This window comes from Podarcis raffonei, chromosome 6, assembly GCF_027172205.1.
Source record: "Podarcis raffonei isolate rPodRaf1 chromosome 6, rPodRaf1.pri, whole genome shotgun sequence".
Lineage (NCBI taxonomy): Eukaryota > Metazoa > Chordata > Lepidosauria > Squamata > Lacertidae > Podarcis > Podarcis raffonei.
In genome coordinates this window covers 59,504,457-59,640,202 of record NC_070607.1, presented here as the reverse complement: position 1 = coordinate 59,640,202, position 135,746 = coordinate 59,504,457, and the positions used below count along the sequence as shown (strand labels likewise).

At 44.1% G+C, this 135,746-nt stretch overlaps 3 protein-coding genes across 7 annotated transcripts; all 3 read left to right on the top strand.

The window, feature by feature from the left end:
• The first annotated feature begins 7,399 nt into the window (after nucleotides 1-7,399).
• RAB29 (RAB29, member RAS oncogene family) lies at nucleotides 7,400-28,590 on the top strand. Of its 3 annotated transcripts, none has more exons than XM_053393340.1 (6): nucleotides 7,400-7,488; nucleotides 7,797-8,024; nucleotides 20,470-20,541; nucleotides 23,428-23,609; nucleotides 24,336-24,457; nucleotides 25,082-28,590. In XM_053393340.1, exons 2-6 carry the CDS (start codon nucleotides 7,901-7,903, stop codon nucleotides 25,209-25,211), a joined length of 630 nt encoding a protein of 209 aa, XP_053249315.1. In that variant the 5' UTR covers nucleotides 7,400-7,488; nucleotides 7,797-7,900; the 3' UTR covers nucleotides 25,212-28,590. The 3 variants fall into 3 exon arrangements, with proteins under 3 accessions (XP_053249315.1, XP_053249314.1, XP_053249313.1); XM_053393339.1 differs by having other exon boundaries at nucleotides 7,400-7,508; XM_053393338.1 differs by having other exon boundaries at nucleotides 7,400-7,517.
• Nucleotides 28,591-37,401: 8,811 nt separating this feature from the next.
• Nucleotides 37,402-54,973, top strand: NUCKS1 (nuclear casein kinase and cyclin dependent kinase substrate 1). Of its 2 annotated transcripts, XM_053393335.1 has the most exons (8): nucleotides 37,402-37,659; nucleotides 46,099-46,148; nucleotides 47,927-48,032; nucleotides 48,664-48,716; nucleotides 48,959-49,108; nucleotides 51,627-51,779; nucleotides 52,846-52,995; nucleotides 54,731-54,973. In XM_053393335.1, the coding sequence occupies exons 1-8, from the start codon at nucleotides 37,643-37,645 to the stop codon at nucleotides 54,928-54,930; spliced, it is 879 nt and encodes a 292-aa protein (XP_053249310.1). In that variant the 5' UTR covers nucleotides 37,402-37,642; the 3' UTR covers nucleotides 54,931-54,973. The 2 variants fall into 2 exon arrangements, with proteins under 2 accessions (XP_053249310.1, XP_053249311.1); XM_053393336.1 differs by lacking the exon at nucleotides 52,846-52,995.
• A 36,185-nt stretch (nucleotides 54,974-91,158) lies between these two features.
• SLC45A3 (solute carrier family 45 member 3) lies at nucleotides 91,159-133,273 on the top strand. 2 transcript variants are annotated; one of them, XM_053393333.1, is made up of 5 exons: nucleotides 91,159-91,361; nucleotides 124,854-125,264; nucleotides 126,344-127,168; nucleotides 129,580-129,845; nucleotides 132,110-133,273. In XM_053393333.1, the coding sequence occupies exons 2-5, from the start codon at nucleotides 125,072-125,074 to the stop codon at nucleotides 132,539-132,541; spliced, it is 1,716 nt and encodes a 571-aa protein (XP_053249308.1). In that variant the 5' UTR covers nucleotides 91,159-91,361; nucleotides 124,854-125,071; the 3' UTR covers nucleotides 132,542-133,273. The 2 variants fall into 2 exon arrangements, with proteins under 2 accessions (XP_053249308.1, XP_053249309.1); XM_053393334.1 differs by lacking the exon at nucleotides 91,159-91,361 and adding an exon at nucleotides 118,159-118,283.
• The last annotated feature ends 2,473 nt before the right edge of the window (nucleotides 133,274-135,746 follow it).

Here is a 135,746-nt window from a genome sequence, read left to right as displayed (position 1 = left end):
AGCATGAAAGCACGGGACTCTTAATCTTTCCGAGCACAATTCAAAGTGTCGGTGCTGACCGTTAAACGGCCTCGGTCCTGTATACCTGAAGGAGCATCTCCACCCCCATCGTTCAGCCCGGACACTGAGATCCAGCACCAAGGGCCTTCTGGCGGTTCCCTCATTGCGAGAAGTGAGGTTACAGGGAACCAGACAGAGGGCCTTCTCGATAGTGGCACCCACCCTGTGGAACACCCTTCAGATGTGAAGGAAATAAGCAGCTATCCTATCTTTAAAAGACATCTGAAGGCAGCCTTGTTCAGGGAAGTTTTTAATATTTAATGCTGTATTGTTTTTAACACTTGATTGGGAGCTGCCCAGAGTGGCTGGGGAAACTTAGCCAGATGGGCGGGGTATAAATAATAAATTATCATTATTATAATCTCAAGGTCGTGGGTTCAAGCCCCATGTTGGGCAAAAGATTCCTGCATTGCAAGGAGTTGGACTAGATTACCCTCATGGTTCCTTCCAACTCTACAGTTCTATGATTCTATTTAAAAATCAGTCTCAGCTCTCCAGAATATGTTGGTTTCTGGTCAGCTAGTACTCGCCCGGGAATATAAACCTGAAATCTGCTTCCACCGGTAGTTCAATGCTGCTTTAAATTGCTGGTTAAAGGTAGCATAAATAAGTAAATAAAGCTAGACAAAGTGAAAATTTGATGACATTAGTCAGTCAGTGAATAATCTGTGGATTTGGAGGGAGAAGACAGCACAAGCTTTCATGGGCTCAAGCCCACTTACTGAAATGAATAAAGTGAAACCTTAGCTGGTAAGTATATAAAGTAGAAGTTAAACATCACCAATATCAGGGCCCAGGGGATTCATTATCTGCTCATCTTCCATGTGGTTTATGCTGACAACTCACTGATGGCCTTCTGCATTCTACACTGGACAGACAGGTCAGTATACAAACAAATGAACTGACACAAATCCCTCATCGGAAATGGCAATATCCATAGCTGATTCCAGGAATCAGCTATACAGCTGCAAATAAAATGTTTTAAGTGTGTTTTAAGTGCAATATACAATGTGACACTAGATGGCAATGGCGAGCCTTATAGAAAATTCAATGTATTTTTGTATTTTTTTAAAAAAAAGCATTTTCAGAATGTTTTTTCATTTGTGTGTTGATTCTAACTCTAAGTGATCTTAGTGAACTTCAAAGGGAGAATGCAACCTTGAGCAACTGAATTACAATTCATCAAAAAGTTTATGGGTTGTATCCAAAGCAGATCCAGGGGAGTTCTGTTTCCTATACACCTGCATACCCCCAAAAATATTTTCTGGAGAGTCCCCCACACCCTCCAGAGCTTGTGGGGGGGGGGACCTGCAGGGGAGAGCAGGGGAAAGTTCTGTCCTGTGAGCACATGCCCCTTGCAGTAGTGGAGTGGGAATGTTGGACATAACCCTATTTATTTTATTTATAGAATATAACATGGTGGTGTACAGCAGTTTACGCAACAGAAAATAAAACACCATAAAGTACAAAATTATTACAATGAATGGCTGAACAATAACAAAAATTTAAACTGTTGCATAGTCTAAATACAAAGGTCTTCAATACAAAGAGAGAAAAGATTGATAAGAAACACTTGGGCTCAGTTAGAACAGTATCTTGACAAACTATCAAATCAATTTCCTGATGCCTCTGTAGTGGTGGCAGGCGACCTAAATGCCAGAACTGGACAATCTGATGAGGCTTTGTATGCCCATTTCCACGAAACAGTCCCCATTATAGAGGAAACCCACCCAATACCAGCTAGAGTCTCAAAGGATAAAGGCTGCAATTATGCCGGCTTATGCCTACTACGCTTGGTCAACAAGTTGGACTTGGTTATACTGAATGGCCGTACAGAGGGGGAGAAGGTCGGAGAATTCACATTTATATCTAACAATGGCGCCTCCACAATTGACTATATAATCGTGTCGTATGATCTTCAAAACAAAGTTCTGGAATGCAAAGTGGAGGAGCGCTTAGACAGTGACCATCTGCCATTAAGTGCACTCGTAGCTGCGGGGAAGGATTTATCCTGCGCTGAGAAAATCGAGCATTCGAGCCCTACAGCTCTGGAGCTTAGATATTCACGTATCAGATGGACAGATGAACTGCATAAGGAAATTTCAAGCAGGCTATGCTCAAAGGAATTCCTCACTAAGAGAGAAAACCTTATAACTTCCTCTAGCCATGAACTAAAGATAAATTTATTTCAGGAGTTAATTTCACTCCTTCAAGATTCCCTGAAGGAAAAAAGGAACAGGCCAAGTAGGCAATCTTCAGTATATAAAAACTCCAAACCCTGGTTTGATCAAGAATGTCAGGACATGAAGCTAAACTTACTGAAAAAATACAAGAATTATAGATCTGCCAATTTACCCCAACTCCCCACGGGCTGGTTTGAAGATAAACGAAACTATAAAATTTTGATCAAAAACAAAAAACTCCTGGCACAGAAAAGAGAATGGAAATGCCTAATAGATGCATCCAGAGAGAGAGATTCGGCCACCTTCTGGAGACTGGTAGCAAATGGAGTGCGACCTACTTCCTCAGAAGTGGAGTTTACTATACCTGCAGGGACTTGGGAGGCATTTTTCCAATCTTTATATTCAGCTCTGCCTTTGACACAGCCACTAATACAGTGTGCGGCAGGTGATGAGTGGCCTCCGGTGTCGGTTGCGGAGATTAGGAGGCTTATTCAGGCACTCAAACATAGAAAAGCCCCGGGAGCAGATAATATTTCTCCTGAGCTTCTCAAAGCCAATATTGACTGGTGGGCCCCAGTCCTTGCCACCCTTTTCACCAGCATAGATCAAACAGCAATAATACCAGAGGACTGGGGATTGGCAATCATCGTTCCCATATTCAAGAAAGGCTGTAAACTTGATCCAGCCAATTACAGACCAATCAGTCTCTTAAGCATCATTAGCAAACTTTATGCAACTCACTTACGTGAAAAGTTTGCGGACTGGCTGGAACAGGAGCACATCCTAAAGGAAGCCCAGGCTGGTTTCAGGGCACATAGATCAACTCTAGACCAAGGACTGGTATTGCAACATCTAGTGGAGAAATACACCTCAAAGAAAGGAGGCTCTCTCTATGTAGCCTTCATAGATTTCAAATCAGCTTTCGATTCGATACCCCGGCATAGACTTTGGGAAAAATTAAATGCCACAAACATCGATAGACGTCTTTTGCTTCTTATCCGTAGACTACATGAAAATACTCGGATCCGTGTTAGATGTGATCGTTATGGGAACCTATCAAAGGAAATCCAAAGTTTCCATGGTGTCAAGCAAGGCTGTGTTCTTGCCCCCATTCTATTCAACTTTTATATAAACTCCTTAGTCGGAAAGATGGAGGAAGCAAGTACTCATTCCCCAAACCTAAACAATATACCAATACCAGTCCTTTTGTACGCAGATGATGCGGCACTTATTTCCTTCTCTTGTGTGGGTCTAAGAAAACTTCTACGAGCTCTTACAGAGTATTGCGAAGCTGAACACCTAATAATAAATTATACTAAATCAAAAATTATGGTGTTCCCCAAGAGAAAACTCCGACATAAATGGAAAATTAATAACCAACCTATTGAGCAAGTAACATCTTTTAGATATCTTGGAATAATTTTTGATGAGAAGGGATCTTGGTGCCATCAGATTAAGAATTCCATTGTCAATGCGCAAAGATCTTTTAGAGCTATCATAAGATTCTTTTACAGAAAAGGAGGTCAATATGTTCCTGCCGCCTCCCAGGTCTTTGTTGCAAAAATACTTCCACAACTGATGTATGGCACCCAGATATTTAATTGTCAAAAACTCAAGTCCCTGGAATCTGTACAAACTAAATTTTACCGCTCCCTACTAGGGTTACCTACCTGTGTCTCCAACACTGCCATTAGGCTGGAGGTAGGTCAACTCCCTATTAATGCCAGGATATGGATCCTGAAGATTCACTTCTGGCTAAAACTCATATTTTTCCCAGTGGGAGTGGCTCCATTGACTTTATTAGACCCGTTCCAGTCTAAATGGAGATTGTCGCTTTATGAAAAATTGAAGGGCCTGGGGCTTTCCCCACAAGAACTTATAGCCGCAGGTTTTGAAAAGGCTAAAATGATGGTGAGCCAGCGAATAGGAGATGTAGAGCTTCAGGACCATATGAGCAAGATAGATAAATATCCAGCTATCCAAGATTATGAAAAAGGGTTTAATTTAACCCCATATTTGCTGGATCTACAAATCGCAAAATATAGGCGGGCGTTTACCCTTACCAGATTTGATGTACTGCCATCTGCCTTACTAAAGGGCAGATACGAGGGCACACCCTATGCCGAACGAGTTTGCCCATGTGGTCTGAAGGAGGTGGAAACGGCTTCACATGTGTTGTTACACTGCGACCTTTACGGGGATATCAGGTCACTGTTTATCTCTCCTATCGTCCAGAAATTTCCAGGTCGATCTGAACCCCAGCGGCTGAAAATCCTATTAGGAGATAAAAACCCAGAAGTAACACTGAAAGTGGCCAAGTTTTCTGCGGCCGCGATCAAGCGGAGGGCATTAGTTGTAAAAAAGTAAAAGATCTGACTCTTGGACAAGCCCCCCCCCCTTTTTTTTTTTTTTTTCTTTTTAAGTCTACACATATATGGTAGTGCATATATGAGTATATATGTGCGTGTGTGTGGGTGTGTGTGCATATGTGCATTGTTTTTATGTATAATTTTACAACTTTTAATTGACACCATCATTCCCTCGTAAACTACTGTTGTCTTTATGTTGGTTTTTTTTTCCTCTGGTCTATGACCGTAATAAACTTATTCATTCATTCATTCATTCATTCATAGTCTAAATACAAAGGTCTTCAAGGGGCACCTCTTGAAGTTCAATGAGATCACTTGTGAGTTCAATTGAGAGAAAGGATTTTTATTCTGTTCATTAGCACAGATATCCTGTCATTTATAAGCTCTGACTGTTTCTTGTGAATGGCTCCCTGCCACACGACAGGTGTTTGCAATCCAATCATCTCAATTATTACCAATCTGCTATTCTCAAGGGTTAAAGGTGTGCCTATTTAACACATATCTAAGCTCTAATTATCTCTGACTATACTGTTTGCATTTCATTTCCTTTGAACTCCCATCTTGCTATTGTCTCCAGCCAACTAAGATGTTACTTCATTCATCTACCGGCGTGAAGTTTATTTCATAATAAATGTGTTGGTCTTCAAGGTGTCACAGTACCCTGTTGATTGATGTGCTGCAAGAGACTAACATGACTACCTCTCTGGAAATCCATACCTACCAGCAATGGTAAATTATATAGATTTGCCTTTAACAGGTTTATTTATGAGAGGAAGAAATGTAGCACTCATAGCAGCTTTTTCCTTTTTTTAATAATTTTTTTATTTGATTTTCAAAAATAAAGAAAGAAAAAGAAAAGAAAGAAGAAGAATAAACTTACATCAAAAGATCAAACGTATTCCACATATCGAGATTACTCTGAATCTCCTGATTTTGCCCCATCCCATCCATGGGTCCTCTTAATTCTGTTTTCAACTGCATATCAATACTTCTCCAATTTTTCATCTTCCTGTTATCTATACTTTCTGTTACATTACAGGTGCACTTAGAATCCTGCTGTTTTGACCTGTTTGCAATAATTTTGAAAATACGTTATAAACATTTCCCATTCTTTTTAAAATTTATTGTCTTCTTGGTTCCTGAGCTTCCCAGTTAATGTTGCCATTTCAGCATAGTCCATCAACTTGATTTGCCATTCTTCTTTGGTTGGCTTTTTTCCAGACACAGAATGATGTCTATATTCAGTTCTGGTCCCCTCACTTCAAAAATGATATTGTAGAGTTGAGAAAGGTTCAGGAAAGGGCAACCAAAATGATCAAAAGGATGCAGCTCCCCTAGGAAGATTATAAAATGGTGCATGGCACAGAGAAAGAGGATTGAAGAAAGTGTTTATTTTAAGCACTTGCATACCCCAAGGACCTCCTCTCTCCATAGGAAGCTACCCAGACCCTGAGAGCATCATCCAAGGTCCTCGTTCATGTGCTTCCTCCATGAGCGGTCCAGAGGATAGCAACATGAGAATGGGCCTTTTCTGCAGTGGCTCCCATTTTGTTGAATGTTCTTCCCAGAGGGGTTCACCTGACACCTTCATTAAACTCCTTTAGGCACCAGACACAAACATTCCTCTTTAACCAGGCCTTTGGCTGATTGGCATCTTATACCCCTTTTAAATGTGTATACAGTCATACCTCGGGTTGAATGTGCTTCGGGTTGAGCATGTTCGAGTTGCGCTCCGCGGCAACCCGGAAGTAACGGAGCACGTTACTTCCGGGTTTTGCTGCTCGTGCATGCGCAGACGCTCAAAATGATGTCACGTGCATGCGCAGAAGTGGCAAAACGCACCCGCGCACATGCAGACGTGCCGTCGTGTCTTACGTTGCGTTCAGGATGCGAATGGGGCTCCGGAACGGATCCCATTCACATCCCAAGGTACCACTGTATAGGAGAAGGGTTATTGGTTTGTGCTTTTTCATTCTTGTTTCTATCATGCATTTTGTGCTTTTATCTTGTATTTTTATGTTGTGAACTGCCCTGAGACCTGCGGGTGAAGGCCGGTATACAAATTTAATAAATAATAATAGTTCAAAATGCAACAACCAGCATTGGAGGAGATTTTATACACCAACACACAGTGCCGGATTTACATATAAGCTAAACAAGCTATAGCTTAGGGCCTCACTTTCTTGGCCCCCCCCCCAAATGTCACTATTAATATACTTCTTAATTGTATTTCAGTTCAACAATTACTTCGATAAAACACATATTTTGTTATGTGCAAATGGCTTTAGATACCTATTAGGTCCATAAATTACCAAAAGGCATATATTCAGCACAAAAAACAGCGACAATTTGTTGTTGACAAAGGACAGCTGGACATATAAAGGGCCCCATGACCTTCAGTAGCTTAGGGCCTCATCAAACCTAAATCCGGCCCTACCAACACTGCACTATATAGAAATCTATACATAGCACGAGCCGCGTTGCCTGCCTCCTGAAGGACAGACCGCGGCTACACTTTTCCTTCCCTAAAACACTACATTTCCCATGAGGCAGCCGCTCCGGCTTACGGATTTAATAGGGGGCGCTTCGCCCTATGCATGCTGGGTACTGTAGTTCCTCCGACGGGGCGAGGCAGCCGCCCCGCCCTCTCTCACATGACGGCCAGGAGAATGCGGAAAAGCTCGGCAGCGCAGAAGCCGAGGCAAGAGGCGCGCTAGTTGCAGGATGAGGATCCTATCAAGAGCTTAAGCCTCTTTCTATGCAAACGGCAATGCGAACGCTTTCGGTTTCCTCCCCAGCGAGCGCCCGGCTGCTGCTGACAGTGTGTTTGCTTTCGCTAGTCGTCGGGTGGAGAACTCCTCTTTGGGATCCGCTTGGTGCGTTTTAAACGCGTAAGGTAGGGCTGGTGAGTCTTCTCCTGGGTGCAAATAATTGGAAACACTGCTTGCTGCCTCGCTGCGTTCAGCGAGAGCTGGACCTGCAGGAGGGAGTGAACAATTAAACATAAAAGTTGCATACTGACCCCCCAACCCCGTGGTGCTCGGTGGCTTCGCAAGATCCCTGTTTCTTGGAGGGAGGTGATTGCTTACTCCATATGGAAAACCGAGAAGCGCTAAGCTCTGCATCGCCTGCCTGGGCTTTGGAGGCTGCTATTGAATGCACATATTTTTTTTTCGCCCTCTAGGGAAAAGTGAGGAGTCCTTGCCTCCCACGTGGCTGCTGTCCCCTCCCAAGAATTGAGGAAACGGCGACGTGCGCTGCCTTGAGTTTACTTGGTTGTTCCAAACCATGGGCCATCACGACCATATGTTCAAAGTGCTGATTATTGGGGATGCCACAGTTGGGAAGACGTCACTGGTCCAGCGATATGCCAACGATAGTTTCAACAAACACTACAAGTCGACGGTGGGAGGTGAGTTGTTTTGGATTTCTGCCCCACCCCCGGCCGCCGCCGCCCCTGGAAAAACAACAAACTTATTTGCAATAGATGATGAGCTCTAATAACAGATTTAATGGCACAGTTCTAGTGCTGTAAAAGTGTTGTGTATTGCAAATATCTGCCTTTTGATTGCATTCCATCTGATGAAAAGCTCTGTGGAACTCAAAAGCTGTCATACTCTTAAGTGGCAGGGGGTTAGTTCAATTAAAAGTGTTGCTCTCTTGTATTTTATTTTTGTTCCTGTTTCTTCGGATATTGCATTTCTCACTTCCTCCTTTGGTGTTTCATTTGTGTTTGCACCTCTGTTGAAATAAAACCACCCCCTCATACTGGGTAGCAAAACGCCATTGAGATGTCCTGGTTTAAATATGTCCATAGTTACTCATAGCCATGCATGTATTTATTCATTTAATTTCTATACCACTTTATATTTTTTAAAAAATTTCAAAGCAGTTCACAATCTACATTAAAACATTAAATCCAAAATAAAACATTACTGAAGAAATTAAAATGGTTCGTGGTGAGGAGGTGGCAGTCGAAGCTCAGGCTCAATCACCTAAGCACTAAGAGATAGCCAAGATGATCTTGTAGTTGCTAGTTCTTAAATAATTGCAATCTAACATTCAACATTCAAGCTTTTTTGTTCCATAGGAGAAACTATATTGTGAAACACTGGTTCTCTGCATAAGGACTAGCCTGGTTTCGTGTGTGTGTGTGTGTGTGTGTGTGTGTGTGTGTGTCTAAGACTTACTATTTTTACCAGAATTTCACCAGTATTTTTGCTTTGGAAGTTATGGCTCCTTCTGTTTTAATTTCAGAGCTGAAGACAAGCGTGTGGAAGCAGCTACACTCTTCCCACTATACATGTTTGATTGGTGGTGGCATTTTTTTAAAGTGCATCCTCTTGAAATATCTTCAGATTCTATTTATGGAATCATAGAGTTGGAAGGGGCCCCAATATCCTCTTTTCCAGCCCCTTTGCAATGCTGGAATCATTTATCATACTAGATCATACATTGCAGATAGCCATCCAAACTCTGCTTGAAAACCAGGACGGTGGTGCCGAGTGAATTTCTCAGGATTGTGATGTAAAAAGCCAAAGCAGATATCCAGTCTCCTTTGGCTTCAATATGAAAGTCTTCTGAACTGCTTGTGTTTCTGTGGTAGATTGAGAGCCAGTTTCTAGAAAGAGGGGCCACTTTTTGGAGTGGCAGGGTGAATATTAGGATGGGACTTCCTTCACTTTGCACAGCAAGCTATACCTGCTGAGAATCCCTCTTCACCACCATTATTAAAGGTGCAAGAGCCCTTTTTCAATGAGCCACCCTTTTCTAAATCAGAATCCCTACGCCAGCCATTATACTCATTGTGTGATTTTCGGATAGTTAGCAGCTCTTAGCCTAATCTGCCTCACAGGGTTCTTGCTCACAAGGGAGGGAGCTGTCTATTCCGCCTCAAGTTCCTTGGAGGAAGGATGGAATGGAAAGGTAATACGTTTGTAGCTCTCATGAATCATATGACTTGCATCAAAGAATTCCATAGATCAATTATCAAATCGTTAAGAGAAATTCCATCATATTTTAGGCCAGAGGAAATACTCTAACCTTGTGTTTTTGGAAAAGGGCGTTTCTGAACTTGCTTGCAAAGAATGGGCAGAGCAATTGTATACATCATTGGAGCTATCACCCATCTGTTGCTGTCCTGGCTCATAGCAGCCCGGGCTTAATGTGTGTGTATGACTCTTTTTTTTTTTGTTTATTCCTGGTAGATCTTGGTTTCAAATCTTGCCCCTGAAGGCAGGTATTAACTGGCTGATGCAGTTGATGGGTCTGATGGACCTCTTGGGAGAATGAAGAGGCTTTGGATTCATCAGATCCAAAATGTCGACTAACACTGGCCTGGAGCAGCCTGTTTTGGGCTTACAAACAACAGAAACACTGCCAGTGATAGTTCTACTGCCTGGGGAAAACTCTAACTAATGAAGATGTGCCCCACCCCTTCTGGCAGAGAGAGACATCCACCCCATCCACTCCAGCCAGCAGATCTACTGGTCAGGATTGCTTTGGTAGTCTCTCATCATTTCCAACAGCAGTTTTTCATCTTGGGAACTCACGGCTGCTTTTAATTAAATTGAATCATGGCTGCTGAGCTAGTCCTTGCTTTAACCCTTTGTGAAATCTCTTCCCTTCTGATTCTAAATGCCCCAAAGCAAGCACCTTCTGAAGAGCCCTGTCCTGCAAGGCATGGGATTGCTGTAACCCATGTTGCTTAATTTGCAATGATCTGTAGAAGAGGCAAAAAGTGGTCTATTGTGAAATCTAGATTTGATTGTTTATATTGGTAGCTACTGGTTAACATGATTTCTTGTCGTTTTCAATGAAGGGGAATGATTTAAATTACTGGAAACAGTAATGCCTTTAAAAACTATTAAAAATGTGGGAAGGTGGGCCATGAAGCAGGGCCACCCAGGGAAAACTTAGAGCGATCTTGAATTCCTTCTTGAGAGTAACTCTGAAATTGTGGCAGAAATGGGCAAAACACTGCCACTACCCTTTTTTGTGCCACACAAGTTTTGATCATCTGGGTAAAGTGCAGCAAGTGAGAGAGCAAGGGTCTCCATCAAATAAATGATATATTTATAGCTGGCCAACCTTTAGGTGGAGCTCAACATTGAGCTGAGCGCTGTACCATTTCATTGACTACAAATAATGCAGGTTCAGGTGTTCTGTAAAGCTTTGTAAAGAATGGGGACTATTCCTAAGGATCTCACCTGGTGCATTAACGAAAAGCCTAACCTGAAAGGGGTCATGTTAGCGTACTGGACTCTCTTGTCCTGTCTGGGACCTTTTGGTCATTAATCAGATTGTGCAAAGTCTGGAGGGAGATCTTGGGTATGACACTGTGGGAAATACCTGGATTGCTGTGTGGTTGAGATTGCCTTTGAACAGTGTTTGAAATTCCCCAGGTGTGTTTTGCTACTGGTCCAGGTCCAGTTGCGACTACGTGGAGATTTCTGGGCATTGGGTTGGCAATCACAGTTTAAAAACCTCTGCCTTAGTCCATAGTTAATACCTGTTCCATTTCCCCTGTGTGTTTCTCCTTCTTGCGTACTAGGGCAGGCGAATTGTTGTAAGACGAAGCTAAAGTCAAGCAATATAGTTGAGATCATAGAATTGTAATGTTGGAAGTCTCATCTATGCAACCCCCTGGTGAATACACATACTGTTGTGGTAACCATAACCTAGGTTTAAGGTGCTGTTTGGCCGCCTAGCTTATATATCTGAATTTCTAACACTGCTTTTGAAATCCATCCTTGCGAGACTGAGGGAAACCATGCTGAAATTGATTTATCACTGGTACACGATGCTGCAGAAACTAGGTCACATGGCTAGGACTCTAAGTAGGTTGTGTTGGAGAGGATGCAATCGATTTGGCACAAAGTTCAACATGTGGTGGGTGTGCCCTGTGGTCCAACTGAGGTGGGTGTTCCAGGAAATTTCAGCCATTGTTAATTAGAAGTTTCATCATGGCCTTGTCCTCCTTCCAGTATTTCCAGAGGCTATGTGAGGATTGCTCGATAAAGACTGAATTTGTTATTTGCTGGCAGCCACTTGCTTAGAGATCACACACCACTGGAAAGGATCATCACAGTTTTCAGTACAAGGCTGGTGGTCCAAGGTGTGCACATAGCAGAAACAGTGATGCAGAGACATTGAGTCAGCAGGTGCGTCTTCTGTTTCAACTTTTAAACACCTGCTGAAAACTTTCCTATTCCATCAAGGCAGGTAGTTAAGAATGCAGAGTTTTCTGCATTTTGGTTGCAAACCACTTTGATATTTTTATGTAAGAGTGGTAATAGTATTTAAATATAAGTAAATGAGGGGTGAGAGCAAGAGAGAGACGCATTTGCAGACAGTTGAGCCATGTTCACGCCGCACATTAAAAATACTATGATGCTTCTTTGAACAGTCGTGGCTTCCCCCAGAGATTTTTGGGAGCTGTCATTTGTTAACAGTGCTGACAATTGTTAGGAGACCCTGAGACCCCTATTCACAGAGCTACGGTTTCCACATCTTCAGATTGCTCTGAAGATTTTAGTCAGGAGTCGGCAACATGTGGCCCATGGGCCAGATGTGGCCCACAAAGACCGTTTTACCAGCCCATGAGCCGCCCATGAACTGAGCTGCCCGCTCGGCGAGCCCCCCGCGCACTGTGCTAAACTGGCACAGCACAGGGACTTGCAGCGCAACACCAGAAATCATGTCTGTGCACACGCAGATACTGGAAATCGTGTCTGTGCATGCCCAGACACTGGAAATTGCTTCTGCGCAGGTGCAATTTCAGGCACCGCGGGCATGCACAGATGCAATTTCCAGCGCCGCGGACATGCGCAGACTCTATTTCTGGTATTGCACTGCGCCAGTCCGGCCCACGGACAATCTCCATGGGAGTGGTCTGGCCCATGGCCGGTAAACCTTGCCGACCCCTGATTTGTGTGTGAATGTGGCCTTGGGATCCCTTTTTGCATTATATAGCTGGTCAGAGAGGGGCTGTGCAGCCATCAGTCTCTCAGAACAACTTCTGGTTGGACATATTGTTGACATCTTGGGAGACAGTGGAAGAGTGAGCCTTTGGGAGTAAAGCCCAACCATTGGAGAGTCACAGCGCCTGCTGTGACTGTAGAGACCGATAGGGTAGAGACGTGTTTTATTGCAGGCAGGACATATTACTAAGTCACCTTCTCTCCTGAGTTGCTTCTGGTGTCTGTAAAGCAGTTGGTCTTATTAGCGTGTAAAGTATTGCCTCTTTCATACAGCGGTACCTCTGGTTAAGTACTTAATTCGTTCCGGAGGTCCGTTCTTAACTTGAAACTGTTCTTAATCTGAAGCACCACTTTAGCTAATGGGGCCTGCCGTGCTGCCGGAGCATGATTTCTGTTCTTATCCTGAAGCAAAGTTCTTAACCCGAGGTACTATTTCTGGGTTAGCAGAGTCTGTAACCTGAAGCGTATGTAACCTGAGGTACCAATGTATTGGTGAAAGCTGTATTGTTATTGTTATAGTTATGTGTTTTGTGGTGTTTTTTTTAATGAAAAAAATGATTAATACATTGTGCACTGTACTGTTGTATGTCTGGGGAAAAACTTTTGAAAATGAACAGTAATCATTAACAAAGGGAGGAGAGGGAGCTTGCCGCTGGGAGTCAAGGAGGGGAAAGATACAAGGAACAAGCATTGGCTTCAATTGTTTACTTAATCCTTGGGTCAGTTGATGTTGGCACAACCACACTGCAACCTTCAACATCCTTAGAGTCTGCAGCATATAGAAGATGCCCCTGGGTATGGAACAGATTTGTCTATAAAAGCTGTGTTTGATGCTACTGAAAGCTTCACAGGGACTGTGGCTGAATAGTTCACAAGCTATAGAAAGACACCAAATCTCTGGCTAAACAGCCTCCCGGTGTGATAGAATTTCAGTATATGGGTAAGTGCAGCTTCCCCACTATTTCCTATTACCTTTTAACTCCCTGTTGGAAAATCACAAATGAATAAGTAGGTCAGAGGTCATTAAAGTGAAGTCCAGACCCCACTGAGAAACTGATGTACAAAGGCCCCAGTTTTATGCCTGCAAAGGATTCGTTTACACCCCACTTTGATCAGTTGCAGTAGAGACGGGAGGGGGGAGACGCTTTGCCATCTTTTTCTTCTCCGCAGCCTGCCTTTTTAAAAAAAGAAAAGAAAAGAGAGAGATGCACAACTTGCAGTGTGTTTCAGATCCACTGGACTGGATAATAGCTGTGGTCTAATTTAGTTTTGTTCCTGTTGTGCTCTGTGGGGAGGGGAAGTATCATTCTCAGGGGTCCTAACACACTTGCTGGAATGCAATTTTATTTTTTATTATTTGGTCTGTGAGTGGGAAACAGCCACAGTAGTCTCTGATTCAGGCTATGTGGCTGAGTGATGGAAAATAAACCTGTTAATGTTGCAAGTAGTCCTTTAACAGAATTCTGTTTCTACCAGCTGCCTAATTTTAAAAGAACACGTTGGATGTTTCTCTTTAGTTCTGTTTAGAAGAAGTTTATAAAAGAGTCCTTTTGATATTTTTCTTTAGTTCCGCTTAAGTCTATAAGATCATTAGTCAAAGAACTGAACCAAACTAGGGCAAGATTAGCCGGGCCAGCCGTCTTACTTTAAACTACCCCTTTATATAAGGGTGACCCGAATCAAAATGATCTGATTATCTCTGGCTGCTCTTTCTGTTGGGGGTTAAGGCTTCACAGAATATGCTCCTTAAACACACTTCACTGAAGTGCAGGGTAAACTAAGAGGATCCAATGAAGAGGCGAATGGGGAGGAACTGGACAAGGAGTCATTTGCAATAGATTCATCTTTATAGGAGGCAGAGGGAGGAAAGTTCCACTTACAAGTTTACAGCTTATTTTATTTTAACGTTATGGCTGTTTGCCAGCATTGCTGTTAGAGGCTTGGATCCATCAAATATGTATTTTGTTGGTAGATTTTATATTCTGCTTTTCAGCTAGAGTCCTCAAACTGCCTGTGTGTGTGTTTATATAATATTATAATATGTAGATGTCAGAGCTGCCCTAGGTCCCAGCTCACAAAGGACCAACGCCGCTTCGTTGTTAAGTATAAAAGTCTTTATTGAAGTTCAGTTTCACTTCCACAGCCGCAGCGCGCAGCCCTACGTCTCAAACTCTAGACCGCCGAAGCTCCGTCTGAATCTCCTCCCCCCTGACACCAGTTTAAGACTCTAGCCTTGCTCCACCTCTTCCTTTGTTCTTTCCTCCTCTGGGTCCGCCTGTCCGTCGGGGTCTCGCCCTTCCTAGACTCTTCTGACGCTGAGTCCCCTGAATCTTCCCCCTCCCTCCGGCGGGCTTTAGGACCTGGTTCCCAATCCGGGTTTCCTGCTGTCCCACGCGCCTGTACATTTGAACTTGGCGCGCGCGCCCAGCCTGCCACCTTCCTTCTTACCGTTACACTGCTGCTGTCACTGCTCCCCCCTTCGGGGAGGCTAGCTGGAACTGACCTCCCCTCCGTTTCCCCACTTTCCGATGGGGGCGTGGTCAGCCCTGACTCATCTTCTCTCCCCGCTGGAGGAGACGCTGGTCCTGACACATGTGACTCTTCCCCCCCACTACGCTCTGGTGGGGAAGCTGGTCCTGATCCCCCGCTGCTGCTTTGGGAGTCCCTGCTGGCCCCTTGCTTCTGGTGCGTCCCCCCTGGGACTCCCCTTGCCCTCACCATCGGCGCCCCCTTCTGGGAATCTTCTGATTCGCTGGAGAAGCTCATGGAATCTCTCGGGTCACTGTCATACTCCCCTACGCTGCCCTCGGATTCCTCCCCTTCGCTCTCCATTTCCTCTCTCCCCTGTGCTTCTGCTCCTGAGCCCCTGACAGTAGATATTAATGAACTTGCAGCTCATCCTGAGAACATACTATAGACTTGTCACAAGAGTGCTCACCTGGCTTATTTTTTATTTTGCAAACTAAATGCCCTTTCTTGCTTAATTGAAGCGTGCAGGCCACACATTCTTTGCCTGGGGTTGGGCTTCCATTATGGGATATTGTATGTTCTTGGCAGTCAAGGCATGGTGTACTGAGCCAACAAAAATGTGTTGTGGTTTCTAGGCAGTGCCAGTGCTTTTTTCTGGGGATATGCAGGGGTACACATACCCCTAAACATTTTGTGAATCTAAGTTCGGCCTCATTGAGGGGCAGTATTTCAATATGAGTAGGAAAATGAGAATACCCCTAAACATTTTTTTTAAGAAAAAAGAAAGCGCTAGACAGTGCTATCTTTGTTTTGCAAGTGCAGCGTAGATTGTGATTCCACAAGTGTCGAGGGCACCTATTGGCTGTAATAAGTGACAACCCCCAAGGAGAACAAAGGTTCCTCCTACTCTGTTCAGAGGTAGCATGTGTACAGGTCTGGACACATCTGGATTTTGTATGGAATAGAAAATGTGCAGAAAAGTGCAGCCAAAATGATCAGGGGGCTGGAGCAATTCCCTTGTGAGCAAAGGCTTTAACTTTTGGAGTTGTAGGATTTCAGTGTAACTGTGACTGTGTAGGAACATGACCACCCAACAGCAAAAGGTCACAGCAAAGACAACATTTAATTCTAACTCAGGCTTAAAAGGTAAAGGTACCCCTGACCGTTAGGTCCAGTCGCGGACGACTCTGGGGTTGTGGCACTCATCTCGCTTTAAAGGCCGAGGAGCCGGCGTTTGTCCGCAGACAGTTTTTCCAGGTCATTTGGCCAGCATGACTAAGCCGCTTCTGGTGAACCAGAGCAGTGTACGGAAACGCCGTTTACCTTCCCACTGGAGCGGTACCTATTTATCTACTTGCAGTTTGACATGTTTTCGAACTGCTAGGTTGGCATGGAACAGGGACCGAGAAACGGGAGCTCACCCCGTTGCGGGGATTCGAACCGCCAACCTTCTGATTGGCAAGCCCTAGGCTCTGTGATTTAGACCACAGCGCCACCCGCGCTTAATTTCATGCAAAAAATGATGTGTGTCCCCCCCCTGGAAATGTAAACATATTAAATTACCATGCTAATGCAAATAGAATCCATCATTACTATATCCCTAGCTCTTTGGTGGGGAGGAGAAGGTAGTATTGTGGTTGAGAAAGTACGGGTTGCATCAGTCTTGCAATATGCTAACATTGGGGAGAAGGGGTTGAGACAGAGGCTCATTCACACAGCAGTTTATTCTGGTTTCCCGACATCGCCCTACCTGTTACTTTCCGCATTATATTTGAGTTTTCGCACAATGTAAAAGCCACTTTCAGAAATATAGTGGAGTATAGCACAAATGTAGGGGGTCATTTCAGTGTTATTTGCTTCCAGAAAAAATCTGTTTGCAAATAACATGGAAACGAAAGCAGAGCCAGCTCTATTCTATATTTTGGTGAATTTCTGGAAGTTGCTTTTACATTGTGTGAAAGATCAAATGTAATGCAAAAATTGACAGTTAGGGAAATACTGGGAAACTGGAATAAAGTGCTGTGTGAATGCAATCAGTAGTGTACCCTGCAGCGTAGAAGGCATTTTGCAGAAATACTGTATACGTGTGTGTATGGAATGTTAAGACTGTAGTAGCTGTGGTGGGGCATTGGTGATTAATTTCTCTCCCGCTCAAAGGGGAAAATGTTGCTTCTGGTATAAACACTTAAATGGGTGTATTTGGATGACTGTTTGATTAGTGCTAACAACATTGCTGTACTTATTAACATTAAATCCCTTCATACACACACACAGCCATCTGAAATACCATGCCTGGGCTTGCACTGAATGTAGAATTGCCAGCCAAAAATATATTTGTATTTAAGACATTTTTATACTTCACAGTTATTTGCATTTCTAAGCAGTGGTCCATTGATGACCAGAAACACATCTGGGTTATGACTCGTGAAACCTAAGTTCTTTGAAAGGTTTAGATTTGGCTTTGTGGGGAAGAGCAGGGGTCTTGTGCCTTTGACGGCTGTAGTGGACAGAAATTCAACAGCTTAAACCGTTTCTTCTTGTAAATGGGTGAGATGGTGGACTCAAAATAAATCAGGGAAGGGCATATGCAGTGATAAAATTGACAGGCAGAAGGTCAGCAGATGAAGTTTTCTCATAACTATCTCCAGCAAACCCAAGAGCCCTTTTTGAGTTCCACTGAGATGAAAAGGTTGATTGTTTTGACAGCTGTCTCCATCTTGTCGTTGCCACAGTGAGACTGAGGCCTTGGCAGGATGGACAGACCTGACAAATGGACAATTTATTGGGGAAATTCAGGAATCCCTTCAATTTAATTAGTCTCTTGGGTGGAAAAGCTTTTCAAGTCCTCCAACCCTTCAGGGAAGGACTTGTACCATCAACCCCAAAGGTCACAGGGAAATAGGGTTATTACAACTCACACCCACAGATTTAACGTAAGCCTTATCATATTGTTGGGTCAATGATGTATCCCCCCCCAAAAAAAAACCTCTTGAAACTTTTACATAAAGGTGGGTCAGTAATGTATTGAAACAGCTCCATGGGTATTATGGCAACCATGAATATTGAGTCCTTTGAAACAGCCATCCTGGGCTTCTCTGACACCACCAGTTTGTGCAGAGAGGATCCGAAGTCAGCAGTACACCAGAGGGTTTCTTGTTTTGTCTCTCTGGCCAAGCGTCAGTTACAAGCTTATGTTGATGCTGCACCAGGTACCCAAAGCTGGGTCACATCAGTTCTCCCCTAGTTCATCCCCCCAGGTCTGCTTTCACTCCCTCATCCACAATTAAATTTAAGGAAGGGTTGTAGCTCAATGATAAAGCATCTGTGTTGCATGCAGAAGTTTCCCAGCATCTCCAGATAGGGCTTGGAAAGATTTCCTGTTGGAGAGCTGCTGGCAGTCAGTGTAGACAAATGAGCTAAATGGACCCAGTGGTCTGACTCAATATAAGACATCGTCCTAAATTACTAAACTGTGAATGGTTGCTGATTTGCAGTGGACCAATCTGCCATTCAGAAGCACCACCGCCAGGTGGGAGAGCTGCTTGGTAGAGCATCTTGCTCAGGGGTCACCAACCTAAGGTCCATGGGCCGGAAGCAGCCCGTGGAGGTCGTTTGACCAGCCCATGAGCTGCTCCCCAAACAAGGTGCCCGCTCGCACGCTGCGCTAAGCCAGTGGAGCACAGTGACTTGCTTCCGCGGTGCCGAAAATCACAGGCACGCACAGAGGGATCTCTGCGGGACCAATCTGGCCCAGGCAAGATAAACCTTGCCAAGCCCTGATCTTGCTGGTTGGGCAAAGTACCTGAAGAGGAGAGAGCTCTCAGCTATCTACCCCTTCTTTGCCTTACCTTAGGGAAGCTTTTAATATCTGAAGGATTATTGTATTTTAATGTTTTGTTGGAAGCCACCCAGAGTGGCTGGGGAAACCCAGCCAGATGGGCGGGGTATAAATAATAAATTATTATTACTTATTTTTACCTGACATGTCTGCCCAAGACTGTACTGTACCATGATGATTATGATGACCCAGAGTGATTGAGAACCAAGCAAGTGTGGTGTAGTGGTTAGAATTCTGGACTTGGACCTGGGAGAGCAGGGTTCGAATCCACACTCAGCCATGAAGCTCACTGGGAGACCTTGGGCGGGTCAGTCACTCTCAGCCTAATCTGCCTCACAGGCTTGTTGTAGGGATTAAATGAGGGGGAGGACTATGTATACCACTTTGAGCTCCTTGGAGAAAAGGTAGGACATAAATATGCAATCAATCAATAAATGATTATTATTAAATTTATTCCCACCCTTCACTAACAGGTTCCGGGGGTGGGTTGCAACCATTAAAAATTCAGAATTAATGGCACTGCACATATCAACATGGTATACTGATGGGAGTTTTTTAAAAAAGTCTTACTGAGAAACATGTAAGACTTCTATCTCAAGGGGAAATTATTATATATATACTCTTGCTGTTAGTTATCATATTTCAGGTGGAAATAATTCTGGATCCATGAACATAGAAGCAATCATTCAGGATTTGGGATGTATTACTTGTGTGAGCATGCACATAATGTGTGCACACACTTCTGTTTCATAGTTGTCTGGGATAGCAACAGATGGCCACAGGAATCTGGAGAAGCGGTTGGTTTGTCACATGGTTGTAGACTTCTCTCCGTGTGGTTAAAGCTGTATGGGGGAGTGGAATGGAATTTTAAAGTGACATCTACATGGTTGTCTGTTTCCACCACTTCTCTGTGATTTACTGGAGCATAAACATACGCTTTGAGGTCAGCAGTACTCAAGAAATGCTATAGCTTGGGCTTAACATCTGCTGGAAGGAAGAACGTGAATAGCATCAAGGCAGCAGTGTAGAAGCAACTGCTGTGTTGCACAGCAGTCTGTAGTGCCTTAATATCCGTTATAAGAACATAAAAAGAGAGTGTTAGATCTAGTCCAGGCATAGGCAAACTCCAGCCCTCCAGATGTTTGGGACTACAATTCCCATCATCCCTGACCACTGGTCCTGTTAGCTAGGGACGATAGGAATTGTAGTCCCAAACATCTGGAGGGCCAGTGTTTGCCTATGCCTGATCTAGTCCATGTATTCCAGCATCCTGTTCTCACACTGACCTACCGGATCCCTGTAGGAAACCTGCAAGCAGGACCCAAGCACAAGAGAACGCCGTGCTCCTGATGTTTCCAGCAACTAGTATTCAGATGCATTACTGCTTCCAATCATGGAGGGCAGAGCTTAGCCATCATGAGAACCTTACCCTCCATGCATTTGTTTAATCCTCCTTTAAGGCCCCTCAGGCCTGAAGCAAAAGTGCTCATAAGCGGAGCATACTACACAGTGATTTTATTCAACCCCTAACTGGTTTTATCTTTTTCTTTCTTTCCATGGCTGTCCAGTGGATTTTGCTCTGAAGGTGGTACAGTGGTCAGAGTCTGAGACAGTGAGGCTGCAGCTGTGGGATATTGCAGGTAAGCTTTGAAGCGTCACTTGTTGGTTTGTGGTGGATGAGATTTCCCCCCCAGATTTGTTTGTCTTTTTCTATTGATCAAAGATAGATCAAAGATAGATCAAAGAAGTGGTAGAAAATTCCCCCACACAGTAGCTGTCTAATTTTCATCCATGTGTTGTTGTGTTTCACCTCTTTAGTGATGCAGTTTGTGCAATTTCCTTTTTTTATATATATAAAATTTTTATTAGGGTTTTTACATTACAAAATAGAAAAAGATACAAAATACAAAATAAAAATAATTAAAAACAACCAATCTTTTCATCACATTATTTTTCATTAACTTATTTCCCGGACCGCCTCTTACCTCCCTTTTTTGTATTCCAGTTCAATTTATTAACTTAGCAGTTTCTTTCCCTCTTTATTCTACCCAGATCTTTAATCTTAAGTTATTATAACATTAGATTTTTACTTATAAAAAACCGTTTTTTTCATGTTCTTTTATACCATTACAGCTAGAAACCACTTAATTTCAATCCAACATCATTCTAACATTCATTAATTTTACAGTATTTCTGTAAATAGTCTTTAAATTTCTTCCAGTCTTCTTCCACCAACTCTTCTCCCTGATCTCGAATTCTGCCAGTCATTTCCGCCAATTCCATATAGTCCATCACCTTCATCTGCCACTCTTCCAGGGTGGGTAAATCTTGTGTCTTCCAATACTTTGCAATAAGTATTCTTGCTGCTGTTGTAGCGTACATAAAGAAAGTTCTATCCTTCTTTAACACTGATTGGCCGACTATGCCCAGGAGAAAGGCCTCTGGTTTCTTCAAGAAGGTATATTTAAATACCTTTTTCAATTCATTATATATCGTCTCCCAGAAAGCCTTAATCCTTGGGCACGTCCACCAAAGGTGAAAGAATGTACCTTCAGTTTCTTTACATTTCCAACATTTATTATCGGGCAAGTGATAGATTTTTGCTAGCTTGACTGGGGTCATGTACCACCTGTATATCATTTTCATAATATTCTCTCTTAGGGCATTACATGCCGTAAACTTCATACCTGTGGTCCATAACTGTTCCCAGTCAGCAAACATAATATTGTGTCCAACATCTTGTGCCCATTTAATCATAACAGATTTCACTGTTTCATCCTGAGTGTTCCATTTCAACAGCAAGTTATACATCCTTGACAAAGTCTTAGTTTTGGGTTCTAACAGTTCTGTTTCTAATTTTGATTTTTCCACCTGGAAGCCAATTTTCTTGTCCAAATTATATGCCTCCATTATCTGATAATAATGAAGCCAGTCTCGCACTTTGTTCTTTAGTTTCTCAAAACTCTGCAATTTCAATCTATCTCCATCTTGTTCCAAAATTTCCCAATATTTCGGCCATTTAGCCTCCATATTGAGCTTTTTCTGAGCTTTCCCTTCCATCGGTGACAGCCACCTTGGGGTTTTATTTTCCAATAGATCCTTGTATCTTATCCAAACATTAAACAATGCTTTCTAACAATATGGTTTTTAAATGCTTTATGCGCTTTGACCTTATCATACCACAGATATGCATGCCATCCAAATACATTATTAAAACCTTCCAAGTCCAAAATGTCTGTGTTTTCAAGAAGTAGCCATTCTTTCAACCAGCAAAAAGCTGCTGATTCGTAGTAAAGTTTAAAGTCTGGCAGGGCAAATCCACCTCTTTCCTTTGCATCTGTTAATATTTTAAATTTTATTCTAGGCTTCTTGCAATTTCCTGTGTAAGTCTGGAAATGGCAATTTTGGGGGAACGCCTTAAAAATGGTGCTGATGGATGGTTATTACAATTAATGGTGACTAAGAGGCATGTGTATTTGTTTGCTTTGTCATTCCACTGCCAAAGAGACAGCCCATTTAAAAAGTAGCTTGTCTCTTCAGCAATCGAAGCTGCTGCCATAAAATTAGGAAACAAAACTCAGCAATGTGTAGGGTTTGTTACTTACCTACCAGTATGACTTCTCAGTAAGGATGACTGATATAAAAAAATAAATTCTTGAGGCAGTTTCCCCTCTCCCTCAAAAGAGTGAGTTTGGCACAGGCAGCTGCAATGGGAGGGGAGACACAAGCGACAACATTTCTTCTTTGGTGCAGTACAGAAATTGGTGAACTCCAAACCGTGGATTAACTTGGGAATCCTAGTAGTTCTTGCAGGTTTCTTTTGGTCCCCTTCATCTCAGGGCCGGATTTAGGTTTGATGAGGCCCTAAGCTACTGAAGATAATGGGGCCCTTTATATGCCCAGCTGTCCTTTGTCAGCAACAAATTATCGCTGTTTTTTGTGTTGAAAATATGCTATATGGTAATTTATGGACCTAATAGGTATCTAAAGCCATTTGTACGTAACCAATAGGAGCCTACACAACACAAAACACTGTTGCTGTATATAAGTTTTATTTTATTTGTTTTTTATCTTATGTTTTGGAATGCACATCCAGTTTTTTCCCTTTAAGTTTTTTTTGGGGGGGCCCAAGAGAGTGGGGCTCTAAGCTATAGCTTGTTTAGCTTATACATAAATCCGGCACTGCTTCATCTTCCTATCCATTGGTGCATTAAATCTTTAGGGTGGGGTAGGTAGCCTGTGGCCCTCCAGACGTTGTTGGATTACAAATCCCATCAGCCTCAGCCAGCATGGCCTATGGTTGGGAATAATGGAGGCTGTAGTTCAGCCACATCTGTAGGACCACGGTTTGACCATCCTGTGAACGAGTCATCCCACTTTGTCAAGTTTTCCATTGTCCTTGCCAGAAGGCAGTAAAGTAGATACAACTCCCTTGATGTTGGATCAAAAAAATGTGGAGGGGGAAGCTGCCTAGGAATGAATCTGAGGTAATGCTAAAACTCCTTTGTCACCTAAACCCTCCCCAGGTCAAGAACGTTTCACGTCTATGACTCGGCTGTATTACAAAGAGGCATCAGCCTGTGTGATCATGTTTGATGTCACCAGTATTGGCACGTTCACCAGCTGCCAGAAATGGAAGTATGATTTGGACAGCAAACTGAAGCTGCCGGATGGAAGCCCTGTTCCTTGTCTGCTGCTGGCTAATAAAGTGAGTGGCCGTAGACTGAGTGTTTCCAGCTGTTTTTCTTTCTTTTTAAAAAGGCGATAAGCTCTCTGAAACTCCCCTAAAGCGCGGGGAGATAAGAGCAGTGCCTGTGTGCTGTCCTCATGCTATCAGTGAACACTGGCAGCAGCTGAGAATTAGGGTTGGGGCCTAAAAAGAAGAGGGCATGGAACAGAGCTTGGAGAATGCGTCTTCTCACTGGCCTCTGACCCAGTTCTATCTCCCCACAGTTTTTAAAAGGGAGGGTGGGGAAGGTCTTGAGGCCTGCAGAGCTAAAAGTGTGCAGGAGAAGGATCCCTTTCTCTCCCCCCCCTTTCTTTCACCCCCCCCCATCTAAAATTGTCCCTGATATCACTAAGGAAGTGAGGAAATTCCCAAGTGGGCATCTTTCATGACCCTGAAAAAAACATATTTGAAACATCTGCTTAGGATATAAAATATCTGCACATTTATCAAACTCTGCTTTGAATTTGAGGAGTTTATTTTGAACAGTAATAAGAAATTTTTCGGGGCAGAAGAGGCATAGATGTCTCATCCTTTTACCCTTCTAATCCAAACTACGGCAGCACAAATAGTTATAGCATTACCTTATAATCTGGTGGATAGATCTGGCTGTGTGCAGATTTGTGGCAGAGGCAGAAAACGAATTGTACACCTCTTCCTGACTGTTCTAAAAGATGAACTTGTACTTTCCTAAATTCTCTTTTCCAGTGTGACCTTTATCCATGGGCTGTGACCAGAGAAGAAATTGATCGGTTCAGTAAAGAGAATGGCTTTACCGGATGGATTGAAACCTCTGTCAAGGAAAACAAGAATGTAAATGAGTCGATGAGGTAGGCAAATTGAATTTTTGAATGTTTTTTCCAGGGGTAATTATCCCCAAATTATGGGCCTATGGATAACATATGAGAAAAGAGGTGAGGTCTTTAAAAAGAGAATTCCAACTTCACTCAGTTCCAAAATATCCAGTCATGCTTTCACTATGATGCAGTGTTGCAGCTAGGTTTGGAGTGAGACAGGCAGCGCCACAGGTATTTAAGTGATTTGCAGTGATACGGCTACCATTTTGGCTGTAGGCCAGGGTCTGGGTTGCAATGCTCAATAGAGATTTGGTCTCAGGTGATTAGGTCAGTAGATGGAACAAGCTTGTACCCTCTGTAGGTAAGGCACCACAGCCTTGCTTATTTTTAAAAAATGGAAGTTGTTTTGGGTCCATGATGGTGTTCATTCCTCAGCAAGCCCACCTCTTGCCAGAGAAACAACTTCATTGCAAACAATGTCTGTCAATAAGGTAATGTTTTCTCAGAGGTAAATGCAGAACCCCACAGTCACATTGTGTTGGGTTTGAACAGAAGGGGTCCCCAGCCGAGAGTCCTCCCCTGTGATTTGGTTCCTGGAATGCTGGGGAATGTGTGCTGTCTGTTCTTTCTTTCTAACCTAATCCTGCTTCTTCCTAGAGTCCTTATTGAGAAGATGATGATGATGTTGTTGACGTCGTCAGGTGACACGGACATCACTCTTTCAGGCCGTGGAGACTACATCAATCTACATCAAGCTGCTGCCGCGCCCAGTTGGGGGTGCTGCTAGTTGCACCTCCCTAGGCTTCTGCATCTGATCAGAGGTCGAGAGCGCCTTTGAAACTTAGTACTGTCTTTTCTTAAGAAGTAGTACTGAACTGCCTCATGGCATTGCCATAAGCTGCAATAGAAGACCAAGGCATCCCAGCAAGATTGATGGAAGCCACAGTCTTGCCTGCTTATGGGCCACTGGGGTACACTTCTGCCATTCTATATTCCTCATTGCAAGTTGGGCAAACTTGTAGGAGATTGTTCTGCTCGCTGCAGCCTTTTGTACTTGTGGGAAAGTCTCCACCACAGTTGATTGAAGATTATGCAGCAGGAAGAATGGACACAAGGAGCTCTGAAAGCAAAGCCGTGGGTAACCTGGCTGTGTCTAACCAGCGTACGTGCTAAATCTTGCACTTTGAAGCAGACTGCCTTTAATGTATCCTCTGTGGAAACATGCTGTGATTCTCCACCCCCCCCCTTGTGACACAGCTGCACAACTCTCTCTTACCACAGCCCTTCTTGAGGTGCCATATTTGCCAGGATTAGCCTATTGCTGCTTTTGTGTGTGTGTTTTCTGAGAATGGCTGCATTTAAGCTGAAGGAAAAAACCACAAGGGACTCTTTTCTGTCCCTTCTTTTATGTGGGAGATACAATTGTCAGGTCCTTTTCCTGTGACCATTTCATTAGTGAGCCCAGCAATGAATTGAGGTAAAAGCTGTAAACTGCTTTGCATTGATGCACCTTATTAGAGCAGTAGCAATGTTTTTATGTTTTTATGGCCCTTTCCCTGTTAGGATCTCATTTGCCTCTTTCATATTCTGATAAATTACTTCCTCTCGGAGGCCGTAATATGTGGGTGTAGATAGCCATCATGCAATGCTTTCTTGAAAGCACGTCGATGGGTTTTAGTGAACCGAGGGGGTAAACGCAGAATAGGGAACACAGCAGGACAGAAGGCAAGAATTAAATCTCTCCTGTACCTTTTTGCTACCAGCCATTTCCTGCCCTTTGTTTTTGCAGAAAATACAAAATTGTAATTTACCAGTTTTTAAAAATTCATAATTCAGGAAGGTTAACTTTTCAAAATGGTGAGTTGTCTTAGGGTGCTTAAATTTCTTAATCTGTTTTTTAAAAATTAAACAGCCCAGGAGATGCATGTGTAATGGGTAAAAGATTCCTTGAATGAATAATGTGACCATATTCAACCAAACTCTGAAATTTCCTGGATCATTGGGTAAAAGCAAATCTATTCAGGCCAAAAAAGAAAGATCTATTAAAGCCTTGCAATGTTTGAATCTTTGCCTGATAACATTACAGTTATTTCAAACTTTCTGTCTGAATAGGCTAATGGGCACAACTTCTGGATAAGATATAAAATATATATTCGGACCATTTTCTCAGTTATGTAGACAAGAAGGCACATTATTTATCCATTGGACTCGTTCTTGTTATAGGGTATTACAGGTTATGTATTTTGTAAATAAAGTTTATTAAACAGTTGCTGCTAAAAGGATAACAAGCAGTGGATGGGGAACTGGAATCTCTCTAGATATCGTTCAAGATGGTAATAACTTTATTTTTAATGTTTTTAAATGATAGTGAAGGCAAGTTTCTTTGCACTGTTTCTGAAAACTGCAGGTAGAAGTACTAACCACAGAGAAATTCAAGCTAAATGCTTTTAAAGGGGATACTCTATAGACCACTAACGTGGTGCCCTCCAGAAGATTTGGACTACAATTCCCAACAATTGGAACTGATGGGACTTGTAGTCCAAAACATCTGGACGGCACCATGTTATTGAAGAGGGATCTATAGAAAAAACAATGTTAGATAACTTGGTTGTGTTTCGGTATATTCAAATATCTCATTGTACTCTTTGAAATGGGAGCACAGTAAAACTAGCCTCAGATTGCTTCGTGCAATTGGAAGTACAAATTACAAAGATTTGAGGTCTTTAAAACTTCTGCCTGCACTAGTTAAGTAAGTGGTAGGAGAAGAACCTAAGGGCTTTCTAGAAATAGTTCCTTTTCCACATGATGGTGAAAGTATATACGATACAGTCATACACCTGAACTACAGCACTAGCCCTTCCACTTTGTACCATTTTTGAAAAGCTGTATATAAAGCAGAATTTGACAGCTGCCTGGCAGAAATTACTGCTGTGTTATTGGCACACAGATCCATTGGACATGAGCTGTTTCAAGCAACATCTCTGACAGCCGTGATCTATAGGAGAGAGTTTTTGTATATCTCCCTTTGAATGTTCTTGTGCACTGACTTACAACTGCTGTTTGGTTGTCTAAGTTAATATATCTGGAGAGATCTATGCAACAATGGTTGATGTGCTATGGTATTGGGCGGCAGTTGCAGTCAGTAAACCTGCCCTCCAACCACAGTTGGACTCCATCAGCCCCAGCCTTCATGGCCAATGGTCAAGGATGATGGACATAGAGCACTAAGTTGGGTAGAGTTGTAGGACCCCCCCATCTGTGTGAACCCATGTATAGCATTGTATAGGTAGACACTTGACAATATATGCACATTATCTTTTCCACATCCAGTTCTATTTTTGTGCCTTTTGAATAGCTGATGAGAAATTTTAAAATCTCTCAAGCCGCTATCTCATGGAGCTGCTACTGTATATTCTTGACTTGCAAACATATAAAGGTAGCTAGGGAAACAGCTGACTTTCCAAAGGGCTGTCGTTAGAGGACCAACTGGAATGCAAGGTATATGATCAAAACACTAGAACTTTCACGTTTGAAAGAGTGCTTTGCAAAACAAGAAATGTCTCAGTGTTTAAATCCTGTGTGTGTTGGTCCTAAGTGCTGTGCAAAACTCTTTCTGCCAAGACATAATGGACATGTTACCTCGCTTGAAGTGCTTATTTTATGTAAGCTTTTAAAATAAAAACAGAGTGGTGTGTTTTGTTTTTTACACCTCATGCTATACTGATTGCTTCTGATCTAAAACTTTTATGCCATTTTTTCTGGTTGGAAGTAAACTGAAAGCAGTTTGCTAGAGAGAGGCTCAAATGGGAGCTGCTGTTTCCTTTTAGGGGAGGGGGATGCATTTCTTCTTGGAGATTCCTAAACCTTCCACTTAGCATACAAGAAAAGCTGTCTTGGTAGCCTTAAGCAAGGTTGCTCACGAAACTGTTTTCGGGTTTGTAAATTCATTGTGCTTTATTTATGGCTCAGTCCCCTCCCTCTCTCCATCAAATTGCAGTTCTTTGATTGCAAGCCGTGAGATTCTATAAATGGTTGTCTTCATCCAGATGGTATTCTAGGGCTACCTATAGGCCAGAGGAAATTCCTCTACCCCTCCCCCAAATTAAAGTATGATGTAGGATTTCGTATAATTAAATCCTTATCCTGCTTTGTAGCAGCATTGCCTATGTGTAGTGCACAATTCCTGCCACTTCCCCCGAGAGTACAAAATCACACTCAATTAAGCATGGGTACTGTAGAGACTGGATGTGCTGAATTAAGATTCCCATCCCCACTGGTTTGACCAAGCAGTGCCTTAGTAATATGGTTTGATATCTGGGGCATGTCCACATGAGAGGCTTAATCCATGTTTTGTTGGCTCACATTTTTCCAGGCCATTTATATGACCTCAAACTGATGTTCTCAGTCTGCTCAAAAGCCAACTTTGGGGTTTGTTTGTTTTTGAAAGCACAGTGCCGGTGGGTTTAAGGTGCCTTAGTGTTACTTTTCCATTTCTTTTTAAAATGCATGGTTTTGAAATGTACAGAGTTGTATCTGCTGAGTGAGCCTATTGCCATGCATCTGAACCTCAGTGCTGCTACATCTCCAGTTTCTGCCATTCTAACAGTGTGTTTTTAATCTCATAGTTTGCTAAAACCATTTTAAAAACCACATATTTGCACAAGAATGCATAAAAGAAAATGAATTTTAGCAAAAAAAGAAATGTTTTTAATCACCCCTTTGCCAGTCAGCACTATTTTAGCACAGTAGTTTTTACCCGCCCCCCCCCCCAATATTTTAATTGGTGCTAAATATTTTTAACCTACTTCTTGAAAAAGTTATTAAAGTTATCATGCAATATAAAAGCACTTTAGCATAAATTGAACAATTCCCTAAAAACAAGAGTATAAATAAAATGGGGTTTTTTAATGAGAAAATTATATGCTCTTACTTGTGCCTTCCTTACCAACATGACTATGTCACATTTACTTGTCTGGATGTTACACTGCATGTTGTATGCACAACAAAAGTGTATTCTTCCCTGCCCCAGGGAAATTGAAATGTTACAACGGTGTGGAGCATTCACGGGGAAAGTGAATGGACCACCTTCCATTAATTTGAATAATGGTCATTGAAAACTCACCTGAAACAGCTGGTGTTTTTCTCAGAATCTCACATATTTTTTAAATACACATTTGAATTGCATTGTTTTATATGTTTAAAAGTATTTGTTCTTGTGTCAGAAGGACAAATGAGGTTTTAGTTGTGCTGTTCAATAAACCAATGCAGTGTTGGAAAAACTAAAAATCTGAAATCAGCCTGACTTTGCTTGTTCACATCTACTGGTTTCTCAGTTTATGCAGTTGTGGGATGGAACTGTGGGTGTCATCCAGACTTTTTTGCTTATTGGGATTGACTAGAGGTGATTCCAAGGCCCTTCCTTTAATCCATTTTGTGTCTCAATCTTTTTGTGGTGACATAAGTTGCTAGAACAACCCTAAATATGTGCATACTGGTAAATTTGCGGTGATTTCCAAATGATGAATTCTGGAGAACTGTGGAACCCCTCTGGTTAAATCATCAGGTCTTTTGGACTGGGTGCTTTTTAAGGCTTTGTGGTTGTGGAAGAATTTGGGAAGGAGGTATGGCAGCTAGCAGCTACTGTATAGGTAAAGTAGGGGGTTTTCTATAATGTTGGTTAAAATAGCAGCTGAATTGCTTCCTGTTTTCCCCAAATATGTTGCACAACTTTGGAGGAGATTTAGATGGGAGAGCTAGACACAGTTGGGCATTAAGTTTAGTCATAGACATTGATTGTACTATTCTTCATTGGGTAATAACATTGGGATCTATTCAACTAAGCAAAATGTTCTGTCACTACAAGGATTTCTGCTTGTGCAATGGAATGATCTCCCCCTCTCCTCACCCCATTCACCCCCTGAATCTGTTCTGGGGGCTCTACCAAGCTCCCAGAGCAGACCTGGGGACAGCAGGGCGGGGATCCCATTCCGCTAGTGCTAATCCTTCCATTAGTGCAACTATTTAGTGAAATACTGCCTTTGAACATTTTATCTGTACACTGATTTTTCCCTAAAGACTGCAGAAATAGTTGCACTTCCAGTACTATGAAGAAAGTAACTGATGATGGCATCTGTTTTGACTTCTTTATGTTGGTCGTGAAAAGCTCCATCAGTATGAATCCAGATTTTGTGTTGGCACAGATCACACTAGAGGTGAGTGGTCAGTCCTGGCATTCTGCCCTGAATGTGGGTGGTGTGCATTTTGACGATGGTTCAACTTGCCACTTGATGATCTGATAAGAATAAGATGAACTGCCATGATTTATGAGGCCTTCATTTGGTCATGAACAAGTGCATAGGTTAATTTTTATCAATAGACCAAGACAGTTTGCGTGTAAGGAGCAAAATAACCCTCAGCAAAGTCTGTTTTGTTCCCAATGCAACTGTTTGATTGTGGGTCAGCAATATACACAATTGGGCTTCACTACACTGGCCTCTACACAGAACACTGGCCTTCATGGACTGAGTGTTGCGTGTTGTCCTATAATGGCAACAATGAATTTGCAATAAAGCAGGTGATTGAAATTGCCCTTTAAGAGACCATATAAATCACTAAGCACTTCAGTAGTAAGGATTTCTTTCCTGAATATCATGGAAACACATAGGAGAATTTGAAAGTTTATTAAACTGGTGGTTGTTGATCAAGAATTATAGGAGTTAATATTGCTGGCAGAATAGTACAGTGGTACCTCTGGTTGCGAATGAGATCCGTTCTGGAGGCCCGTTCGCAACATGAAAAGCCCGCAACCTGAAGTGCCGTATCTGTGCAGGTGTGCGGTGTGATTTGGCGCTTATGCGCATGCACAAAGCGCAATTTAGCACTTCTGCGCATGCGCAAGCGGCGAAACCCAGAAGTAACCCTTTCCAGTACTTCTGGGTCACCGCGGGACACAACCTAAAAAAAGTAACATGAAGCAAACATAACATCAGGTATGACTGTAGTCATGATGTATGAGCTGGAGGGGTAGGAAGTTTTTCGGATATCAGCAGAGGAGTATTGAGAAAGGAGATGTAAAAAGGCAGAAGAAATCCAGAAATAAGAAATGAGTATGTGGTGCCCATTAAGGGGAGAACAGAACATGGAGTTGGAATGTGGAGGCATCCAGTGAAATTAATGTATGGCATGGGTTGCTTTGTTCTTTGCTTTATTTACAGTATGTTCCTTGGCTTCTTTAATCAAAAGACTTCAATGGAACTTACACTCTAGTATGTGACTTTAGGACTGCAGATGGACAGAGCAATCCCAATCCTACTGGGTTGCTGGAAGGGGTTTGGATGCTCCGGAGGTGTGTCTTCTGCACCCGCAGAACAGTATTTTGGAAAAGGAGGCAGTGAGGGTGTGGAGTTAAGCCAGCCAAAGATCCACTGCATTCTCAGCTGGTCCAGCTACCAGTGATGTGCTTGTCTGCTGTGCCAGCCTGGAAGTGGTGCAATGAAAATCAGCACAATTACTCTTCCCCAACCTTCCATCGTGCCCAGTGTGAGTGGTGGGTCTTTGAAGGGGGGGCAGTGGGGGCGGGTCGCGCCAGGTGTCACCACTGAGGGGGGTGACAAAATGGGCGGCACTCACAGCAGGGCCTGCAGTGCGCCCAAGCCATGCGTCTCTCTTGGGAGTGACGTGGTGGCTTGGGCGCCCGCAGGCTCTGTGCTGCCCCAGACGGTCTGCCCACCGCCTCCCCCTCAGCTGCAGGGTGGCTGAGTGGGAGGAGGCAGGCAGACTCCTCGGAGGCCTCGTGGAGCGTCCTGCCCCGCCTTGCCCTGTGGGCGGCTGGCCCCGCCTCTGGGCACAGGGCATGCACGCTGCCCCAGGCGCTCGATTGGCTTGCTCCGCTGCTGGATCTTTGAATGCCGGCAGTGGCTCTGACATGCTGTTCAACCCTGTGCTCCCAGTCGGGTGCTTGAATTGTACCCCAAGTTACAATTCAATAAAAAATTGGACAGTGCACACTTCTACTGTTGTGCTGCCTGGTACCAGATACAATCTTGCCAATAATTCAGTTGGATTCACCAAGAGATTTGACCAATTAATGAAAGGTACTAAGAGTAACAATAGCTATTAGGTTCTCATTGAATCCATTCCAGCATTGTGTTCATAATAAACTGATGGAAACATAATAACATAACAGGGTGGCATAATGTGGTGGTACCTCATGTACACACGTTCTTAAGGTGTTTGAGCACCTCCCCAGTTATGGAAGAGAACACTTCCATGTTCCACAGATTATTAACATCCCTAAATAACTGCTGTCATGCTTTGGTCCATAGCCTTGTAAATACTCCTGACAGGAATGAGTAAGTAGTGTAGATGTTGAAAATGCAATTATAATTTAGTCATCCTTGGCTCTTAGAGCTGTGGTGAGAGCATTTGCTATGCAGAGGTAATGATGCAGGAAGGGCAGATGTGGTGCCACAGGAGGACAAGTACTTGGCCAACATGAGATTGTCTGTCATGCTTGGCTCTAAATCAGTATTAATGTCACTAAAGACTTCAGAGAGCTACCAATACAGTTTCCCCCTTGAGACACTTTGACTTTAGTAGCTTATGGTCTGTAGTGTCCTGCCTTTGGAACATGCTGCCCAAGGATGCTTGCCTGGTACAGTCTGTCAACTGTTTTATCCCCAGTGAAGATTTTTATTTGTCCAGATTTTTTAGGATGTTTAGCATGGCTGGGTTTACCTGGCCATTTATTTTATTTTACTTAACAGGATTTATATACTGCTTAATCATCAAAACCTCTAAGCTGTTTACATTAAAGGAATATGAAATACACATTAAAAATATAGTACTGATGAAATCAGACGTTAAAAACAAGTTGCTCTACTTTTTTCCAAAATCTAAGTAATATCAGTAATTTTCAAACTGTACATACCAAAAAAAATTACATGTTAGTATACATGTCAAAATTGTGTGTCTGGATAGGCTTGCCTAAACAAAGTTTTTAGCAAACGCCAAAACAATATAGTGAAGGCACCTGCCTATAATACTTTGGTGTAAGTGCTGTCACTCTGGAGAACTGATTTGTTGCAAACATGGAACGAACACTATGTGGCAATTGTAAAAGCGCCGGTTCCCCAGATTGAAGTGGTTGAGTTGGCACATACTGTATGGGCTGAGGCAATCTTTCAAGTGATCTGGTCTCAAGCTGTTGAGGGCTTTATATACCAATACAGTCATATCTTGGATCCCGAATGCCTTGGTATTCGGACATTTTGGAACAGTGACTGTTCCAATCTGCAAACGTTCTTTGGAACCCGAACATCCGATGGGGCTTCTGTGGTTTCCGATTGGCTGCAGTCAATCAGAAGCCGCACTTTGGTTTCTGAACGTTTTGGAAGTTGAACGGACTTCCGGAACGGATTCCATTTGACTTCCAAGGGACGACTGTAGTAGCACCCACAGGGAATTCTATTATACTGCATTAATCTTTGAGTCTGTTTCACTTCACTTTTTTGTATACCACTTTTGAAACGCTGTATATATCAATGCAGCAATTTTTTCTGGGGAGACACAGGGGTACGCATACCCCTAAACATTTTGTGAATCTAATGGGAGAAGAAGCTAAAAATTTAAAATTGTTTAGTTTCTTCTCTAGCACGATGAATTGTCAGTTCCGTTGCTACCCCTGAGGGTGGCCTAATTTACTCTCATGGTGTTTCCTGAGTCTCAGAGGGAATGAGAGTACCCCTAAACATTTTTTTTTAGAAAAAAAGCACTGTATAAATGCTTTAAATACCTCTGAAATTTGAAATGTGGACTAAATAGGTGTCCTGTTTTGTGAGTTGATAGTGGCTGCCATGCAAAAGAGCATAGATTAGCTCCCATCAGTGATACCTTACATCAGATCAAGAGTTAAGTCAGAAATTAAATTGACAAACACACAGAGTAAGGTAGGAGACCAGTGTGTAACCTGAGGTGGTGGAGTTGGATAGTTAGGTCTGTAGGATTGCATTGGGGTCATGGGCGTGAACCTCAACCATTCTATGCCTCTGCTAGACCCTAGATTCTAGGCTAGCCGATTTCAGTCAAAACATGTTGTGACCATCCAATGTAGCATTATTTGACTAAACAGCTTTACACCATCTCACTAGATACAGTGGTACCTTGGTTCTCAAATGTCTTGGTACTCAAACAACTTGGAACCCAAACACTGCAAACCTGGAAGCTCGTTTGTGAACTTTTTTCAGAAGCCAAATGTGCTCCGTTTTAAGTGTTACAATTCCGTGTTGAGTGCCACACTTCCGTTTTGAGTGTTACACTGATGTCTGTCTGTTTTTGCTATTTATTTTGTGTTTTTGTTTTTGGGGCTCTTTTTGTTCTGTTTTTGTGACTGTGTGGAACCCAGTTCAGCTACTGATTGAATGATTGATTGTGTGACTGCAGTACATTGTTTATTGCTTTCATTTTATGGATGAATGGTCTCATTAGATAGTAAAATTCATGTTAAATTGCTGTTTTAGGGACTGTTTTTAAAAGTCTGGAATGAATTAATCCATTTTGCATTACTTTTTATGGGAAAGTGTACCTTGGTTTTGGAATGCTTTGGTTTTGGAATGGACTTCCGGAACAAATTAAGTTTGAGAACCAAGGTACCACCGTATAGTGATAATGTTTCATCCAGCCACATGGTAAGTAACAAGCACATTGCCTTAACTGAAAAGAATCCTGGGAGCAATAGTTTGTTAAGCATTCTGGAAATTATAACTCTGTGAGGAGTGAACTACACTTCCCAGAACTCTTCATGGGAAGCTATGTGCTGTATATGTATGGTGTGGTTCAATTTCTCTGTATACATAGTGGACTCACTTTCACATAGTGTGGTGGCTTTTACTCATGGCAATTCATGGCTATTCCACTGCTTGCTATCCACACCAGTGAGTGGAACTTGATGAAATGTATCCAGGGGTAGGCTCTGCCCTTCAGCCACTCCTCTCCTGTCCCACACTGCCTTTTTCTGTGGCTGAAACATGTGGGCTATGTCTGCAGCAAAGCACAGGCTGACAGGACAACCATCTGCATTTCCCCACAGTGTCATCAGCGTGACAGAAATGAAGGGGGTAGGGGGGCACAGTTGATATTTAGCAGGTGCTGTGCTGCACAGTATGCCCAACATATTTTAAAAGTGAAATCTGTATCCTGCTGCTGCTTAATGTATATGTGGGAGACTGGGACAGAAATAATAAAGGTTGCAAAGGCAAAAGCAGTAGAACAGGTATGTGGTCCAGGGTGCCTAGAGCAGTTTAGATGTCACCCGAATTTGACAGCATTGCTGTTTCCAATGAAGGAAATCAGCCCTGAGTGCTCACTGGAAGGACAGATCCTGAAGGAGGAGGAGGAGGAGTTTGGATTTGATATCCCGCTTTATCACTACCCGAAGGAGTCTCAAAGCGGCTAACATTCTCCTTTCCCTTCCTCCCCCACAACAAACACTCTGTGAGGTGAGTGGGCCTGATAGACTTCAGAGAAGTGTGACTAGCCCAAGGTCACCCAGCAACTGCATGTGGAGGAGCGGAGACGCGAACCCGGTTCCCCAGGTTACGAGACTACTGCTCTTAACCACTACACCACACTGAGGCTCCAATACTTTGGCCACATCATCAGAAGAGAAGATTCCCTGGGAAAGACCCTGATGTTGGGAAAGATTGAGGGCACAAGAAGGGGACGACAGAGGACGAGATGGTTGGACAGTGTTCTTGAAGCTACCAGCATGAGTTTGACCAAACTGTGGGAGGCAGTGGAAGACAGGAGTGCCTGGCGTGCTCTGGTCTATGGGGTCACGAAGAGTCCGACACGACTAAACGACCAAACAACAAAGCAATCTTAAGCACTTCTGAGTTGGGTGCAAGCCCTGCTGAGCTCAGTGGGAGTTGCTACTTTTTATTATCAAGAAGCTCTGCTTCATTCTAGAGCAGGGGTCAGCAAACTTTTTCAGCAGGGGGCCGGTCCACTGTCCCTCAGACCTTGTGGGGGGCCGGACTATATTTTGAAAAAAATAATGAACGAATTCCTATGCCCCACAAATAACCCAGAGATGCATTTTAAATAAAAGCACACATTCTACTCATGTAAAAACACGCTGATTCCCGGACCATCCGCGGGCCAGATTGAGAAGGTGATTGGGCCGCATCTGGCCCCCAGACCTTATGTTGCCTATCCCTGTTCTAGAGGTTTGGAGATGGGCAATGTTGAGGAGAATGCGCTCTGCACATTCTAGGGCTGAGACCTGATTCCATTTTGCTTGTAATTATTATTCAATTTCACCTATATTTCTGGCCAACAGAGATGATCAGCCAGGGGAGAAGGGTGTAATGCAGCGAGGGATGCACAAAGCACCGTCTCTAACAGCAGTGAAGAGTACTACAAGGGAAGAAGAGGGAGAAAGGGAAGCACATCGTATCATCCCGGTCTTCCAACAATTCTAGGGTCAAGCAAGGCTCGCGGGCGCATAACTATTAATTATGAAAGTATCGCGATAAGTGTCACAAATTCGTAGGGAGGGGCTGAATCTGATTCTCCTTTCCCTCCAAAAACGTAGCCCAGCCTTTCTTATCGAATCTGCTGTTTGGCCTGGAGCCTATTGTTTCCCATAAGAAAAATAAATACACATGAAAGCGAATTCTCTCGTGCACGAAAGGGGACTGGGCTGTTGAATTATAGGGTCGGAATCCAAGAAAGCTGCTGCCGAATCTGCCATTGTGAAATCCCGGCGTGTTTTTCTGGCTGTTGTTGGCTGTCCGCTCTCATATCAGCTTTAGCAAGGAGCTCCCCTCCACCGCCTTCACTCCTCCCGCTCGCAGGGAAGGAGGCGGGGCAGCGCTTCCGTGATCGTTCGAACAGGCCAATGGGGCGCGGCGACGCTGCGAGGCAGCCAACGAGAAGCGTAGGGAGGAGATGCCAGCCGAATAGGTTGCACCGCCCTCTCAGCTCGGCGCATCCCCTCTACTGGACGAAGTGCGACCATTTTGCAGGGGGGAGAGGCGAGTGGTGGCGATTGACGGCGCACAGGAGCCAGATCTGGGGTGCGGGGCGGCGGCCTGAGTCGCTGGACCCGGGGACTGACGGCCCCCGGGAGGGCGAGCGAGAACGGCGCCGACCGGGCTCGGTTCTTTCGTCTCCTTAGGCACCCGTGCCCGCCTCAGGGCCTCCATTTAACCCGCCAAGATGTCTAGGCCCGTCAGGTGAGTCTCCTTCGCGAGCGGCGTGAGGCCTGTGGGGCTGGCTCTGGCGGCCCTCGCTCCCGCAGGCCGCCCACGGCCCTTCGGCGGAGGAGCGAATGCCCCGGGCCTGGTCCCACGCGAGGGGAGGGGAGGCGGCCTGGAGTCGGGTATGGCGGGAGAGAGGGGAGGGGCGTGTGCAGGCATGCAGCGTGCTGCTGCTGCTCGGCGGTGGGGGGGGGGGCGGGAGGCTATCGCACGCCGCCGCTGCCGCCGCCCTGCAGGTCCCTTCCCTACAGGATGCAATGCTGCCCCTGAAGGTTAGCGCAAGCAAAGTCCACGTCTCTGCGGGGGAAGGAGGGGTGGCTGCGCCCGAGGCTTGCTTCGTGCACGTCGCCCGCGAAAGCGTGGACGGGAGGCATGCCTCTCACGCGCGCCGCTGGCTCCGGAGAGCCACTTGCGCGCTTCCTCCGGAGGAATCTGGTGACGGAGAGGCACGGCCCTTTGCTATGCCTCCGTGTTCCGAGCTGCAACTTGCAGGGGCGACGTGCTTTTTTCTGTGTCTTTTTGTACAGTATGGCTAGCACATCGGCGTGGGGGCGGGAGTTCGCTCGCCAGAGGACAGGGTTCGCAGAGCCAAGGGAATGCTCCCTAGTGGGGAGGCGGGCGTGTTTGCAATCAGTGCATTTCGTGAGGGGCTGGAAGTGATGCTTCTTGCAGCAGTGGCTTCATTTAAGTAGACAAGAAACGCCGTTTTTAGACGCCTGCTGCGCTTCTTTTGGAGTGTAGAAAGCCTGGAAAAGAAGAACTTGTGTGTTTAATTATGTATTTGAATGTCAGTATCTGTGGCATTTATACCCCATTCTTCCCCCAAGGAGCTGAGCTTGGCATGCATGAGTGTCCCTATATTCTCACAACAACCCTGTGAGCTAGGTTGGATTAAAAGTGAGTGACAGGCCCAATGAGCATGATGGTTTACAGGGGATTGGAGCCCCATTCTATCCATGGGGATGCAATAATTCAGGAGCAGGGCTGGCTCCAGGGTTTTGTGGACCCGTGGGCAGCAGGATATCAGTGGGGTACTTGTCCCCCTCAACCCAATATGATAGATATAAAATTACTACATTGTTTTTGTCTAGTTATGCTTATGTGGTAGTTACTTGGGAGCAAGGTCCATTGAACTGAATGGGACAGGCTTCTGAGTGGACACATGTTATGCTGTTAGGTTGCAATCTTATACACACATTTCTGGGAGCAAGTCCCATTGAACTCAGTGGGGCTTACATCTGAGTAGAAGCTTACACATTGTTAATATTAACCAGTAAGGCTCTAGAAATCTCAGTGCAGTTTTCAAGCCATTTGGTGACTTCACAAATATTACCATATAATAAGGGTTTAAAATTCATGACATGTGGATACTTGGGCCAAGGCATAGGAAATGTTTTTGTTTCTTTAAAAAGCATAATGTATCTGCTTGCAGGTAAGTAGTTTGCTACCCTGATGTTGATGCTGCCCTCTTCTGCTTGCTTTCTGACATAGACACACACTGATGAATGAGTGCACACATCAGCAAGTGACTGGTCTACTCAGTCTCTTTCAGGGCCTTGCTTCTGCAGTGCCCTGCTTGAGGCATGTCTTGATACACAGCCTCTGGTGGCACTGTCTTGCTTCCATGAGGATGTGCCTCAGCAAAAGCAGCAGTCCGGCCAGCATGCTTTCTGCCCCCTTTTCCTGAAGGAGAGTGTCAGGGGGCTGTCTCAGCTGTAGAGCACCACAATAGGCAGAGAAAGGGTCTGTCTTTGGTATCCATTCCTTTTGGCTTCACTACTAAGGCCAGCCAAAACCAGTGGACTCCTGCTTATTATATTTTTAATTACTTCCCAGTAATACCTCATGGGATTATTAGAGCCTATACTTTGATGCTGTATAGACATTGTCCTACATCGATGAACTGATTATGATTAACAGCACAGTCCTAACCATGTCTACTCAAATGTAAATCCTTTGGATTCAGTGAACCTTACTCCTTGGTAAGTGGGGTTAGAGTTGCAAGCCTGAGTCAGACTTCTGTGGGTTAATTTTCAGCTACAAAAATAAAGTGTATTTATTTAGTTATTAATTGGAATGATACAGGCAAGGGCTCATGAAGCTACTCCATGGATACCATTGCATCATGAGAATGTAACAAGATTTTGATTTGAGATTAGTATGCCTGACTGCCACTTATTTTGCAAATGGAGTGAACTGCATTGTAAAGTGTTTCAATTGCAAGTGTGCAAGTGCAAATAGCAGTGAGGATAAAGTGCACCCTTTGTGCATTTTTAAAGAAGTGAATTACTTAGTAAATTTCATTTTCTATCACACTGACCATAAGGAATATATAAATAGCTTTAGTCTAGGTTGAAAATAAAGTTTCCCTACAAAATCCTTCCATTCTACCATGTCAAATGCCTTTGCTGCATCCAAAAACACAAGTAGTCTTGGTGGTTTGCTTATATGTTCATTCTTGCTAAGGTTAATGACTTTAGTTATGCTTATATTAAGTTGTTTGCTATTTGTGATGTCAGTTTAAAATGGGTGGATGTAGTCAACATTTATTTTGTTCAATAAGTCAGGATCCTGCCCATGATCTAGAACAGAGCAGTCCAACCTCTCAGACCAAGTGGGTTGCAAGAGTACTTTGACATAGAACCTGCAGGCCACACACTGAATTAAATTTCCATATCATAAATTAAAGTATTTGTAACATAGTTAATGTTATTTAATATTCACAATTTAAATAAATACAGAATAGATTTAATATGTTTACTTATTAAACAAAATTTAGTACACAAACATATGTATGTGCTTTCATTAACAATGGAGACATTGAGTCCCTGTCAGGATAAAAGGCAGGATATATAAAAAAAATTATTTTATAAGTCTTCTACTAAAAAAGATTGAAGCCTCTTGTGAAGATAGTAAATAAATGCAGCCAAAGAAGAAGGTGTGGGGTGTTCAGCGGCTGCCTCATCCTCACCTGCCGGCTGGTTGCCACAGAGCTGCATGGTCCAGCCTCCTGAGCAACATGGACCCCAGTATGATTTGCCCCTCCCTCATATTACAGCACTAAGCTCAGGATGAGCCCACAGTTGTGTCCCTGCCCTCCAGCCCCCCCAGCATTGCCCACCCCCCCCAGCAGCACTCGGGTACTCTCCTGGCATCCATGGGTTCTGTTTCTAAACAAAACGTTGGAAGGCAGAGAAGGAGAACCTGTCGAAGGCAGGAGCACCCCTGGTTTGGGAGTGGTGAGCCCCCCCCCAAGGGAATATGGTTTGGATTGGCAGAAGGACGCTACTGGCAGCAGTGCAGCAGATTCAGGGACTGCCTGCTCAATGTCCTGGGTTGGGGAAAGCAGGAGGCTGGGAGTTTCAAGTCCCGAAGGGGAATGCAACAAGGCCATGGCAGAATATCTTCCCTGAGAGCCCTGCCACTGGGCATTAGCCTCCTGCCCTCTGGACCCAGCCATGTACAAGAAGAGCAGAGGGGCAGTTTGTAATACACAGTGGCACACCATAACCAATCAGCCCCCACTACCAAACATCTGGCCGCTGTCCAGTCACCTGGTATGCCTGTGGCTGGGGAAGTGGGGGACCAAGACTTCAATGACACCGGAGCGTAACAATTCTCTGCTGCTGCTGCTGCAGGTAGTTGACTGAGGTGGGGGAGAGATCTCAGGTGTTGGGATTCCCAACAGTCCTTTGGTGCTTAGCAAGTGCTGCCAAAAAGGCCTCAAGGGTCGCATGCGAGTTGCATATTGGACCACCCTGTTCTAGAATATAGATACTATTTTAGTGTGTATATTTTATTCATTTGTAGTTGTTTGATTGTCTTGCCTGCTCCAGATTCATTAATTCCCCTGTAGTATGGAAAAGAAGTTGATCTTTGGAATATACACACAAACCCTTAGAAACGAGCTGACATGTAAATGAGCAGAGAAGCTTGTTTTAATTTGTGCAAATATTCAGTTCAAGGATATAAAAATTAAGTCCATAATTGGAAGCTATTGGTTTTTCAGAAATTGATTTTTATTAGCAAAAGAAACTTCAGTATGATAGCACTGGTTAAATAACACATAGGTTTCTAGTTGCTAATTTAATCCTCAGTTACTGTTGTGGTGGAACTGATAAGACTTCTAAAGGTTCAGTACATATTTAATTCACTGTCCTTAATACATTGACCTGTTAGCCTGGAGCAGATAGTAGTTTGTTTCTTACTTCAGAGGATTGGAAACAGTTTGTACACAAACTTGTGGTTTGTACACATCCCCCTGATCTTTCTGGTAAACATGCTTTTGTATTTTTGTTTTTGGCTAACTGAGTTTGAGAAAAGATTGTTTCTTATTCCAATAATAACAGCTTTCATTTGTTACAATGTTGATTATTTTTCAGTTCCTCTCTTATTTAATATCTTTCCTATAGTTGTACTGGGAAAATTTAAATATGCTTGTGCAGCTTGGGGTACATGCTGCTTCATACTAACAGTGGGTATATTTGTAAGTATTGTTGATTGTACAAGCCTATAATGTGAACCTCAGATGTGAACCTCATTGAGTTCAATAGGATTTACTCCCAGGCAAGTGTGCAGGATTGAAGCCATAGGCTTTTTAAAGGAAATTTCATCAAGGCCAGCAGTACAGTTTTTGCAAAGAAACATGTAATATAGTTTATAGGTGGTATCAAATAGTGATCCACCATTGGTGGAAGGAATCCCATCAGCAGGTATTTCTCAATTCCCCTTATGTCATTCCTTAAATATGCTACATCTGAGGCAGATTTAGAGGGGTTGCAGAGAGCTGAATACTGCCTCCTTCACTGTTCTGCCACAGAGTCACCACTGGATGCCACCGGATGTTCTAAAGGTAGTCAAGTATAAATCAGATGAAACACAGAGATGTGAAGGCAGTGGGCGGTGGAAATAGTGTTGTTTTTTTTTAAGAATATACTCTTACGAAACATTTCTATTTTAGAATGCTTTTTAGTTTTTTTAATGTAAGAAATAGTGCAGCATGGGAAAATAATTCTGATATTTGCCGTATTCAAGATCAACATGCATTATTTACACTGGATTCATTCTTACAACCAGACATTTCATCTTTGTCACACTATATGTTTTGCATGCTTTCACCTATAGAGGGAATGTCTTTAAAATATCTCCAAGGGAAGAGGGAACCTATAGAGGGAACCACCATCCTATAAGCCAAACTAGGCCCAGAAGGGGTCCTAATTTGGCTTTTGAGGCCATTTCCCCAAAACCATATCCACCTGCCTCGCATCTAATATCATATGTAATATGAGGTATGGGGCAGGCAAAGGTGCACCTTGAAATGTACAATCTCGATTACTAAGGGTTGTTCCTTTGCATCCAAGCAAGTATTGTCAGCTTTATAGCAAGCCCGGCAGCTGTGCTGTTGAGTTCCTGATCAGCACTTACAGTAAGACCCACACTGTTTGAAATCAAAGGAACATTTCTACTTTGAAAACCATCTTAAGTTCACTTTGCCTTGGTCGAACTCAACTGTCATAAGAATGAAGTAGCAAACAAAAATGAAATGCAAATGACTAACAGGTAGAAAGTTACTGGGCAGACTAGAACAGTTTCATTTGGTGTAAATGAAATGCCTATATTTGGCAGGCAAAGTGTAAATACTCATATTTGAGAAAGTGTCAGATTGAATCTCTATTTGCTTGGAAAAGCCTCTTTCAACTCAATTGTATCAGATAGTAGCATCGATTCAGTTTAGAGAGTAACTGCAGTGGGTAACTTGATTACATCTAAACTATTAAATATTTAAGAAATTTAGTGCTTTTAATTATGAAAATTGAATTTATTTTTTAATATAAAAATGTTTTGATTCATTTTGTATATTCACATTTTTGCCCTTCTGCATTATACAGATTAAAAACCCTTAGAGCAGTGGTGTCCAAACTTTTTTCAAAGAGGACCAGATTTGATGAAGTAAAGGGCCAACCAAAGTTAAACTTTTTTTTAGGATTGAAGTTGCTGAGGTTTTTTTTAGGATTTTACCTCAGGAAATAAACTGCCACAGGGGCCAGATTAAACCGACCAGTGGGCTGGATTAGGTCCCCAAAATGGACTTTCGACATGCCTGCCTTAGAGGAAGAAAGCATGCCTTTCCTAGCTCAGTAATAATTATGCAGATAATAACTTTAACAGCTGATGTTAGGTTTGAACAGGCCCAATAAGTTTAAGAAATAAGCTGATGTGAGGTATGAACACACCAAATACATTAAATTATCTGGGTCATTCTGATATTTATTTTGCTGTTTTCCTAGAATTGACTCCTCAGTTTTATTCCCAAATTAGCTTTGTTCATTGTAGTGATACAAAGCATAAAGTGAGTAAAGAGTGCTTGGCAACATCATTGTAAGTGAAATACAGTGGCGTAGCATGGGGGGTGCAGGGGGGCCGGCCGCACCGGGCGCAACATCTGGGGGTCAGGGGGCGCAAATCCACGGGTTAGGGGGCGCAAATTACTTGCCTTGCCCCGGGTGCTGACAACCCACGCTACGCCACTGGTGAAGTACAGTAGTAATTTTGTTGAGGTCTTCTCAATTCACTTGAGTTAGTTAATTCATTTTTTAAGGCTTGCTTGATTTTCTGCAACAGGTGCCAACTCTTAAAACATACTCCAAAGTCTTGCGTAGTAAGGCCTAGGTCAAGAGTGGGGAACTATTTGTCCTGTTGGGCCAAATCCTTATTGGTCCCCTTCACTGTGGACCAACTTGACAATCCATCTGTCAAAAACATGTTCTCAAATGAATGGTAGGTGGGCTGTCACGCCCACTTGTCAAAGCCCTTTGCGCAGCACTTCCCAAGGGCTTGACAGCCAACTGGTGGCCAGCTGCTTGGAAACTGCAGCACAAGAAGCTTTCTACAGAAATTAGCTGTGTGATTTGAGTTTCCCATGGGAAACTCAATTACCCAACTGATCCTGCAGGCTTGAACTCCAGCATGCCTGAAGCTGATGGTCAGTGACTTCAGCTGTACATTTTTCAGGAATTAGTTTTGTGATCAAGTTCTCCACAGGGAACTAGGTTGCACAGCCAATCCTACTGCATCTACCTGCCCTACACATGACATCAAATGTGGGGCAAGTGGGTGTAGTATACATATTTTTAACTTCATTTTCTTTACCATGTCCAGTTTTCATATTCATCAAATATTACCATTACAATTATATGAACAAGTACTGTAATACAGTCAACTCTCAACATGCTAGGATTATGTTCTAGGGATAGTACATAGCCAAAATCACATATAGTCCAAACATGCTCTCCCAAGGTGAGTGAAATGGTGGGTAGGATTGCCAGCTCCCCCCACCTTAATTTCAATGTTATATCAGCTAAGCATGTAAAGCTAAATTCGTGCAAGATAGATGTGCTTAAGTTGTGAATTGACTGCATACAATTAAATTGGGTGTCTCTGTGTTTAGAGCATCCCTGCCAGATAACAACATTTGCATCAGAAGATGCACGTTTCCAACATCAGTATCAGCTGTATGCCACTTTTCTCTTAAAGTAGTACGCATCAATAGCTTGAGTTAATTTTTCAACATAGCCTATTTCTTATCAATATTTTTTAATTCCGAAATTCTCATTTATGTATTTTCTAGTTCCCTTTTCCAGAAATCTACTTAAACTATGTCGTATGAATAGGAAACTAGAAATTGTTTAAAGCTTCAATAGACCAGAAAGCAAGAGATAGGTGGGAACCCCTGGGCGTTTAGAAAAACTGCTGTAAATCATTCTGAGCCCATGGAGTAGCAGGATATAAATAGATCACAGTGGAACCAATTTCCTCTCCATCCTTCAAAAGGGGAGGGAGACCCTGGATGGATGCTGTGTGTGTGTGTTTGTGTGCGCGTGCGTGCGCATGCACAATCATACACACACCCTCTCTTTCCCCCTCCCTTTCCCCTTTGCATTGCAGTCCAGGTTAGGGGCTGGCTGAGCAGCTTCCTATGTTACCAGTCCTGAACAACCATCCCCCAAACTAAGGCTATGGCCAGGTGATTAAGGTTTGAACTGTCAACAACTTAGGAGCTATGTGGGGGAAGAGGAAAGCTGAGGCCTCATGTTGTCTAATCTGGAAGTATTGTGGGCACACTTAGCAGCATTGCAAAGCCTCTTCCACCGGCCATTTCCTATAACTTCAGTCATCTCTAAAAATGGGTGTATACAGTCATCAGTAGCAAAGATTGCTGCCTGAAGTTTCTTGCTTCCTTCAGGAACCAAAAAGTATCCCATCTGTGTCATTTTTATGCCTCTTTAAAGCGTTTTGACGGAGTGAAATCTAGTCTAGAAAAGCAGTATATTGGTGAAGGAGTCTTTGTTATTAACATTAATTGTAGATGCTATAACATTTCAGGCTGCTTAAACTTCTGTATTTCTGCCCTTCTAGGAACAGAAAAGTGGTGGACTACTCACAGTTTCAGGAGTCAGATGATGCAGGTAAGTTTAAATCTGTTGACAGTCTTTGGCAGTTACTTAAAGTGGTGGGCACTGCATGGTTTAAAGAGCAAGGGTGCTTCTAAGCTGTGTAGTTTTATTCAGCCAAACAGTAAGCATAATGTTTTAGCAAGGGGTGATGCAGAAGTGCTATCTTGAATAGGTATTTGAGAGTTGCTAGTTTGGTCAACACGTTGTTTTAGCATGTGGCTTTTTAATTTCCATTCCTCTGAGGCTCTCTTCCTTCTTGGAGTACTGCAAGTAAATTATATTAATGTTTCTGGAACCTCTACAGAATTTTTTTCTTTCTTTCTTGGAAAGCACACATGCTGTTACTGTCTGATGAATGAAGCTGCTATGGTGGTAATTAATGAAAACAAAATATGGTGCTATCCTATGTTGTTTCTAATTTTGTTTTGTTGGCTATTCAGTTATAACTTGTGCAAGATCTTCACCAATCAAGAAACAACAAAAACTTACCAAGGCATTTAAAGCCAACCAGCTGTTTGTGTGTTTGTCGAGCTCTTAACTATTGTAGTTTGGTTTATGAATTGTGTTTGTATCCAATGCTAATCCTGCTCACAGTAGACCCATTGAAATTTATGAACGTAAATTATTCATGTCCATTAACTCCAGTGGATTTACTCTGACTAGGACTAGCATTGGATACAACCCTTAACCATTTACCATCTTTATTTTTTAAAAAAACCAAAAACATACCCCAATAAAATTCATCATGACAGACAGACTGTGGCAGTAGGCATAAGTGCAGTATTTTTGTGAAACCTGTATTTCAGTTTCTACCTTCCTTTTTATTAATTGATATGCTTGATGCACCATCACTCAACAGGTTCCTAGGGCAGCTCTCAGTATTGAAGCCAAATATTAAGTATTGTATATTGTTCCTCCTCCAGGAAACTTTATATGAACTGAGTGTGCCTTAGAGCACACCACATCCAGGGGTCCACTGTGGCTTCAAGTTGCAGTGGATTGGGAGCAGTGGGCAAAATACTGTGGTGCGTCCATCATTATTCTTCACATGAAACCCTGATAATTTGAGAAATTGTATGACACTACTATTCACCTGTGTATAAGAGCAGTTGTAAAAACAATTGACAACTGCTCACTGCTATTTGGATATAAACCAGATAGTCTCCTGTGGTCTGCCAGACAGAGAAATTGAGAAGTTAAGGAGATCTGTATTCAAAGGGTAGATTCGTAATCTGGGGAACCGGGCTCTCATCTCCGCTCCTCCACATCCAGCTGCTGGGTGACCTTGGGCCAGTCACACTTCTTTGAAGTCTCTCAGCCCCTCTCACATCACAGAGTGTTTGTTGTGGGGGAGGAAGGGAAAGAAGAATATTAGCCGCTTTGAGACTCCTTAGGGTAGTGATAACGCGGGATATCAAATCCAAACTCAACGAAACTGCCATGTTATTTTACTGGGGCTTTTAAATATTCTCTTGAGTGTTAATTTCCTCTAAGTATGAGTTTATTTTAAAAACCTCATAAATTGCTGTTTAATAGGCATTACTTGCATTCCATATCCAAACTAATTAAAATACAGCCAACTTAAAATGAACCATAATAATTGCAGAGAATCGTCAAATCCAATTTAAAAGACTACTAGGTTTTCAGCAGCCCCGATTTTCAGTTGTTTCATGGCATTTTAGCAGGATGCTGTGCTTAGTGCTAATCTTTCATGGTTATACCATTTAATTATACTAACTGGCAAACCTGTAATCATCCACAACACCTGTTTTATCCCACTTACAATATAGATGAAGAATATGGCAGAGATTCAGCCCCTCCAGCCAAGAAAATTCGTTCATCACCAAGGGAAGCAAAAAATAAGAGGCGGTCTGGAAAGAATTCTCAGGAGGATAGGTAAGCAAGATCCCTGCTACTTAAGTTTGTTATATAGGTGGCTTTAACTTGAGGACCTATACACTTTTCCAACTTAGTTTGGATGACTAGGAAAAAGGATTTTTAATATATATACAGAAAATGACAAATATAGTCCTCTATACTGTGTGTTTCAATAAAAGCACTTCAGCTTTTTTCAAATAAATTGTGGTTCTCTTATTCTGGACTTCTTGCCTTTCCTCTGAAATGGGTTTTGGATTTTTTATAAGCTGGTAGAGTAGCAAGGGATTGTTGCAAACTTCAAAGATAAATACCATTGCTATGCAGATTTTATAGTTAAAATTTGTATTGTTTCCTTCAGAATTCTCCCTCCTTGCAACTTGGGAAGCACAAGAGTTGCTTCAACAATTAAGCAAAATTGCTTGTTGTCTGAAAGCTATATTTAGAATGATGCAGTATAAAAGTACTTTAGTAGATACCTTTTTATTCCTGGAGTAGATAATAAACTGAATAGAATTAATAAATTCAGTCAGGTCTTTTTGTTCAGATGAAACAACCTAGCTGCTTTCCTCGTTTACCTCAGAATGCACTAATAATAAAATAACCTTCATGGTTGTACTTGAATTAGATCTACTAATTTTCCTTTTCACAGTGAAGACTCAGAAAAAGATATGAAGACAAAGAGAGATGATTCTCACTCAGCGGGTAAGTTATGCATCTTACTATATAGATAACCAACTGGAGTTCTTTTCCCTGCCATTGCTTCTCTCAGAAATGTTGACTGTGTTCTTCTCTAAATTGTCTGTAACAGTATCAAATGCACTTTCCTTTGTTCTGCGCTTGCTCACTGGTCTTTAGCATTAAAGCCTGGAATAGTCCACCATTTCTGATTGTGCTTCCCTGCAGTAGAAGGCTAAGAATAACTTTTATCACCATTTTTTCCTCAGATGAAGATTTTGGCAGTGAGGATGACTTAGGAGCAGATGATGGCAAAGCTGATAGTGACTATGAGAGTTCTCAAAAGAACAAAAAAGGGAAAAAAGTGAAACCTGACAAGAACAAAAGAGCAACTTCCAAATCCAGGAAAAGGGCTGCAGGTAAAGGCTGTGTAAATCAAGTAACTCACTATGACCTGGTTTGCAAGTCACATTCAGCCATAGTTAAAATCATGGTTCAGTGGGAATGAGCATTGTGCTGGGTGCACACTACTGAAATCATGGGCACTTCACTTCTCTTTTCTCCTCCTCTTCTCTCCTCTCCTGCTTCTGCCATGTTTCCAGGAAACAAGCTGTGCTGTGGCTTGTTGTATTGGCTCGTGGTTTGTTCTTGGTTTACCATTTATGGTGTGTTTGGAGAAAAACCAGGGACGCATGATTCACATGACATAACTAGCGAGCCCATCGTTTGTTTCCTAGTAGAAGCAAGGGAGGAACAAAGTGTCTGTGTTTTCAGCAGTGTGCAGAAGTGCCCTGCACATTCACATTAAGCCAGGTATGGAGAACCTCAGGTGCTGGGGACAAATGTGGCCCTCCGAGCTTCTTTATCTAGCCCTCAAGACACTCTCTAGGCCAAAATCTGTCCCCAGGCTACAACCCTCATTGGTTCTACTCTACTTTCTTGAGTGTATTTACCTGGCTGGAATACGTCCTTGAACTGTGATGAGGCTTCTTGCTTCCATGTTAGAGGATGGAGAGGTATGGAAGAAGGAATAGAAACCTCTGGCTTTTGCTTTCCTGAAATGTAGCCTGCTATAAGAGGAATATCCATTGCTCCACTCACTTTTGCCTTTAATCTCCACCCATCACTGGCATTTGACCCATTCCAATGTGACCTCAAGCTAAAGATGTCCCCCACCTGTGTATGAAGCAGTAGGTAATGATATGTGCAACCTGGCCTACATTAAACTTCAGCTTCCTGCAACATATTTGTATCTATGGATTCAGTTAATGCCTATCAGTGCAAGCTTATCATGTCTGCTGATAAGTAAGTCAGAGTAAATTCAGCAGGGCTTATTCCCAGATAAGTGGTGTTAGGATTGCAGCCTGAATACATGCCATCCCCTGCATAACATCTTACATAGACAATTTCATGTAATGCTGTTTCAGAAAACTGAGGGAGGACCCATTTCTTACTTAATTTAGCCAACTTGGCATATCTAAGCAACCATACATATTAGGTGTGTGAATGGAAGACTGCTCAAGTTATACCTAAACTTGTTGAAGAATAAATATTATTCCACATTCTGCTTCCTCACAGGACTTGCTTCAAAGCTTTTTGTAGCCTGTGCTGCTTAGCACAGTCCCTTCAGCCAAAGGATGTACATTAAAACATTCATCAGTTTTGAATAAACATACACAAATTTATTTGTTAACATAGTAGATGGATAATTTAGAGATTTTTACATTTTTATAATATGCAGAGAACAATATATGTTAACAAACCAGAAAGAGGAACTGAGGGAATGGGGAGGGAGGGGGCTATGTGGGAGCGGCAGGGGGAAAATGGGGGGGGGGATACAATTGTTGGAATAATTTGTTATGTGAAAATAGTTAATAAATTTAAAAAACAACAACAAAAAAACATTCATCAGTAACTGTTCTTAGGCCACAATACAAACCCACAATCCACTGTCATGGGGAAGGCTTCCCCCTCTGAGCTCAAAAAGACCTCTGATCACAGAGTTATGGCGAAGTCACTCTTCCAAGGGTGAGCTCCCTGTTCTGCCTGCTGAAGTGCCCACAAAAATCTCCAGAACAGAATGCTTGGGGGGGGGGCAGGGAGGGATCCTGAGCCAGCCCCACCACTATCACTTGGCAGCCTCAGGCCCAATCTGCTGCTCAACTCGTGCCTTGCTGCCTGGTGAAGGTTGGGATTGTTCTACCCTGGGCCAGCCAGCCAAAGACATTTTGGCATCTGAGGTGAACCACAAAATGGCAGCCCCTCCCCGCCAGGGAAGAAGGGGTGAGTGAAGATCTACATCAGGTATAACAAGTAAATGATGATCTACATGGGGATCTGCTGCCCCTGCGGATCCAGCTGCCTGACATGGTCGCATCACTTTGCCTCCTGGGTGAGCTGGCCCTGGCTCTATCCATCCTTTTCTGTCCTCATTTGATTAGCATCTTGGTTCTGATTTTGGTTATACTTCCCTTTCTAAAAGAAAGAAAGAATCGATGTTTATCCACCAAGCTTTGCTACCTTTTCTCAGATGAGAGAGCCAGAGAAGGGAAATGAACAGTATGTTATGTAAAAACTAGTCCTGCTTCTTGTTGTTGTTTAGTCGTTTATCGTGTCCGACTCTTTGTGACCCCATGGACCAGAGCACGCCAGGCACTTCTGAGCCCTGCTTCTACTGAGTTCCATTTCCAGTGTAGAGAGCAGCAGGTTAACCAGTGCTGGGTGTTCCATTATTTACCATTACAGATGGGTATTTTGCATGGAGACAACTTCAGAATGATTGAAAATTAGAAGCTTTCAGATAAGTTTGGTGTTCAGCAAATCTGAATTATGTCATGAATAGATAAGCCTTTATTTCCCCCTAGTTTCTTCCCTACCCCAGTTGGAAATGTGTGCTGTACTGTCCATCTTCAGTGTTCTTTGGTGACTTTATAACAGAGGACAGTGAGGATGAGAAAGAAGATCAGAAAAATGTGCGCCAGCAGCGACAGGCAGCATCCAAAGCTGCTTCCAAGCAGCGAGAAATGCTCATGGATGATGTGGGCAGTGAGGAGGAAGACCAGGAAGAGGAGGAGGCATCGTTTCAGGAAAGTAAGTGGCACTGAACGGCACACACAATGTAGAATAGGAGTGGGTTCGACAAATTACATCCGTGCTTGATCTATCCAGGCTAAGCTGCCAAGGTAGGCAAACTTGACATTTCTGCTTCTTGAGTATTGAATGCACTTCATTGTTAATGTACTTAGCGTCCAGCTTGGCTGTTGACAACAAAGAGGGAAGGGAAAACAATGCTGGACATGTGGAGAGCTTTTAGTCAATATTTCTATTAGTAAGATACAAACTTGCCATATTCGTCACTGTTTTATCTTCAGCACTGGACAACAAACTGAACAGGCCACTTTGATTACAAATACCATCCTATCTGGCTTCAGGAGACAGTAAAGGGCCTCAAATCCCCTTGTGTACATGGTTAGCAATTAAAAATCAATATGTGGTAAAATGCCTGCACCTCAGATTTTGCTTTCTTGCTTGTCTGTTGTGAAAATTGACATACCCTTGCTCTAAATGATGAAAAGTGGGGACCCGTTTGATATTTGCTGTGAATGTGTGCAAATAAACAAGAGAAACCCAGTGAGCTGATGAACTAGAATCATGGACATCTGGATTCAAAACCTTGAAGTCTGTTATAGGAAGCAGTAAGCTACTGCTATTCCATATATAATAAGTTACTGGTGTTTGCTTCCGAGGGCACTTCTACAGCTTGCTACAAGATGGAAGACCATATTGAACAAGAGAACAGACATAGGCTGGGAAGGGAATTCATATAGAAGCTACAGCAGCTGGCATAGGAAATGGTCAGGATGAGCCTCCATGTAATTGCTCTTGAGGGAAGGAGAAATATGCCTATGCCACTGCTGTTTTAAATAATTGTGCTGCTTGTCACCAGTCATAAAGCAGATTTACATGAGGAAATACTGAGGCGCAGAAGTCCTGATTTCTCCAAGTTCTAGCAAGTATGTTACAGGATATAGAAGCCAAGAATGCTGACTTCTATCCCTTGATCAACCTACCAGACTTTCTCCCCCATTCTGTCTCTCTTCCAAGTGAACAAGGACAGCCCTTCTTAGAGACATTTCATTCCTCTCTCTCTGCACAGAAGAGTCTGGCAGCGATGAAGACTTCCTTGTGGAAGATGATGATGATAGTGACTATGGCAGTTCAAAAAAGAAGAACAAAAAAGTGGCTAAGAAATCCAAACCAGAAAGGAAAGAAAAGAAAATGCCTAAACCAAGGCTAAAGGCTACAGGTGAGCTCAGCTTGCTTCCCCTTTGCACCTGTTAGGAATAACATAATGGAAATTTGCTTGCAAGTGCTTATGTTTTCTCAGCTCTTCATCTCTTGTGCTTGAAAGGATAGGAAGCAATCAATTTTCAACTAGCAATTTATCCCTATTAACATACATGGCAGTCTGTATAATGTGGTAGAGCTGATTACTGGAAAGTTCTTGTATGGATTGCTCCTGATTTCAAAGAAGCTAGTGGCTGTATCAGGATGGGATTCTTATGACTTCTTGGTTACCAGTATTGTGTTCAGACCACTTGCCAGTGCTGATTAAAACAGGTGATGTTCGTGCCTACCAATCCTAATAAATTCCCTTTGTTCCATTAGGCGTGAAAATAATATGGTGAATCTTAGCACAGTTCCAGGTGTACCCAAAGCTACATACATCCTGAAAGCATAAATACTCATTTGGTTAAACCTTGTCTTAAGAAAAGTGTAAGCACAGTTCGGGCGGAATTTTTTTTGGAGGCTTGGATTAAATTATCTAAACAATTACTTGGATAACGGGTATGCCCAACTGTTATGTTCCTTTAAATATCAAATGTATCATGATTCTAGGAGAAAGGAAGAGATGGTGCTCCTAACCTTTAGCTGCTATACTGAAGGAGAATTTTAGAATAAATGCATTCACGCTGGCTGTGTTTTCAGCCTAAAATCAGTTACAACACTTGAAATGCTGTGCATTATTTAGGAGTATGTACAACCATGTAATTGCCACATACCCAGCTTACATTACACTAACCCTGTGATGCCTTCGTATTTTAGTGAAAGTCATTCTGTTTCAAATTTGCTTTTATCATAACTGGCTGCTTACCCTTGGAGAAGAGAAAGATGGTGAGCATCAGTTCTAAGAAAGTTTTAATGGCACCTTTAAGAAGGATGTGGGAGAGGGTGCCTCATTGCTGGCACATTTTATTGGTGACACAATAGCAGGCTCTCATAAGTCTTTTTTAAATAATAATTTTAAAAAATACGGTTCTTATTAGGAGGAATTGGGCATTGTCCTGAGCACACCAAGCCCAAGGAAGACAAACAGCCAGTAGCTTAATTCTTTACTGACAGCATGCACTAGAGTAGCTCCTAAGGCGCACCAAACACACACATACACACACACTTATGGCAACTGAATAACTGGTACTCCTTCCCCAGGCTTGTGCTCTGAGCTGGACTGTTGCATCCACATGACCCTGCCTCCACCCACACTTAAGTTCCCTTCCCTGACAGGGTACACACACACAAACAAGCTGTGACTTCTACACTGAAATCGCTGCTGTGCCTGTCTCTTCAAACCCGTCCTGGTAGACAACAGGGAAGGGGACGGAGGGGATTCTACCAGCCTGCCCCTCTCAACAGTTTCTTCCTCTGCTCCTGACGCATCCTGCACCCCTTCCACTGTCTCTGACTCTTCAGATACAAGCTCCTGCCTCACAGGTGGCACAAAACCCCATAAATCACTGACCCCACCCCTGGATCAGCCTCAGGGGGCCTCTGCCACACACTTCTCGGGGCCCTGGCAAGCATCATCTTGTAGGAATTTAAGTTATGTTCAATAGTACTAATACTTTTTCATTCCTACATTACCAGATTGAAAAGTTAAGAAAGGAAAAACATATTTTAAAATGTGCTCAGAAGCTGATTTTTTTTAAAAAAGCACTAATTGTAAGATTCTTTGTTACATTTTGATGCTTTTCTTCCTTCAGTTACACCTAGTCCAGTGAAGGGCAAAGGGAAGGGAGGCCGTCCCACAGCTTCAAAGACATCAAAAGAAAAGACCCCATCCCCAAAAGATGATGACGAAGAGCCTGAAAGTCCTCCAGGAAAGAAGAAATCAGTTAGTCCTCCTCCAGACAAATCTGGGGATGAAGGGTCTGAAGATGAAGTCCCCTCTGGTGAAGATTAAATGGTGGTGTGGGAGAGAAACTTTTTTTGAGAGAGCGAGAGAGAGTAAGGAAAAGAGAATATACTTAGGGGGTAGAACATGGTTTTGGTTGTGGCTTGACTCATGGGCTGTGAATGCCACCTTTACTTTAGCTGTTTTAATAGTACAGTACTTTCTTCTTTTTTTAAGAGAACCTTTACACAATAATGATTTGACGTCACAGTCTCTACTGGCCATTCCGTTCTCCCCAACCAAATTTGAAAGCCATTTAGATTTAAATTAACAGCATACTAAAGATATATTTTTGAAGGCTTACTGCAGTTGTAAAGCAATAAGGATGAGGCTGATACTTGGAAATCATAGTTAACTAATGGTATAGGTTTTCCAAAGCTGCAGAAATTCTTCTAAGGCAACTGTTGCTTAATTGAATCCAAAACAAATATATTATTGCACATTGCATTTCCTTTGACATAATTAGTATATGAATTAGTTTGAAATCCATCATGGGTTTTAAGTTCCAATACTCTGAATGTTTGGGGTTCCACAGTCTTGTTTTAATGACCATTTGGTCTGTTCTATTTTTCAGTCTTCTGAAAGACCCTACCTGTTCATGCCGTAGATACTATTGCTGCTTATTGATAAGGATAGGATTCCAGTTGGCAGAACTGCATTCATTTTTTTCCTGACTCATTCGTTTTGAAATGTCCCATCTTTTTATGCTGCTTTGAAGCTTTGCATAAAATTTAAAGCTTGGTTTCAGGGAGATTTTTGGAAGCTGGAACAACTGTTTTGAAAAGTTGGGATGGGAGGCTGAGAGAGGTATTCTTTAGAAACATGAAAGTGACTTTATATATTGGCACAGTGTCTTTTTCAATCCAAGAGTCATGGCTTAAGTACTCCTTTCCCTGAGATCCTCAAAAGTCAGACTACACAGCTTCCACCAACAAGGGGTTTAATTTATCCTGAACCATCATTTCTTTGCTTAGTTTAGTTTCCCCTGCTTTATGCTTTCTCCATTGCTAGATCTTACTTATTCTCTAGTTAGCAGAGGCCATATACCTAGGATAAGTGAGGAACAGAGTGTGAACTGGAAGACATGATGCAGCAGAAATAGTGCATCTCAAAATCAGGATATCTTTCCAGTGCGCAAAACAAGTTTTCACTGATGTATCAGTATTGCCAATTTAGACACAAGACAGATTTTGCTTTTCAGTCCCAGGTAAAGGAACTGCAGTATTAAGAGTGAGTTGGAGTGCCATCTGCTTTACATCTTCCATTTTGTACAGTTGCAATAACACTTTCAACCATAATCTCTTTGCAAATTGATTTTGAGTATCAGTGTTCTGAAGCCAGATCCTTTGTCATCTGTGCTAAGATGGTTAAAAGTATAGAGAATGCTATTCACAAGCATCCTCTTCAAGGACAAGGTCTTCTTGACTAGTATTGTAAGACCATGCAAAGAATATAAAAGCAGTGAAATACCATGTAGGTTCTTTCTCTCACACATGCATACACACACATGGCATAGGTATGTGCTTTTAAACCTTGGCTTCTTCAGACTTCTGCTGTTTATAATAGCTCTACTTGTGTCTACATGACTTCCACTTTACATCTGCTTTGGGGTTTAGTGAAAGAACACAAATTCCTCCTGGGTTGGAGTAACAGTTTTGATGTTAGCATATGTGTTTTTGAACAATAACTAGAGATATCTTGAGATATCTTGAGATCCTCCATGGACAGAAATATCTTGAGATCCTCCGTGGACAGAAGCCAGTCCAGCTTGACTCACATTTGCCAATTTAGCCAAAGCTTAATTGGCTGTGTGATCTGGGTACTACGGGCATGAAGACTGTATTGCTTCTTTCAGAGTGTTGAGTTCAAAGTGGTAAACTTATCCTATACTGCAAATGAAGCACTTGGTGACCTAGTCTATTTGGCTGCTCCAAATGTACACATTTTTGAGAGCTTAGCTCTAGCCATTATGATCAGCCAACTGCTTATTGCTGTCTGAATATGTTTCTGCTGCTGATTCACTTATTTTGAAAAATGTGTGTCTTTTTTTTTCTTGGCATCCTTTCTTTAACACATTCAACAGTGTATAGGATGCATAAGGAAGTCATCAAGACTCCTGTTTTTTCTTCTTCGTTTATTTGAACCCATTACCCCCTTGAATTTTTAAAAACACTTCTGTGTATCAGATATTGTACATGATGGAGAGCAGGCTATTTTATGTTGAATCTGTGAAAACCCAAACTATATGCTATGATTTTACTGGGTTCTGCATATGTCTCCCTGGAAGCAAATATTTAGAATATTGTGAGTGAAAACATTTAACTGCTTTCTCTCACCATTCTTTATAGTCCAGAGATGGAAGGAAAGTGTTTCCCTCCTGCAGCCCATGTTAACACTAGCAAAATAATGTCAATATTTTAAACTTGTAATTCTAGTTTGCAAAATCAGTTTTCTCTGCCTCTGTGTATATGGCTTCTGAGTGCAGTATTCTAGGGATGTGATAGCCGTATCAGTTCACTAGTTTGTCCCTTGGAACAAGTATTGCCAGAGAAACAAATCGGTATACTTCAGTGTGTGTTACTGTACATCGATTGCTTCCTGGGAGTGGCAGGTTATTTAATAAGATCTACTACAAATTTGCTGAAAAACCAAAAGCAAATATTTTCAGTGTATCGTAAGTTTTAGCTTTGCAAGCAACTGTGAAAGCAGTAAGGGTATAAACAGAATTTTAGTAGGGGTTTGAAAGGGTTTTTGCAGCTTACCTTGGGGACTTGACAAGATAGTGGTTGCTATGGTGCTGAAGAAACAGCCTGCACACCTTAAAGGTGAATATCCAAGAATACTCTAGGATGGCTTTTACTTTTCAATCTAATGTTTTAGGGCAAATCAATAAAACTTAAATCAAGGGGCTTAGTGCTCAGTTTAATCTAACGTACGAATCGTGTATAAATATATTGGGAGAGATGGGGAAATGTATATACATTCAGGTGGTCTGTAAACCCTTCTGGAATTGTTAGTAGGGAAGATGTGATGCAGATACTGAATATACTCAATTGTGATATGCCTGCACCAAGTACGGAAACGTTTAATTATGTGGATTGAAAATACTTTTTAAAACTTAATTTTAAAGCATGACTCCCAAGTACAACAAACAGCTAAACTAATGAGTGGAGGTGGGGCAGGACAAGAGCTATAACATGCTGGAAGCTTATGAGCTGTAGAAATTGGTGCTTTTGCTTTATGTAATTTTTCTGTGGAGTGTTTATTTTTTTAAAACAAATCATAATGTTGGCACATTGTTTTATAAAATAAAAGGAAATTGATTCCTATGATTTTAGCTATTTGGAAAGTTACATTAGTGCTTCGTGGAGGAATTTGACTGTTTCCCCCCTTCCCTCCAAATATTCATTGAATAGGCTCTGTGTGGGGCTTGGGTCCACCTGTTACTGAAACCCAACAACCCTTCCCTCTTCTCTTCTCTCCCCCCTCCTCTTCGAGTTGCATTTGGAACAAACAACTTGTGGAATCTTGGGCCCAAATGGAAACTGGATAGCAAATCTCCTCTTGGGCATGGGGTATACTTGTAATAATTTAAGGACCCATAATTCACTAAGCTGACAGTTGCCATTGGTATTCCTCCTTTCCTCCCATTCTCATTTCAGTTTGCTTCACTGGGTAGCTCACACTTGGTTTTTCTTCATGAAACTTTTCTATCCCTTGAAGCAGAGCTTTTGCCTTTCAAGTCTATCAAAGCATTCACTATATGCTGTGTTGACCACTGTTGAGAGTACCTGTTGCCCCACCTGCCCCTGTACAAAACTGTAGAAAATGGAATGGTTCCATCAGTTTGAGCATGCTTGGTGTGACTGCAAGATACCATTGTGCATATGCTTTGTATATCTGGGGAGGGATTTTTTATAGGGGTTTGGGGCAAAACAATACGCAAACTTGCTTTAAGCCACAATAACATGAAAACCCCTTCAAGTATCTTGTGTGAATGGGAGTGGGTGTGCGTGTAAGCGTGCATGTGTGGGTGTCCGTCTGACAACTTAATGTGTGTTAGAAATTTGTGAACTTTACTTTTCCCGCAGAAACAGTTATTACAAAAGTTGTATATAAGAGAATTACATAATTTGTTTACCAGGAACATGTCACAGTAAAACCCTGAACTATTCTCAAATGTAAAGAGGTAAAAAGAAAGACTCCAAGTGGGGCAGCTGCCCTTGGCATCAGCTACAGGTTGATGAAATGGAATGCAGTGGATATTTGTCTTGGGTGTTCACTACCCTGTTGAGTTCTTGGTCTCCCCTGGATTTTTTTCATGGCCTTGAAAGACAGGCTGCTGACTAAAATATGGCACTTCAACTGGTCAATTATCTGAAGGAATATTGCTAGACAGGATGCCACAGTCACCAGTCCTATTAATAGCCAATAGGGTTGTCATTCCCTTGACAATGAAATCTGCAGCATGGTACTAGAAGTTCAGTTTGAATGTAACATTAATGCTTTATTTAAAAAATGCATTTTTTAAAAGAAAGGGGGGTTGAAGTGAACATGACGTTGTTGACCATGTTCGTGAATTATAGATGCAACATGCATTGGTAGAATTGTGTGATGGTCTTTTGTGCTACTTAATTTTACATATTCCAGTCTCTGTATGTACTTGCAATTAAAAAAAAATTAACAAACCTTGCTTTGCTTTTTATTGAAGGGTTCCCAGGACTGCATATCTGCTCCTGAGCTCTGTTTTAAGTATGTGTATCCTTGGCTTGTATTTTGTATTAAAAGAGAACATGGAAAAGAACCCTTTATTGTTCAGCATGTTGGATTTGTGTCCCCCTCATTTTTTTCTCTTTTTTTGGGAATATATTAAGCAACTTACTCTTCTGTATCTTATTTTCTTTTGTAAACTTCTTGGTTTTGTTTAAAAATGGCTTTATAAAAGGGCTTTTATAACCCATAAATATGCCTTCTGTGGTTTTTCCACTCTTTATTGTATAATGCCTAGCATCAGTTCTGCATTTGCTTTTTTAAAAATCATTAATAGTCTGCAGGTAAACCTAGAAATTCTGTGTTAAGACCACTTACCTTCTGTCCCGAGGATTCATGTTCAGGGTGCAGCTATTCTTTAACAGCGTAATGCTAATGATATCCACTCTGAAGTAAGTCCTTTTTAATTCAGTGGGGCGTACTCCCAGGTAAGTGGGGTTAGGACTGCAGTCTAAGTCTCTAATGTACATAACTACTTCAGCAGTGTATTCCTACACACACTTTACTCAGAAGCTTTGTTCAGTGGGTCTTACTCCTTGCTTTGTTAGTGTGTTTATGATTGCATCCTGAGGGTGAAATAATTTGAGATACCTTTGAAACTACAACCATATGCAAATCGCAGTGATTTATCCTTCATAGTTATGGCACTGCTGTGAATTTGAAGTTTTCAGTAGATATGCAGGACACAATGGATACTACATCCAATCTTGTACACAAGCAGAAGTCTACACAAGCAGAACAATGTTGGCTACAAACTAAGAACTTACTATGTCATCCTTAGAACTTTATAGTAATGCTAGCAAAGCAAATGAGTTTAAAATACTATCTTTGATTTACAAGTGAGATAATTAACTACAGTATATGCTATTACTGATGGTAGCAGCAGACTTGGGGGGGTAATAGCAAGATACAAACAAGCAAAGAAACTTGGAAAAGCAAAGTGTGTGTGTGTGTGTGTGTGTGTGTGTGTGTGTGTGTGTGTTGGGGTGTTTTTGTCCCAATCACATAATATGGAATGTTAAGTGGGAAATGGGAAACCTGACAATGGGATGAGCAGGGAATAGAGTGGCTGGAATATGATGTTATAAATGGATAATCTCAGATTCTAGAAGCTATTTTTAAACATCCCTAGGGATGGGGCAGTAAGCTGCCCATCAGTGAAGAAATTAAATGCAGTGGGCAGAGGTATGTCCATCCATAGAAGGAGACCCAAAACAGGATAATGAGAACTGGACAGCTGACAGACCAGGAAGCGGGGAGGGAACTGCAGCCAATTCCAGTACGAGTCCCATGGCTTATGTAGCCAAAATGGTTCCGCCCATGCACAAGAGAGGTATCAAAAGGCTTTGGTTAACCCCAAGGTATGCAATAACACAATCCTGGGGGGACTAGGGGGACTGCAGAATAGGCCAATAAGGACAATTTCTTGGTAGCCCAGAGAGCACAGGCAGGGCAGGTGGACTGAAAAATATGGGAATGGAATGAAGTACCATAGAAGCTGGCACTGAAGAGGAGCACACTGCCGCAACATGGTTATGTGTCCACTTGCTCAGTTCACAGTCAATACAGTCATACCTCGGGTTGAATGTGCTTCGGGTTGAGTGCGTTCGAGTTGTGCTCCGCGGCAACCCGGAATAATGGAGCGCATTACTTCCGGGTTTTGCCGCATGCGCAGACGCTCAAAATGACGTCATGCGCGGAAGAGGCAACACGCGCAGACGGCGTCACTTGTTACGTTCGCTTCAGGATGCGAATGGGGCTCTGGAATGGATCTCGTTCACATCCCGAGGTACCACTGTACAGAACATGGTTTGCCTAGCAAATCAGGCACAATTGTACATGGCTTTCCACTTCTGCTTCAAAATATACTTGGGTATCTGCTTTAGACAGTTTTTGGCTTTTTGCAAAACAATTCTAGTCTGTGGGAAACAAGACTATAGTTAATTCTAAATGTCCCTGTTAATATTAGCAGAAGGAGCATATAGCCAAATGTTACTCAATGTGAAGAGTTTACATCCGTAGCTGTATACATAATCTAAAGCAGCAGAGGGCGTACCTCAACCTCTGAATTGCTTGTTTCTGTACGAAGGAGCATCTTGGCTTTTTGAGCTTTCTGCATTACTGCTTTTGCAGTTTGGGTTAATGTTTGTTCATGCAAATTAACTTTTTTTGGCAGTTGTAGTAACATTGAAGCTCACTAATTTATGGGCCAAATAAATCACTTGAGCACAAATGGAGACAGAAGTATGACCCAATGCATCGAAAACCACCAGAGGGAAGAAACCTTAAAATTGTATCCCATTAGTTTGGTTTAAGGAACGGATCCAGGAGTATTGAATGTGTGAAAGTAATTTTGATGAGTGTGCACCTGTGGTTGTGACTCCTTTTATGAGTCTTTCCATCTTTTCCCCCCAGTGCTTGGGTACTAAGCTAATGCCATTCATTCTTGGCTCAATAACTGAAACAAGTTGGGGAATGAAGGACCTTTAACACAGATGTTAGGTGTAGATCAATCTTCTTTCCGTGTTTACAATCCTGCTGTAGCAAAGCTTTCAGTGACTTCATTAGGTTCTTAAGCACAACAAGCTGGTCACCATTGCTCATCTATGCAGCTAATATCACTGGTTGAACAAGAGATCAGGCAAAATACTTTAGAAGAGTGTAGAAAGATAGCAGTAGCTGCTTTGTTGGTATTCATTTAATCCTTGCCTGCCTTGTCATGCCTGATTGTTGTTGTTATATATTTTTATATATTGTATTTATATGCTACTATTTTCTCCAAGGAGCTTATGCTTCTCCCCCTCTTCAGTATGGTGTAGTGGTTAAGAGCGGTAGTCTCGTAATGTAGTGAACCGGGTTCGTGTCTCCACTCCTCCACCTGCAGCTGCTGGGTGACCTTGGGCTAGTCACACTTTTCTGAAGTCTCTCAGCCTCACTCACCTCACAGAGTGTTTGTTGTGGGGGAGGAAAGGAAAGGAGAATGTTAGCCGCTTTGAGACTCCTTAGGGTAGTGATAAAGCGGGATATCAAATCCAAACTCTTCTTCTCTTCTTCTTCAATTCTCACTACAATCCTGTGAGGTAAATTAGGCTGAGAGGTGGTGATTGCTGCAAAGCCGTCCAGTGAACTACTTGGCCAAATGGGAATTTGAACCCTGGTCTTCCAGGTCCTAGTCTGACACTCTAACCACTACATCACACTGGTTACCTCCTTATCCTACTTTTGCAGCAACCATCTCCACTCCTCCACGTCTGTTTCAAGTCCTAGTCCACATGAATAAGGTTTTGACTGCCTTGCCGTCCCCTCTTGCCACTGCATAGCTCAGTATTTTCTTTTGCGTGCATAACGGATTTATTTTGATGGATAGCCACAGAATACAGCTTGCCATAAACAGTACGGTGTGGTCAAGAATGTGTGTGCATAATACTAATTTGGAGGCCGAAGTCATAAATGTAAATTCTTGAAATCTCTGTAGTGGTTTTTTGCTTGCTCGATTCTCAGTTTGTGTTTGACATGAGTGGGTTGCGCAATGGGGCATCTTTCGCACAGCTAACATTGGAAAGCCTGCCTGGTCCAATCTTGCAAATGACATTTCACCTGAAACTGTTCACATCTTTACAAGCTTCACACAAATGGAAAGCCTGTTGTTAAAACTGAATGCTATGCCCAATACCAAATCCCACATTTGTGCAGCATGATTTCAGTCTATACATGTTGTCCCTCTGTAATCCAGTTTGAAATGTTATCCTTCCCCTTGCTGTCCTTGTGACTCCAGCCCTAGGTACCCTACCCGTACGGGCCAGTCGTGTCCGACTCTAGGGTTGTGCGCCCATCTCACTTAAGAGGCTGGGGGCCAGCGCTGTCCGCAGACACTTCCGCGTCACTTGGCCAGCGTGACGAAGCTGCTCTGGCGAGCCAGCACCAGCGCAGCACATGGAAACACCGTTTACCTTCCCGCTATAAAGCGGTACCTATTTATCTACTTGCACTTAGGGGTGCTTTCGAACTGCTAGGTGGGCAGGAGCTGGGACCGAAAGACGGGAGCTCACCCCACCGCGGGGATTCGAACCGCCGTCCATGCGATCAGCAAGCCCTAGGCCACGGGTGTCAAACACAAGGCCCGCGGGCCGAATCCGGCCCGCCAGACCTCGTCATGTGGCCCGTGTAGCCGCCGCCGGCTGCCAGCCTTCACCTTTTATTCTCGCTTTTTTTTTTTAACACAAGAAAGCCGCCTCTTCAGCACATGCGCGGCAGGCAGCCTACAAGCCAGAGAACATCTGCCCTCTAGCGGCGCCGGCTGTTCTACACAGGAAACCTCCACTTTACATGCAGTAATAATTGAATGCAGTGGCAATAATTTGTGATAATAAAGAGTGGACACATAGTCCTACAGATATAACCGGCCCTTTGAGGGTGACCAAACTGCTGATGCGGCCCCCGATGAATTTGAGTTTGACACCCCTGCCCTAGGCGCTGAGGTTTTACCCACAGCGCCACCCGCGTCCCTCCAGCCCTAGTAGGTCCTTATTGGCTGTTCTTAAACCTGTGCCTTGTTCTAGTACAAGCTGTGCCACTTGGGACAGCTTTGGCATTGTTTTGTTGAATAGGAGTGCCTATTTGCACATGGGGTGAGTGACTGTAACAAAGGGCGTGCTGTCACCTGCTGCTGGAAATAATAAAACAGGAGAATGAGTGGTGTAAAATATGCCAAATCCTGCTTTGCAGGAGAGCTGCTCTTTCGTCTAAAACTAAATGGAGCCTTTCCAGATGATGATGAAAGACAGTCCAGTTGTGAGTGCAGCCTCGCTCTGGAAGCACTTTGATACTCTCTGCAAACTTAAGCATACAAAGTGTGTGGGTAGGGAGAGCTTAAAAAAATTAAGCATCAATTTTTTATGGCTATAAAGTTAAGCCTGGGGAGAAATGTGGCTTTCTGGAGATCTCTGTTTGGCCCTTGGGACGCTCCAGACCACCCCCCCTTTTACAGGCTTAGCTGGAATGTTTTCCCCAGCCCTTTTCATGCTTCTTGCTTGCCTGTGAAATACCTACTTTTCAGTGCCAGCCAGGTAAGCCCCCTCTTGTTCTCCCAGGTCTTTTAACATCTCTTAATTGCCTTTAGCATCGCTGGTGATGATAATTTTATTCTCTGCGACATAATGGCAATTGAGCTGGGTTTTGTATGCTTGCTTGGGTTTTGACTTGTGGCTGTGTTGTATTTTGTGACTGGGTTTTATTTATTGTGAGGCTGGCTTTATTGATTTATGGTGTTACCAAGTTTGTTTTAATTTTGCCTGCTTTTTTTATAGGAGGCTCGTAAACTGAATGGAATAAGGGGCGTGGAATCATTGTGGCCTTCATGTCCACGTCATCAGACGCATGAAGTGTTATCCTGAGTTAGCAGATTATATATGCCCATATACAAGGATACATACACGTAAATGGGTTTAGAGGGGGGAATGTAAACAATGAGGCTAAAAGGCCATGAAATACAAGAGAGAAAGCATGTGGTATTTCCATGCAAAGCTCAAATGTATACAAGATAAGCACAGCTACAATCCATAACAACAGCATTTGGTGATAACACTGTATTTCTAACTGTGTCCTGCTAATTTAAAACCTGTAGTAGAAGAGCCTGAGTCCTAAACAAATACTGTCAAGCTTGCTGATAAATTCTAGTTCCGCAATTTCTCCCTTTGAAGTTTCTATGTTGAAGAGGAGTGACTTCATTCAGCCACATTTGAACATCCATTTATTCTTGCCTTGTTAGTCCTTTGCAGGCACTGTTGGCAAATTAACGGCATATATATTGTGTTGCGGATTGAGCAGATGCATGACCCCCAGTGGCTCAGCTGTTGATGCCATGAAGTCCTGGAATACTGTTGCCTGTGTAGATAAGAGGACAGAATATATACTTGATGAGTCATGGAAATAAGGCTGCCAATGGTCACAACGGTTGTATCTTGTCTCAAGGATTAGAGGCGATGTGCCTCTGAATACCAGTGGGAAACAGCTATTGTGCTCATATCTGGGTGCTCATATTTGGGTTTCCGATATGTATCTGGTTGGCCACTGTGGGAACTTGGCTTACACAGTCCTTTGGTCTCATACAGCTGAGCTCTTCTTAAGTTTTTATGACTTGGCAGACAGTGCAAGTGGTCTGTTTAAGACAAGGGTGAGGAACATGTGACCCTCCCATAATTCTTGACCATTGACCATGCTGGCTGGAGCTGATGGAAGTTGGAGTCCCACAATATCTGGAGGTCTTCAGGTTCCTCGCCCATGGTTTAAGACCCTAGATGAGCTGAAACATCAACCTGTGGGGTTAATATGTGCAAATGTACCTTCCCATGCAAGTCATCACTTGGTGTTCATTTGCTAGCCGGATTGCAAGGAGGAAAGATCATTGCATGTTAATGGTATCAATATTTTGCACTCCAAAATAGTACCTGCTAACAGAGCGGACCTCTGTTTGGCTCCAGTACCAGATTTCCTGCTTCAATACTTAAAAACAACAATTTTTAATATTTGAAATTGAAACGAAAAGGAGCAAAAACGAATAACAACACAACAAAAACTCCTTGGCAGCCGACACTGACAATAAGAATATTACGTACATCAATCCTGCTCTAATACTTTATCAAATAATCAAATATAATGGGTGTGTTCTTTATAGATGTATTTTGCAGATAAAATTGCCATAGTCCTTTAATCTAGGCTATTTGCTTGCTAAGTTTAGCAGACTTTTGCCGGGTATGAAACAAAGTTCCTTCTTTAAAATTCTACACCACAGCTATTGAAGGGTATAAGTTGAAGAAAAGTGGAATGGAGATGATTTGGGGGTGTCACCAAATGCGTGAGATATCCCAGTGGCTGCTGATGCTGGGTGACAAATTGCCAGACCAAGCACAAGGCCAGATGGAAAACCTTGCATTTATCTTTATGTGTACAGAAGTGACAACTCTGAGGCCATTCATCCCTCTCAGCTTTCTGGAATCTACTGCCCAATTATGGCCACTTGGGACAAGAGAGATCAATGATCTTTTTAAAACAAACAGGCCCTGGTTTGTGAATCTCAAGCCAAATTCACATATGTCTTTGCAACTTCCTGCTGAGGGCAAGTTTGTCCCTCTGTCTGGATATGAGATACAGTTAAACTAGGGGGTGGGGGAGATGGAATTAGACCTAGGATTCTGCAAAGGGTCGGTGGGGGTTAAAAGTGCTTAAATGCAAATTTTTGGTTTTTTTATAGAAGTAAGTTTCTGGCATCTTGATTTCAAATAATCCTGCTGTCTTTCAGGTTGAAAGACAACAGCATTTGTCTTTACAGGAGACTCAGTTTTAAGCAATCATTGATTCCTTTTGTCATGCTAGTCTGCTTTACCTCCCCACCCCCTCTGAACTGATGTCTGGCTTTGGTTGGAGACCTAAGGGCAGGGGTCCCCAAAGTAAGGTCCGTGGGCCGGATAAGGCCCGAGGGACTCGTTTATCCGACCCTCAACAAACCTCACCGCCCACTGCCACGCCTGCTCTTACTGGCGCTGTGCTGCGCGGCTGCCCACTTCTGGGTCAGAGGAGCACTGGAAATAGCTTGTGCGCATGCGCAAGTGTTATTTCTGGTGCACATCTGGGTTTGATGAGGCCCGTGCACATGCGCACAAGCTATTTCCGGTGCTCCTCCGACCTGGAAGTGTGTTGGAAATAGCATGTGCGCATGCGTATGGGCATGCGCTCCCCTGTCCTCTGGCCCGCCGCACGATTGGCACTGGAGACACCAGCCTGAGGCATGGTAAGCTTGCTGACCACTGCCAAAGGGCTTCTGTCCTGTGCAACTTGCATTCCCTCCCCATCCCCAGATATTTTTGATGAATGAGAGCATTGTGGGTCACGAGAACTGCTCTTGCCTAATTTTTGTGGGCTAGCCTTGACCGTGTTGCTGTGTCCTTTCTGGGTCTGCCATCAAAGACCCCAAAACAGGAGACAGCTTTTGTCTTAGTCCTGTGAGATTAATATGAACTTTAATTTAAAGAGGAAGCTAAGCAGAATCCTATGTGAGATTTTGATCTAACAGAACCAGTTCATGCCTGTATTATATAAGTTCTTGAAAGTAATAGTTCTTAGAAAACCCTTTGCAATATGCAGACGTACAACCTGGGATTGTACCTGGGCTGGGCAAGTAAAATCAAGCTTAGTAAGGAAGTTATGACAGCTACCCAACCCTATAATTACCCTAGTAGTCCCTGTGTCATCACGGTGTCTTGATTGTTTTTTTGGTTTTTTAATACTTAATTTTACTGAGGATTGTCTCCAGCAGCAGTTTAGAACTACCAGTCCCAAGGATGGGTTACTTGATAAAAGTTTTGCATGCGTTAGGTCACGGAGAGTTCAGTGAGCTCTTTCATGTCTCAGGGGAACATTGAATGCACATTTAAAGCACATTACTCCCCACCCCCACAGGAATTCTGGGAACTGTAGTTTTCCCCTCACAGAGCTATCATTCTCCTTAGCAAACAGTTCCCAAGAGTTTGCTTTAAACGTGTGTTGAATGTGCTTTGAATGTAATCTCTACATGTCATAGTAAAATCTGTACTCCAGGGGGCAGTATTAGAGGATCTTTGTTCGGACCAGTCAGTGTCTGTGATGAAGCAGTGCAGTCTTCACATGTTTTGGCCTACATCAAATAATCAGTTGACCTAGAGAGGGATGGATACGCATAAGACAACAATAATCAGGTTTCTTAACCCTGCCTTCGCACAGGAAAAGGCAAAATTGCATTAGGCAGCCCCTTCTGGAATGCCCGCTTGCTTTTTATGTACAAAAGCACATCCTCTCCTCCTCATCATATAGGATAAAGGTCTGTAAAAAGTAAATCACATGGCAGTATCCCAGAGTGCTGTGTGCAGTATCTCCTGTGTTGCCTTTTCGGTTTTTAAGAGAGGATTACAGGTGAGGAGAGCACTGTCTGCCTTGGGTCCTGCTGGAGGCCATTCCATCGACACCTGCAGACCCTCTAAGTGTCCCTATTTTCCAGGGACAGTCCTGAATTTACACAAGTTGTCCTCATTTCTGATTTTCCTTCAGATGTCCCTATTTTCATAGGAGAAATGTTGGAGGGTATGGAGTTATGCAACCCCTGAGCCAAGGAGATAAGTAACTATGCAACCTTTAGAAGACATATGTATAGCAAAGTTTTTTAATGTTTAATGTTTTATTATGCTTTTATATATGTTGGAATTTGCCCTGAGTGACTGAGGCAACACAGTCAGATGGATGGGATATTATTATTATTATTATTATTATTATTATTGAATAGGGTGTCCCTATTTTCTTTGGAGAAATGTTGGAGGGTGTGTTCACTGTGGCAACAGGATATTGGATGACCTGGGCCTTTGGCCTGATCCAGCAGGGCTGTTATGTTGCTCTTAAAGGAAGTAGCCTTCCTTTTCATGGCACCCTGAGGCAGGAAAGGTGCCGTCAGGGAAAGAGAACCAGTGGTCTTCTAGATGTTGATGCACTGCAGCTGCCATCATTCCTGACCAACGGCTATGGTGGCTGGGACTGATGGGAGGTGGAGGCCAACGTCTGGAGGGTCACAGGTTCCCATCTGTGCATGTAAACTAGGAACGGGGAAACTGACCCTCCACAAGTTCTTGAGCTCCACCTACCATCACCCCAAGAATCCCTGGCACGTGCTCTGTGAAAGAAAGTGGGATTTTAAAAACACACTGAAGCATTAGTGTTTGGATGGATGCGGCCTTAGTTACACAAGGAATGGAAAGGTTTGCTAGAAAATATTGTAGTGTGTGTGCGCTCCACTTCTCCCCCCCTCACATCACCATCTAAAGTCGCACAGCTTTTTTTTTTTAAAAAAATAGACACTGGGGAATTCAAGAAAATGTACCGTACAGCCTTTGGGATTCTATTACGACCAATCTAGCGAATACTCATGGGAAAAATCATATCACCTCTCTGTGCTTTAAATCCCACAATTGCTTTGATGCTTGTCTCTTTTTAAAAAGCACTTCAAGAGCTGCAACAGGAAAGTGCAGTGTGGGGAGCTCAGCATGCGACGGGGATGGTTATGAAATGGTGCAAATCTCAATGCTGGCTCCGTTCTCTCCACCTGGCATGCCAAAAGCTACGTCTGACTCAGGAGCCCTCTTTATGGTACAACCAGCGGACAATGAGGTTTCTATTCAAGGTCTGGAATATATTCTTACATAATTGATAGGCTCTGAGCTAAGCAAGAACTGACTAAATGCTTTGGCACACGAGAGTGCCCTGGGGGTAGGTTGTCATATTTGTCTGATAATCCATGCGCGCACGTAATACCTCTCAATGAAATGCAAGATCCTGAATGCTAAGCCACAGGCCACAACACTGGCTGAAAACCCCTTGGGATTAAGTGTCCGGTGTACAAAGAACGGGCAAAGAAGGAAGTTTGTTATATAAGCCTTGTAATTGGCTGCTTATGGAGGGCCATCAGCAACTGCCCCACTGCCCCTTGTCAAGCCGCTCATGGTGGCAAATGGAGCCTGCCCCACATCAGGTATGCTCTGAGAAACCATACAGGCATCTACAGTGCTCTGCCCCACTGCATGTTCCTCTCACACCATCTTTTCTCTCCATCACTGTCGCTGCCTCTGCCATAAGCAAAGGAATCAATGATGGACTGGAGATGGGTGGACTACATGCAAAATAGGGTGGGGTGGGGACAGGGGGCAGCAGAAGACATTCTAGCGGTAGCGGCACCAGTGGGGCAGGCAGGGCGATGCCTCTTGTGCTTCTGCTGCCTGAGGCGGATGGTTCCCTGTGCCTCATTGGTGGGCTGGCTCTGTTGGTGATTCACTATGGAATACCTCTAATCACAAACAAGCCTTGCACTTCTGTTTCCATTCTCTCTCCACCCACCAACACCCACCTTTTTTATCTTTCTGGTGCCGCCACTGGGAGAAATTCATCAAACCACACTATGTCTCAAGAAACGACAGGATTGATGTGGATTGTGGCTAACCTTGTGAGTATATGGCTTCAGAGACCAGTGGTGTGAGCAAACTCTTGAGCTCCTTCAAACATTTGTCGAGCATGAAGACAAGTAAAGGAAATGTATCAGTACCTTGCAGTCTTAACTTTTAGAGCAAGCAAACTTCAGGGAACGGGCATAGCTCAATGGCAGAGTATCTGCTTGGCATGCAGAAACTTCCAGGTTCAATTATTGGCATCTCCAGGTTAAGGCTAGGAGAGATTTGTGTCTGAAATCCTGAAAAGCCACTGCCATTCCATGCAGATCAGCAGTGGGGGACCTCTATTCCACAGCTCAAATTAAGCCCAACAGGGAATCCCAATTGGGCCTGTAAGGCTGTTCTTTCCGAACCATGTCCATCTGCTCCACACGTGATGTTCACATGTGATATCAGGTGTGGAGCAGGTAAAGATGCAGCTGCAAAGAAACAGTGGGGAGCCTTAAAGTGTGCTCCCAATTGCTCCTTGGCAAAGCGAGGCTTGCTGTTAAGCACTGATCATCTGGTTGGCACCCAAGCAAGTCATGCAGGGATCAGCTGCACTACAGATTTCCCTATCGGCAGCAGAGCATCTGCTTCGCATGCAGAATGTTCCCAACTGGGAGCTCCTTAGTGCAGCTAATCCCTTCTGAAAGTGGGATTTGCTGTAAGCACTGATTAGCTGACGGTCGCTTACAGTTTGCTCCGCAGGGAAAGACTTTCTTCGTCTGCATAGATTGAAATCAAACTGTGTGAGCAAAGCAAAAAATTTCATTTGACATAGTCCTGCCCACCTGTCAAAGTGACCCTCCCACCTGTCATCCCATCCACCTGTCAAAGTGGCCCCTGGTAGTTGGGGACGTCAGAATCTGGCTCCGCACAAATCCAGTTCTCCACTGCTAGTGCGGACGACACCCAAGCTAAAGGGAGTAGTGGTATAAGACTGTATCTAGTGTCCTATCCCCCCCGGAAAATCCCAGCAAATGTTCTAAAAATTAGGATGGATTGCAATTATTTATTTATTTTTTTAAAAAAGAAAAAGCTATATTATAGCCAGCTTCATTTGCAAATAATTCTGCTCGTGATGTGGGCATTTGCTCACATTTGCTACATTTGCTCCTTGCTGCTATCTTTGCTACATTTGCTCCTTGCTGCTATCTTCTGAAGCAATTCATGACCTCATTTTGATAGACCCTATTGTGTGACTTGGATGTTCTCCAGATGGAGGGAATCCTCATGAGGTTTGCAGGTCATAGGCAGATGTTTGTGATTCTTCACCAGTCTCAGGGCTGCCTATTCTCTGATAAGCAGATGATCACTCAAAAGGCTATGATCCCTGATGTGGACAGAGGGTGCTGCGTTTTCAGCCCGACAAGCAATGTCAAACTAAGGCCAGCAGTGTAGGCATGTGTTGCATCATGTATCTAAGTGTGCCGTATTCATTTCTTGACAAGGCTTATTTTGAATGAACTCTGCCAGAACTCAACCCTGGAACATGTGAATGAATTAACAGAAGATGTGCTGAATTCCTTTATATTACTAGTTTCTCATGGACCAGCTGGATGCAGAGGATTGGTGGGAGGTACCGGCTGGGGAACCCTCAAGGGAAGAAGACTCGGAGCCAGGGGCTTGGTGGTGGGACATGGTCAGAGGGAGAAGAAGGAACAGAATGGGAGGAGGATGTGTCGGAAGCTGAAGAGGTAACAGGGTTTAGTGAACAGGGAGATGCTGGGGCAGAGAGCAGGTTAGACTCAGAGGCAGAAGCAGAGGCTAGAGAGGAGGGGAGACAAGAGGCAGCAATGAGTCAGGCTGGTGAGGAAGCTAAGCTGTCTCCCCCTCCTGCAGTGACCAGCTGCCCTCTCTCCTGGTCTCCCAGAACCCAGTGAAGTATGAAGAGGGCGGAGCAAAGACAGACAAAATGAAGGAGCCTCAGATTGCTTGGGAAGGAACCAGGGGAGGAGGAGACTTAGGGAGCTGTGGGAAGACAGGGTAGTTTAGTCCTTGCAAATGCCTCATTGGGGCAAGACCTACTGGGAAGAGTTGCTGTGATCTCTGGGCCTGGGCTCCTGAGTTGTCTTGTTCCTATGAATAAAGAGTTAACTTCACTGACACTGTGTGAGTTGTTACTGACCCGCTCCTGGCACCTGCTCCTGACCCAGTTGCAGGCAAATTCTGTAGTGAGCTGCATGCTTGCTAGATCAGGAGGCACCCGCTTCTCTTCAAGATATATTTACTGAGTTGCTTGAGAAAAATGAAGGCGGCCTGTCTAGTCGTCATATTGCATGATGCAGCTGCATGGAATCTCGTGTCTGACCTTCATTTTATTTTATGCCTTTAGACTTGGGCTAGGCCTGTACATTGCTTATGCGTGGAAGTTCCTAATTATACAGCAAAGATATCATCAGGACATTGCCCAACAATGAAGTGTTCAAAGAGTAAATACAACAATGGTGAGAAGTGCTTGAAAAGGTGGGGGGAAAGATTCCAGAGGTATGGTTAAATATTTGTTTTAAAGATTATTAAAACTGTAGTCTACAAACTCATTTTTGGATTGAGCCCACTTTCATCCTCTTGACTTGAGCTGTAACCGAGGCACCTCAAATCCAAGTATTTTGGCTTTACATGGCAGGTTTCCTATTAAAGGTCATGTTGTAAATTTACCTTTGGGGTGTGCTGGGATGGCTCTTAAGCAGAGTGAAGCAAATGCTTTGGGCAGCAGATGGCAGGGCTCAAAATGGAATTAAGGCAAAAGGCTGTATTACATATGTACTGCAAAAATAAAAATATTCAAGCCACTAAATGTAAAACTGCACTCTTGTAACCATGTGACAGCCAAGAGTGTCATTCAACATAGCACTAAGTTGGATGTGTGTGTGAATGGAATGAAGTACTGTACTGGGAATTGTAGTTCTATGAGGGGCAAATTACAGTATCCAGGATTCTTTGGAAAGGGGAGATCGGTGCTTTAAACGTATGGTGTGAACACAGCCTTGGTTTGACTCTATTAGTGCAAGCGTTTTAGTCATTTCCCCTTGGTATTATTTGTCTTTTGTGTAGGGACTGCAAGGCTTGTCTGTGATAAGAGGTGATCTGTAGTGGATCCTCCATGAGCTCCATAATGAACTGCTTTACACCAAGTCAGCCCCATGGCCCATCTCGCCCAATACAGTCATACCTTAGATCTGAAACGCCTTGGCTCCTAAACAAATCGGCTCCCGAACGATTGAAACCCGGAAGTGAGTGTTCTGGTTTTCGAACATTCTTTTGGAAGCCGAAGGTCTGACGGGGCTTCTGTGGCTTCTGATTGGCTGCAGGAGCTTCCTGCAGCCAATCAGAAGACACGCTTTGGTTTCCGAATGTTTGGGAAGTCGAACGGACCTCCGGAACAGATTCCGGACTTTATTGACTACCCTGACTAGCAGCAGTACTCCAGGATTGCAGAGAGCTCAGTTACATCACCTGCTACTTCATCTTTAACATTGAGAGGCTAGGAGGTTGAATTAGGACCTTCTCCATGCAAAATATGTCTTGCTCTACTACCAAGCTATGGTCCTTTCCTAACTGATAAGTTTGGGGGGGTTGAGTGCTGAACTAACACTCTTGCCAAGCAGCCTCCCTCTTGTTTCTTCATTGAGGAGGTATGTTGATAGTTCGCCAACAGAAGTGTTGCTTCTGAAAGGGGGAAAGAGTCTGTAGTCTCTTCTGTACTCTTAAAAGGTCCCAGGAATACTTTGACATTGACCTCTCGTTGTCCAAGGATTTTGTGTGCTGCTTTGAGTCAACATGTTGATAATGATCATAGCTGGGCTGCTTTCTCTTCTGCAGTCACTTCCTGCTCATGCGGTGTAGCTCTTTCTGAATAAACACGCTGGTGAATATTTGCTCTGCATCCAATAAACAGGCCCATGATGTTTACCTGAAGTAAACATTGTATCTCTGCCTGTGAGCCATCTGTACAAGAATCAAGATGATGGAACAGATGGATCAGAATTAGAAATATGGATCCAGTCTGCCTTGTTTGACCATTAAAATATTTGCTCCTCCAAAAAGCCCCCCTTTGTGAGTAGCTTCAGCAAAATGTTCCTTGTTTGTTACCTCTCCCTGGCTTTTGAATGAGATAGCTACGTGACTCTACAGACAACTAGCAGGCTCTGATTTCTAAACAGGAGGTGGCCCAGGGCACCATTTCAGAGATTCCTTTCTCAGACAGTGAACTAATGCTTGGATTCTGGAAGGCTGGCAACAGATCTTTTGGAAACAAATCTTATGCATGCCCAGTTAGTGGACAGTCCCTATCAGTCCTAAACAAAGTTGACGTCTTCCAGTGTTTTGACTCTCCTTGAATCTGTGCTCTTGAAGTGAAATCGTGAAGTAAAAGTCTTCTCATAGATGAAGCCTTACTGATACCATTATATACCGTAAATCTGTCGTGTGCCTGCATTTGGAATACTGTGTACAGTTCTGGTTACCTCAAAAAGAATACTGTAGAACTGGAAATTATCTAGGGGGTAAAGCAATTCCCCGTGAGGAAAGGTTGCAGAGTTTGAGACTTCAGTTTAGGAAAAAAAGCAAGTAAGATGATGTATAAAAGTATTTAAAATTATTCATGGCAGGGAGAAAGTGGAGAGAACAAAGTTTTTTGCCCTGCCCCACCGCTCATAACACTAGAACTGAATGTTGGAAAATTTAGGACAGATAACAGGGGAAAAAAAACATTCTTCACACAGAACATAGTTAAAATACGGAACTCTCTCTCCCACAGGAGGCAACAATGGCGACCAATCTAGATGACTTTAAAAGAGGATTAGACAAATTTACGGAGAAGAGGGCTACTGAAGGCTACTAGCCATAGCTGGAGGCAGCGATGCTTCTGAATACCAGTTGCTGGAAACCACAGGAGGAAAGAGGGCTCTTTTGCTCGGGTCTTGCTTGTGGGATGGCCACTGTGAGAACAGGATGCTGGAGCAGATGGGCCATTGGCCTGATTCAGCAGGCTCTTCTTCTACCTTTGCAATCTCCAGCAACATCTGGAGAGCACAGGTTGGCCACCCCAGTGTGAGCCGTAACCTGTTCCTCCCACTCCTGCCTGGACATGTCACATAGCTTGCCATCTGTGGCATGGATGTTGCAGTTGGCCACCCCTGTGTCAGCATGTTAGACTGTCAGTCAAGTTTCTTTTGAGTGCAGGAACAGCTGGCAGAGCTGACTGGGTGGGTGGGTCTCTCCATTTATCAATGTCACCGTCTGGGGTGGTCCTCTGCGTCGCTGCTCTTCCTGCTGCACTCAGACTCCCTTTCAGATGTTCACTTCAAAGGGGTCCCAACGAGATGCATGGTACCAAATAAACCACAAGCTCTGCAGCATGTTTTCCCTTTCAGCGACTCTTGTTTTTGTCTCCTGCTGTGTGCAGCTGTGTGCAGCTGCTATGCGAGAAGCCTTTAAGGAAGGGCAGAGCCGTGCAGCAGTATGAACTCTGTCCCATCGGATTGGCCCAAGGCCCAGGCTGGTGCAAAGCAGCTAGAAGTCACTTTGACCTAGTCTCTATAGTCCCATAGAGGCTCACAGGAGAATTCAAGGAAGCTGGCTGATAGGCATGGAGCTGTACATCTCAAAGGGGAGAGATTGGTGTTTGCAATATTGCCTCTCCTTATAATGGAGATCGTGAGCAGCTTCTTCCTGACATGCAGTCAGCCATTGAAGAGAATAGGCATTTTCTCCTCTTGCAGGATGGGAAATGAAGTCTAGTGGTTTAAACACTATCCTGCATTGCAGTGGGTTGGACTAAATGATCCTCAGGGTCTCTTCCAACTCCATGATTTGGAAAACCACTATGGGAAACAAGACTACTGGACTAGATTAGATCTTTGGCTTCTCCAACAGGGCCCTGACATAATATTCATTCCTCATCCCAAATATCTAGGAGAAAGGTTTCTCTCTCTCTCTCTCTCTCTCCAGCATCATTCCTTCTGGAATGCACAAATGCCACTTTCTTGTACAATTTTTAATCAAGTACAGAGATCAGAAGCTGGTTTAAAGAGTAAACATTATGTCTGCAAAGAGATGGTGCTCTGCTGCTGGATTACTTCTGAGTATTCCTCAAAACTAACAATAGGAAAATTCTGAGAAAAATAATGGGATCAATCAGCAGGCCAAGATGAGTCAAGAAGACAAGGTCCTCAGGCCAAAGAACATTCTAGTTTCATGCTGGGAGACTTTCCAGTATCAATAAAATATATATTTTCACTGGAGAGCAGCAGCGCACCCAACTGAGAAGAGACACCAGCAGACCACAGGGACTGCCAGATTGTGCTTATAGTTTTAAGGGCACTTCTAACACTATTTCTACTTGGGTATCAACAACCCAGGTGTCAGCCCCACTAGGTAAAAAGGACATGAGTGTGTGCAAAGTACCACTTGTCTCATTAAAACAAGCAGCTATTGTTTCATCTTTTCCTCATCACGTCTTTCATCTCTCTTAAAATAAAAGTGATTTATACAAATATTAAGGGTGGTATTCAACTAACTTTTTGTGCTAGCACAAGGATTGGAATTTAGTGCAAGGGGATTTCCCCTCTGTCCTTTCCCCTCATGTGCCCTATATTATCACCAAATCTGCTCCAGAGGGTTGGGGGAACCTGTCAGCAGATCTGCACTGGCGGCTGATTTGTTACTTTGTCAAGTTCATGGTGATAATATTAGCATATAAAGCCCTCAAAAGCTTGGGACTAGTTTATGTGAAAGGCAACCTTACCTTGTATGTGTCCACTCAGATCTGTGAAAATGGCATTGTTGCAAGCATGTAAAGTTCATCCTGCACTTGGGGGAAAGTTGATCCTGTGTGGCAGCATCCACTCTTTTAATATTAGGCAGATGCCATTGCTTTATCTTTGGGCAGGCTAATAAAGAATCAATCTGCAATGAGGTTTTGTTTTTTAATTTTCAGGGTGAAACCAGTTTCTCAAGAGCTGCTTTTCAGGGGCAAAGAAATATGCAGTAGATCGAGATTGGGTGTGGACTGCATAGAAAAAGCAGGGACGTAGTCTCCATTGATTCTGTAATAAGATGTGCGTACACAGCCTTTAATGTGCAATTTGAAAAATGCTGCTTTGAGTGAACTCAGCAAATGTGATCAAATTATCATCAAAGTAGATCTGGCAAGAATGTTATCTCCTTCAGTGCTGAAAATATCTTATCCATACATCAAAACATATGACTGCTTTAGTCAAACTGGAAGTACACCATTACAACACAACACAACCTAATGTCCCACTATGCTATCAATCTCACCAAGCATAATGGGACATTAGGTTGTGTTGTAATGGTCAGATCTGATCAGATGTGTGTTTTTAAATTGATTTTGAATGTTACAAAAAGTCTCTGTCTCTTACTGCAAAACTCAAAAACATTCCATACAGCTTATTTACACAAGGCACCAGAGAAACCACAGATTAACAGCTGGAAGAAAGCATAGCTAGAGATCTCAACCAGCTTTGCAGCTCTGACAGCATCTGTATCAGCTTGGCAGCCTTATGTGCAATCATCTCAATTTTTTCAGCCATAGGACCCTGGGAGCTACAGCCTACTGTCTTGTGTGGGGTTGGGATAGCACACATTTTCCCCACCTGGGGCATTCACACCACAGCCCATAATCCTGTCATAATCCTGACACCAGAGATCTTATCAACTATTACTGATTGACTATTTATGATTTTTTTCTCCCTCTCCTGACACTGACTTGTAGTTTGCATGCAAAACAAAAGACGCAGGGTAGTGCCTCTTGTTATGGGATATCGTGCTGCTCTTCCATTTCAAGTTCAGCAAACCTGCACGGCCTTCTCGAGGCATATCTGCATGTCTCTTATATTGGTGATTAGATTTGCTCAGGCAAGACCTCTGATCTTGTAAATGATGAGATTTGAATCTAGCAGCTCAAGTTCTACCAGGTATATCAAGGCTCAAGAGCTGAGTTCGTCAGACAGAATCAAGGCACCATCATTTGCATTTTTAAAAATAGATTGGATAAGCCTCTGCCAGGGGTGGTTTTGGGTCTAATTAACCCTCAGTGCAGACACAGAGACTAGAAAACCTTTAAAGCTTAAACAATTCTCGCATTAAAACCCAGCCTTTTCACCTGTCTGTTCCTCTATGAACAGAGCAAAGATTAGATCTGTTTGGGTATGGCAGACATATTTCACCCATTGCAACACTGCTGGCAGGGAACGACGTGTGCATGATGCAAGGCATGTGATTGCTCCGTTAAAATAAAAAAGGCAGGCAGGAGGGAGAGGTTAAGAATGCAGTTGGGGGGTGTGCAGTGCTGAAAAGCTAAAGGCCTGATCTCCCATGAGGCGAAGGTAAATCCCACAAGCAGCTTTTCATTCTTCCACAACTCTATGCAGAGGTGCTAGGCATCTTTCCAGAATCAATAACATGTTAGCCAGGGGAGCAGCTTTACTTGAGTGCCTGATAAAGGTCTGGGACTTATGCAACAATCCCATCTCTGTTCAAAAGCAAACGTCTGCCACTTCCGTGTTTGAGTTGCAGGATTCTTTTTCCTGAACAGAAATGGCTTTTCAGAGTCCCGTGATTGACCTTTTAATATTTCCTCCACAGCTTCTGAGGACCATGTATTCTAGTGCTCTTGGGTCATGGTGATGACTATAGCTCCTTCCATCCTCACTGAGGAGAGTTCTGCTGGAGCACTTTTTATGGCCAGAGACATATGGGAGGTCAGCTCAGCTCAGCTCTGGTCAATCCATGTTTGTCCTTCAATGAAATGGTTGTTTGGCGTTTTGTGAAAGTTTATAGTAGGCCCTTGGAAATCTAAAAAGAAAGCAGCCTTTCCCGGTGCTGCCCAACCAGCCCCTTGGTGTGTTTGGGAATGCAGGTTCCCCTTGATTATGTGGGGCTTACCATGTCTGAGCAGACAGCAAGCAGGAGGCAAAACAAGCAGTGGACCTGTTTCCATATTAGAGAGCCATTCTGATTTCCCTCCTATGATCCAAGTTCAGCAGTTGGTATTCCAAGCTGAAAACCTGTATCTACATCATGATAAATAAGGGTGAGAAATGCTTTAGTAACAATTTCCATTGCATGAAGCGGACTGTAGTCAATGAAAGCTTTTAGCATAATAACAACAGTGCCACAAAACTCTGTTGTTTTGGGGACGTGGTGTTTTTCCCCCCTTTGAATTTAATTGACCCAAGTTACTCCATGACACACACGGATCTTTGGTTTTACTGCAAGGTGTTCTGCCCAAGGTGTAGGTCACTTTTTGAACATGTACAAAACCCTCACACCATTGGTATTAATTAAATTTATATACCACCTTTCTCTTCCAAGGATCTCAAGGTGGTGTACATGGTTCTTATTCCTCCCCATTTCATCCTCACAACAACCCTGTGAGGTAGGTTAGGCCAAGAGGTGGTGACTAGGCTTTGCACCCACCCTGTATGATTCAGAGCGGCCCCTCCCTTTGATTCCCATTTCAGCTGTCATGTAAGGATGATTTGACACACCCCCTTCCAAATCTTCACTCACCCCTTCTTCCCTGGCTGGGGGTGGGTGGGCACCATTTTGTGGTTTGCCTCAGGTGCCAAAATGTCTTGGTCCAGCTCTGCCTACATGTATGTATCAATGTGAACACTGTTTATAATGGAAAAGCAGAGATTCACTCTGCCACAGAGTTTAGGTTTGAAGAACTACCAGTCCTTTTCCTTGCTCTGCTCAGTTCTTCAGTTTCACTCATCTGCTTAGAGTGGCCCTCTATCTCCTACCCACTCCCCTGTCTCAAAATATGCCACCTCAGTTGCACCAATTGATTGCATTATGGGTGTTTCCAGATGACCTGTTTATTGAGCTTTCACCCCGATTTGTTTGCAGGGAGACTAGGTAATGTTGCCTTAAGCAAGTGTTAAATTGTGTAGATGAGTGTTTGTTAGGCAAGCCCTCTCAATCAACTAACACTGCAAACCTGCATTGTTCAGCACGTGATTGAATTTCACCCCCAAATAGTGAAGCATCCCAAATGATCTCTAGCAGATTTTGGGGGGTGGGGATGGGGAGCATTGTGCCTTTTTCGCATGCTGATCAACAGTCCTATTAGTCCTACACGGTAAGGCTGCAGTTCTAAAGGCATTTACTGAGGGGGGTGCTATCCCCGTTGAACAGAACAGAGCTTACTTCGAAGTAAAACTAGTTTGGGATCGTATTGTGAGAAAGATAAAAGAGGAGATCTTTGACGGGGCCAACTCTGGTCTATTAAACATGAGTTGTAAAGGAAGTAGAATGCCCCCGCATTATTAATGAATAGCTTGAAATCGGAGCCGTCAGCCGTCTCCCTCTGGGCAACGCCGAATCTGAACCGTAATCCAATTAACAAAGTCTAGCCGGCAGAGACCTTCTTTGTTCTTTGAGCAATCAGGTGAGAAACCTCAGCCCGCATTTACTTTCCCCCTTCCTCTGAATCTTTTTCGCCAGCTAGAGCTGATCCGATAAGATCCAATCATCTTTAATTAGCCCTTTTGTTAACCAATGGTTTTAAAAAATGATTAAATAATAATAATCAAACCGAAGGAGACCCATAGGGATGTCTTTACGTTCCAAAGTAAAGAATTTTCCGGAGTGAACTCCCTTACAGAGTGGGAGTCAAAGGGAGTCAAATTCTCTTGGAAGAAGAATAAGCGGATACTTGTTAACATGCTGAAGGTGAGAGACAATGAGGGCAGAGTCCTGAGATTGGAAGCATTTGCAATGACCCAGAAAGGGAAAAGTTTCCCCTGAGACCGGTTCAATATGGCGGCAGTCCCTGCAGAGCCAGGCGGGGAACAACTCCGTACAAATGGCTCCGCCATCAAAAGGCTATGAATAAAGACACGGTGTAATGGAACACCATAATTTGCGCGCACAAAAAGAAAGTCATAGGGGTGTTCCTTTTTTTTGTTTCTCCCTAAACATCCAAGACGAGGCACTTTTCAGCCTGGCAGCGATCCAGCAGCAGTTAATTTGCCTCCCAGGAAAAGCCCAGCTCTAGCCTTTCCCTTGACAATAAGTGCCCACAGTTGCATTTCTGTGGTTCCCTGGAGGTCTCCCCAGTTCTGCTTGGCCCAGTGCCAGTCTAGGGTTTAAAGGGCACTAGGCATGCTGATGACTGCAGTGCGATTTGCATCCTTCTGTGTCAGAAAAAGAAGAAGAGGAGTTTGGATTTGATATCCCACTTTATCACTACACTAAGGAGTCTCAAAGCGGCTAACATTCTCCTTTCCCTTCCTTGCCCACAACAAACACTCTGTGAGGTGAGTGGGGCTGAGAGACTTCAGAGAAGTGTGACTAGCCCAAGGTCACCCAGCAGCTGCATGTGGAGGAGCGGAGACGCGAACCCGGTTCACCAGATTACGAGACTACCGCTCTTAACCACTACACCACACCGGCTCCCTATGTGAAGAAACTTCACATAGGAGCTAGTAAAGTCATGATGGGTTCTTCCATTTTTCCATAATTCTAGGACGTGGCCTGATAACTGCAGGAGAGGTGTTTACATACTGTATCTTTAAAGCACATTTGAAGCACTTTCTTTCCCTCAAAGAATTCTGGGCCCTGTAGCTTACTCCTCACAGAGTTACAATTCCCAGCATCCCTGAGCGAACTGCAGTGTCCAGAATTCTTTGAGGGAGGAAATGTGCTTTCGACGTGTAGTATGTATGTAACTCTGCTTTTAGGTGCTTAACCTTCTTTCACCGAATGGATATGTACTGCCAAAAAAGCTCTCAATTAATTCTCAAGGTAGTTGGCTTTTCTGGAAATGTAGGGTGGTATTCAACTAAGTTTTAATCAGAGTAGACTCATTGAAATTAATAAACACAACTAAGTTAGGGCCATTAATTACAGTGGGCCTGCTCTGAGTGGAACTTAGATGACTATTACCCATAGGGAGGAATTCAAATTAGCACAAAGGGGATTGCTCAGTCTTCACAAGCATTTTTGTTTGCCTGGTGAAACAATCTCTCCTCTGCTTCCCCTGCATGCTGTTCTGGGGTTTCTCATCTGGATGCAGTCCTTGCTCCCTAATGGTGCCCCAGAAAGGAAAACACCAAAAGGGTTGTCCTTAGCATTTGGGTAATATAACACTTTGAAGGGATCAAAACCCTTCATATACATTTTTAGCAATCTTCACAACAATCTTGTAAATCAGTTAATGGTTCAAGTGAGATTTGAAAAAGTGACTTTCCAGCTCTTACTGTTGTTGCTGGCACCCCTCTGTCTGTCTCGGTAGAGAATGGAAGACTGAAGGGGGTGAAGGGAAACTATTGGAAAGTTACAGGAGGGGATCAGCCTTTGCACCCTCAACCCTTTATTGTGTAGCCTCCTCTGCCCTGCATTGTGTTTCAGGAAGAACACAAGATAAAGGGATTTTAAAAGCAAACACAACTACTCCAAAATGAGTCATTGGGAGTCTATTTCAAATTTAATGTTTTATTCCCCACCCCCAAGTTTTTTTATTTGCAGCCCTTCTGAGAACCAAATTTGTAGGTTACGTGGTGTCATCAATAAAGCAGTACAGTACATAGAGAAGAGGTGAGTGTAAGGTTTCTCCTGACATTTATTCTCCCATGCCTTTAGAAAATCTGAAAAAACTAGTCAGTGAGCCATTTAAACAAATGCCACATTGATGGCATGCAACTATGTGCAGAGAGCGCACATAAAGTCCCCATATCTGGAGATTTGGGATCTGGCAGTCATTTTCCGGAGGGTGATGTAACTTGCCTCCATTCTCCGAGATCCTTGTGATTCACAGCAGTAATGATAGGTTGGGGCATATAAGTGGTTGCCATGTGGCTAGTGTAATAGAGGCCTAACTGTTTTTAAAGTGTTGCTTATTTTTTGCCTCTTGGCTGTTTTTCTAGCTCTGCCCCAGTCTAGTCTGTACATTTTCAATGAATTGTGTGCAAATGAGTTGTGGTCTTGTGGGCTGTTCCCTCTTGCCCTCAGGTACCTTATGGGTATGTGCCAGTTTTAGAGTCATTGCTGCACAGAAGTTAAGAGTTTTGTGGGCCTTCCAGACTGGCTTTTAAAAAACAACAACATTTTGTGTGTGTGAGTTGGTGTATTCTACAACATCATGTACTCAAGAAGAAACAGAATGCTCAACGGGAGGTATAAATTCTTAAAAACAGCTCCCAAGCTGAATTGTCTTTTGATGAAGGAGATGACAGACTGCAACCCCACCCTCCCTAGCTCTCTGGATATTGTTGGACTACAACCCCCACCATCTCTGACCACTGGCCATGCTGGCTCCTGCCTTGTATATATGTGCACACCTCATCTGACATACTGAAGCATGTGCACGGAATATGCATGGTGTACAGTAGTCACACCCATGTACACCCTAAATGCCCACACAGCAAAGGCAACTTGCACAATGTGATCCTTGTTCCACCCAAACCACTTCCATTCCTTCAGAGGACAAGTGGTATTGCCATCCTGCGCTGCTTATAGGGGTCCCCGTCTCCAAGGAGGGTGCTGTTGTTTTCGGCACGACGGATTTCAACATAAAATAATTGTTTACATGAATTTGGCTCTGAGTTCCTTCATCTGGGCTTGCTGCTGTCCTCTTCTGCAGATGTATAAGAATGGAGTGGCCACACTCACTAGCTCCAAGTGCCGTTCTGGCTCCCATGCCTGTCTACTGACACAGAGGCAGAAGTTATTTCAGGAAACAGCTTTTTTCCTCACTGTCAGGGTGTGGCTTGCTGTTCCAACTCTAGTCTTTTCTCTCCCGTCACCTTCGTTTTTCTTCTCTCCATTCGCAGATCGGTTTGCATTGAAAGACAGCTTAGGAAAAAAACCCAGCATTAAAAAAATGACTGGCTACTCTCTAGTTCTGCTGGGAGATTCCCACTGCTGCAAAGCATATATTTAATTTTTAATCTTTTGTATACTGCTTTGAATTGAGACTGATGTGGAGGGCAGTATAAAAAGTCTTACTTTTACTACTACAGTGGTACCTTGGGTTTCATATGCTTCAGGTTACATACACTTCAGGTTACAGACCCTGCTAACCCAGAAATAGTACCTCGGGTTAAGAACTTTGCTTCAGGATGCGAACAGAAATCGTGCTCCGGCGGTGTGGCAGCAGCAGGAGGCCCCATTAGCTAAAGTGGTGCTTCAGGTTAAGAACAGTTTCAGGTTAAGTACGGACCTCCAAAACGAATTAAGTACTTAACCCGAGGTACCACTGTACTGGGTTTTTTTTGTTTCTATTATTATTATTATTATTATTATTATTATTATTATTAGCTGCAAGTTGTTCTGAGTTGCCCTGCAGGGTAAACCTGCTTCTGCAGCTGGCCCTACCATTAGGCAGAATGAAACGACTGCCTCAGGCGGCATATGTTGGGAGGTGGTGGTGCCCCTCAGCTCCCTCTCTCCTGAGCACCCTGACTATACCATTCTGTTGGGGAAGAGAGCTGTGTGCCATGCCTTCCACCTTTATAACTACCCTGCTGATCTCCCTCAGGGTTTGCCCTATAGTAGGATTCAGCAGCCAGTTTGGTTGACTTTGTGTGGCATGGGTGTGCGTGTGTGCCATTTTGTTCTTTGCCAAGTGAAGTGTCTTGAGCCGGCCTTGTGTACATGTCAGTACATCACATGCTGCATCAATGAGTGTGTCAGTCTTTAGACTTGCTCCTTCCTTCTTACAGCAAGTAGACTTTAGTTAAGAGGCACATGTGTTTCTGCCTATGATGTATATGTGTGTATTTGTCAGTGCCCATCCTTGCCACATCCCAATCCCCAGAGAAATTATATATATTTATTTCCTGTTTCAAAATATATTTCCTGTTTCAAATTTCTTTCTAATTTCTCTGGGGATGGGTGTGCTTGTTGGGCACTGACAACTAGGCACCCACAGAGGGATAGCTTTTTTCTTCTGCTCAACTTGAAACCAAACCAAAAGCTTGCAGATTCATTCCCCCCCGCCCCGCCAAACTTGCTCCAAAGATACATATGAGTTTTGAGGGCAGAAAAGGTACTTTGAAATATTACATTGGTCTTCACTCATCGTGTATGACTGCTGCAAAACCATATACTGCAATTTACGAAGGATCACCATTGGGGTTAGGAACCTGTGGTCGTCCAGGCGTTGCTGGACTACAACTCCCTTCATCCCTGACTGTTGCCCCTGCTGGCTGGGGCTGATGGGATTTGGAGTCTTTACAACATCTGAAGGGCCACAGGTCCTTTCCCATCCCTGATCTAGAGCCTAGTGGGCTAAACTTCAGGAGAAGGGTCAGTGGGCCTTGAGTTTTGTTTTGTTTTCTAAAAAAGCCTGTTAATTGATTTGCTGGCTGACCTTGACCAAGAGACTTAATTTCTTCTGGCTTTCTTACTCCTTGGTCAGCATTTGTATAGCAAGCTTCTCTGCTATTTCTGATCACCATTGCTTCTTGGGTCTCATTGCTGACACACTGACACACCTCTGTCTTTGATGTTTGGGGCTGCAGTTCTGTGCACATTTACCTGGGAGCAAGTCCCACTGAATACTGTGGGACTTACTCCTGAGTAAACATGCACATGCTGGCACTGTGGGTGAAGGATGGTGCCTAGATTTAGCAGTGGAAATAAGGCTTGCCTTTTGAGTTCTCAGTACTTGAAAAAGGCCCTTGAAAGTTCTCTAGTTAGTAAATCTGGGAAGAGGGAGGTTAAACTAGCATAATAACAGTGCTTCAGTCTTGGTTATAACCTTTGGTAATGAAGCACTGATGTCTAAAAATAGACTTCCAAACACATACTTAGGCTCCTGAATCAGTGCCCTAATTTTTCATAGCACCCAACAATCTTCATTGACTTGATTAGTAGCCTGTAGATTTTTCTACTTTTGGAGGAGATGGGAGTTCAGTATTAGTCCTCCCTTGATTTTTGGGTATTATTGTCTCCTGATTACTCATTTTATGGGTGGGATGTTTGAACTGAGACTACGCTTTTTGTTTGGAGAGGAAGGGAAGTTAAGTCCAAGAGACACATGCATTGACAATGTCAAGGACCCGGCTGTCTAAGTTCTGGGGGCATTCTAATCTTTTAAGATGTTACAATGCACAGCAATTCTGAACCACTGTCATTATTTTGCTTTCCAATATTTACTAGAAACCAACTAGGGATCCAGAGTAAATGCAAGCCAGAATATTGTCTTCACTGGGTGGTAGCTGACTTAAGTCATACTCCGTTCTTGATTATAGTTACAGGTAGGTAGCCGTGTTGGTCTGCTGTAGTTGAAACAAAATAAAAAAAATTCCTTCCAGTAGCACCTTAGAGACCAACTAAGTTATTGGTATGAGCTTTTGTGTGCACACTTCTTCAGATGTTCTTGATTGATTGATTTCATAAGATTTATACACCGCTTGAGTGTTAATGACCTCAAAGCAGTTTACAAAAAGATAATAAAATCAAGAATAATTCACAACCATACTTTAGAACATACAAAATATAAAATATTAAAACAGATTAAAATTCCCCCAACCTTCCAAGCATCTGGGAAGGCTTTCCTAAAGAAGAATGTTTTCAGCAGGCGCCAAAAAGAGTTCAGTGAAGGTTCCTGCTTGATCTCAATAGGCAGATGCTGCCACACTAAACGATCTGAGTTCTTACAAATGTGGAACGGGTATTATGTGGCATCTGCAGTAGTGCCAGTTCTGCCAATCAAAGCGGTTGAGTGGGCACATGAGGAATAAGGCCCTCTTGTAGGTAAACCGGTCCCAAGTTGTTAAGGGCTTTATATGCTAATAGTAACAGTTAGTTGTGAATAACATAACACCTCTGTACATTTCTGGTAACAAAAAAAAACCCTACCGATATGTTTCTGTGTCTGAAATCTGTTTATCACAAAGAAAGGGACCACATTATGGCAGTTTGGTGACTGCAGCTTGCTGGGGCATGTCATTGTTAGATAATAGGGTAACTATGTGAAGACATCTAATCAGATGAGGCAACTGATGTGACCGTTACACTTCCTCTTCCTTGACTTCTTAGGCAGTTACAACTGTATTGTTTCTGACCACTGGAACAGCATTTTCCATAAACGTATACACGATAAGCACAATATTTCTGCTGTATTATGCTTAGAATATGAAAGTCAGCAAACACAAAACTTCAAATGGAGACTTAAATGTCGAATCATAGAATTGTAGGGTTTAAAGGGACCCCAAGGGCCATCTAGTCCAACCCCTTGCAATGCAGGAATCACAGCTAATAATTATCCATGCAATGGAAAACACTCTGTGCTGATTGAGCTTGGATGTCAGTGGCTATGAATGATCCAGTGTAATGATTCAAGCTTGCATAAGCTTGATTTCAGTGTGACTTGTGCACATGCAACATGGCACTGGGCTATGGCCATTAGGCTTGAAGCAAGTGGTTAAAATGTATCTCAGGCCATTAACAATATGGAATATGAGACCTTCACTGTTGTCAAGTGGAAACTCCTAACAGCAGCGCTCAGGGTCTCCAGCCAACCATGTCCCTCCTTCAGGATATTCCATTCTGTTCCTCCTGCCCCTTTCCCAACATTCCATGAGTACTGGGCATGCTCAGTTATCACTGAGCTGGTTTCTTGGAGGGGTTGGGTTTTCTGCTAATACCTCGCTTATGTTTCTCAGTGGCTCTATTTTTTGGGAACACCATTCCTATGGGCACTTACCATCTCAGTTTGTTATTAGAAGGGGTGGTGGGTATTTTTTAGTAGAGTATAGCTGGGAAAATCTAATGTATGGTCTGTAGACTGTCTTTAGAATCTTATTTTAACTGGTTTAGTAGCAACTGAAAAGGAAGACAATCATTCAATAGCAGCAGCCCTTAAAGTTTTACAGCTTAAGTTTCTACTCATTCTTATTTCCATTTTGTCCCTAACTCTCTCACCCTTGTGAGAATATGTTCATGTTAGTAATTCCCTGCAGGTGGGCATTTTTAGACTTGGATCACTGAAAAAATGCAAACTCCATCTGGAACTCAAAATGCAGGAAAAGCAACTGATATCAACATTTACCTAACTACTTTTCTCTCACACAAAATAAATGATGCTTCCTGGTTAGAAATCTCTCCACACCAGTTTTGAACTCCTGTTATTTTTACAAATATAAATAGAATTGTGGTTTTTTTGTTTTTGGTTTTTTTATAATTGCACAATGAGCAGGAGCTGGGAAGCACTTGGAGCTTCTAAAGGAAACAGTGCTGTCTTTTTGCACCCTTCAGTTGCCTTCAAGAGCCATGCCAATGGATTTGTTCCCATTGGTTCAAGTGACTCTGAGTGCAGGTGTTCCACATGCTTTTTCCCATGCAGTGCGGGTTCCAGTCTGCAAGCAATTTGGATGGAACAGCTGTCCGGCATGGAAAACAAGGCGCCTGTTGTGCAGTCAATCCAAAATTAAATTAAAAGTGCAAGGGATGAGATGTTAAGTGAAGAAGAGGAGGCAATGATATCTGGCAGTTGCAATATTTTAACTGGCCTTCATTTAGTGGGTACTACATTTGGCTAAAGTCCTGGCCCAGTCACGAGTGAGAATAAATTGGCTCGGCTCCACTGAATTGTATACTGTATCTGTAAGTGCTTGTCTAATTGGAGAACAGATGTCACCCCACCCCCCAAATGTGTCTGTGCCTCTGTTTGCAAGCTTTTGGGCAAACATCTATTTGGCCACACATATGTTCAGGGAATGTCCACATTCATGTATGGCTGAAGAGTTGTCACAACCTCATGCTGCATGAAGTTCTAAATGGACCAGAGCGTGAAATCAATTTCTATGCAAATTTACACGGAGTTAAAACAAATTGCCCTTGTAGCATCCACAAATGATGCATGAGTGGCAGAAGATTCACAGGGCATTGCTCCATTCAAAGATGATATTGCTGAACAGGCTGCTTGCCACCTCCCAAGGCGGTCTGCTGAACGCTTGAGCAGCTCTTACCATAAGGAAATTTCTTCCAATGTTTAGCCAAAATGGTGATGACATCCTATCTAGCTAACAGCATTTCATTTGGCTGCCCAAAGTAACTTTGTGACACCAGTGCCATGGGCAACATCCTATGCAGGAAAGGCCATGGGCATCACAGAGAGAGAAACCCTATGCTCAGTGGGCCTTACTCAGAGGTAAATGTGCATAGTATTACTCTCCTGACCCCCCCCTACTAGAACAGGCTTAAAATGGAGGTAAGATACAAGGAATTTCCACTGATATAGCTAGGTTAGAAAGTTCTTTCTCTACAGTATAGTAACCATCCACCTCACATCTTTAAGAAGGTGGACTCAGTCCAGGCATCCCCAGCCTGCGGCCCTTCAGATCTTTTGGCCTACAACTCCCATGATCCCTAGCTAACAGGACCAGTGGTCAGGGATGATGGGAATTGTAGTCCAAAACATTTGGAGGGCCGAAGGTTGGGGATGCCTGACTCAGTCCATTGAGTTATTAAGTAAGAGAGGCCATTTGCTGATTGTAGATTCCAAAGGAGGGAAGGACAGAAATGTTTGTGGTGCAGCAGCTCTCTTTACTTTCTCCTTCAATACCTGAACATCCAAAGGTCGAGTGATTTGCAAGTAATAAATAATCAACATCATGTGTGTTTTGAGGCAATAGTTTAGCCTGTGAGAGAAGGCCATTTGAGATCCACTTAATCCAGGTGAAATTTTGAATCCAGTGGTGTTTTTAAAATAAATGACATACATTTTCTATTAGGTAATTCTTTCTATTTTCATCCAGGTATTGGGCAGAGTGAAAAAAGTGGAGAAATTGCTCCCCCACCCCCATTTGTGCAAGTAAGTTCCACTGAAATCAACCTTAGCTTTTCCCCTCCTCCTTTCCATCAAGGAAATCTTTCACACTTTTCTCACAGAGTAGAACTGGGTGGCTGTTGTTGCAGTCCCCTTTAACAACTAATATTTGAAGGTCATCGTTCTGGGTCAAAGCCTCTCAACGCAGCTTCCAGAATCACCCCCAAAAGTAATAATAAAATGCTGGCAACCACCACGCAAACAGCAAAACATTAAGCCCAACATAATATCCTTAAATATCATGTTAAGTGAAGCTAGGGATTGCATCGCACACTCATCCTACCTAGACCCATCGAAATGAATGGGTGTGGCTAACTCTGCTTCACTGATTTCAGTGGGTCTACTCGGAGTATAACTTAGTTGACCATCATAACGCTTGCCTCGCAGCGTGTGCTCGGGACGGGGCTGTTTACTGCAAAATAGACTTCATTGAAACGAATGGAAACTTCCTACGTTTCCCTCGACAGATGTGTGTGTGTATAATCTCGGTCTACCCTTCCCTTCCTTCCCTCCAGAAAACATCGCCGTCTGCGCTCTTCGGTCGCCGAGTCTCTTCCAATCGCCGCCTGGAAGCGCAGAGCCGGTAGGACCGGAGGAGAAGCCCCCGCCCCGCCCCCTCGACGATGCCTCGGGGTCGGGAGAAGCCCTTCTGCCGAACCCGACCAAAGCCAACCTCACTCCACCCTGGCGGCCTCGGCGCATGCGCCCTGCGGCTGGCCAATTTAAAAGGCGGCAGAGCGAGACACTGGCGGGTATTGAGCGCCTCTGCACAAATCTCGGCGCGGAGGGGGCCGAAGCGGAGAGGCGGCTTCGCCGGGGAAGGAGACATGCTGGCGGCGGCGCTGCTGCTTCTATGCCAGGTACGCGAGGAGCACGTGCGCCTGTCTGGGCCGAGCCCCCTCCTGCAAGTCCGTGGGCACTCCCCGCCACTTTTAAAGACTGCAAAGCATCTCCTTCAGAAGTAGAGAGTTGTCTTTGCCCATGAATTGGAGCCGGGGGGGGGGAGATGGAAATCCCCGGGGATGCTCCTTGCAGGGGGGGGGGGGAGAGTGCAGAAGGGGAGCCCGGCGGCCCCTCCCGGCCGGCGCTTCTTCGGAGTTTGGCGGGACGGGGCGGCTGCAGGCAGGCGCTCCGCGTGTCCTCCGCTGTGGGCGGGCGGCTGCTTGGAGGGCGCGCCGTGAGAGGAGCAGCCGCTTCTTCTTGCAGAACAGGCGCTGCGTGCCTTGGGCCGCCTTGGGCTCCCGGGCCGAGCCGGCTGCTCATCTCCCGGCGCGGCCCGGGAGCCCAAGGCGGCCCAAGGCACGCAGCGCCTGCTCTGCAAGAAGCCCGCCAGGTTCTTGGGCGCGATCATGCCGGATCTCTCTTTTGGGAAATCTTCGTCTCCGGAAAAGTTGAGATGGGGGCGGTGGGGGAGGAGGCGTGAGTCACGCACTGAACCGCCGGGTGTTTATTTTGGTTGAACTCGCAGCAGCCTTCCCTGGTGACGGACGCGTCAAAGATTACCCGCTCGGCTGCTCCGATTTCCTGGTTGCCTTTAACCTGGAGCAGGTGGGGCTGAATCAGGGCGCCTCGGCCCAGCCGGGGAGGGGGGCGATGGGGATGTTGCCGGTGCCTGCCTTGCTCTTTGACTGCTTAATAAGAGCCGGGCTGCTGGCTGGCCAAGGGACCCCCGCCTGCCCCGGATAAGCGGATCAACAAGCGAACTTCATCCTCCCAAGTCTCCCAGCCTTTCTGGAGCACGTGCGCTGCCGTCGGATCGACTTCTCTAAACAAGAAGTCCGGCTTGTGGAATGAGTTATCCCGGGAGATATAGGGCCGCTCGCCGCTTGAGAGAGCCATGAGTTGATACAATCCAGTTGCCGGCTGTCCCGTATAGTCCAAACACCACGCTTTTAAGAAGCTTGGCATGTGTCAAGGGAGAGAGTACAGATCCTTCATTCTTTGGCAGCATGTCCCTTACTCCCTACTGCGCAACATTGGTGATGCTGTTAGGGTTTCTGGGTGCAGAATGGGTAGCAACACAATGGTAGGATTCGGGGGGCCCTTGGCCCCCCAACAATTGATGGACACCAAGCAGTGCTGGGCAGCTGGTGGTTTAAATTTTCCAGAGCAACTTTATGTCAGAAGAACTATGGGAAATTTAAATGGCAGCTAGCGTTGGAGCCAAGTCTTAGGGGCTGAGGTCTTCCCCCCCTCCAATAAAATATCTGAGGGGGTGCCCCCCAAGTTAATGGGCACTACCATTCAAATGGTGTGCGCTCGCTGTGTCTTGTGATTGATTATGCTGGGTGGGGCTTACCTGCCCCCCTCAATATTTTATTCAAGTCAGCACCCCTGGCAGCTAAAGCCTACCATCTAGTGTGCTGCTTGAAGCACTGAACTGATATCCGCCCCCCCAAGTGGGAGGAAGGTAGGTGTCAGCAGTGGGTCTTGCCACAGATTCCTGCATTGCAAGGGGTTGGGGTCCCCTCCAACTTTGATTCTAGGGTGCTGGGCCCCCAGCAGCGGGCCAAAGATGCCAGGTGCTGGCACCAGTGCTGTGTATAACTGAAGTAACATCACTTACTATTTTGGGCCATGCTTCCCCACTGCTCTTTTGGAAACTGTTTGAAAGCAGCTTTGGAACTGTGAATGGAATCTGAACTTGCCTTGTGCAAAGCACCCATCTCCAGGGTGGGGGTGCAAGGACAGGAATGGACCCTTGAATCACGAGGAACACATGTTGGCTGAGGAGGAACCCCACCTCACTTTTTTATTTACAAAGTCAAGGTCTGAGCACATCCTGCCAGGCAAAAGATTGCCACACAATGGGAATTGGCTGTTGACTATTTCTCTAGTTGATTACCCATGTTTCTCTGTCAAACACAAAACTCCTGGGAGGATTTCATCATGTTTGTGCCACAGACAGACAACATGTAGCTCAGATTATGCAACTTGTCCCGCTGTTAGGATCCTTTTCCTAATAGTTAATCAAACTCTTATCTTGACATAACTTGTGTTCCCATAGGCAATGAGTAAGCAACTGTTCTCTGTCTTTTTGAAACAGAACAGCTATTGACTGTAGAGAATAAGGAATAATTCATCTGTTCACTTTTTATGTAGTATCACAAGCTTTTGCAATTTCTGTGCTCCTTTTTTCACCTTTGCCTGTAGAATGCCGCTGTGTAAATCAAGTTTGCACTCTTCAGTATCAGCCGAAGCTAATCCAATAAAAGCTATTGCCTTAATTTCCTTCTTTTTCTAGCTTTGGGGAGCCTGAGTAATGGATTCTAAGTAGCACTAAGCCTTTATGACAGGATGGGATATAACCCTAGTGTTTTAGTTAGGATTATCTGAGATACGGCGCACCTGCTAACGCAAGCACAGAGCAGTAGTTTAGTGCAATGATGATGGAAAGTGCAAATATTTGAGTAATGAGTAAGCTTACACGTTCAGCTCAGAACCACTGTGCTGATGTTCTATTTGACTCCCTCGTAAAACTTTTCTTTGCAGTTCTTCCTCTTCTCTTCTGTGTGAAGTACAGAAACGCATGGAAACCTCAGTAGCCTGAGTAAGGGCTGTGGTTCCTGATTCCTAACACACTCTGAGGGACAAATTCATTGATGATGAATGCAAAGGAAGCTCAGGCATGCTGCCACATCAGCACCCCTTTGTGTGGTGCGCATGGAATTGCTGTGCTTTTCCCCCACATGTGATACTCCTCTCCACATACCCCTCCCTTTTCTGTAGGAAAACTTTATATAGGGACCAGCAGTTTTGCTTTGTTTAAATTCTGTGATAATGTGTGGTGCCGTTCTCCTTTCAGAAGCTAGTGCATAATGTATTTTGTGTGTGTTTTGGGGTGGGGGGAACATGATCAAAAGGAGATTGTACTGCTAAGCAATAGCTTTGAGGGATTGTTGGTAGAGCACTCTGAAACAGGCTGAGAAAGTGTTTTCAAGAAAGCTGCATGAATAGTTAAGAGCAGGTATTATTAAACTATAATTCCCCTGAGCCTCAGCATTAGTATTCCACATGTCAACATTGGTATATTCTGTGCCTGGTGGTCAGCTAAGAGACATTGGATTGAGGTTATAGTGATGTGTTCTAGGTGCTCATTAATTAATAAAATAAAATAAGTTTAAATAGTTATTAAATGTATATACCTCTGTTCATTTGGGGATCACCGGGCGGTTTACAGTATATCATGCTTTTTGATGCTTATATATCCTTTGTCATTCTACAAATCTTCAGAAAATGTGACAGACAGCAGGACAGAATATGGAGATGTTTGAATAATTGGATCAGTACAGTGGTTTGATAAGGTTCTTCTTTCTTACCATGTGTTTAACGCAGCCCAGCTTATTTCTGACTGCTGTATTCTGTTACAAGTCTAACCTAATGGTTAGCAGCTTTAGGACATACTCACAAAGCAGTCAGTTTAGAGCAAAATGCAGTTGTACATCTGTCTATAAAGGTGGCAAGCCCTTGATCACTGGTAATGTCTGTTCTATGATCAAGGCATATTCTAGCATGATGTTTAAGGAGAGATTGTCCTTAAGACACAGCACAGTATTTGTTTTAAAATCTGAAACATTTCTCATGTTTTGATAGAAGCTCAAGCTGCCTGGTCTCCTAGATATGTAAATACTTTTAATAAAGCAAACATAGTTGGATAAAGTAGCCTTGAAGGGCATTCTGTAGAATACATAGTTGCCACCACCCTAGTTGCATCTGGTTTGGCTTCCTGTGACACACTTTACATGGAGTTGCCTTTGAAGAGTGTAAGCAAACTTCAGATGGTGCAGAGGGCAGCAGTTGGATGTTTTGCTAGAGCTAGTTCTTGTGGAGCATGTGTCTCCATTACTGTCTGTATCCATTGCTGGCTCCAGTCTTTTTCCAGACCTGTTTAAGGCCTTTATCATCTGTGGCTCATAACCAGGATTCTTACAGGTTCACTTCATCCTACCTAAACTTGCCCATCTAGTCAGGTGATTGGGAGCAGAGCCTTCTCCATTTCCCCTGCCATAAGAAGTTGGGCTGATGCAAACAAGGGGCTTCTTCCAACATCATGGAACTTCCTGCCTAAGGAAATCCGCTTGGCTCCTTCACTGACTGCATTCAGACACCACCTAAATACCGTTTAAATTTTCTGCAAGCCTGTGGCCTCACTGCCAGATTTGTCTTCTTTCCTTTGGGTTTCTCTCCTCCTTCAAATTGTTTTATTTGCTGTGGTGTTGTTATTAGTTGTTGTTTTCAAGTTGCTGCTGTTGATCCTTGTATCTCATGGTAGTCGAAAGGCTCATGAGCTGGACAAGTGGGCTGTACATGCTTTAAATAAAATAAATAAATGACAGGCAAGGGCCAGAAATCTGAATAGCCTCTATGATGCAATAAGTAGCCGGATGCAGCTGTCTACCATGTCAAGACAACACCTTCATAAGAGCCTGGAAGCTTCCACTTAAAGGACAAGTTGCTGCTGCCGTGCTTGTGGGCAGAAACAAGAGGTGTGAGTGCTGTTTTCCAGCAGTTAGAGATTAGGACCTCATTCTTGCCCCTTCCTCCCTTTCTGCCTCATTGACTCCACTTCTCCTGTGCCAGTGATTCATGCAAGAATTCCTCATTTTCTTCTTGCTTATCCAGCCTGTTCTCTGCCAAATTTCTAAATCAGCAAAATTTCAGATCTTCTTCCCAGAATCAAGTATGCACTTTCCTACAGCTATTGCTCAGTTGACTTCTCTGGCTGCTGCATTTGATTTTTTAATTTTGAGTGCTGCAGCCCCTCGTTGTAGACATTTACACAAAGCCTGCTTATCAGCAGTATTTTAAGGTATTTTTCACACATGAGGTACCTATAATGCACCTCAGATTTGGCTAGAAGCTCCATTTTATTTACATTTGCTGTTTTAAATATTGTGATGATGGGCATAAATAGCACAGTGCAGAGCTCTTTTCCGGAGTATTGTATGTTAACAGTCTTAAGTGCCTGTGGTTTCTCTTACTATTGCAAAAATTTCTTATATACAAGCAAAGTGAAGCTAATTTTTTCTTGGTTTTTCAATGCCCGAGTAAACAATATAATCTCGTAGGTTGCTTAACTTTTGACCACTGCTATAATGCAAGTAACAAAATTCAGGCTTCCTTACGTAAACTTCTAATTTGAAAGATGAAGAGATTGTCAAATGGCTGGAAGGCTCAGTTTCCTTCCTTGATGGTATCTGTTTCACTGCCATGTAGCTCTGCTGGGGCTGAATGTAGTATGTTTCATGCACTGCATTACTCTTGATTGAATCTTGGCTGTGGGTCTAATCAGTTGACCCATTTGGATCAGTGAGGCTTTCCTCGTAGCTGAACTCAACTGGAGTTCTTCTGAAGCAGGGTTGAAAAAACACTTGTACAGTTTCCAAAGGGGAATTCACATTAAGTCTGTGGTTGCAAAAACTATGATGATTCTTATGGCACCTTCAAGACTAGGGATGGGGAAGGGGATTGAATTCATGTCTCATTTGAAGCTGAATTTATCACATTCGCTTTTTTCAAAACAATATGCAAACCAAAAGAGAGATATCTGTCAAATTTCATACTCATCCAAATTTTGCTATGCAGTTTGCCAACTGAACAATGCTTACAAAAATGTATGCATTTGGGGAAAGTGTGCATAATTTTTTCTAAACTTTATTGGTTTTTCAAATTAAAATTAAAAAATTGTGCATAAAAATTAATATTTTGGAAAAAATAGCACACAGCAATGCATTATATTAGGGGAAACAGCTTGCAAAAATGTGTATATTAGCGAAAACTGCACATAAAAATGTGCTTATTAGGAGAAATTCACACCAAAATCCTGCTGAATTTTCATGAGGATTTTTTTTTAAAGAATAATTCTCATATTGCTGCAAAATGTCATGGAGAATTGAATTTTAGTTCAGAAAGATGAGAATCTAAGAGAACTGAATTTGACAGATGTGTCCATCCCTATGCAAGCCTTAACCAATTTATTAGGGTATAAGGCTTTTGTGGAATGGATTCATTTCATTAGATGCAATAAAGCACTGTTCTCAATTGGTAAGCATGTGTACATGAATATATAGAGTGTGTGTACAGTACCTGAGTATATGGTGGGCATGTATACGAGTGTAGGAGGGAAATTGTAAGCATTGGGGTCAAAAGGCAATGAAATTATTGCTTTGCAGCTGCCTTTATTGAAACTGCAGTAGATGAAATCCAAGTATACTCACTCATACTGCTTTAAAGGAAAACATGTACATAATGTGGCTTTGAGATGGTTTGTAGGAACCCCATCTCATTGGCATGTATTTTCATTACATGAGGCTTAATTTGAGGCTGGGGAAAAAAATCTCTAAGCTGCAAGGCTGTGAAGACTTGGACACCTTGGTAAGGAACCAAATTCTTGGCTCTGTGGAACTGCCCAAGGAATTGCTGTGTGTTCTTTATTCCTCCTCATCCTTTCTGCTAGTTCCTAGGAGGTCCTTTGAACTTGTGGCACTTTTGGTGTCTCTTCTCCTACCCAAATAGGAATCTGTTCCTGCTTTAAGTCTGAAAATATTTATTTTAACATTTTGCCAGTCTGAATATGAGAAAAGGCAGGCCCTGGGAAAATAAGGAACGGAATAGAAGGAACACAGCTCAAATAGTATTTTTTTGTTTTGTTTGGGGAGGCAGAGCGCAAGGACTGGAATATGTTCTTCAGCAAGCAGGTGCCAGGTCTGCAGGCACTCCATAAAAAAGCATTTCTTAATGCCTGTGTTGTGGCTGCATTCTGGTTGTAAAAGTATTTCCCACAAGGAGATCCAGCACAGAGGGGAAGCAGCTCCTTCGGTGAGATATGGCATTGACCTTCCTTGCTCTGGAAACAATCTCTGCTCCAGCTGTTTATAGTCAGAATCACCTGCTCTGGGTTGACTTGAACAAGCCGTGGGGTTAATCATGCAAACTTCAATGAACCCCAGGCCTGTTTTTGCATGCAGCGCTCTGGTGATTTATGGTGTGATCTAGCAGCTTAGAAAGCTGCCAAGCCCATGACATCCCCACTGGATTTTAGTGAGGCCTGCAGCAGAATCTGGAGTTATGTGTGGCAGTTTCTAAAAATGGATTGTTCACGTTCCAAAAGTTCACTTAAAAGTTAAAATATAGAAGTTTGTTGAGCTATGTAGAGTTCATAGGAGGTAGTAGCTCATCTCCTCCCTATTGTGCTATGATGAGAATTTCTGTACTGATACTGCTAACAAGATAATGTATATCAGTGAACATGCATGCTGGATTTTAACCTCCTATCCAAATAAAACCTGAAGTTTTCAGTTAATTTGAACTTCAAAGGCCAAGATGGTTTTAAGGCCAAAACAACTTTCCCTGCTGCGATGTTGTCATGGCTGCCATCTAAGGATCAGAAGCTGCTGCTTCATTATGCCTTCCTCTGTGCCGCATTTTGAGAACCAGCAGAGACCAAAGCTTGAGTGTTCCAGTTCGTGAGAACCTCTTCCTTGCTCCTCCTCCTGGAGCAGTAAACCAAGTACAAACCTTGACTTTTGGTTTGGTTGGACTGAAACAAAGCCCAAGTGCTACTTCATGCATAATGCTAAGTCAGTGCTGGGGGTTGTTGTTTTCCTCCTGGGGTGGGACAGGGAGGAGAAGGGTGGACCCAACTGAACAACATGAACCAGCACACTGATCATTCACAGGAATCTATAGCTTGTGACTTACAGTTACACACAAAGCAAGTATCTTCCTTCCCTTCCCACTTTTTAATCAGGACTGGCTCTCAAAGCAACTATAACCTGTTACAAAGTTAACTTAATAAGGTGTTGAGGATACATGATTGTGTGTTTATACACACACACACACACACACACACACACACACACACACACACGAAATGTGAACATTTCACGTGTGCTGCTGTTTGAGAAACAGAAATCTGAAATCCATTGGGCACAAAGAACTACTTTCTCAATTCTTTGGATACTGGCCCTGGCCCTCACCTCCCTCTAAAGCAGGGAGTGGGCCTCTGGATGTTGTTGGATTACAACTCCCATCAGTCCTAACCATTGGTCACACTGTTTTAGGCTGAAGCGAGTTGGGAGTCCAGTGACACCTGGAGGGTCCCCAGGTTTCTCCACTCATCAGCAGTAGATCCAGGACACCAAGGGGCATGCTGGAAGAACTTAAAATCCTTGAAATGGAAGGAATGGACTCCCATTTTCAGTGGATCAATTTTCCCACCTGAATCACTTATCTTCTGCTGGTTGCATCCTTCCTAGCGTACCTTCATATTGACACCTTCCATTTTATCCAAAACCTAACTTTTCTATGATGTCTTTGGCTTAACCCCAAGTACATGTAACTGCATTCACCCATATTCATCATCTGCTGTTAGCTGTGCTTCGCCCCTTCATCCCACTGTTTCCCATCTCATGTTTCCTCTCCCTCTTGAAGCATTCAGATCCTTGGGGCAGGTATTTGTCTGTCTGTCTCTGCCCCACTTTCTCTTTCTTATTAACTTTTACTTGATGAAGATACAAAGAGCAGGAAGAGGAAAACAAGCCAATTGTCATTCTGGTCTTCCATTGTGTTACATAATAAAGTTTCATAATAGCCAGGTGAAGTGGTTGCCGCAGAAGACAGTTTAGGGAAGAGTAGAGAAGCCAAATGGCAGTTTTACCCAGCCAAGCTGATGGAGGGAACTTCAGGGTTACCCTGAAAAGCAATTTTAGAAAGCTGAACTTTTATTATTTATAAAGCACATAATACATTAACCCTACTATTTCACCTTTCCTCAGCTGCAGTCAAGTGTGCTCAGTTACTGGGTGCATTGATAGTGCTGTACAAACAATTTAAATCTAATTCTCGGTCTTTTGCCTTGCCATATAAATTTAGAGAGAATTTTTTTGCCAGTTTTTGAATATTGCACTTCCTCTAATCACTGGGACATTTTGGAATAAGAATAATAGTTTCGGCAGTATGCACATCTTAATTGCTGCCATTCTGCCTGACCAGGAGAGTTTTATCCTATTCCAAATATCTAGTTCCTTTTGGATTTCCTTCCAAGTACTTATGTAGTTATCAGCCATTAAATTTATATTTTTCATCGTTAGCCACACTCCTAGGTCACACTCCTAGCCACACTCCTTTTTAACTTCTTTGATTCCCGATTGAAGTTCTAACTGCCTCCTTAGATCTTCCCCCATGTTCTTAACCATCATTTTAGTTTTAGTTTTGTTTAACTTAAAGCCCGCTACTTTCCCAAATTCCTCTAGAAGTACCAGGGTTTAATATAACCCTTGCAATGTGTAGATGATATAAAATGAAAAACCGCAGAATGGAATTATTATTTTACATAACCCAAAACCGAGATGGAGGGAAGTCAACTGTTATTTGTTGTTAATTAATGTTTGTCTTCTGGTCTGTTCATGTTTTTTGTTTTGGTTGATGTTCTATTTTTTCTTTGGTGTGTGTTGTTTATTTTTCTTTTTTTGTTGTTGTTGTTTGGTTATAGAAAATGAATAAAAAGAAGTAAAAAAAAAAGATAGTGCTGTACAAACAAGTTGGCCAACTCTGTTCTACTACATATTTGTAGCAGAACCATCATTGCTTGCCTTATACCAGTCAATGAATGCTTGTGGACAAAGCTGCAATCCTGTGCACATGTTCTCCAAAGTAAGTCCTACTAAACTTAATAGGCGTTATTTCTCATTCACACATGGAAGACACTGCCTGACAATGCATTCATCAAGTGACAGTTATGCAAGTATACAGTGGCCTTTGGTTGTGATCTGTGTCTTGCACAATTATTTCCATTTTCATATGGAACGCAGGGGAAACATGACATAAAATACCTATTCAGATTAAATTCGGTGCATCTCTGTGGGGGTACCTCATCTTTAACCCTGGCTGGTTTGAGAGCAGTTGTGGACATTGGTGGATGTCCTGGGAAAGGGTATCCCAAGGTTTTGCAGCAGTAAGTCAGACTGACCACCTCTATCAGGGACAGGGAACCTGTGGCCCTCCAGATCTTGCTAGAATACAGCTCCAGTAATTCTTGACCATTGGTCATTCTTCTGGGAGTTGACATAAAATAACATCTCGCGGGTCACAGGTTCCTCATCCCTGCTCTGTAACTTTTTGCATGCATGCATACCATACAAAGTGAACTTCGGTGTCAAAACATTATGTGCTTTATAAATGATGAAGTTCAGCTTTCCATATGCATGCTTGAAACTTAACCGTGAAGATGTCAGGACTCATTTGTGATTGGGGATAATCTGTTACCCAGCTACCCTTCCGCTTCACCTGTGTTTCCCATGAACTTTGATACGGTAAACACAGCTAGAGGTGGGCAAACATCTCAACAAATGAAACATAAAGGGCTATTGGGAGAGAAAGTGTGTCCTTGCAATTTTCAGAGGCTGTCTGCAAGATTGCTCTCAATTGCCACCCTGTCCATGTGACGCACCAGTAAGTGAGAACATTTATAACTGGCCTTGTTTGTTCTGTTTAGCCATGCTGTGTATCAACACAGGACTGTTTGTGTTACGAGTGTAGCAGACAAGATCAGCCTACAGAGGGACATGAGCCAATAATCTAATGCTGAACCCAACTCCTTTTACTTTTTTAAAAAAGATCCTTTATACCGTCCTCAAAGCAGGATCTGATCATCTGGCAGCCATGAAACCAGTTATCATCTCAGCTTCTCTGTGAGGCTAAACTGATGTGCCATTTGCAGAAGTGGATAACTGGGACCAAAAAAGGCCAAAATCATACCCAAAACATTTGGCAGATGATTGGAATGATAAAGTCAACACTGAGCAGTTTTTAGCTTTGTGGGTGGCTTCAGGGAGAGCTGAAACCTTTGCCATGAAACTTTCATAAAACCCCAAATATTATTATTTAGTCCCATCAGTAAGTAGTTGTAATTGATTTATGGGCGCTGGTTAATAATTCCTATTAACAATAAGCCCGATGTGGTTTTAGGAGATTCACAAACTGGCTCTGAAAATACTGTAATGCTGGATTGTAGAAATTGTATTAAGTTCATTCATGGGAGCAAAGTAAGGCAGCCCATTACAAATTATGTAACTTTCGATCCTGCTGTAGAGATGAGCCTTGCCTCTTTTCATACCATTTCTGTATGATCTTGCCAACCTGCTGTCCTCCAGATGTGTCAGACAGACTACAACTCCCATCAGCCTCAACCAACAGGGTGGTAGCTGAGGCTGATGGGGAATTCAGTTCAAAACATCTGGAGGGCATGAGATCCGTGAAAAGTACCCAGTTCCTCCTGTTTGCAAATGATCTTTGTTTCTAATCTATTCTTTCTTTGGAGATTGTGAAGAGGGAACCTGCTGGCTATGGTCAAAGAAGACACACACACACACACACACACACACACACACACACACACAGGCATTAAACTTCTCTGGCAGGGATATAAATAGCTGGAATTGCAGACCAGAAAATTGCCATGGGGGAAAATGCATTAGTTACCACGTGATCACAAAAAGGCCCATTAGTATTGTGTGTCTGTCTGTGTCTGGGATCCAAAGTGTATTCTTCGACTAGGAGCAAAAGGTCATGCTCTTAAGTTCAGTCAGAAAAAAGTAATAAAATGTGGAGCCCTCTGTCATAGTCTCTTCAAAGCGTCTTACAGCGGAGACTTTGAACACTGTGTCTTCCTCCTGTCTTTGCTATAACGGCGTGTCATGTCAGATATGACTTTTCTGTTGGCATAAAAAACCAGTCTCCCTATCCCAAGCTTGCAACTGAACTCCGCTTTGCCTGTTAATGCTAGTACTCAATTGACCGGAGGGTTGGCTATGGCTTTTTCCAAAGAAGATGCTCTCTTTGGGTGCTCCTTCTCAGCAGGCTCAGAGCTGCTGTTGTGTCCTGGAATGCAATCCTGAACCCTGAAAAGCAGGTTTTTGGAATGGCTCACAAACAAGTCTGCTCCAACCCAGACCTCCCCTATCTAGCCAGTTTGTTTAGACTTGGCAGGGGAAAAGTTATGTTGGACCATCCCATGGGAACTGCTCTATATTTTATCTCTTTAGATATCTGTTTCTATATTGTACACACAAACGGTATCAAACTGTTCTTCCTTAGAGAAGAAACATTTAGAGAGATGCACTTCAGACACCCAAGGATTGCATTCCTTATATTCAAATTATAAATGGCAGTGTTGGTACTAAGAGGAGAAACAGTTACAGGAGCCACAGGGTGGTAAAGACCACATGACTACCTACAACTTTTATGTGCTTTAAAGAATATTGCATTTCTCTGTCCAGGAGAGGGGTCTTCAAAGTGGAGAGAAATGAACTTTCAGTGCCAGAGACTTAAATTTTGAGGGGGTTACATGTCCTCCAAATACAAGGTAATTTTTCTTAGTTTGGCTTCTGTTGACTCTGTACCTAGTGCACACCCTCAAAAGTAATCTTCAGTTTTGCTAATATAAATACTTTCATTTTTATCTTGGATGTCAGAAAGCTGAAGTCATCCTTGTGTTTTGACGAGGAGACATAACCAAAGTAACTGCTAAATTTTATATCTTCAAAAATGGGGAAACAGCATTTATGCTTCTTTGTCTTGGTAGCCTTGGGTACATCTTGCAAATCTGTCTTTCCCCTAGTAAAGCTAATCCAATTATGACTGCATAACTCCTCCTGCACTCCATTTTAAGACTGTTACAAACTGCAGACTTTGGGACGACAACATGCCCAGCTTTTTCTCTCTCCAGCTCCCCCCCCCCCAACCAACATTCATAGAGCATGATTAAAAGAGATCTGGAGAATTTGAAAGCTTGCTTACTGTGTCATGACTCCATGACACACTGTGGCTTTGGGATTATTCCTTTTGCTATGTGCCTTTGGGGAACTTGAGAAAAAGTCTTCTGGTTTCTGGGCCTTGCTTCTCCTAGCTGTGAAACGCTAGACCAGGCATAGGCAAACTCTGGCCCTCCAGATATTTAGGACTACAATTCCCACCACCCCTAGCTAACAGGACCAGTAGTCAGGGATATTGGGAACTGTAGTCCAAACATCTGGAGGGCCGGAGTTTGCCTATGCCTGTGCTAGACACTAGTATTTCTCTTCTTTCCTTGTGTGGGGTTGCCCACTGGAAATGCTTGAGTGCTAGAGTAAAGGTTGCACTTTTTGGTGGGTGCTTTTGGGATCCATGGCAGCTGTGCTTTCCAAACTCCCCCCCCCCGCATGAACCACTTAAAAATTGTGCAGAGTCTTACTGAGTTTTCTGCCTGTTGTAGCAGCTGCATTAGATGCTATATGATTTTTAATTGTATTTTTATTCCATAGAATTCAGACTAATACAATAAAATGCAAAATAATAGACAAAAGAAGCAATCTAAAAACAATTCAAAATAAAAATGAATACAGGCAACTCTCAATTTGCCTGCGTTTGCATGTGCAACTGTGTATGCACATGCTGTCTTTGGCACTGAAAGAGGGTGGAGCGAGGCGGAATGCTCTGCTGACATACACACATAAAGAGCCAGAACGTAAGGGGGTTTCCTGTATTTAATGTGATGGATGTGCAGTCTCCCATCTGCAACCACAAATCCACAGACACACTGTAGACACCTGAATGAAGGCTGCAGATCCCTGTTGTCCACAGACCACAGTTTGGGAACCTCTGTACTGCACTTTATTTATAAGATTTTAGTCTTTGCTAAAGTAAATGTTTCCCAAAACTGCTTCTTACCTTGATACCCTGTCTGCTATAAATAATCGTGCGCACTACTATCACAAAATCCTTGCAGGTCCCCCTTATTCTGTGAGCCTGAGAAGAAACTCTGGGGTTCCTGTGATACCTTATGCTGAACTGCACCTGTCCATCAAATATGATTGTGTATATACATATTTTTTTTCTTGCATAGCAGTAATATTCACATAGGAAGGCAACCTTGCATGAAGTGACCGTAAGTAAACTGAACTTCCTGAATGGGTGACCTGAATATGCAAATGCTGGGTTGGCATTTTATAATTCCAAGGAACATAAACTCCGTAAGATGTGGGGTTTTAGATTTCTGCTTTAGATAAGTTCACATTTCAGTTCCTTTTTCTAGTTGCTATTGAAGCGTTTCTCCTTCCTCTTATTATTACCCTCCCCTTTTCCTTCCTTGCTTGCATGAAATAATAAAACTCCAACTGGCTCAGAAGGTAACTTAAGCCAAACAGGCATTAAATGGACTAATTTCCTGTAATATTTTCATCCTAGTAACAAGGCTCTGAAAGACAATTTTCTCCTTTTCTTCACCAAGGCAGGCTCACAGGATTACCAAAAAACTCATACAAAATAGGGCTTACTGCCAACTGTTTGGATGAGGTCTGACTCCCACTGTTCTTACCACACCTGCTTTGCATGCAGAAGGTCCCATGTTCTATCCCCAGAATCTTCAGGTAGGGCTGAAACCATGGAGAACCATGACCTGCCAGCATAGACAATACTGAGGTAGCTGGACCAGTGATCTGACTTGGTACGAGGCAACTTCCTATGTTCCTTACATATGTGGGGTTGTAGAGGTGTGGCTTGGGAAGAGAAATCCACAGCCGGAGGAATCCCTTCTCTAGATTAATTTCCAGCATTTTCTGCTTGAAACCTCTTCAGAGCAAAGTGTTGCTTGCATCAATAGGCGTTCCCCACTGTACATCTGGTTCAAAGGCTTGCATGCCGCTGGCTGGCAGCAGAGGAGAAAATGTCAATAATTGCCTTTGACAGTGTGACCACGCATGGTCACAAGGGTTTGCGATGCCGCTGTCTTCAGCCTGACCTTCCTGAAGCCTATTGCATTTTTCAGATTCTTGACACCATGGAGTGATGTTAAGCTGAGAAAGTCTCTGTCTTTGTCTAGAGCTGGGGCTGTGGGGTGGGGGTGAGGGCAGAGCCTGAAATTCTTCAGATCATGTGCCCTCCAATTTCTGGTTAGCCTGAGTGTGAGATCAGACACTGAAGCTGACCTCTTTTTATCTATGACCTTGGTGACTTGGAATTGTATCCTCTAACTTTCTGGCAAGTGTGCATGGAGCCTGGGGCTGAAGGGGGCGGGGAACGGTGGATAGGGTTTCGGAAAGCTTCTTTCATTGAGAAAGACCCCCATTAAACCATTAGGAGGTCCTAGGCTGACCTTGAGAACCTCATGCTCTCCATTAAGCCTGCATTACTGGATTGTGATGAGAATTAGGCAAGGGCAGCCCATTCATGAGGGAAGGTGAGGCAACTACATCAGGTGGCAAGATCCACGGGGGCAGTAGATTCAGCCTCCAAGGAATGCATTGCCCACCACAGTGATGGATGCAGTGTGCTCTTTGGAGGCCAGATCTGCCACCTCCTTGGCACCCCCCCATGCCACTTCTACAGTGGGCTCTCGGAGAATAGGAGGTGCTGCTGGTCTCCTCTCACCCCTAGGGAGGAAATGCCAGGGGGTGCCCTCTGGGGTTGCATGGGGTCTGCACCCACCTGGCGTGATTCAGAGCAGGCCCCTTCCTCCCGCAATGGCCTTTGATTCCTACTTCAGCCATCTGGTAAGTAGATGTTCACTCGCCCCCTTCTTCCCTGGTGGGCTGGGAGTGGTACCATTTTGTGGTTTGCCTCAGATGCCAAAATGTCTTGGGCCAGCCCTGTAATTAGGGTGGGGCATGTATGCAGTCTGGTGCTCCTTGGAGGAAAGGAGGAATAAAAATGTACTAAGGCCACATTCACACTATACATTTCACTACCATAATACTGTACCACGTTAAGCAGTCATGGCTCTGAATTCTGGGAGCTGTGGTTTGTTAAGGGTTCTGAGAGTTGTTAGGAGACCCTTATTCGCCCCCCCCCCCCAGTGGTTTAACAGTCAGTCGTTCTTCCCAGGGAACTCTGCAGCTCTATGAGGGGAATAGGCACCTAACAACTAAATAAAAAAAACAAATAATAATAGCTGCGACAGCCCAAGGCCCTATGGAGCCCAAAAAATCACCCCTGCAAAAAAATTTCACCCATCTGCAGTGCAGACCACATGTATCAGTTGTCTGCTGGCCATGAATCTGATGTGTCACTGATCTGTACATTTGGTAGGAAGTTGGAGTAAAGGAAATGTTATTTTCCCTCCCCGCTTTCTCAAGTAACCTCTCAGGATACAAATTTATGACAATACCTTTTGAAGTGCTTTGATCTTGCAATTGGGCCCAGATTTTTAAAGTGGGTTGAAACAATCTAGACTTGAAAGCAAACATCTTCACAGTGGGCACGGAGCGGAACGACAGAAGGCCTCTCCTCCTCGAATTCCTCTTGAAACGAATAGAGCTTGCATGCGCCAGCTCTGCTTCTCTGGACAACTTCTTGATCCTTATCTAGGAAACTGGAAGTATTTGGTGCAAACTTAGATGCTGCTCGTTTATTGGTGTTTTAGGAAAAACAAAAGCCTCTTGCACAGAACGAAATCATCTTCCAGCATCGTGTGGGGAATTTGTGGGCGAAGCTCCCCCAATGGCATTTTTGGGGGCACACTGAGAGTTCTCTCTTGACAGGTTTGTGTCACTTAAATACAGGTTGCAGCTAAGCAAGGGATGGATCGGGATGTCCCAGAGATAACTGGTCCAGGCGGGGACTTTCCAGGAAGATGCAGAGGCCCTGAACTTGGCACTGCTTAGAAGGGAGGAAAAACGCCTTTGGGTATTGCTGCATAATACATGACCCAACTCCTTGAAATGTGGGCCCTTTCCCCCTAAATGAAGAAGGGGTGGGGAGGGGGTCAAGATATATTGTCAGCTCCTTTTCAGCGCTGCTGTTTTCTGTTACTGGATACAGAAAGGGGCTGAGGGAGGGGAGCGAAGCCACCTGTTGGATTTTGACACTTGGCGGGGGGGGGGGGGAGGCCATTGCCCTTTTCAACAGTGTCTGCCTGTCCTCTTTTTCTCCCTGCCTGTCTCCCTCACTGCTTCCCTCCCGTCTCTCAGGGTTCTGTTTACAACCATCCCATTGTGGTTCTTGGGCTGGAAGCAGCTGGGTGGACTGTTTCAGGCTCAAGTGTAATTTCAGCTTCTTCAAAAGCCTTTAGAGGCCACCCCCCTCCCCTCCCGCAATCCCGGCCCGCTCTCCCCTCTGAAGAGGACAGCCACGCCAACAAGGGGATAATTTGATGGATTACTCTGCAGGGCTGAGAGGCTCTTGGCTAATCCCTTTTGTGTGTCTGTTGGACTAGACGCTCAGCAGAAGCCCTAGCCTCAGGCAGAGAAAAGGCTGCTCAGCAGGGTGGGTTTTACACACTGACATATAAATACAAGGACTCTGGTCATGTGGTGCAGGGCTTTAATCCCTGCCCACTACCATGGCCTAGAGGTTAAAGGGGGGGCACGTGTTTGGGGCTGCTTTATGTTTTTCCCACTTGGTTTGATTTACATTTTTATTCTTCTGTTAATAATAACTTGGAGAAGCAGGAGGGGGGAAGCAGACAAGATGTTGGAGCTATGGGCATAGGCCGAGGGTGGGGCCCCCGCCTGCCTTGATGCCAGTGTGTCTGGAAACTCTGGCTGCTCATTTGACCAAACATTAAGGGTGCTGAGTTGTTAGCAGATCCCTTTTTCCTGCACAGAGTTGCAGTTCCCGGAGTAGCAGAACAACCAGTCCCAGGGAATGGGTCAGCACCCTTCACAAACTACAGTTCCCAGGATCCTTTGCAGGGGGTCATGACTCTTTAATGTGGGATGGTATTGCTTTAAATGTATGGTGCCAATGGGGATTAAGACTATACAATAAAAATGAATGGATAGCCAATGCAGACTTTATGCCTAAAGCACACACTCACTCCTGCTTTGCTTAATATTCGCCCTGATGAAATTTTGGTAGAGTTGAAAGCTTTGGGGCATTTTGGTTGGTCATTAATTCATAGTAAAGGGACTTTGGAGGGTTTAAAAAAATAAAAGCAGTGGTTTAACCCTTAGCCATGCATGCTAACATAGGCCATCTCTTTCTCTGTGTAGTTTATTTGGTGGGTTTCTTTCTGAGAAAAGCTTATTTATTTGGCATGCAGAGGAGTGACAAACATCCCCCCAGGAGATGACATCATTGTCCCCGATGTAAAATACGTGGTGGAACTGTGTCCCTCCCTGTCCCTGCTACCATTACATCACTGTTCTCATCACCCTTGTGTCCTGCACTTTTTCCGCAGAATTCAATTTGGCATGTGTATGAGGTGATTTTATTTTATCCCCACAGGTTAGGCTGAGAAATGGAGACTTCGAGGCCACCCAGTGAGCTTTGTGGCTGTTAGGGCTCTGTGCCATACACACTCTGCCCACTTGGTCCCCATGTTTTGTGGCTACTCTTGAGACATGACCCTGTTCTGTGGCATAGCTTCTAGTACCTTTTACGAAAGAAGTCTAAGTTTCAGAAAAAGGCGGGCTGCCATGTAAACCCTTACTGGTACCATAATCTGTTATTTTTGCCTCTGATTTTCTGGAGGGTCTTGTTTATTCACCATCACGTTAGTATCAGACCCCCTGACCTGTTTTATCTCCTCCTGCTGTGGTCATCTTTAATGCTTTTGATGAGGTATGCTGTGGAAAAATGAGGTGGTAGCCAGATCTTTCTCTCCCCCTCCCTTTTTTTCCAGTGCCCCGACTCATAAATCCTCATTCACTCCTGTTTGAACAGCTTCAAAATGTTCCATCCAATGCTTGCCTTACTTTTAATCGTTCAATTTTATTTATAACTCTTGTTTTGAAACAGAAATAGTTTTCAAATGGCTGTTACTGGCACTCCCCACCTCCTTTCTGGTGAACATAGGTTGCTGAAAATCAAAATGGAATCTCAGTGCTATAAATGGCCATTTTTTATTTTGGAAAGTCAAAACAATTGACAGGTGGGTGTTGTTGTTGGTTGTCTTTTGGCAAAGATGTTAAGATTTACTGCACAATACGGTTTATGTTTACACAGAGGAAAGACCCACTGTGTCAAATGGCATTTGTTTCCTAGTTAAGTATGGGGAGAATCACAGCCTTAGAGTTTGTACGCAGGGTGTGCAGATGTGTGCTCAGAGCTGGATGCAGGTGTCTTTTGGGGTTACCATACATGTGATACCATCCCCATAGCATCCCTCTCTCGCACTATTTGCCAATCTAAAGTCTCAATCTAAAGCTCATTCTCCTGGAACAGTTATAATCCATTTTGTGCCAAGAATGGACTTCTCAAGTGCTTACTGCATACATGTGTACACAGAGAGCACTTTCAGATCACCTCCTTTTGGAACAGGCCATGCCAGGGGTTTTCAACCTTTTTGAGTCCACAGCTCCCTTGACCAACTACCGTATTTTTCGCACCATAGGACACACTTTTTCCCCTCCAAAAATGAAGGGGAAATGTGTGTGCGTCCTATGGTGCGAATGCAGGCTTTCGCTGAAGCCTGGAGAGCGAGAGGCATCGGTGCGCACCGACCCCTCTTGCTCTCCAGGCTTCAGGAAGCTATCCACAAGCCTTGCAAGCCCGGCGGGAGTTCCCGCGGGCTCACAAGGCTTGCGGGCAGCAGCCTGCAGCCCCGGCAAGTGTCCGCAAGCCTTGCGCGCCCGGCGGGAGCGCGCGAGGCTTGGCGCGGCAACCTGTCGCCCGAAGCACGGGGAGCCCTCTGGAGGGCTCTCCGTGCTTCGGGAGAGTGTCTGCAAGCCTTGCGCGCCCGGCGGGAGGTCCCGACGGGCGCGCGAGGCTTGGGGCGGCAGCCTGTCACCCGAAGCACGGGGAGGCCTCGGGAGGGCTCCCCGTGCTTCAGGCGAGTGTCTGCAAGCCTTGCGCGCCCGGCGGGAGGTCCCGACGGGCGCGCGAGGCTTCGGGTGACAGGCTGTCACCCGAAGCACGGGGAGCCCTCCGGAGGGCTCCCCCTGCTTCGGGCGAGTGTCTGCAAGCCTTGCGCGCCCGGCGGGAGGTCCCGACGGGCGCGCGAGGCTTGGGGCGGCAGCCTGTCACCCGAAGCACGGGGAGCCCTCCGGAGGGCTCCCCCTGCTTCGGGCGAGTGTCTGCAAGCCTCGCGCGCCCGGCGGGAGGTCCCGACGGGCGTGCGAGGCTTGGGGCGGCAGCCTGTCGCCCGAAGCACGGGGAGCCCTCCGGAGGGCTCCCCCTGCTTTGGGCGAGTGTCTGCAAGCCTTGCGCGCGAGGCTTGGGGCGGCAGCCTGTCGCCCGAAGCACGGGGAGCCCTCCGGAGGGCGCCCAGTGCTTCGGGCAGGTGTGCGCAAGGCTTGGGGCGGCAGCCGCGGCTGGGGGGGGGAATAATTTTTTTTTATTCATCCCCCCCCCAAAACGAGGTGCGTCCTATGGGCCGATGCGCCCTATAGAACGAAAAATACGGTACATTCTTCCTGCGACACTCCTGTGGGGCTCAGGAGCCCAGTTATGTCACCCCTTGCCTGCAGAGCTGGCAGCCTCTCACCCTTTTTCGAACACCCTCCCTTGTGGAGTGTTCCCACAGCTTCCTCTCCCCTGTCCTTGAGAGTCCTCTGGGCAGCTGCTGCTGCTGCTGCCCCTGCCCCAAAGAGAGGTACCCCCTCACACTGCACCACAAGGGCCTGAGATTTGTCTGTCCATTTCCAACAGCAAGGGCTGGCAGACTGGCTGGCTGGCCTCCCTCGCCTGTTTGCTTGCTGACCCCAAGGTCGCCTCAGCTTCTGGTAACCAGCAGCCCCTGGCCAACCCTAGAGGCACCATTTGCCTGGGGAGCTTGTAGCCAGGGCTGCTGCAACAAACAGCTGTGCAAGCCTTTGGGAGACAGATGTGAGAGGGCATCACAGGAAGGGAGGGAAGAAAAGGGCAGAGGCCAGTGTTGCCCATGGCATCCCTGACCATCCTTCAAGGCACCCCAGTGTGCCGTAGCACACTGGTTCAAAAATTCCCCATCGCCATGTTTAACTTGTCCATGAATAAAGGCAGAATAGGAGGCAGCACATTAACCTGTGACTGTATACTGTATACAGTACACTGTATACACATCCCCACCTGTATACACAGATAGTAGCTGCCACTTTAGAAGACGTTATTGCGCAAAGGTGTGTACACTTGCAAACTGCTTTGTGAAAAAGCACACTGTGAAACAATGACCCCTGTGCATTTTAAGGCCCACATGTGTACAGAAACTTAAGTTAAATTCTCACGGAAGAACTGATAAATGCCTCCATTTGGCAACCGAATGCTGATTTGTAAATCTTAGAGAGGAGACTCTACATTTCCAGATTGCGAGGTTTCTTGGTTCTTTGCATTTGTACCCAGGGAAGCTTCTATATTCAAACCTATGTTTCTGCCTTCCGCTTTGGATAATAAGGGATTTCCAGCAGCATGTCATTAGCCTTGCTGCCTGGTATAGGGCCAGTAATGTAATCGAGGCCTCTGCTCACCGGAAACCTGGAGCTAATTCAGGGAGATGAAATGAAATAAATTACAACTGTGCTTCCATCCCTTCCCTGCTACAGAACACATTTTAGGAAGTGGGGCTGGGGGGAGGGGGGAGGGTCAGGTGAGTTCCATTCCAACATACAACATAGCCAGAATTACACCATGGTGTATTTCATATTCAGCCAGTTGGTTCCAGATTTTCCGGTACATTGGCCTTAAATGTAAACAAAATTCTCTGCACACGAGCTATATTCTAGTCAAGAGCGACAGTCTGGGCTAGAGATCAGCGACAAGCCTGGGGGAAAATTGAATTCCAGGCCAGAGACTGGAAAGGAAAGAGACTGACCATATAACAACTGCCCCCCCATTCATGATTGAGATCCAGCATGTATAAGCTTATTGGACTGTTACCCAAATAAAGGAGTACTAGTCAATTAATTACATGTGTTCTAGTTGGCTTTTAAATCTATATATAACAGTGAACTTTTGAATGGGAAAGGAGCATGTTTTTACATGATGAATGCATGTATTGTGGCAGGCACCGTATTAGAAGAGGTGTGAATGTGTCTGTGAAGAGAGAGAGAGAAGAAAGAATGCCTCTGTTAAGATTGTATTAAACCACCCTTCTCTCTCTCTTTCTTTTTTGGGGGTAAATTATTCCGTCAACTATAATTAACTATTTTTAAAAGAAACCAGTCACAGTATAATGCCCCTAGTTCAGCCTTTGCCAACTTGGTACCCTCCAGATGTTTTGGACTACAACTCCCATCAGCCCCGAGCCAGCTGGCTGAGGCTGATGGGAGTTGCAGTGCAAAACATTTGGAAGGTTGGCAAATGCTGCACTAGTAGTAGATCAGTAGCTGAGGGAACCTGTGTGAGCATTGGAGAGTATGAGCAGAACAGAGGTGGGGAGAAGGAGAGGATTTGCTGCGGTGCCCATTTGCTTTTGGCCCATCATCTGCCACCCCATTGGCTCCAGTTTTCTGTCCTTCACAGGTATGGCCTTTGTGCCCTCCTGCTTTCCATGTGGGGAGGGCAGATTTGGATCACGGCTAGCACTTTTTAAATCTATCTTTTTAAAAAAAGAAAACTATGCGTAGTTGCCAAGTCACACAATTTGACACATTTATGTCCCGCAATGTTTTATTTTAATTTTAAAAACCAAATTTGGTCCAATTTCGTACTCGTAAAAATACCCGAAAGAGATGCCAGAATTTAATTTAACACAGCTGCCCTGAGGGAATTGCTGTACTTTGCGCTGGGATATATGTTTCAAAATTTGCACTGATGCCCTGCCTTTACTCCATTAATATTGGTTCAGATATTGCCTAGTTGTACCGCAATGGAAGAGCGTCTGCTTTTCATGCAAAGTCCCGGGTTCAGCCTTTAGCATCTCCAGGTAAGCATAGTTAAGATTAATTGCTTTAGAGCTTGGGCACTTAGACCTGGTTAGCACACAATGCTAAGCCGAACTATAAGAGACCCCTGACCATTAGGTCCAGTCGTGACCAACTCTGGGGTTGCGGCGCTCATCTCGCTTTATTGGCCAAGGGAGCCGGCGTACAGCTTCCAGGTCATGTGGCCAGCATGACTAAGCCACTTCTGGCGAACCAGAGCAGCACATGGAAACGCCGTTTACCTTCCCGCCGGAGCAGTACCTATCTATCTACTTGCACTTTGACGTGCTTTTGAACTGCTAGGTTGGCAGGAGCAGGGACCGAGCAACGGGAGCTCACCCCGTCGTGGGGATTCGAACTGCCGACCTTCTGATCAGCAAGTCCTAGGCTCTGTGGTTTAACCCACAGCGCCACCCGCATCCCTAAGCCAAACTATGCCTTAGCATGAATGAGCAAATGTCCTGGTGCACAATAATAATAAAAGCCGCTGCTTTGCCCCTCTTCTGCTGTTTCCCTGTTACTGAGAGAACTTGAGCTTGTAGATTCTTTCACTCTAAACAAACCATGAACTGTAGCCAAAGCTTGTTCTTAGTTTACAATTCATGATTTATTTAGAGGGAGACAAACCATGAGCCTGCCTGGGTTCATGTACAAACCATGGCTTAGCTCCCAGTAGCATGGCAGCAGCGGGAGGCAGGGAGCTTCATGGCTGAGTGGGGATTCAAACCCTGCTCTTCCAGGTCCTAGTCCAACACTCTAACCATTACACCACCCAGCAATCTTTGATCACTGAGCATGCTTTCTATACATTGGACTGTTTTAGGTGTGTCATTCCTCCCCCCCAAATATATTTTTCTGAAGACTTTCCTTGTGTGGTTCCATTTGGGGTACATGATGATGATGATTTGGGGTACACTCACCTCTGAACTTCAGATATAGATTGAAGGTTCATGAATCCCATTATTGTGAGCCACCTTGAAGAGACTGCAAGGTGAAAAAGCAGCATACAGATACTTTAAAAAGTTCCAGTTCTCAACAGATGCTGTAAATGATAAAGGAATTAAGTGCATATTTGATGTTACAATACAGTTGGATACTAGCACAGTGTTAAATCCTATTCTTTTTTGGTGAGAGTAACTCCTCTTGGGAGGATTTTCTGAATTTTGAATGATTTTGTCCCTGCCCAAGAACATTTTCTAAAAAAAACTTGTGACTGGAAGCTGGAAAGTTGTGTTTGTGTGTGTGTATCTAAATGGGGAAGCGTTTTATCTGGGCTTGGCAGCTGCTGTAGAATCCTCACTATCTTTTTTCTCTGTCACTGTTGTCCAGTTTGTACATCCATGAAGAAAAAGAGCTGTTTTCCACGACTTTGCAGAGCAAAATAGGAGGAGAGTTGTCCTGAAACTGCAGGAATGCTAAACATCCAGGCTTGTTTGATTGCCTGGCCATTATCAGAACTGTGCTGTCCTCCCAAGCTGTGCTTTTAAACCTTCCCTTTGTCTAGCTTTCCCCCTTTAAATCAAGTTGAGGCCCAACCCACTTACCTGGTTTCCAGGTGAGGAAGTTCTGATGAGTTGTTCTGTTGTTTCTTGGGGGGAAATGTCGTTCATTTTTCATCAGGTAGGGCTTGTGTATACTGTACTGTGTATACTCTTTTCAGGAGAAAGCAGACCCGTCTCAGCTCTCTGCCTGATCTGTTTAGACACCAGTGACTATACTGCTTTCATGGAAGGCAGTTGCTTATTTTTTTATTAATAAAACTGCATGTTGCATAAGAAAAATGCAAAGGGCAGATGGTTTATGAATGTATTCATAATTCACAGCTTAACAGAATATGCATTTAAAGTAGCAAGATAACATCTGACCGTGTTTTGTTTTTTTAAAATGGAAATCTTGGAGGGGATTAAACACACTGGGACAAATTGCATCTATTTACTTAGAGTCAGTTTGAGTGTGGAGGTTAGTTTTCATTGTACCATTAAATTTAGCATCTATTTAGTAAGCTGGGCTAGTTAGTATACAGAATATCATGATACACTCTTTGCCAGGGATGCTTACAGTCTGTGGGTGAATACAAGTCTTTTACTGAGTGGCAGCTTGCCACAGGAGCCCCTTTCCAGTTGGGTTGGGATCCAGCTACAGGTCTCCCTGGTTGTCGTCCAACACACTAACCACTACACCACACTGCCTCTCCAAATAGGAACATATACCAAGCCAGACCAGTGGTCCATTTAGCTCAGCATTGTCAATTGGGCATTGATTGGCAGTGGCTCTTCAAGGAAGGCTTTAGATAAGGAGATGCAGCAGATTGAATTTGGGAACATTTGCATGTCCTCTGCTTACGGGCTACAGTCCTTCCCGGGTCTTTGACGCAGAGTTTCTGGAGAGGGGCAGATGGGCATGCAGCCAGCAAAGGTGTGAACAGGACAGCTTCATTACAGTGACGGGACCACTGCTTTATTTTCAGCGTGGTGGGCTCCAAATGTACCTCTGTGGCTGGGACTCTTCCCCTATATAGCATCTCATTGGACTGTGTGCCTACAGATCCGGTCTGCCAGCAAACCTGTTGTGGTGGAGATCAGTGGTTTATAATATATGCTTGTTCTCTGCAGGGACTGTTATTTGTAGCCAAACTGGCACCTGCCAAATGCAGAGTATCAAATTATCCTAACAGTTTCCCTCCTTCCGCCACAGTTTTTCCATACAACTGAGAAATAACCTGGGACAGCTCCACCCCATTCATTTAATGATGGGGGGCAATGCCCAGGTCATGCTGCTTGTTCTCCATGCTAAGTTTGCACCTGAAACTGCAGTAAAAATTAGCTTTTCGAAAATAAGCCACAGTTGTGTTAGGAACAGCACAACATTGGTTCTCCCTTGGGTAGTTCTTCCTTTTTAGTTCTGTCCTAATTCAAACGGTCCCAGACCAAAGCCTTAACTTGGCGTAGCAGCCAGATCTCTTGGCATCTATTAAACTTGGATGAAAACAGGGATAAGCAGACCAGTTCCTATATAGGGGCTTTGAGTCAGTGAGTGCTGTACAGTGACATCGTACTGGGTGAGCTGCTCATGGAGTGCATAAGTGGGGCATAGTTTTTATTCCATGTCGGTTCTCTGCGGATGATCTTGCATCCCACTTCAGTACCAACTCTTCTGTTCTGAAGACAGCGCTCACAGTAACCTGTGCTGTCAAGGCGGGCTTTCCACTTCTGGGCCCCCCACAGTCCCATCCCAGGTAGGGCTCTTGTGCTCTTTTAACACCTGTGTGAGAAATTCAGCAGAATGAAGCATTGCTTTCCATGAAAAGCAGGGATTTCATTCACCTGTTGGATTACTGTCTGTAATGCTAGTGCGATAGACTGAGGAGCCTTCTGGACAGGGAAAGCGGGAAAGTTGTCATTAGCACTGGGAGGCTTTTAAATAAGGTCTTCTGCTCTGTGGCACAGTGATATTTCCAGAAAGAGAAGCACAGGGCACATTGTAAGTGGAACACCAATGTTGCATCTGGCAATCTCTCTGTAAAACAGGGTTTGGCAGACTTCAGCTTTGGTTTTTTACTAGAACCCCAAGATCTGCCTACCAAAAAGGCAGGAGCAACAGACATTTCGCTCAGGGTTTCTTGGAGCACATTCCGAGTTTAGGAATTGGTTTGCAGTACTAATTGCTGTTTTTAAAAAGCCATTTTGTTGGTGCTGTTGTCAAACCCTTCCTGATCTACTGCAAATCTACCAGTAGATACTGATCTATCGCCTTTTCATGCCTGCAGTATACAGTAGTTTGCAATGCGATTCTTTGGTGATGGCAACAGGAGGGGAAAAAAGGCAGGGAGGGCTCCCAAACCAAATAGGATAGGTGTGCTGAGTATAGGTTAACTCCTCCTCCTTTCTGCAAACTAATGCACTACCTCTTAGAGTGATGCACTCTCTGTGTCTGGGTCAGGCTCACTTTGTTGAAGAAGCTTTGTCTGAGGGGATGAAACCAATGTGCTGGGAGCTCACCTGTTGCCCCGCAGCCTCAGAAGAGAATCGGGTGAGTTTGTTCTTTGTGTTAGAGATAAGTGGTGGTTTTTCAGACGTTTTTGGAGGCTGGAATAGCATGATCCTGTTGCTTTCTTAACTGTGTACTGTGTTTTCCTGCTTCATCCTGTTAATTCTTCTGATCTCCCTCCCCCCTCCCCCTCCGTGAAGAGAGACACAAATGTTTTGAGAGAAGCAGAATTTCACATCCAAAGCTTGATGGTTGTGTGACATATAATTATTGAAATATTGCAGCAGGAAATTCTACTGGGGACACATTCCCCCCACCCCATAAACTACTAAAGTAGGGGAAAGGAATTATGTGGTAGCCAGGAATTTCTCTCAGTTTCTGCCTGTTCACACATCCTTGCTTTCAATGTGTGCCAATAAATCCAGGCTAAAGGGTATGAATTTAGGCTTGCATGTGAGAGAGAACATCAGGATCCTAGGTTTTGACTTGTCTGGTGTTTAGTATTGAAGCAAAGCAGAATAATAGACTTGTCATCTAGTCCAACCCTCTGCAATGCAGGAATCTTTTGCCCAATGTGGGGCTCGGACCCAGGACCCTGAGATTAAGAGTCACATGCTCTACTGACTGAGCTATGCTATTGATCTTGGTGAGGGAACTGCAGAAACTGGAGAGACCTAGAAGATTGTCTAGTTTAGCCTTTACCAGTTTCCCCTATAAGTACTATATGAATCAGTGTGCTAAGGTATCTCTAATGTGTGTCCTCTAACCATCCCTGTCATCTGGGGAACTTGTTAAGAGAACTTAACAGGACTTAGTTAATGCGTAAGATCAAAAGTTCTCAACACATCCTTCATCACAGACCGTGCTTTCATCTTCAGTTGAATCATATAGGACTGATGAATTCAAAGCGCTTGTGACTGTGTGGGGGAAGTAATCTCATACCAGTGCTCCATCTAACCATCCTAATCAACAATGTAATTAGCAAAATGGTGTCCTTTATACGTACGGAGGGGGGTATGTGGATGGGTGGGTTCATTTGCCGACTGAGTAAATCTTGGCAGATGTGAAGAACTGACCCTTGCCAAGTGGGTTACTACTCAGAATTATTAGAAAATAGTCAGTAGAGCAAGAGGCTCTTAATCTCAGGGCCAAGGGTTTGAGCCCCACGTTAGGTGAAAGATTCCTGCATTCCAGGGGGTTGTGCTAGATGATCCCTTTGGTCTCATCCAGCTCTACAAGTCTGTGATCCTGCAAGAAACATGACTTGGGGTGTAAATAGTTTTATCCTTTCCAGCTTTGAAAGCTGGGGAAACTTCCTCTCATCTGCATGATGATATCTGCCCACATTCCAACCCTCTCCCCTCCGCAGTTAGTTAACAGTAAAGATGGGTTTCCATAGTCGAGGAAGAAGAAAAAACCATTGGGAGTCTATAGCATCTCCCTTTAGGAGATGATCTTCAGTTGGGTTCCATCCTCAAAGTGCCGTGCGCAAACTTTCCCCCTGTTTTGCTCTATGTGGCTTGTGCATCTTCTCCCTCTACCTTGGTCATGGTTTCCCCCCCTAAGCGTACGAAGGAAATGTGCTCTTCTGTAGTCTCATTATAAACCATGAAGATGGGTGAGAGGTGAATGAATTGTTTGGAGAAGGGAAGGATGTCAGGCATGAAAATGTCTGCACCGGTTATGTGCAGAATGCAGATGACAGCCCCATGAACTTCTCAACTCCAAGCAAAGCCTTTAAGGGCCGTAATTGCTTCTCTGGGGAAAGGTTGGTGTGCCTGGGATACAGTTGTACACACAGGCTTTCTCCAAAGCCACATAAATTTCAGGCAGTTAACTAACTAATAGGAGTTGGCTTCTTCTGGGTTATTCCTCTGTATATACGATGACCTCAGAAGAAGTTAGAGAGGCGTGGGCCTTGCGGATTACCTGGGTGCATCATGCAGCCGTTTGCCTTGGTTGGCTGTTGGAGAACGTAACGCAGTGACAGGCCTGTCATCACTTTCCCAGCTGAGATAGGTAAGTCTTGATGTGGCAATGTCTCCGGAGAGTCTGCAGGGAGAATGCCTTGCAAATGAGAGGTGCCGCCGACCGGCTCAGTAAAGGCAGAACTTTTCATATTTTAACACTTGAAAAATTCAGGCACCTTTTCCATTAACTGCTTCCCAAACCCCAAATGTCTGCGGTGTACGGTATCTTGGTCCCCCTTTTAAATTTTGTTTTAGAACAGGCATAGGCAAACTTGGCCCTCCAGATGTTTTGGGCCTACAACTCCCATGATCTCTAGCTAACAGGACCAGTGGTCAGGGATGATGGGGATTGTATTCCCAAAACATCTGGAGGGCCGAGTTTGCTTATGCCTGTTTGAGAAGTTTATCATTTGACTTTTAAACTGAACATCACTATGATGAGCCCGTGAGGATACTTCTCCTGAAAGGCTTTTAAAATACTTTAATTAAGTCAATTAATAAAATTTGACATGGGCGGGTTTCATGATGATAACATATGCTGGGGACTGGCCATTGGTTGAATCCTCCTGAACAAACCCATTCAGATGTCCGTGGTCTGCTCAAGAGAGGGATGCTTCCTAAGTCACATTGGGCTCTGTGTCATTGTGTGTCCCGTTCTAGGAATTGGGACTACCTCAAGCGGTCTTGAGAGGGCTGTTTCCTGCCTGTTTTTAAGGGTGTTTCTCACTTAAGAATTCTATCCCATCCCTTTTATTAAATGACCCAAAGAGTCCAGAAAGGAAGAACAAACCTTAAATTTGGAAGAATACTGCATTCCTCTAAAGAAAAGGGAGTATCTGTGGGCACCAGATGTGTCTGATTCAGACGTTGTGGTTAAGTGACCTCAGAAAAAACCCCACTTTTTAGCATACCCTTTTAGAAGGCTGTAGAATTCTTATTTACAGTCTGCCATATAATAAGTCAGACTGTTGGTTCATCTCGCTCCATACTGTCTACTCTGACTGGCAGCAGCTCTCCAGGATTCCAAGCAGAAATCCAGGCAGGGATTTCTCCCAGGCCTACCTGGAGAGACCAGGGATTGAACCTGAGACCTTCTGCATGCAAATCAGGTGTCCTACCACTGAGCTGTATTCCTTCCACATCTCCCTAACCCTAGTGGATTTTGACATTGAAGCACAAAAACTGTAAATGTCCATGATCTTTGCATGCTGGTTCAGGAACTGGTAGGATATGTTTGCCCCAGGTGTTTTTTTTTGGTGGGGGGGAAGCATTTGAGTGCATGTGATGCACACTGGATTTGGGCCTGTAACAGAAGACTAAACTTGCTCATTGTGGAAGGTTTGCTTGTTCTTAGTCCCCTTATTAAGGGAAAACTGCTTTGCGGCCTCAGAGCTCCAGCAAAGACAAACACAGTGGTTTAAGGATAAACTGCGTGTTAAAGGGATTCATTATGATGGAATATTAAACTTCCAGTTTTATAGCAACAGGTAAGGCATGTCTTAGAGACAGTAGTGCCACCTACTGTTGTATTTCGGTGTTTCTCTTAATCTGTTAGCAAAGGTGGATTGTGTTTCAGGCACATGATGGTTAGGGTTAAAGTTCTCTCTCAAAAGAAGTGTGTGCTTATTTGTCTGCATGCTTCTTTGCTCTTATTAAATACATGACTGAGCAGTTGCTTGGTAGAGAGGGGAAATGTTTGAAAGCCAAATAAATGGCAGTAATTTGGGCATCAGATTAATCAGTATATTAACTACAATCAGAGTCTAGTGGGCTGGTTTTATTGGAGGATATGGAACGAAACAGCATCTGTTTCATCCAGCTATGTGCCCCCATTCTGACAACCAATAAGAAGGTCTGGTGTGTTTTGTTTGCTGGGAAGGGCTCAGGAGGAAGCTTGGAGTTTGAATGGGAGCAGCACTGGGAGGATGTCCTGGGGACAGTGGGTGTCACAGCTAGTTCCTCAAAGGACTGGGGTGGGCACAGGTCTATGCAACCAACTTTGCATAAAAGTTGTATATGCTAATTTATATATGCTTTTCCAGGTTTAGGCCCAAAGCCATTCTGTAAGAAAAGAAAAGAAATGTTTTTAAAAGTGTGTGTGTGTGTGTGTGTGTGTGTGTGTGTGTGTGAAGGATCCAGGGCCCATTGCAAAAGACGTGAGGCTCAGGTTCTTGGTCAACCCCTTAAATACACTTTTGCCTTATTTTTATGAAACCCGTTTGGAAGGAGGAGGAAGCCTCAGTTCTTTGCCCCCCTGGTTTTGCTAGCAGCACCTTCAGCAAAAAGCAAAAATTAAATAGAAAAGTCTGCCTCCTTTGCTTCCACATACAGTGGTACTTCTGGTTGCGAATGGGATCTGTTCCGGAGGCCCGTTTGCAACATGAAAAGAGCACAACCCGAAGTGGTGCATCTGCGCATGCGCTGGTTGCGATTTGCCGCTTCTGCACATGCGCATGATGTCATTTTGAGCTTCTGTGCATGCGCGAGCGGTGAAACCCAGATGTAACCCTTTCTGGTACTTCTGGGTCACCGCGGGATGTAACCTGAAAGAACGTAACATGAAGCAAACGTAACATGAGGTATGACTGTAATTTACTTGTTCATGGCTCTTAATGATCATTCCCCTCCCACTTGTTTCACTCAATATCCAGTGTATACCACAATATTTTATTCAGCAATTCCTAAGCAGCACTGCTGTTCTAATAGTACAGGTATGTAGTAATGGCACTTCACATCTTCCCTCTCTGCAACAAGTTCATTCTTCATGAATGAAAATGCAGCAGGTTAGAAACTTGCTAAGCTCAATCCTATATGTTTTTCTTCTGTATCAGACCTAAGGGGCAGTGGCGCTTACCTGATCTCTGGGTGGTTGTATTCAGTGCTATTTTTCTTGAAAAAGAGGTACCGGAACTCAACACGGATCTCTCTTTTGTTCTCTTATGATGGCAACAGAGCTCACCTGAGTGGTGCCAGAACTGAGTTCTGGCTGGGGAAAAAACCCCTGGTTGCATTGCTGTTGCCAGAGGGTGGTGAGTTTGGCTTGGTGCAACCATCTGCAGCTGTGTTTCTTTAAAAGTAAGTGCCTGTGAATTCAGTGGGACTTACTCCCCAATAGGTGCAGAAAGGGTTAGACACCCTTGCAGTGCCATCATATCCATATTTACTTGGAAGCCTGTCCTACTGAGTTTAATGTTTATGCATGTTTGAAACATAAGAACAGCTCTCCGTGATCAGCCCAAAGACCTATCGTTCAGCATCCTATTTCCCATGTTTGCCAACTAGATGTTTCCTCTTTTGAAACCAAACTAGTGGCCATCACCACATTCCCAGGGCAGTGAATTCCATAGATGAATCATACACTGTGTTTATACTTCCTCTTCTAAGTCCTGAATTTCCTGCCAGTTCACTTCATTGGATGACCTCCAGGTCCAAGTACGATGAGAGATAGAGAAAGTCTTCTCTGTTCACTTTTTGCACAACGTACATAATTTTATAAACCTCGGTCATGTCTGCTTTTACTCACATTTTTTCTTTTAACTAAAAAGACTTGGATGTAAAGGAGATGTTTTAGCCCCCACTCCACCCCACCCCACCATTCTAGTTGTTGTTCTCTTCACTTGTTACAGTTTTACAATGATTTATTTGAGATTTTATGGCTGGAACTGTACACAGTACACAGTGTGTGGCCGCACCATAGAGTTGTAGAAAGGTTTTACAATACTGGCGGTGCAGTGATCCGTTTTGTAATGATTGCTAGCATGGAATTTGCCTTTTTCATAGCCTTTTTTCATAGCTGCTGAAAACTGAGTTGACCTTTTTGCTGAGCTCTCCACCCTAACTCTGGATCTCGTTCTTGGTTTGTTACGATTCTTTTGCCCAAATGTGCATCGTTTTCTATATTTGCTCATGTTTGACTGCATTTCCCATTTTGTGGCCCATTCATCCAGTGACCTGTAGTGCTTTGAAGCATGGCAGATCAGCTGATCCTTGCACTTCAAAATGCAAGTCCCTTCAAAGATTAGCTGGCTATGGAGCTCCCCATGGGGAACTTAGTGCAGCTGATTCCAAGGAGCTTGAGCTGAGCACCCATCAGCTGATAAGAGCTGACTTCAAACTCTGTTTTTCTGCTGTGCCTGGTGGCGAGAACAACTCAGCTAGGACTGACTGTGCTGTTGGCCAGCCAGCTGACTGACTGACTGACTGGTGGTGAGAGAAAGTCTCCCTTTCCAATTTACAGTTGGGAGCACAATTTAAGGCTCTTTCCTGACTGTGCATTGGCAGCTGCAGCTGCACCTGCCCCTTTCCTAAGGATGTCACGTATGACATCAGGTGTGGGGCAGGTGGGCATTGTGTGTGGGTAAACAGCCTTGTGTCCAAATTGGGATCTGTGCCAAGCCTGAGAAGGCCCGTGAGCCAGAGATTCCCAACCCCTGATTTCGCCAGGTGGAGTAAGATCATTCTTTATTGGGAACAAAGAAGCTGCTGTTAAAACATGTTTTGAGGTGGGAAAGAGTTGCAGTGAGGGTGAGAGGAGTTTGCTTTACGGTTTCATAGCAATCTAGCAGTGTTTCCACTTCAGAAAATTTGCTACTGATGTATGTTATGCTCAGTTTTTTCCCTCTCTCTCTCTTTCCTTCTGCAGAATGTGAAGCACTGGAAGATGTCCAGGCTATTAATCTTCTCACCCTGAGCCAAAACTCTTGATTTTTACCAGCGAGCAATGTTTTAGAAGTTGTCCACTGCTGGCTATAACATGGCTGCAGACCTTTTGCTACTGAGCCACAAAAGAAAACATAGGACTCTGAAATCCTGCTCTGGATCACCCTGAGGAGAACAGTGTCAGGTGCGCACAACTCTCTGATGTTGCGGTGCAACGGTGGCATGGCTCAGAGGGCCTGGGTCAGCATGCTCTTCCAGAACCGCAAAGCCCAGCTATTACTGGTCAACTCCCTGACATTTGGCTTGGAGGTCTGTCTGGCTGCCGGCATCACTTACGTGCCACCTCTCTTGTTGGAAGTGGGAGTGGAGGAGAAGTTCATGACTATGGTTCTGGGTAGGTGGTATTATTCATGTTATTGTTAGATGGCCATTTTCTGTGTGAGATCTAGTGTGGTGGAAAAGAAGTCTACAGTAGTCCCTCTATGTACAATGCGTGCAACATGCCCATTATTGTTGTATGTACAGGGAGGGCCTCAATATGGTAATGACCCCAGAGGACCTGCCAGGCAGGTTTAAGAGAGAACTAAATGTGTTTTCAGGGAATGGTGAATTCATTTTGGATACCAAACATGAGGGCTTCTAAGAGTCTGAATTCCAGGAGGAAGAGAAGACAGTTTTAATTGTGCGCTGGAAACTGGGGCTTTATCTGTAGTGAAATGGAATCTCTAGATATGGTGCACACTGTAATGCATGCCCACTTAGTGAAACTTGAGGCCTAGTTTGCATGTCATGGTAAGCCACTATGAGCAGTAAAGGTACCCCTGCCCGTACGGGCCAGTCTTGACGGACTCTAGGGTTGTGCACTCATCTCACTCTATAGGCCGGGAGCCAGCGCTGTCCGCAGACACTTCCGGGTCACGTGGCCAGCGTGGCAAAGCTGCTCTGGCGAGCCAGCGCAGCACACACAGAAACACCGTTTACCTTCCCGCTAGTAAGCGGTCCCTATTTATCTACTTGCACCCGGGGGTGCTTTCGAACTGCTAGGTTGGCAGGCGCTGGGACCGAGCAGAGGGAGCGCACCCCACCGCGGGGATTCGAACCGCCAACCATGCGATCGGCAAGTTCTAGGCACTGAGGTTTTACCCACAGCGCCACCTATGAGCAGTAGCCAAGGTTTATTCTGGTTTGGGTGGTACAAGAGGTACAAGAGTAAAAAATAAATCAGGGAGCAGCAAATTGGCTGCGCGCCTCTCCCTGGAAGTCTGCAGGTTTGTTTTCTAATACTATGTTTTTATATTGTGACTGGCCCAAGGTCACCCAGTGAGACTCATGGCTGGGGGGGCTTTTCCAGGCCAAGGTTTGACTGAGTCTCTCCCCAGATTATGTGAGTGATCTCATGGGCCTATAGAGTGACTATCTTGTCAACTTCTTCCGCCTGATGAAATGATGTTATTTTCCTCCCCTTAATTCCAGGGATTGGGCCAGTTCTGGGCCTAGTGTTTGTGCCACTCATAGGTTCTGCCAGCGACCAATGGCATAGCAGCTATGGCCGCCGCCGGCCTTTCATCTGGGTCCTGTGTCTGGGAGTTTTACTGAGCCTTCTGATCATCCCTCATGCGCAACGTCTGGCCAGCCTCATTGCCTTGGATACCCGCTCCCTGGAGATCGCCTTCCTTATAACGGGCATTGGCCTGCTTGACTTCTGTGGCCAAGTCTGCTTCACCCCTCTGGAGGCTCTTCTCTCCGATCTCTTCAAGGAGCCTGACAACTGCCGGCAGGCCTTCGCTATGTATTCCTTCATGGTTAGCCTGGGAGGCTGCATTGGGTATCTGCTGCCGGCAATTGACTGGGACAGTAGCTTCCTGGCTCCTTACCTGGGGAGGCAGGAGGAGTGCCTCTTCAGCCTCCTCACCATCATCTTCCTCAGCTGCGTCTTGGCCACTGCCTTTGTCACGGAGGAAGTGGTAGCTCAGGTAGAAGTGCTGGCAGGCCCTGCAATGAAGGATTCCTCCAAGTCCCCACCTCTGGCCTGCTGCTCTTGCTGGCTTCCAAAGAACTTTCTGAGGACCAGGCATCTGGTCCAGGCCTTCAGGAGCCTGTGCGCCTTAGCCCCACGCCTCCACGGAGTCTGCTGCCGCATCCCCAAGGTCATCCGGCAACTTTTTGTGGCTGAGTTCTGCAGCTGGATGGCCCTCATGACCTTCATGCTGTTCTACACGGACTTTGTTGGGGAAGGACTGTATCAGGGAGTTCCCAGAGCTGAGCCAGGCACAGAAGCCAGGCGACACTACGATGAAGGTAATTTGATTTCGGGGGGGGGGGGGATAAATGCTTTATGCTTATGTCCTTCCAATATGGCAAGTTTCAGCACCTAGACCCTTTGAATTATGCAACAGGAAAACTCTTTCTCCTACCTCTGATAACTTATGCAAGCAAAGCAGACTTTCATAAAGTTACCCTTTCTATTTACTGCAAATTCTTGGTTCTTGCTCAACGTGGGATTCTTTGGGAAGGAGGCAGGAAGTGGAGGGAAAGAGGAATGGATGGTGGAATGAGGCCAGCTGGTTTCAGTGTGGTCCTGTGATAGTGTTGGCTCTAGATCTGGGAAACCTAGTTCTAAAACCTTATTCAGCAGTGCAGTTGCTGAATTGCCCTGGGTTGGTGATCATCCTTATAGCCTGAATTCCCCCACTGTGTTATAAAGGAATCTTTTCCCCACCCCAAACATCTAAAGCCAGTTTTTTTTTAAAAAAAAGAACTGGGAGACTCATTGGCCTGTATAGTCATTTCTATGCGTGACGAGAGCAAAGTTGGGGGATGGGAAATCTGTGTCCCTCTAGATGTCCTTTGTCATTGGCCATGTTAGTTGGGGCTGATGGAAGTTGGAGCCCCGACAACATATGAAGGGCCACAGGTGCCCTGTTCCTGGTGTATGTGATGTGAAAGAGAAGACCTCAAAAGCATACGATATGCTAGCCACATGCAACTAAAGAATATCTTTCTGCAACCCACTGTCTTGTTAAGATCCCATCAGGAGCGGACTTGGGTAATCTTTTGCAATATGGTGTCCTGTGCTAGATCAAAATTTTATCCCCCCAAATGGATCTTTGCAATTGTAGATCTTCGCAATTTTGTGTCCTCTCGGCTTGGCACCTTGTGCGGTGAACCGCCTATGGTGCCCTAAATCTGGCACCAATCCCATGAAACCCCCCTTGGGTGGTGGTGGCGAAAGACAGCTAAGGAGTGTAGCTTACCATTCTCATTTGTACAACAGAGTTGCGGGTGTGCCTTGTACAGAGTAATACCAGAACAGAGTACTACTGAACTAGGTCCACAGTAGGACCAAGTAGAGTAGTAATGACTGAATCTTGGACAGAAGTTTATTTATTATCTTGCAAACCAAGACCATTTTTGCAATGAAGGGGACTGAGCCAGGGACCTCATATGTACAAAGCTGTACAGCTTTTTAATTGCACTTAATTAAAGCATGAAATCTAGCTGCCATCCTCCAACACATAAAGTCACTCCTATGGAGCATATTCTCTGCTCAGTAAATTCATTTGCTGACCTGGGCTCCTTTGGGAAGAAAGATGGTATATCAGATTAATAATGAATAAGCAAAATTGCCTTTCGTAAGAGCAGCTTTGGACATTATTTTACCGTGAAAGCTCCCTGTGGAGGTTAATAAGGAAATCTGGAGTGTTAGCATCTCAAAAGGAATTCAGCATTTCTTCTGCAGACTTCCCCAAGCTGGTATTCTCCAGACATTTTAAACTACAACTCCCATCAGCTCCAGCTAGATTCCCTTTTATGTTGCATGGACTTTGGAGACCAGCAAGGAGCAAAGCCAGAGATAGCCAATGTGCTGCCCTCCAGATCTTACTGGGGCACAACAGCTATCATCACTGGCCACGTTGGCTCTGGCCAAAGGGAGTTGTGGGCAAACATCACCCAGAGAACACCCATGGGAAACCCCTGATCTATTGCCTCTTCTCCATAGCTGAAAAAGGTGCTTTGGTAATAGGCTTTCTTGAATACTTCTACTAAAGCTACTTGGCCCCTTGCCTACCTGTTGTTCTCATATAATAGTTCATTTCAAGGTCTGGGTGACCCAGCTTAAATGTAAGTAATATTTAACATTTATATCCTGGTGGTGCCTTTGAGGCTCTGCAGAATTGGAGGGTCAATTGTGTACACACAATGATGCTCAACAATCTCAGAGCCATGGCCAATGTCAAGTTGTTTTATGGGAAATGCATAAAGGAAAGTCCAAGTCTTCAGAGGACATTGTCCTATAAATTAATAAACAAATCTTTGGATGTCTTTATACTTACCTCCTTAAAATGAACACGTTGACAAATCCTATAACTGAAGTCTACTTAGGCCTGATTACCTTGCATGTAGGTCATCTGTTGGTTCTGCTAAGAGGAGTGACAGATGTCTTTTGGACTCTGTGTTGGCCCTTCCATTGCTATTGAAGCATATTTCGTTTTAATGCATTCATATTTTTATCCTGCCCACCTCTTAATTGTGAAATGGGAACTTCTATACAGGAACAGCTAAGAAACGCTTCTTAAAAATTGATAAGACTGAAAGCTGAACTAGCACTCAAAGCATTGCAGCTATTTGCCTTTATGAACCTGGCTATCTTGTTCGTCTGGCCCCTGGTTCTTCTCCATTTCACCCAATGTACACACGTCTCTTCTCAGGGATTCGAATGGGTAGCCTGGGCCTCTTTCTCCAGTGCATCATCTCCATCATCTTCTCGACAATCATGGACCGGATGGTGAAGCAGTTTGGGACACGAATGGTCTACCTAGCCAGTGTGGCCTTATTTCCGCTGATGGCCATCATCATGTGCTTCTCTCAGAGTGTTGTCATCGTCACTGTTTCTGCTGCCCTGACAGGCTTTCCTTTCTCAGTGCTGCAGATCTTGCCGTACACACTGGCATCGCTTTATCATCATGAAAAACAGGTGGGGATGTGTATGTATATGTGTGTGTGAGAGAGAAAGTCCAGAGAGTCTTGACCAAAGTGGTTTTAATAGGGCCTAACAACTATGTGAGGGACGCAGGTGGCGCTGTGGGTTAAACCACAGAGCCTAGGACGTGCCGATCAGAAGGTCAGCGGTTCGAATCCCCGCAACGGGGTGAGCTCCTGTTGCTCAGTCCCTGCTCCTGCCAACCTAGCAGTTCGAAAGCACATCAAAGTGCAAGTAGATAAATAGGTACCGCTGCAGTGGGAAGGAAGGTAAACGGCGTTTCTGTGCGCTGCTCTGGTTCGCCAGAAGCGGCTTAGTCATGCTGGCCACATGACCTGGAAGCTGTATCCCGGCTCCCTCGACCTATAGAGCAAGATGAGCGCCGCAACCCCAGAGTCGGTCACGACTGGACCTAATGGTCAGGGGTCCCTTTACCTTTACCTTTAACAACTATGTGACTCATGTCTCTGAGTCATTTACATCTTGGGGTAGATCAGCCTTCTTTTTTTGCTACAGTAGTGGTAGTGAAGATTGAATAATCCATTGGTTTTTAAAGCAGGAGTGGGGAACATCTGGCCCTCCAGATGTTTCTGAGCTCCTACTTCCATCAGCCCTAGCAAGCAAGGACAGTGGTCAGGGATAATGTCAGCTGCTCTTTACAGCCAGATTCTCAAAGATCTCGATGGGGTGCTTCTAGCCTGGGCATCAAATGTGGCCCTCTATTTCTGTCTATCAGGACCTTGGGATTCTCACTTGCCAAACCCGCCTCCCCAGGCAACACCACCATTGGTCTTGCTCTGTGCCCTCTTAATGGGCTTTTGCCTGTCTAGAAGGTCACCCTGGACTGTGATATGGGATAATGACTCTTGCTTGCTTAAATGGAGACGTGTGTATACAGTCATATCTTGGAAGTCGAACGGAATCCATTTGACTTCCAAAACGTTTGGGAACCAAGGTGCGGCTTCTGATTGGCTGCAGGAAGCTCCTACAGCCAGTTGGAAGCTGTGGAAGCTGCGACGGACATTCCAAAGAATGTTCACAAACCGGAACAATCACTTCCAGGTTTGCTGCGTTCGGGAGCCAAAATGTTCATCTCGCAAGGCATTCGACTTCTGAGGTACGACTGTCTGTGGAAATCTCTGAATTTTGTGCTGACAGGATGTTTACTTAGCTCTGCGTTGGATGCAAACCATAATCCAGTGTTTTAATAATTCTAACTATATTACACTCTCACTATAATTGTATTAAACAGTTGTTACAATGCTTACATGTCACTGTATTACCTAATTGTCATGCTATTAAGTGACATAATTACAGTATTGCATCTTGTTCAGGTTGTGCTGGAGGCAGATGTCCCTCTCCTTACTGAGTTATTCTCCTCTTGGGAGGATGTTACTGCTCTCTAAGCTTCTTTCTCCTTTGCCTGTTGTCAACCCTTTGTGTCTATTTCCATCGTTTGTTTGTTTTTGCTTCGCCTCTTTTCCCAAGTGAGTTACTCCATAACAGCTGCTAGCCCAGTGTTGTGAGAGCCTTCAGACTAAACATCTCTGAAGCTTCATGCTCGCAAGCCGTGTCAGATACTACGCTTGATCTTAGCAAAAAGGCCAAGTAGTGATAGAAGCCACGCACTCTGTTGAATCATGCTGAAAATACCACTGAGCAAGGAACACTATCATTTTTTTCAAACTGGTTGACTTCAGTTTGATGCAGTTGGTGAAACACTCTTAAAAGACACCATTCCTCTTCCCTCTGTTCTCCAAATGGTTATGGATCTATTTGGACTTTGGAGTTGGTCTTAGCTGGGGAAAGATTATATTGTCCCTTACGCCTTGCTTTAGGTCCTTGTCCCAACAGACTGATGCTGCTCACCAACTCAGCCGCCATCTTCTATAGTCTGGGTCTTCTTCAATTTCTGCTAATGATGTGTCAAAAGTGAAGTGCTTTGCTGCAGCAGCCACATAAATGCTGCCTTCTACAAGGTGTTGCTCTGTACACTCACTGGCCCTGTTTTAACTGCATAGCCCTTAAACGGGTTGTATTTTCCATGTGTTTGGAACAGAAGTGAACTCCTATTTCCATCAAGCACTGATCATTTTCTGCCTCGTTTGTAGCAAATTTCACATTCTGTTGCTCTCAATGTTTTTGTAGCATCTTGCATTATATATTGTAGCATTATTATATTTTGCATTATATTTTGTAGCATTTTGCATTATAGCATCTTACCCTCCCCTCTCCCCTTTCCCCCCTGTCCATTTCAGATATACTTGCCCAAATATAAAAGTAAAGAAGAAGATGCAGCTCAGCTGGAGAAGAAACATGGCTTCCTCAAGAGCCACCTTCCTGGGCAAAAAGTGACCTACCAGAATGGACACGGTGGAAGCCTTTTCTCCCCACCTGTTGCAGGCTCGGCTCTTTGCGTCAGCTCGCCCTGTGAGGTCTCTCTCATCATGATGGTGGGAGACTCGGACACGGCAGCAGCAAGCCGTGGCATCTGTTCAGACTTGGCCATCCTGGACAGTGCATTCCTCCTTTCTCAGGTCATCCCCTCCCTCCTCATGGGCTCCCTTGTCCAGTTCACACAGTCCGTCACCGCTTACATGGCATCAGCCACTGGCTTTGGCCTGGTGGCCATTTACTTTGCAACCAAAGTGATCTTCGACAAAAGTGACATGGCCAAGTACTCTGTGTAGGAGGGGGAAAGGCTGCCGAGGGAATTTCGCACATTGAAACGGGTCAACCAAGAAGAGTCAAGTGGTGCGCATTGCGGCCTCTTTATTCCTGCCAGGTTGTGCTGTAATGAGACGTGCAAAAAACAGAAAGGAAAAGCAACCCAGCTCCCTCTGGTTGAAGGAAAAGCAGTGCTAGGCTGATCTCAGGGTATCTAACGAAAGGGAGTCTGGTTTACTGTTGTCTGTTTCTCCCTAATACCTTCATTGAAGTGCCTTTGCACAGAAGCCCGCAGCAGATGCTTGCGGGTGTGAAAAGTAAAATGCCATCCTTTCTGCAACAGGGTACTTGCTCTGATAGCTTTGTCACATGGCATGGTAGGATGGTGACACAGTTCAGGAAGGGACCAAAGCTGTAATTAACCTCACTTCTTAAGCCCCTGCTCACACCACTGCAAATGGGAAGGGGGTGGGCGCTGAGCTTCATTTGCTGGACTCTCTCCAGAACTGTGTGGCCTGCAAGCCCCAACCCCACGCGGTCTGAAGCAAAGGAGCCTGCTTGGCATGAGTGGGCTTTCAGCAGGATTCATTAACATTGCAGGCCCTGTGCTTCAGACATGGACACAATTGCCCTCACAAGCCAATAGGACTTTAGTTGTGCCTTTAATACATTGCTGTTGCTTGGTCTTCATGTGTGAATACTGAGTCGTCATGCCCATGTAACATAACATTTTGCGTATTGGTGTGAACCGGGGGGGGGGATTTGTGAAGGAGATTGTAGATGGGCACATCTGTAGAAACAACCCCTTCCCCATAGTAGCTGTTCCAGATGTGCTGCAGGTCGGAACCCGAGATCAAGGTGGTATAAATAAGCTGAGCAGGGCTCCGTAGGAGGGAGCTTGTTTAGCAGAGGATGCTGCGGTTGAGCTGGCAGCAAGTCTGCAGTGGCGTGACGGAAATTAAAACCTTGGTCATCATCCGATACTTTCCCCTGTGTATGCCCCAAATAGAGCTTGCTGTTTGTGCAAACAGAGAGGCTCGCATAAACGTAGGTTGACGAACATGCTCCTCTGGGGGACCTGGCTTTAAGTGACTGACTGGCGCAAACACATTACACTACCTTCCACTGTGCAGTCCTGAAAAAAGAGGCCTAGTGTGCCAGCAAGGTTGAAAAAATAAAAACCTTGCTCCTGTTAAGGTGATGTGGCCAGCCTGGTTGTGCTAAAGGGCTCTGTGTCGTTGTTTTTTAAAGCACCACCCAACTGTGTTTTTGTATACCACAAGGCAGGCTCTAGGCAGAGGTTTTTTCCAGTGTGTGATCCAGTATTTCTACCACCCAGATAGTGTAGAGGCTCTCCTTAGGTTGAGCAAGCTATGCAAAGCAAACTGCTCTCTTTTTAAACATATTCTGTAGCTGTTGTCGCTGATGCAAAGCAGTTTTCAATGAGCCATTTGCGGAGCACCATGCAGTGCAGGCAGTTGTAACTTGGAGAGTGTGGAAATTGCACATCCAGTACTGAAAAAGTTCAGGGAATGTAAAGCTCTGCGATTGAGAAGCCAAACCCCTTCCCCCAAAGTAAAATACCCTGTCCTATTAGGTTCAAGAAATTTGAATGAAAAGAAGTTGCTGTAACTAGCTCAGGACCAAACTTGATATGATGTTAATTATGTGAATTCAATTAAGGTACACTTTGTGGGGGGTGGAGTGGATGGAATTATATTACTAGCAGCCTCAAAGAAGCCTGTACAGTCTCTGGAGGGACCACTGTCTCTCTCCCTGCTGTGGTCCTAACAAAAATTACCCCTCTAAAGCTCCTATTTGTATGTCAGCGGAAACCTCTACTGGTGCCACAGGGAGCCTCCACCGGCACCAAAAACAAATTGCTAGGACAGGAGAAAAGCATCCTGTTCTCCCAGTTGTCTGGCAGATGCTCACAGGAAGCCTGAAAACATGACTTGAGCGCAGTAGCACTCTTTCCTTATACTGGCCACCCCGGGAGTTGTAATTCAGGGCCAAAGTTCTCCACAGCTTGGGCGGGGAGAGGCTCTGACACGCTCTTCTCCAGTCCTGGATAACCCCACCTGCCTGAGTAAATGTGTGCATCCAGTTGCTCTACGTAGGCGCGTGTCAACCAGAGTGAAGGGGACATTTTCTTTAATTTGCCTCTTCCACATTCTTTCTCAGCCTATGGACTCACCTAGTTGCTCTTGACCTTGACCTAACAGAAACGAATGGAGCGACGGCTTTCACCAGCTGCTGATGGCAGTTCCTGCTCAGGGTTTGGGAGGATGGGAGGGCTTACCTTACAAGCAGCAACCCTCCCAACACCTGTGACACCTCTCCTCTCACAGCTATTCTACAAACTCTCTAGGGCAGCGGTTCTCAACCTGTGGGTCCCCAGATGTTGTTGAACCTCAACTCCCATCACCCCTAGCTATCAAGGCCAGAGCTCAGGGATGATGGGAGTTGTAGTCAAACAACATCTGGGGACCCACAGGTTGAGAACCGCTGCTCTAGGGAATCCTCGTTGATGGCTTAGGAACCCAGCATCTAGGTCAGGAATGTTCAGTCTTTTGAAATCAAGGACCCACCTTAAGCCCAAATGTGCAACGGAGGACCCACTCCTTAATATTATCCCATTGCACTTGGTTCTGTTGCTGCTGTCATGACCCACCTTAGTTCAGGCTGTGACCCAGGAGTGAGTCCCAACCCACCAGCTGAAGACTAGGAAATTGAGGAAATGCTAGTGGGAGAGGCTCCACTCCATCTCCAGTGTCAGGGGAGGGGTGTGTATGTGTGTGTAAGATGTGCACACAACACTGTCTGGTGCACCCCATCTAAGAAGAATGGCATGCTGTTACTGGGCAAGTAAGGGCGACGACTGTGCTTGGAAACTGGCATGAGTACAGATTGGAATAAATCAGATCAAGCTTTCCTCTCGGGGAATTGCGCATTATGGGTGTGGTCCGAGTGATGGTTACAGATTACTATGTAGAAAAAAGTTTCAAGCTATTCATCCTCAAGGACACTGGCATCTGCAGCTAACAAGAGAGAGCCAAGTTAAGGGCTTGAGGGATGGGTTTAGATGTGGGGGCCATAAGGGCTGAGTCGAATATCCCAAGTAGAGCTTGTCGCCCAAAACCTAAGCTTGAGCCAAAATGATACCTAAAAGCAGAGTCTTGCACTCTTGAGCACTTGCAAGTATATCAGATATGGGGACTAGAGAAA

Excerpts from the sequence above, each read along its gene's own strand:
- RAB29 (XM_053393340.1), top strand. The coding sequence starts at position 7,901 with ATGGGCCATCACGACCATATGTTCAAAGTGCTGATTATTGGGGATGCC. Across the intron at positions 8,025-20,469 it reads CTACAAGTCGACGGTGGGAG|TGGATTTTGCTCTGAAGGTG; the intron begins GTGAGTTGTTTT and ends ATGGCTGTCCAG. Across the intron at positions 20,542-23,427 it reads GCAGCTGTGGGATATTGCAG|GTCAAGAACGTTTCACGTCT; the intron begins GTAAGCTTTGAA and ends AACCCTCCCCAG.
- SLC45A3 (XM_053393333.1), top strand. The coding sequence starts at position 125,072 with ATGTTGCGGTGCAACGGTGGCATGGCTCAGAGGGCCTGGGTCAGCATG. Across the intron at positions 127,169-129,579 it reads CAGGCGACACTACGATGAAG|GGATTCGAATGGGTAGCCTG; the intron begins GTAATTTGATTT and ends GTCTCTTCTCAG. Across the intron at positions 129,846-132,109 it reads TTTATCATCATGAAAAACAG|ATATACTTGCCCAAATATAA; the intron begins GTGGGGATGTGT and ends TGTCCATTTCAG.
- NUCKS1 (XM_053393335.1), top strand. Across the intron at positions 51,780-52,845 it reads GGAGGCATCGTTTCAGGAAA|AAGAGTCTGGCAGCGATGAA; the intron begins GTAAGTGGCACT and ends CTCTCTGCACAG. Across the intron at positions 52,996-54,730 it reads ACCAAGGCTAAAGGCTACAG|TTACACCTAGTCCAGTGAAG; the intron begins GTGAGCTCAGCT and ends TTCTTCCTTCAG.